This window comes from Nyctibius grandis, chromosome 4 (genome assembly GCF_013368605.1).
Source record: "Nyctibius grandis isolate bNycGra1 chromosome 4, bNycGra1.pri, whole genome shotgun sequence".
NCBI lineage: Eukaryota > Metazoa > Chordata > Aves > Nyctibiiformes > Nyctibiidae > Nyctibius > Nyctibius grandis.
This window is the reverse complement of record NC_090661.1, coordinates 21450379-21594557: the sequence shown is the minus strand read 5'-3', so window position 1 is coordinate 21594557 and position 144179 is coordinate 21450379. Positions and strand designations below refer to the sequence as shown.

At 40.4% G+C, this 144179-nt stretch overlaps 2 protein-coding genes across 5 annotated transcripts; one reads left to right on the top strand and one right to left on the bottom strand.

Annotated features, from left to right (window-relative positions):
• Window positions 1-45530: 45530 nt before the first annotated feature.
• PDHX (pyruvate dehydrogenase complex component X) lies at window positions 45531-118539 on the bottom strand. 3 transcript variants are annotated; one of them, XM_068400173.1, is made up of 12 exons: window positions 118454-118539; window positions 117824-118020; window positions 113097-113180; window positions 108283-108383; window positions 98443-98648; window positions 95540-95638; window positions 83002-83185; window positions 81269-81416; window positions 68686-68744; window positions 61269-61427; window positions 53031-53095; window positions 45531-47287 (listed from the first exon to the last, which is right to left on the bottom strand). In XM_068400173.1, the coding sequence occupies exons 2-12, from the start codon at window positions 117963-117965 to the stop codon at window positions 47023-47025; spliced, it is 1512 nt and encodes a 503-aa protein (XP_068256274.1). In that variant the 5' UTR covers window positions 117966-118020; window positions 118454-118539; the 3' UTR covers window positions 45531-47022. The 3 variants fall into 3 exon arrangements, with proteins under 3 accessions (XP_068256274.1, XP_068256272.1, XP_068256271.1); XM_068400171.1 differs by having other exon boundaries at window positions 118341-118472; XM_068400170.1 differs by having other exon boundaries at window positions 117824-118472.
• Window positions 118369-136221, top strand: APIP (APAF1 interacting protein). Of its 2 annotated transcripts, XM_068400175.1 has the most exons (8): window positions 118370-118573; window positions 124226-124326; window positions 127064-127112; window positions 128535-128652; window positions 129743-129878; window positions 132561-132728; window positions 133283-133405; window positions 135463-136221. In XM_068400175.1, the coding sequence occupies exons 1-7, from the start codon at window positions 118538-118540 to the stop codon at window positions 133380-133382; spliced, it is 708 nt and encodes a 235-aa protein (XP_068256276.1). In that variant the 5' UTR covers window positions 118370-118537; the 3' UTR covers window positions 133383-133405; window positions 135463-136221. The 2 variants fall into 2 exon arrangements, with proteins under 2 accessions (XP_068256275.1, XP_068256276.1); XM_068400174.1 differs by having other exon boundaries at window positions 118369-118573; window positions 133283-136221.
• Window positions 136222-144179: the final 7958 nt, after the last annotated feature.

Genomic DNA, 144179 nt, shown 5'->3' with positions numbered 1-144179 from the left:
ATCTGACCAGAATTCTGGGTCCTGTTCTCAAATGCAAAGGAACATTCATAGACATAGTTACAGTAAGGTAGTCATCAGCACTCTGTATGCAGTTGATTTAATCCTGACTAAAGCCAAATGCACAGCCAGATGGGCAAAAAAGACAGCGCTTCTCAGAGTCATGGGCAGAGAATGAAACTAGGTCCCCTGTTAGTCATCTGCACCCCAAAACTTTACTGCCCATTAGTCAACAGCTCCTTATTCATGGGTGGTGATTACTACATTTCCACGGTGTAAACCTCCTCCTCTCAGTCACACCCTGAGCTCTTTCTCTCACCCAGTAAATAAGCCACAAGCAAGTTGCTTTGCTGCTTTTCTGGTTCCAACAGTACCTTATTTTGTAATGCATTACTACAATTATTTCTTGTTTCTGTCTGTTCCCATAATAATTTTCCAGCTAAAAAAATTTTCCAAAACATGTTTATGATGCTTTGAGGAGAAAAAAAAGAGAAAGTATGTAAGAAACAAGTCATTATTTCCTCAAGTGCTAAAGATCTTAACTGGTCTTTTTGTGCTGCAGAATATTTTAAAATAAAATTTGATTTGCAGAAATACGAAACCAGCCCCCAGATACATGCATAGACATTTTGGTACCTGCAGTCCCTATGCTATTTTTTTTCCAGGCTGTTTCTGTGTCCTCTTGTAGGCTTGTACATAATTTTTTGGCTTGCATCATCAGGGTTAAAGCACGGGGTATCCTCCTTGGAACAAAACCCAGGGTGATGTAACTCTTGCTTTGCTCTTTCAATTGCTCTATGTCCAAACACCAGTCAAAAGTAATCAATCAGAGCCTAGAAAAATAGAATCTTAGATGATCATTTGCATGCAAACTTCTCTGGAGAGAATAGGCATAATACATGTTAAAACAAAGGGAATAAATGCAGAAAACAAATTGCAGATGTGTCTCTCATATACAGTTGGAGTACAGAGGAGACAAGATTTGAGAGAGACTGATCCAGTGAATTCATATTTCAAAAGCTGCCGGTTGCCAAAACAGCGTGCTTGTGTTAATTGGGACCTCTATGTTGGTATTTTACTCTTGGCATACTTGCAGTGTAATGCCAGGTATATAACTGTGTGCTGTTGTAATTTCTGTTCTAGTTTGCACAGGTGTTTTATTTGTCTGATTTTGCCTAAAAGCAAACAAAGAGAGAATGGTGTTAATAAAAATATGAAAGTGTCCTACAATAGAGTAAGAGCTTTAAAGGCTGAAAGTCTCCATGTCAATGTCTCCTGAATCACTTCCTTACAAAATCTGAGTACTTTATGATTAATCCAAAGCCCAGAATGCGCCCATTGGCTGCAGCAAGAGCCACCTTTGCAAGCAGGAAATTAAAACTAAAGGCAATCCAGCGAGCCGAGGCTTGTTATTTTTTACAAGTTGGTTATGGTGATCCTGCAAGAGTAGAATTAATAACCGAGAAGTTATTAATTCAGCTGCCTCTGCCTGCTGTGTCACTGAGCATACCTCCTACCTTGTAATTCTCCACTCATGTCACAGGAATGTTTACAGGACTGGCAGCAAAGCAGACTACACATAAAGACAGCAGTGGTCTGCTAGCCTTCAAGCTTGCATAACTCTGTTTTCCAGAGATGGGGGAGACATTTTTAAGCAATTTAAATAAAGGAATTCAGTGTTTCTAAGTTAACAAGCACCAAGCCTGGGAAATCCCTGCTGTTCAGTTTCCATCCAGTAACTCTCACTAGCTTCAAGACAGTCAAGAACCGTTTCACAAGTACTTAGGCTGAGATTTACCTGGAATTGAGAGGTAGAACAAGCACTCATGTATTCCTCTTGAGCACACTATGACTATAGCAAACAGACAGAGTTTTTGGGGAGGTTTTTCTTTTGGCAGAATAGTTATGTCAGTGAAACAAAAAAGCCACAACAGTATTTAAAAGCTAATACCTATGTTCTCCTTACAGCCCTTTCAAGAAAAGCTTTAATTTTTTACAAATCTAGCTCTGCCTTGCTGTAATTTTCATATTTTCAAGTGACAAGGGTATATCATTGTCCATTTACAGAGAAATCATATGGACAGTATGCAGGCAGGATTTTTTTCAACTTACCCAGCATTTTTTTCCCCCCATCTGGTTTATATCAAATTACTACTGCAGACTTAATGTTTCATAAACAAGAAATTCTATCTATCTCTTCTATTAAGTAGCACACACATCAATATGCTCTCTCACACAGACATACCTTTCTATTATAAACTTTTCAAATAAAATTAAACATAAATAGAAGGAGATATAATCTTGATTTCTTCTGATCAGTTCAGGTAAAAATCTCTAGTTGAGAAGTTTCCAGAAACTCAATGAAAATACCTTGGACCATGTAGTCTAAACAAAAATAATTTTGAAATAGACAACATGACAACAGACAACCTCATATTTTATTATATCAACATTTAAATTCCTCTAAAATCTTACTACTTATGATTTATTAATTGTGATGAAAGTTGCTTTTTCATAAAGTGTAGTTTGTATAACACAAAGAAGTATTTGGGCCTCGTTTATGGAGTTATTCTGTACCCATTTAAGAATTTTTTTTGCAAGCCCAAACAATCAGGAAAGTCCTCTGAGAAACAGGAGTTATCTCTTCCTTAATGTGCATTCTTCAATTTACTATCAGAAAAAATATTTACTAGTTTGCTAAATTGCTCTCTTTCTTAGATAGTATGTGTATGAATAATACTGGCATGACATAGAAGCCTTGTGTTCATTCAGGGTATTTTCTGCCAGTAGACAGACAGACCCCACCAACAGTCATTCAGCTTACTCAGAAGATAACCAGGCACATTTAGAAAAGACAAGACAGTTAACTGACTCTGTGAAAATTATCAGATTTCCAGAAATGATCCCTCTAATGTAATAGAAATGTCTTTAAAAGAACAAATGAGTCATGTTGCTATAGCAGGAAAACATTTGCATGCATTGTAGCTATGCAGTATAACCATGGAAAACTTTGTGACAAGGGGATAATCACGCTCGTGTAACTCATGCATACAGGCTTTGCTATTATCTCAGTTTAGCTCTACACAATTCAAGACTTCCCTTGGTTTCACTTGCTGTGAAGTATCACACACAGCATAAGACAAATTCCTTTACTGACACATATCGCATCTCTGGCCATGATTATTTCACCCAGAAAGTCAGATAGTGAAGCCACAGTGTAGTGCAATTCCTTTGGCACTTTCAAATGTTAACTTCTAGTGCTACACTTAAAAAGGGAACACTTGCAGAAAGTGACCTCAATCATTTAGAAGACAGCACACTTTGTCCTTCTCCCACCAAGTGTTATGCCTGAAAAGAAGAATAAAACATATTTACACCTTTCATTTGCAGGAGACATCACTTCCCTCTGCAAAACATGCCTCAGGCAGGAGGATTATGTCTACTTTCACTGATAAATGTTTGGCCCTTGCTTCCTCTGAGACTTGAAAAGGCAGAGCACTGATTCATTGTGAGACAGCAAAACCAAGAAATGCATGCCTACAACGAACTAGACCAAAACATAAACTCATCCATACCTCAAGGACAAACCAGGAAGGATTCAAGGGGTCTCAGCTTAAGGCTGTGATTGTCAACAATTTTATCTCAACATTTTGATTCCATGTAGACCTATGGTTTGTGTCAGCAAAAAATTTTGATTTCTGCTACTGAATGTACTGAGAAAGCCCAAATGCAAAATTCACCGAGATCACAAGAGCTAAAAATTGTGATCGAATTTCTTATCATTGATGGGAAATATTAATTACTGTTCACGTAACACTGAACAGCAAGATAATCTTTATTTATGGGAAGTAATAATTAATAAGGCATAGACTTACTTCTGAGAACCATGACTCCAGGACACCATTCCACATTAGGCTCTCTGTCTGACTGTCTCTGCTTTTGAATGTTGTTGTTTTGGCTACATAGCGGCTCGCTCTAGTGATATAGGTAAAGATAACCAGGTGTCAGTTTACCCTCTGGTCTATCTATGGCTTTTTTCCTGGAAGGGTGAACCGTTGTCAGAGGAAAGCACTGAACCAGGGTCTTCTACTTTCTAAGCAAGTCTAAGTGTCAGTCTTCCTTTCAGAAGAACACATGCTAAACCCCCCCCACCCCGCCCCCACCACTGAGCTAGCATCCTGACTGAAAGGACAATTGGCCTCTGAACTCTAGAAGGGGGTTTCTTACTGGGATTTTCAGGTTCTCATGTACCTCAAGTGACAACTAAAATAGAATACCTAGCCCAGGAAAAAGGCTAGATTTAAGAATTACTTCTCTATGGGCCTCTATCAGTCTGCTTTGAACAACCAGGCTGGATTCTAGCTCAGTTCTCCATGCATTGCAAGGTGTTAACATCCATTTGTTCCTTTTTCTTATCTGAGACTTCTGTCATCAGATTCCAAGCTTTTCAGTAATTTTGACAGCCTAAAAAGACTCAGAAAATCTGGGCCATAAATATAAATGCTTGTACTGGGACAGTTGTGTGCAAAAGATATGTGGGAAAATCTCTCATAAAAACATGCACCAAAGTCTAACAGTCTCTCTCTTCCTTCTGAAAGAAAAAATGAATCGGGTTGCCCTGTTTGGACTCACATATTGTCTCAAAATCTGTAAGGCAGAGTGTTGTGAGTAAAGAGATGCCTCATTTGGCTCTTCATAATGTTCAGATGCTGGCTGCCAAGAAAAAATTACTCTGAATTCAAAGTTCACTGAGCAAGACCATTACAGTCGTAATAAGAACCTGATGAAAACCTGTATTCTTCCATCATGTGTAGCTAACATTTACTCCACAAGATTACACTGGAATGAGAAACCTCCTTGCATGTACCTCGGATCACAGAGTCTGGGAAGCCTCACATCTTGTTCTCTTCATGAGAACTGGGTGCTTCCTCTTTATGTCTTTGAGAAGGAAAAAAAAAAACCAGTTTCTGAGCTTTGTCAGCTCCTATGTAACACTGTTTCCTTCTCGGGTTCATGTCCACATTTACAAGCAGCTTCAGCTGAGAAATCAGGTAACATCACTAGAGCATGATCTCCTGATTATGACCTGATAGATCTATTATGGCAGCAGAAAGCACAATGTACATGCAGATAGACATCAGCAAATGTTGCATTACAGTCCATGGCTAAATAGTAGGTGAACTGAGGCAGTATATCTCATCCTGGAAATGTAAGAGTTCTGTTTGTTTAAATGCAGCTAGTGCAGCACAACATTAAGCCAGTGGAAGTATTAACTCATCTCTATTTCTGTGCCTATGTTAATACTGAGCTGCGTCAGCATTTCAAGAAGCTACTTTCAAAGGAGACGTGACATGCATAAAGAGAAACTATTAATGTTCTACTTTCTTTGCTTACAGCAAAACTTATTGGTTTCACTCAGCTTCCCTTCCTACCTTTTATGCCATGCCAGTGTGAGACCTTTGCTTTTAAAAAAAAAAAAAACAAAACCTTTTCCATTAAGTCTTTAGAAATATGTCCCGATGATCAAAACAAAAAAAGAGATCTCACACTAACTAACCTGTAGAGTTCTGTGCTGTCAACTGATGACCTATTCTGTGTACAGTGCAACTTATAGGCTAGATCACCATGCATGAACACTACAATGTCCTGAACCTTTAAAAACCAAACCCAAATTTAGATGTCAATCCAAATAATTTCTGGACAAAAAAGGACACACCGATGTTCAAAATGGTTTTCACCTTTTAAAGCAGTGGTTGTGATAATTCTCTCTTTTCTTATACACTGCCAGAGATTTACATAGATAAATTATGGAATGAGGTATCACATTTGAATGGGTTTACTCTGAAAAAGGTGTACTTTAAAGATAGTGCGGCATAGGCTGAATTGTGAGCTAGCAACTTGTACAAGGAACGTATTGCAAAGGAGAAAGAAACTCCTGTAGCAGATGCAACCATCAAACCTTTTGAGATTGAAAATTCAGTTGCTGAACGCGGAGTCTGGTTCTCAGAGCCAGTTGCATTTAGGGAAATATGACATTATTCACCTTTGGTAGAAAATTATACGAGAAACTCCCTGAAGTGGAAAGAAAGCCACACACCTCTCCAGAACTAATCAGGGGAGTTAGCTATGCAAACAAATTTCATTAGTTATCAGACTGTTTTGATAGTTAAGTCTCATGGGCCAGGGTGTAATCACTGGAAAATTCCCCCCCCTCTCCTCACCTCTGTGTATAACTTTGAATAGATTCCTCATGTGTCTTATTCCTGGTTTACTTTAGCTCATCTATCATACAACACTACTGAAAACAGGATGCAGAGGTGAATTGTTATCTCCCAGGTTAAATTGTTAAACTGTAAAGAAGAGACTGGAGCTCCTGTCCCAGTGAACTTAAGCTCTCTGTGCCTGAATATTTTTGTACCCTGAAAATACTCTGCAAAGACAATTTAACTTTATGCTCAGAGGCTGGGTGCCACAGAAGAAACTAGACAGAATACCTGTCTAGTGTCATGTAGGTGAAGGTCATCCACAGTTTTTCATCAGTCTGCAGACCTGCCAGCAGACCAGCAGGCAGATCATCAGGCTTTTAACTGAGACCATGGGTGAGCTGCAACACAGTGGAAGGCTGCTAACCATTTCCTGTGGATCAGAATTAGGGAAACGGTGCTTTGAATGAGAACAGCTTTGTAGTTCTGGAAACAGACTCAGTTGTCAGGAACCAAAGACAGGTCTCAGAAAAGAAGGTAGCGAAGAGAGCATAAAACAATAACCACATACTTGCTTGATTGACTAGATAGGGAAACACCTGAAGATGCTGTAGGGTTACTGTGGCTAACTTCAAGGCAGCTGTATCCACAGCAAGCTGAAAAAACTTGTTCATCTTGCACCTGCTAATGGGTTCAAGCGAAAGAGAATGTAGGCTTGAACTTTGGGACTTTGCCATTATCATATTTATATTTGAAAATCCATAATTAAAAAGAAACTTTGAAACATTTGGCTTTATAAAAATATGCCTTAACAACAGCAAATCAATGAAGGAAAAGCCCTGCTCTGACTTGTAGTGTTGGATAATAATTCATTAAAAAAAAAAAAAGACATCCTACTCTAGATTAAATCCATCCTGACAAATAAATACGGCAAAAAAAATCAATAAGAACTGTAAAGTATATGCACTACTAGAAATATTTATCTGATTTGATTCCTAATTTAATTTACTTTCTAAGAAAACTTACATGGCAAAAGTAAGCATCCTTGACATGATGGCCTTGTTTCTATTATTTAAATCAATATCACACTAAATTTCTGGTAAATCATACAGCTATAACTGATTTATATTGCAATAAGCATGTTCCTTGTGCCTTTCTATACCAGCATCTATAGCACATCCCCAGGATGAACAGACTTTGCGAGTTGCAGGAAAGTCAATTTAGCCACTGAGGGTTCTTCATGGAACAGCTCAGACTTTCAAGCAATACAGAGCAGTCCAATAAAGGAACGTCCTGCCTGGGGAAACACAGTACTTTTTCTAATGGCAGCTGCCATTGAGTCATCAAGCAAAAGTGGTTAGGGAGAACCTCTTTCCCAATGCCTTGAACTTCAATGATTCAGAGACACCAAGGTTGATTCCTTTCAAAAATCAACCACAAAGCCCAAAGAATATTATGAAAAGAAATAATGTAGCTAGAAACTGTATCTAGGGGTGACAAACCAGACAGACGTGTCATGGACCAGCTGATGCATAAAAAATGCAAAATAGCTAAAAAAACTTCCCTCTTTATAATACTATTTTTGTACATCATAATGAGCTAAAGTCCTTTTTTACTTAGAGCATTCTAGAAAACATGGCTTAGGCAAATGCTTCATGAACCTGCTAGCTAATAAGAATGGTGATTAAATTGTTCAACAGAGTCTTTTTACTACATATCGCTGAATATGTAATTTGAACAAAAATTTATGCTGAAAGCTCCCAGATGAAGTCAATGGAGCTGCACAGGCTGAGACTAGTGGAGAACCAACGCTGTGTCAGACTGTAAAAAGGAAGTTATACACACCAGCTCAAGAAGTGCCTCTTAACTTAGTATAGACAAACTGTATTATTTACTTGAAGAAGTCTAAAAAACCCAAAAAAAATAATAATTGTTAAAAAGATGATAATATGCTTCCTATATAATGAGACCACAGCAGTGGCTGGATACTATTATCTGGTTGTTATAGTAATGGGTATTTTCAAAATGCAACAGTCTAGACTCACTGCTTTACCAAGAAATCTCCAAAACTGTATTTTCATGCTAATGAAGAGCATGCAAGCAAACATCTGTTTGGGGGAGAGGGGGGAGGGTTGATTTTGTTCAGTTTTTAAAGTGCAGCAACCTCCAAGATGGATCTAAGCAGCTGCTCAACAGCATGCAGTAACAAGGCACACTAAGTTTGAAACAATCCAAATTGAAGCTGTACAAGGAGCTTTCTAGGGAGGCTGGAGGCAATTAGTCAACCTGGAACATTTCCCACAGTGCAGTTTGCTATACAGCCCCTTCCCAGGCCTCTGCTTATTTCACTGTTCTGCTGTGACTATCTTTGCTAACTCTCCAGCACAGTCTTAAAAGCCAGTCACCGTAGTATATTATACAGGCTTGGAAACTATTCAGAGATACTATTTGCACTGTGCAGAGAGAAGGAACTTTGCCTCTCCTTTCAGATGGAGACAGCGTAGTTGTAATCGTGGTCAGATGTTCAACTTGGAAGAGATTTAAAATTAACATTCAAGTATGAAAGACCTAATAACCCATGGAAACAACTGGAGAAAAAAAATACCATCATTAAAATGGCAAAAGAGCCAAGGATAACTATACATATTGTTGACATGAGTGAAAGATCATTTGCTTCCATTCAAATCCTCTCATATTTCATACAAAATATAAATTTGAATAGGCAGCACTTGACTAATGGTAAAGCTGAGGCCTAAAATAAGAGTGGGAAAAGAGACTTAAAAAATGAAAACAGAAGAAAATGAGAATGGAAAACTGAGAGGCACACAAAACAGAATGATGGGAGAACCAGTGGAAGTGAGTGTGTTAGGAAAAAAAATTGTAGAATAGAGAAAGAAAAAAAGTTAAATGAGACACACTAAGGGGAAGAGTAAGAGGAAGAAAAAAAGAAGAAAAGAGATCAAGAGATGAAAGCAAGGCCATGGGGAAGGGAAAGCACAAGATAAGGCATTGTGATTGAATAAGACAAAGCAAACATCACCTGGAAGACCCTGGAATTCCTAATGGTCATCTGCAAGTTTTGTGAACATTAACAGCTTTACAAGTTCTGCTAAAAGTGCAAAAACTTCTACTAAATCTTCTACATTTTTTTCCCAGCTTAATTAGTTAGCTGGCTGACTACCAAGTGAATCTCCCATTGTAAAACTGCTGTCACCATAAAAACCATTAATTTCTACAACAGTGAAGCTGTGCAGTCTACCAACTAAATTACTGTAAATACTTTATATACTGTATATTGTTGACTGGTGAGTAAATACTGTATACAATGTATGAATATACATGGCTATATAGTGCATCCTCTCTCAAGGGTTACCCTCACTTTAGCACTGTCACTCTAAATCTGTGCCTATTTAGTGATGGCTTTGTAAAATAAAAAGCTTTTCAAAGTTAAATTTCCAGAGGCTGCCTTAATCATGTCAAAACATATAAACACAATGAAGATCCATAACATTTCATTTTGCTCCAAAGGTATTCTTTTGACTCAACCGATAAAGCTTTCCAGGATATCTCATCATCCACCAGCCTACTGAGAGTGACGGCTACAAATTTTTGAGACCACTCGTGTTCTAATTATGTAGCTTCTAAAATAGCTTACAATGGCAACATTAAAGACTGATAGTCGGCAGTTATGGATACAACTTGAGGAAAATCTTGTTGCATCATAACCCATCCCACATTTGTGTCCTTGTTCTTGAAGAAGTAATAGCTGTCCAAGAAAAGGATGAACTCCTACTATAACGCCCTAAAAATGAACTTGGATTTATTTTGCCTTTTTCCAGGCATAGTGCACTTGGCAACTCCGTGTATTTCTTCTTACTTAGGCCAGTTCTGTGTGGCCTAATATTTCTCAAACAAGCTTTTTGAATCTAAAACCTAGCAAGTAGAAAGCAAGAGCATCCTGAGTTGCTATACCCCTGGCTTTTAGAACAGAGGTCTAATGTTGGGATAAACTAAACTGGTTCTAGTACACTAAGTATACACAGGCAATTAGGGTAAAAATGAAAACTCATTTGTAAATGAAAAGATGGGTACATTATAAATGGATCTCTGAGGACTACACTTCCCCATCTATTAAAGCAGTGTGTAAGAAATGAATACAATAGTAATTTTGAAAGGAAAAAAATCTCTCTAGAAGATGAGCTGGAAGGCTGACATTCTGATAGGAAAATATATTTATGAAAATACAAATATTAATCTCAATAAAGTTAGGATAAACTTGAATAAACAAATAAAAACAGATTAAGAAAAGACTGTAACTAAAAGAGGCTGATCTGGAATTGAGAACAAATATTCACTTTGGCAAAGCTGCAGCAAGGGAGGTTGCATGTGGAAGCCACAGTGCATTGAGGTCTTCAAAAGCTGCACCAAAAAGTAACTTGGGAGCAGCAAGGGCCAGAGCAGTCCCACAGGGACTGAAAACAGTGGGCAGAACCAGATGCTGCTAATAAGGGTTTATTGACACTCCCAGGCAAGGCAAGTGATGAACCAGGTAAAGAGTCCATCCAAGCAGTTCAGTCAGGAGCAGAAGACAGGGCCAGAAACAAGGGTATAAAGTACATCCAAAGGGTCTCTTCCAGGACAAAAGGTGCCTACAGCCAAGGTCTGATATCTGTAGCTCACTTTTCTTAACAAAATGCTTTCTGCAGTCTGAGAAGCTTCATGAGGAATACATTATGTAATACGCATAATTCTGGAGCTATTTCTCCCGGTAAGGACTTTGCTCCAAGTAACGTGCCCAACAGGATTATTTTCTGCATCTTCTCTCTATACTGACTTCTTGGTCAACCTGAGGCTGTTCCAAGGAAGTGTACACTCTTAGAAATCTCATTTAAGCACTCTGAAAAGGGTGGCTTTCCTTAAGAGTTTTTTTCTGGACAGATTTATAAGGATAATGTCTTCTGACAGTGTCCACTAAAGTCTTCAGCAATATTGCATTTATGATTTACCATGGCTCCTTTGGAGGTACTCTGTCATCACATAAGCATAAGATCCAGCCAGCAAAATGCTTACAGATATCAGAACAGAGGAAAAGAAGAAAATTACCTCAAGGGAACAGGGTAAGTGAAAATTAAACTACTGCAGTAGCAAGAAAGAGATATAAGAAAAGAAGACCAGGCAGTCTGGAAAATAAAAATAAAACACTGGGTACACAAGGCTTGCTGGAACTGGAAAGGCCAGATTCTGCAAAGCAACCTGCAAACAGAGGCCTTATGGCTAGTTCCATACAAATAAAAAATGAACCACCAAAGAATCATTCTCTAGTTGCTTTCAGCAGAAATGTGGCCCTTGTTCTGGCTTTCTACCCTAAACTCAATGGCCCCTAATAGAAGACTGAGTTGATAGCTCTTGCCTTGTTTTAGTTGTAGTCAACAGTCGCAAAGCTGTGGTTGATCACCATATGTTTACCTGGCAGGCTCTGCAAAGCAAGCTCCTGTTCTTTCTGGAGTCTATGAAAACTATAGAGAAGAGTCTGGTGTTTGTAGGTCATAGCACATTTGTGTTCTTAGAAATCGGAAATTGCTAGCATGCCGCCAAACACATTGGCATATTGTAATAATTCTGCTCCTGAGACAAGAGCAATGACAGCACTTTCTTAAAAACAGACTGTAATTAACGATTCAGCAAGATGCAGTAACGCTGTAGTAAACAGCAGAGATGAGGCCTATTAGTTATTAAGCACAATGGAACTTTTCTCAAGAAGAAATCACAGTGTTTACCCTCTCTCTAATACACTGCTATTTTTTCTTTAGCTTATTCACTGCCATAGAAATGAATGTGCTGCTTTAAAGATAACAGTTACTTTTGTGATTTGGCAGTGGTTCTAAATGTCAAGGATGGAAATCCTGACTTTCTTAAAGTTTAAGGATAGTAAATGTTTTATTCTATCATGTGCTGGTGGTAAAAAAAGGCCTGTGGAAAATTCAGGTCACAATAAGAAGCAAGTTTCTTCCAAATCTGGGGGACAGCTGTATTATGGCTTTGATTCCTGTTTCTTTCTCCCCATACTGGAACACGAAAACTTACGAGTGATGTGTCTAATACCTATGCCCATACTTAGTTGCAAATGGCTCTCATTTTTCCAACTATCCTTTTCTGCATCACTCGAGCTGTTATAAGGTAACACAGTAAGTTAATATGTGGATTCTTTTAATCACACTTTGGTATCAGCAATTCTCTTCCTCCTACGTCATTCTGCCTTCTGTCCCTAGAGCAGGCAAATTTAGACAGTTTTCCACACCCTTTGATGCATTCTAGAAAATAGAGATTACAGTAAGTTGAACTAAACTTGCTTGGTGAATTAGGTGCTATAGAATATTTTAACATCAGAATGCGAGGGTACGCCTGCTTAAAATTCTGGCAGATTCATAATAAACAATACACCATGGAAATGCAGCCTGGAAAGTTACAACTGTTTCCAAGGAACCAAAAAGAATGACTGATACCTCACTGGAGTTTAATCATGCTACCTCAGGGATGACGTAAAATAACATGTATTTAGTTATTATAGAGAAACCCTTTCCTTCTCAAGTACCCACCCTGCTGCTAATAATCCTGAAAAGATTGTCTTCTGTGTAAAATCCAGATTTTTTTTTTCATCCAGCTAAAGAGCAATAGCAATTTTATAAAAGAATCTGCCATACAGGGGATTGATGTCTGGATAACAGATTTGACTCTCTTGAAAAGTCAGAATTGAATAAAATCACCAGAGAGTGTAAAGGCAGAGAATCATTGAAGTACAGTGTTCTCATGGTGAATACACAAGTGCATGGCAAACTACTCTACAGCAAACAACTTTTGATCAAAACCACTGGAGCAGATATATTTTCTGTTAAAGGAAAGTCAGGTTAGATGGGTTGCTAGCATTTAGCATTGGGATCAACATGTGATACTGTGAACAGAAACTCATTTAGGTTCAGTAGCTGTTAAAAATGGAAAGCGAACAGTGGAAATAAACCATAGTTTTGTTGTCTATAACTTGTTAAAAATGACAGCAAGAGATGCTCACTTGGGAGAATCTTTGCTTCTTAAACCATGCACATGTGTATCAGAGAAAGCAGTATATCTGCCTTTGCAAGTGTGTCCTCCACATGTTGTGGGGTGATGTCCCATACTGCAGACATTCAGAGTGGTGTGGAAGACAAAAACCATACTCCTTTAGACTGAGAGAAACTGAAGAAGCTTCTTGTATCCTTGCTCACCACATCACACATGTACAAAGGCTTTATAGACCCTTATTGCTCATAGCTTTCTAAAACATTTCATCCAAATGATACAGGCAAAGAAAAGTGCTTGTATCTCTCGAATATGTCTGAGGCATAAAGATGTGGCCTGATTCTTCTGGGATTTTAATTAAAATGCTTTGGAAATATTTTCCTGTTCATTCCCCCTCAGAAACACGCCCATAACATCTGGAATGAATACCATATGTTCATGGCACTGTTCAGAGGACAAGGCATCTCAGGAAGTTCTCCACTGATTCCTGGAGGGAGTTACCTTTTACCCAATACAATACTTATGCCTAATGCATTACACACAAGGCACCAAAAGAGCTGAAGAATATCAGCAGCCAAAAAAGAAAAACTTCAAAATAACAAATCATTCAGTTTAGACTGGGTATCTGCACTTAATAACTTGCCATTTTCCTCTGAGACATATAAAAGTAACCTCTCATAATTCTCTACAATGTGACAACAGAGAGTGACAACACTCACAGCGACACCACTTTATGGAGCAGAAAAGAGGTGCAGAATCAGAGCTATTTTCTTTGGAACTGAAATGGCTTTATTTTCATTAAGTACATTGTTGTCAAGGAGGCATTGTTTTCCAACAACATGAATGGAAAAAGTGCCTGGCTGGCATCCCAGGCACAAATTGTCCTCGCTGGATACTTGAACTAGGCCAGACAAGCCACTGAATAACTCTATCCTGCTGATCACATATGCACTCAATAGAGTCCACATAAAACATCTCAAAGACTTGTTGCATTATATACTCACAATGGCTGGAGAGAAGGAAGCTGTACAAATGTTAATATTTACTGTGGATTAAAAACCCATGATGCAGAAGAGGCATGGAAGATAAGTGCTCTGTTCTGGAGCTCACTGAACAGTTCCTGAAACAGAGAGACAAGGCTGGCTGTGAGTCACTGGACAACTCACTTCTTCGTCCATTCACCAGGTTTACTCTGGTTCCTACAGTGCCAGACAGTTCACCTGCACCTCCATTTTTGACACCCATCTCTAGTCTGGCATACATTTCTCTTCTTGGAAACTCCATAACCCTCTTCAGCATGGTCTCCTTCTGTAACCTTCTGTCTCACCTGCTAGCAAGTACTCCCCCTCCAGACAATTTCTCTTCCTTGGAATATAATAGGAATTGCATGTTCATCTGTTCTAAAAATCAGGCCTAATTACAGAATTAATTACATGACTGTTTGTATGAATTACAATCATGTTAATTAATTGTTAATTGTTATTTGAAATAATCAGCTGGAACAGTACTGGGAAAAAAAACAGTGTATGGCCTTTTATAGCAATTCATTTGCCTTGGTGTTTGAGATCAAATGCATTGGTTTGATGATGTCATGCTCTTGGTTTAAGTCAACAAACTTTGTGTTGTAATCAGCATCGACACGTACCGACATGTCTTGCTTTTTTCCCTACTGTTTTTCTGCTGTAGTGTCAGCCTACTATACGCTAAAGAAATGTTTTATTGTGTATGTGCAAAGTATTTAGAAGATGCCTACCTAATCATTCTTAGGTTTTGGAAAGTCATGTATGCTGGGAAAAGTCCATATCCATATAGCAGGACTTTCTTCTTTATTTATGTCTAGGTTGAGAGATTTTTCTTTTAAAAAAATAAAAAATGCATACAGAGGAAGTAACTATATTTCATATTAATCTACTATGTAATGCAGTTATCCTGAGGAGCACTATTTAATTTTTATTTCCACTCTATATACTCAATAAAGGAGTCCACTTGGCTGGATGTGTTCGATACAAAATAACAGCATACTTCTAATTTATTGTTTGCACACATCTTACCCAGTTTTAGTAGCAGTTACATGTTTTTCAGTTCCCGATTTTAAAAAGTTTCTGTATCTTCTTTCATATGCCTCAGAAAATCACTTGGTAAGCACCTGGTAAGCAGGCAGTCCTTGGAAATCTGAGGTGAGACTGTGTTTGCAGTTTGGAGTTGCCTGGGCACCTGCACTTAAAACTCAAGAGTCATCTGTAAACATTTAGTTTTGTGCCAGGACTTACTAGTCAGAATTTTCCTCCTCTTTGATTCATGATCCAAATCTCCAAATTATAGATAACAGTAGTTGATGCTGAAGATTGGATCAGATTTAATCAAAAGTGAAGATTAAAGTGTCTCTTTTCTGCTGTTTCTATTTCATTGAACTTCAGTTCACTGCTATAAATGACCTGAAATCTATCAGAAAGATAATCAAATGAAGCTATTCTGCAGCAAGTCTTTTGTTTCTAATTTTGAGAGTAGCTTACAAGCTTATTTCTTACCTGTGTATGAGGCAGATCTCTGTCAGGAATGCACAAGTTGTATGTATGTAGCATGTGTATCTTTATCTTCAGGACATGCACAGCTACTGATGTTAGAAACATGTCTCCAAGTCTAAGGAAAAATTGATTCTTTTTATATCATACATTGCAGTGAAAGTACAAAAGGTCCTGTCAAAAAACAAACATTCAATTTATAAAAAATCATTCAAGTTCATTCTCTAGGGAAACAAGAAACAGCCAGTCAAAACCTAACAGTGATTTCTCTCCATGCTTATTCAGTGATGTAACTCAGTGATGAGAGTTCGTTGTTTACACGCAAGCCTCAGTGTTATTTTAGACACCTTTGGATATCCCACCTGGTCTCTAGCTGCCACTCCTGAAGAGCAGCTATTGTCCCCTATTGTTTTTGCTTTTTCTTTTACTGTTTTTTTTTTTTTTTTTAAAAAAAACAGGTGTAAAGGGCCACTACAATCCCAATATGCAACTTCAGGAGTAAAAAAAATTAAAACAGTAAAAGCAAATTATAAACCATGCTAGCTTCAACAATGGTGTATTTTACATACCTCTCAGTAAACAGCCTCGAACAAAGCGATTTGGCAACAGTTACAGATACCCTGCTCTAAACTGTAAAACACAGTATGTGCTATACATTAATGAGTTCTGCTTTAGTGAATCTTGAAAAATTAAAACAGTTTACAGATGGACAGAGGAATTCTGTCACACCCTTTTGAAGGGGTGACAAATCCTGATGGATTACAGTGGGTAGTGAACAGTTTACACAGGAGGAAGTAAAGTAATCTTAATTAAATACTTCCTCTTGCTTCACAGGCTTTCAGTAGTTAGCTCAAAAGAAATGATTCAAAGAGTTTTCTGGATAGGCAAATGAACATAACATTCACAAATACATAAATATATAATAGTCACAAATTTTTACTTAAAGCTTCTGCTTTTCTCCTTTTGCAGAGTCTGTGAAGATAAATACCACCCAGTTCATAACAAGGGGCTGGTAAGCATAGAAGACAGCTTCAAGGAGAAGCAGCACTAGCAGGAATTATTCAAAGCCAGTGGGAAGATGAGCTAACGACTGAGAAAGGATGGCAACCCAAGCTTACAGAAAAGGAGGCAGCAGGGCTGTGGGTTTTTTGCCTTAAGCATATGAATCACAAACTGGCTGAGATTTCGAGACTTACTTCTAACAAACAAGAACAAAGTGACTCTAGAACATCTCTACCACAGTCAGAATTAAGCTCCACACCAGGAATACCCAGCCTTCACATTTATGGTGGTGGTGAACCTGTTAATCTTAAATGTACAGGGACACTGTTGAAATCATCACAAGGAAAACGTAAGTCTAATTCTCTGGTAAAATTTCTCTCACCTTTAATCTCTGGAATCTTTATAATGGCCCCAAGCAGCTAAACTAGATCATAGAATCACAGAACCATAGAATCATTTAGGTTGGAAAAGACCCTTAAGATCATCAAGTCCAACCGTAAACCTGACACTGCCAAGTCCACCACTAAACCATGTCCCTAAGTGCCACATTTGCACATCTTTTAAATACCTCCAGGGATGGTGACTCAACCACTTCCCTAGGCAGCCTGTTTCACTGCTTGACAACCCTTTCTGTGAAGAAATTTTTCCTAGTATCCAGTCTAAACCTCCCCTGGCACAAGTTGAGGTCTTTTCCTGTCATCCTATCACTTGTTACTTGGGAGAAGAGGCCAACCCCGACCCAGCTACAACCTCCTTTCAGGTAGTTATAGAGAGCAATAAGGTCTCCCCTCATCCTCCTTCCTCCAGAATAAACAACCCCAGTTCCCTCAGCCGCTCCTCATAAGACTTGTTCTCCAGACCCTTCACCAGCTTCATTGCCCTTCTTCGGACACCCTCCAGCACCTCAAAGACTTTCTTGTAGTGAGGGGCCCAAAACTGAACACAGTATTCAAGGTGCAGCCTCACCAGTGCCAAGTACAGGGGGGACGATCACTACCCTAGTCCTGCTGGCCACACTATTTCTGATACAGCCAGGATGCTGTTGGCTGCCTTGGCCACCTGGGCACACTGCTGCCTCATATTCAGCCGGCTGTTGAACAACACCCCCAGGTCCTTTTCCACCAGGCAGCTTTCCAGCCACTCTTCCCCAAGCCTGTAGCAGCGCATGGGGTTGTTGTACCCCAAGTGCAGGACCCAACACTCAGCCTTGTTGAACCTCATACAGTTGGCCTCAGCCCATCGATCCAGCCTGTCGAGATCCCTCTGCAAAGCCTTCCTACCCTCAACAAGATCAACAGTCCTGCCCAACTTGGTGTCGTCTGCGAACGCGAACTTACTGAGGGTGCACTGGATCCCCTCATCCAGATCATTGATAAAGATATTGAACGGAACTGTCCCCAATACTGAGCCCTGGGGAACACCACTTGTGACTTGCTGCCAACTGGATTTAACTCCATTCACCACAACTCTTTGGGCCCAGCCATCCAGACAGATTTTTACCCAGTGAAGAGTACGCCCATCCAAGCCATGAGCGTCAGTTTCTCCAGGAGAATGCCGTGGGAAACAGCGTGAAAGGCTTTACTAAAGTATAAGTAGACAACATCCACAGCCTTTCCCTCATCCAGTAAGTGGGTTACCTTGTCATAGAAGGAGACCAGGTTAGTCAAGCAGGACCTCCCTTTCATAAACCCATGCTGACTGGGCCTGATCACTTGGTTGTCCTGTACATACCACATGATGGCGCTCAAGATGATCTGCTCCATAATCTTCCCTGGCACTGAGGTCAGGCTGACAGGCCTGTATTTCCCCAGATTCTGCTTCCCACCCTTCTTGTAGACGGGCATCACAGTTGCTAACCTCCAGTAAAGTGGGACCTCCCCGGTTAGCCAGGACTGCTGATAAATGATTGAAAGATACTTCAGCTTTCTGCTATATGATAAGTTGTTTTCTTTGTCTTCTCACAATTTGATTGCGTGAAAGACATGAAATTGAGTGCCAGGAGACCTGAGACATGTGAACACAAAGGGTCATATGCTTCCTCACTGATATTTTACAGTATCACTGGAAGCTGAAGGCAGCTTTTTAAGATGTAATTGGAGCTGCTATCCTAATCTTTTCAGTCTCTCAGCACCTCTGTGGACAGTCCTAGTAGTATTTCCATTTCACAGCTCTGGATTCTGTTTACATATAAGCAAGAAAACAGTTACTAAGGAAAGGATAGTCAGAAATTCTTAAAAATTTTAACTCTTTCTAATAAAGTTTAGTCCTCACAGACTTCAAAAAAGCTCAAGTTTCCTTTCAAGTCCAAATATGCTTTCATTGTAATCAAAAACATTTTAAAAGTTATTCTATTAAAACTTACAGGATCCTTAAAGAGGTCTTTTTGTGTAAGGATTTCAGAGATAACATAAGTTCTTAGCAATTCATGGTAAGATGAGCAAAGGCTTTCTAGGTGTCTTTGTTTAACCCGCACCCAGGGCTAAACAACAAGCAGTTGTTCTATCACCCAGTGTCCCTTCCCTGACCTAGAAAGGGAATTGGGAAAAGGAGGGAGACTCGTGGGTTAAAATTTAAACAGATTTAATAAAATAGGGAAACACATATCAATGCTAATACAAACCACACAAAATTATACTTAGCCCACAGAGTGGTGGCAAGTCACTCCAGGGATAGCAATCGTTAAGAAGAAGGAAAAAGGGGAAGATGAGAGCAGAGCAAAAAGACCTCTCTCCAGCAAGCCCTCCCTTTTATAGTGAACCTGATGTTAATGATATAGAATACACCTGCAGGCCAGCCTGGGTCAGCTGCTCTGGATTTAACTGCTAATGGCCTTGATCACCATGGCTGGCCACAGACTGAAACAAAATGTAACAGAAAATTGATTCTATAAATTTTATCCCCACGAAACCAGGACACTGGGATTGCTGGGAAAACTGATTAAGCATTACCAGGTACAAAAATTCTTCAAATGATTTAAACAACTGACACATAAATGACCTCTTATTTTAAAAAGTGGTGGTCAGTACTAAAATAATCTTTATGCATACATTCTATTATTTATACAAATCTACATCTAAATCAAAACTTCTGAAATGAACATCTTTGAAATGTTCATAGCAATTCTAATAAAAAACATTTTTAACTATAGATATACATCCACAATTTTGTGAAAACATCAGTGTATTTATAAATGTTTTTGGTAAACTAGGCCACTAATTCTTTCAGTACACTGAAACTAATTTTAAATGAAAAAAAAGATTTAATAAAAGAAAATTAGATGTTTTTCTCACCTGCTTGAGAGCCTAGAAAAAGGCCATCTCTACATTTCTTACCATCAGTGACATGGGGATCTACTCCAGAAAACTTATCCAGCAGTTGCATACCTTAAGCAAAAAAAATTGCAATCTATAATTGTTTAATCTGCTGTTCACATATGAAACTTCAGCCAAGCATTCTATATAACCACAAGAATAATAGCAAACCACATAAAAACATTTATTTTTAATATCACAAAACTTCAGAAGAAACCCCCTAAAACTTCCAGAGTCAGAAAAACATATTCTAGAGTTTGTAATTAGAACTTACGGTTGGTATGGCAAAGAACTGTCACTTAACAAGACAAAGCTAAAATTTTCTATGTTTAATTAATCAGAAAACTGAAAAAAACAAAACAAACACCCCCCCCAAGTCTTTGGGTATGCAAGAATCCAGAGTTCTTTTGCCACTGAGTTCTCTACAGAGTTACTGTTTTCCTGTCCTAATCTCTCTTGCTTTCTGTCACTAGTTACGTAAACTGTTATCTCAGTGGAGCAAGCACTACCCACTAATATGGCTATTCAGTAGTTGGTTGTTTTTTTTAAAAAACATGGCATTTCCTGTGGCATTGATGCCTGTGTAGTCAATTCTAAAATTAAAAGTAAATTGGTAAATAGCATCCAAGACTAGTTACTTTGATATACATGGTATACACATACACTACTGAGTCAGATATAGTGCACTTCCACAAGCAGACAATCATTGCATTAAACAGTATAAAAATTAAATAGGACTCAGTTTTAGAAAAGTGCAGAGAAAATAATGGCTTAGCCTATGCCTAAATCAGTTCTAATACCATGTGATTTCTAGAATATCCCTTTCTGGATTCATAGATTTATCAACAAACTTAATAAAGTACTCCGCAACAGTTGCAGGTTTTGCTTGGTTAGTTGATTGTCTTTTTATTTCTTAACAAAAATAAATGTTTAAAACCTCTCCAAGAGCACTAGACACATTATTCTCACACAAGACAATTCTTTCCACCACCACATTCCCCCAAAATACTGTGATGAGGTACGTGTAAGGGAAAGTTGCCTTCTCACACAAAGATTGCTTCATATATTCTTCAGCGTCTCTCTTAGCCAAGAGTATTTGCTGCTAGCTATCATTTCAACTGTCTCATCACTTGTGTTTGAGCAACAGATGCAATGTTGCAATTACTTTCTTCAAATGTAATCAGGACAGGTTTCTCTTAGGCCTCCCCCAATGTTATACCTATACACACATACATTGACACACATACGTTAAAGTAGAAATGTTGAAGTCTCAGCAGGGGAATTCAGAAGCCTGTCTCTGTGTTCATCCTGTAGCCCAAACCTGAAAGACTTTAACAAATGTGGTTGAAATAGCAGCTGGCCATCTTTACCAGTCCATCTCAGCACATACAGAGATATATACGTGCACAGGCACACACGCAAAGTATGCACACATGCTTTAAAAGGAGGTTCAAGAAATAAAATTCCCTGTCTTAAATGTGTTATGGAATATTAAAGTTTTGAAGTATGTGTTATGGAATATTAAGGTTTTGAAGTATTACTTCCTTCAGAGTTTGTTTAAGACAAATACATGGACAGAGATGATCTGCTTATACTTTATATGCTTAAAAAAAATCCAGGCATTCCCTGATAATCAATAAAATAGATGTAATGCTAAACAAAGAAAGATGTTGAAGTACAGGTGAAAGGACTACTTTCTTTTGACTTTCTTTCATCTTTTCTACCCTGCACAATAGGGATTGTCTTCCAAAATAAAGATGTCTTCCTGCAATTGCCAAAATTTAGTCTTTGGCCAAAGCACCTCTCTCTCTTGGCTCAGATCTCACTTAATATTTAAGCCATGTGAATAATATTTAAGACACTCCTGATAGCTCAATTTAGTTTCGTAAGTTTGTAGCGACATTGGTGCTACTGGTTAAAAATGTAATTGCTAATCTCCAGGTAAACAGTGACTATTGACCTCCATAAGCAACATTTTTCCCTCCTAATACAGCTAAGGGTTCACAGAGTAATAATTATCACAGTCAACACACAGTGGGGAAAAGCTGTCTTGTTTGAAAACAAAAGTATTAACACAGCAGTTTTGTTGTGGTAAAACTGGAACCCTTTCCTTCGACTTACAGTTAATGAAACTAGCTGCATTGTGGCTTAAAGGCACTGGAATGGAGCTATTAACAAAAATCTTGTGAAAAGGAACTAATAATCACATTTCTTCCCCTTTATTAGTATTATCCATTTCAATAAGAGGGTCTAGACCCTCTGTTTGTGTCCTTCCTCTGCAGCTGTCAGAGTGGTTGAAGCCTGTCAGCATACAAATATACAGGAAAAACAGCCAAGGAGGTGCCTCAGAGCATTGTTTAGGATAATTTAGCACATCCCAAAATGTCTCTTCTGCTCCAGGCTGGGAGTCACTCTGAATCATTAGCTCTTGTTACGAGCTTGAGTAAGACATCACCTGCTTTGAAGACTATGATAGCTAGATTAGGTGCAAAATAGGAATGGACAGAGGAAGGACTCCTATCTGCCTGAAAAAGCTGTAACTCTTCTATACTTGTCAACAGGAAAATGCAAGACATTATAACACCCGATAAATTTCTGTAGGCACAATCAATTCATTTGTGAATTGACTCAAAAATAATTCTGTACATAACTTGACTCTTGGGGGGAAAAAAGGTGTGAAAGTTACTTTCATTTGAATCCGTGTATTGCTTGTGCTATAAAGTGAATAGTAAAGGTGCTCTAGAATCCTTGCCAAAATGAGCAAGTGAGTAAGCAATGTATTGCACTCAGAATATTTGGTTGAAATTTACACTATAAGCCAGAAGTCTCACGCTTCAGAAAAGTGTAAGAAGAGTTTCTTTCTTGATAACCAAGACATCAGTTACAGTTCCTATTTTCCATGCAGGGAAGAGGAAACAGTGTGATGCTGTCTCCTGAAACTCAGAGAAACTCAGTGCATGCTGCTAATGGAGACTGGAACGTGACACAAGTATAAGCATGTGCACAGGAAAACAGCATCCATGGATATTTAAGCTTATAATTTATTTGGCAGAGAAGAAATTAAAAGTACACTGAAGTTGCAAAATGAAACATAACTACATATATTTTCTTAAGATAGGCAGATAAAACAGGAATTGGTTTATGACTGCATCAACAGAGAGTATCCTGTGAGGTTCAATTGCTTGGATCCCTCCAAAGTGAAGCAAACAACATGCTGTAATAAATGTTACATAGGCAGTGCAAAAATCGTGAAACTGTAGGAGACAAAAGATCTGCTTCACTAACAATTCAGTATATTCTTCATATAACAGTGAGCAGAAATAAAAATGTTCACAGCTGCCCTTTCTTCCTATATAGGTCTAGGCCACATGAGAGGAACTTTCAAGGTATAAAAGAGAATATTCTCTTGATCTCTAATCTTTGAGGAGATAAATAGCAGTATTCCTTGACATAGCATGAATCATTTTCCTTAGTACAGGTAATGAACAAACAGAAAAGTCTGTCATTTTCCAGCTTGTTATTTCTCATAATGATACAAATGTTTAACTTTCCAGGTAGGACAATTATTGTGGAGAGAGGGAAGAACAATACGGTTATTGTATCTGAGTAATCATCCACTGTGATACCTACAAGACACAGCAAAACTGACGTCAAAGGGAAGGAGTGCAAACTGAATTTAAGCAAAGTGATGGCTTTTCACTGATACAGGTTAGGCACATTTTGTAAAGTAACCATGCAAAGTAGCCAGTCAAGCTTCCAGTAAATTATTTGCGCCCCAGTGTAATCAACACATGGGTCTTCACCCAAATCCTAAGTTTCTGTATTTCTTGGAACATTTACTGGTTAGCATGTTTCAACAAATCTCCGGCAGGCTACAATGAACATCCTCCCGCTTCAGTCAAGCATGATTACAAAGAAAGAAATCACAACAGGTAGTAAGTTTAAAACTTATGCTTAACTAAGAACATATTGAAAGGTCTTTCAACTGATCGTTTTTTTCTCTATTATACATGTAATTGCCATACTGACTTAGAGGAATCCGCTCTCTATGTCTTCAGCGCTTTAGGGACAAATGGAATAAAACATGATTGAATATGAATCAGCAGTGTGCCCTGGCAGCCAAAAGCACCAGCCATGTCCTGGAGTGCATCAAGCACAGCATAGCTAGCCGGTCAAGGGAGCTGATTGTCCCACTCTACACCGCACTGATGCGGGCCCCACCTCGAGTATTGTATGCAGTTTTGGGGGCCTCAATGTAAGAAGGACATCAAACTATTAGAGTGTGTCCAGAGGAGGGTGGCCAAGATGGTAAAAGGTCTTGAGGGCAAGACTTAGGAGGAGCAGCTGAGGTCACTTGGTTAGTTCAGCTTAGAGAAGAGAATGCTGGGGCTCGGCCTCATTTCAGTCTATAACTTCCTCAAGGAGGGCAGCAGAGGGGGAGTTGCTGATCTCCTCTCTCTGGGGACCAGCAACAGGACACAAGGAAATGGAATGAAGCTGCATCAGAGAAGGTTCAGATTGGACATTAGGAAGAGATTCTTCACTGAGAGGGTGGTCAGACACTGGAACAGGCTCCCCAGGGAAGCACTAAGCCTGTCAAGAGTTCAAGGAGCATCTGGACAAAGCTCTTAGTCATACGGTTTAGTTTTAGGTAGTCCTGTGAGAAGCAGAGAGTTGGACTTGATGATCCTTATGAGTTCCTCCCAATTTGAGGTATTGCATGATTCTATGATCCAGTTCTGCAGGAAGTGCCATACAATGACCAAGGTTTCCGTCTGTTCCTAATTCCAACAGATCAAGGCAAGTTAGTGTTTACTATTCCTTCTTTATTCATGTCAGGTGCTCTCTAAAACACTTCAAAACCACACACCACACCATCAAGCTATAATTTAAATTCAAGAATTTCTACATACTAAAATAGTTCGGTGACTATATTTACCAGTAAAGAGATCCAGAAAGTCAGAAAACCAGGCTGCTCAGTCTGCCCTCTGCTGGCCTTTCTGTATTTCAGTTTTCCCTTTAAAAGAAGTCTCTCATTGACTGAAATGACTGAAAGCAGTGGCACCATCAAGGCTTATACCAAGCAAATCCATCAGTGAGGAGTACATCAGTACCTTGATTCTCGTTTCTGAAGAATGACTCAGTGAACAGCTCTATGTGCAGATAGTAACAGGCTCATTAATACACTTTCTTGGAAACAGATTTTGGACAAATATGAATATATTTCTGGTAATTTACAAAACATAGCAAAAGAAAAAAGCACACCATACACTTTCCTGTAGAAAAACGTTTCATTTTTCATGCTACATTATTACTATAGTCAGAGAGGAAACTGATAGGAGACACACTGAAGATACTTCTCTATTGTGCTAATCCTTTAAAGCTACTGCAGCAATGCTCATCTTCCTTGCATCTTGAGATCAATGTTATGCTCAGATACACTCCTCCTTCTGCAAGAACAATATCTAGCTGGCATATTTTTTAAATGATTGCTAGGACGTTAATTTAAATGACACATTCTCAAAGGGTTTGGCCTTGTCTCTTAAAACCAACAGAGAAATCTCTACTCAACTTTGTTTTGGCTGAATTAAAAAAAGGAAGCATTCATAAATCAGAAGTTTCTAAGACTTAATGTAGTACACAAAGACTAAGAGGGAAGGATCAGAACATTTAAATTACTTAGGAAGGATTATCAAAACATCATTCTCATTTTATTGGACTATCATTTAGCTAATACTTGGAAACTTTAAGGAAAATGAAGAACCATCATCATCATAAGCATACAAACAAGAACATACACTGAACAACCACATTTTTCCATCTTTCTTACTTACAAAGCACTATGTGACTATTCACATGTAATTCAATACCCCTTTAAACAAAAAAAAAGGAAATGCAAACAGCAGTCTACAAACAGGTATTGGGGAACAGAAAATTGTATGTGCTAGGACACTTCTTAAATGATAATGCTTGATTGCTTATTAGCAACCTTCAGGGTAAAGAAAGTAATAGCTATTTATTTCTGATCCATGATACACTATATACTAGATGAGAATCTCTCCTGATCTGGAAAAACTCAGAAAAATCTTAAGAGCGGGTAGATGGCTAGTTAAATTTCAGTAGTTCTGCTGCACTACTTCATAAGAAGTGAATGAACATTTTGTTTCAAACCCTTGAAAAAAAAAATCATTCTCTAATTTCAAGAACAAAATAGCATGAATCGGAGCAGTTACAGCAAATCAGCCATGATCAAGAGGCTGAAAAATAGCCCTTCTACAACATGAAAATGATATAGAACATAAGTTGAAATATTACCTACATGAAAGGTGGCAGAAGTTACTCTCATCACTAGAATAACTGGTGCAATGATCTAGTGAATGATTTACTAACCTTGCAGCAGTACAAACAATAATCAGCATAAGCTCAAATTGAAAAAATAGCTCAAGAGTAGTAGTTTTCATAGAATCATAGACTGGTTTGGGTTGGAAGGGACCTTTAAAGGTCATTGTCCTGGTTTCGTTGGGATAAAATTATAGAACCCATTTTCTGTTACATTTTGGTTTAGTTTGTGGCCAGTCATGGTATGGTAATCAAGGCCATTAGCAGTGAAAGCCAGGGCAGCTGACCCAGGCTGGCCCACAGGTGTATTCTATAATGTAAATGTCACATTCACTATGAATTTGAAAGCTTGCTGGGGTCCTCCCTTCCCCTTAGTTGCTATCCTTAGAGGCACTTGCCACCACTTTATGGACTAAGTAAAACTTTGCCTTTTTTTGTATTAGTATTGATAATGGTTTTCTTATTTTATTAAATCTGTTTAAATTTCAACCCATGAGTCTCCCTTCTTTTCCCAGTTCTCTTTCTCAGTTGGGGAGGGGACATTGGGTGATAGAACAACTGGTTATTGTTTAGCTCTGGGTGTGGGCTAAATGGATACAGTCAGCTAGTCCAACCCCCCTGCAGTGAGCAGGGACATCTTCAACTAGATCAGGTTGCTCAGAGTCCCATCCAACCTGACCTTGAATGCTTCCAGGGATGGGGCATCTACCACCTCTCTGGGCAACCTGTTCCAGTGTTTCACCACCCTCATCGTAAAAAAATTTCTTCCTTATATCTAGTCTGAATCTACCCTCTTTTAGTTTAAAACCATTAACCCTTGTCCTATTGCAACAGGCCCTACTAAAAAGCCTGTCCCCATCTTTCTTATAGGCCCCCTTAAGCACTGAAAGACCACAAGAAGGTGTCCCCAGAGCCTTCTCTTCTTCAGGCTAAACAACCCCAGCTCTCTCAGCCTTTCTTCATAGGAGAGGTGTTCCAGCCCTCTGATCATTTTTGTGGCCCTCCTCTGGACCTGCTCCAACAGATCCATGTGTTTCATGAACCCCTGAGGGACACCACTCATCACTGATCTCCATCTGGACATTGAGCCATTGACCACTACTCTCTGGATGTGACCATCCAGCCAATTCCTCATCCACTGAATAGTCTATCCATCAAACCCATATCTCTCCAATTTAGAGAGAAGGATGTTGTGGGGGACCACGTCAAAGGTCTTACAGAAGTCCAGATAGATGACAACAGGTGTCCTAATCCTATGAAGGACGGTCTCCTGCTATGCTATGCTCTTGGAAATCACTCTTGTAGTCACAGCAGTTCCATGCAAATTCCCCCCGTGGTCTTAGTCCTAATAGTTTTCTTCTAAAAAAGAGCAGTTAACTTGCAGTAATATTCAATGTCAATTTACAGTCCTGCATTGAAGTTATATAGGCTCATCCAACTGTGTGAGACAGAGGGCCATTGCATGGATTAGTCTGCAAATGACACCACCAACACTACTACATGTTTCAAAGAATGCTTGCTCTTGATCTAGCACTACCACAACAGACAGTTTTGTGGGTTACAGAAAGGGGCAGCTTGACTGAATACCAGAAGAGAGCCTGTCTCTCACGACAATCCATCTCTGTCTCCTGCATTCTTTCCTAGCTTCCGCAGCTGTATGGATTGCATGGGGACTGGAACAGATCAAAGAGGATTTTGAACACATAGACATTACATTCCTTGATAAACAAGTGAATGACATGCATTCTTATGAATTCTTAAGACAATTACTTTTACATTTTAGGAAAGGGAGGAAGAAAAAAAAATCATCACCAACAACAGAGACCAAAGAGACCTAGTTAAAAACAAAGATAAAACCAGTTGAATTACAAAACAAATCATAGTATGAGCTACCAGTTCAGTAACCTATACATCTTTTAATGTCAGGTAACCTGCTTGCTTATGGAAAACTGTCTGCTTGGCAAGAGGACTTCTTATAACATGGCTTCCTTCTGCCAAAAGACTACACTGGGATACTTTTCAGCTCTTCAGTCATCAAAGCTTTTAAATGTGTATGCTGTCACGTTTGTCATGTCTCAGCTGTGCCTCTTCCTATGCAAAGTTTTTAATACTATGCTACAGTTTTTCAGATCCTTGAAGCAGAGTAATCGTGAGATACTGGATTGTCCACCTGTGAGAGAAAAATTCTTCATAAAAGTCTACAGCACAAATTATAGAAATTAAGCTTCCCAGTGGCTGCTCCTGGTCTTGCGCATTTTTGGTTAACGTACAAGTAGATTAACCTCAGTCCATTTAACCTGTATCTGAAATTGCCAGGATAAACTGAGTGGTACTGAAAGGGGCTTGCAAACAGACCAACCCATCTCACCAGCTTGCACTGGTCATTGTGCAACCATTATTTACTATGTACTTTATTTCCACTGCTTTCAAAGAAATTACAATAATGCATGACATTTTCAGTGGATTTTAGGGAAGAAAATGTATTTGATATGATCTGATGTAATCCAGGAGAAAAACTCAGCGGAAAATTGAGAAGTCGTACAAGAAAAGTCAAGAAAGTAAAAAATAATAATAAAAAAAATCAGTTTCAAACTTACAGGTCACCACTACAAGACTATTACATGATCAATCTTAATGGCACCTTTTTCTTTATTTTCCATCACCTTATGGCACAAATTACTGCATATGAAAACCACATAAAGCATGACACTTAGTTCCAACAGTTCTGAATTAGTTTCCCCCTAATTCACTCCGCAATTGCATATACTTTAATGTGATCAATATGCAACTTTCTATACAACATAGCACATAAAAGCACATCTTCAGACTTTGTTTCTTGGATTATTTGTCATATTTACGGCTTCCTACTCAACTTTAAAACTGTACTGTATCAAATGGGACTAATAATTAGTTGAAATAGGAGTGTCTACTGTATTTTGTATGGATGGAGATGAGCATGTGGACAAAAGGATTAGGTGACAATAGCACTAAGCATTCACTTTGCAAGAGTGAGGTTCTTTCAGGGATTACATGTATGAAGATTAATTACAGAAATTTTATTTCATAAGGAATACATTGCAGGAAAAAAAGATCCAAAAAAGTCAAATATTCTGACAGCGTAATTAGGGATTAAAGTGTGACACACAGTTCAAAACTTGCCAACAATCACAAAGTCCAAAATAGCTACCCTTTATTTTTTTCTAACTATGCCTCTTGCAAAGGAAAATGATACGAAGAAAGTAGTTTTCCCCAAGCATATCCTACAGGCAGACATTTGCATCAGATGTTAGCATACTCCTTAAATTTTTATTTTTGTTTTTTTAATTCTTCAAGAAAGTAGATGTCTTCATGGTATTTCTTGCTTAGGTATGTAAAAAAGATGTTAACAGAAGACATTTGAAAGAAAAAAACATGAAAAGTTATACTTTTCATCTGTGAAAATTTTACTTCCAAGGCAAATTTGCTTCAAATGTAAGCATAACCATTTGATATAGTTCACCTTCTGGGCCATTTTATCCATTGCTCCCATCCCTAAATTCTTCAGGAAGATACTCAATGTTTTGTTTTAATCTGTATGGGCAACTATTTGTTGTCTCACTTCTGCTAAAGTGGTAGATGTTGCCAAATGGTATGATTACTCTGAATTAAGGAGACCTGACTGCTATCACATGTCTGAATTCCAGAGATTTCCTTCACAGACTGATGACTGACAAATCACATACATTCATCTTTATGTCAAATGTTGGCAAGCAGGCATGTGTAAAGAAATTAGAATTAAAGCTTGTATTAGCAATACTGAGATTTGCATAGTTCAAAAGTTGTAAAGGCTTATTTAACCTGGAGAAAAAGTTGCATTGTCTTCACTAGTTTGTATTGAACAGGAAAAGTATAATGGATGTATTGGTACCCACAAGAATGAGACATGATAAACATTCTATACTTACATACAATAGTGCCTTCCAGCAGCTTCAAAAGCAAACGTAAAAACATACTGACTCACACTACATGAACACACACACACGCAAAACTATAGTTGTACACATCACTCATGCAGCCCTTAACTGTGGCCAGCTAAAGACTAGAATATACAAAAGCTGGGGAGCGTACAACACCACTAGAGCACCAAGTACAGAAATGAACAGCATATCAGAGTTTAAATTAGTCTGCAAATTCTCTTGGGCAGAGCAGACTTAGCTATGCAATGAGAACTTCTTGTACATTATTAAGGACAATATATAAATCCGTGTTTTTTTTCCCTTCGAAGTAACATGGGATTGACAACTTTGGAAAATTCCCTGGTTAACCATTTAAAATTGCAAATTAATCTTCAGCACCCAATCTTCAATATAATTTGTCAGTGAGAAACTCCTGGAAATACAGAATGGATATGTCCATTATTGCACAGTAAACTAGATCTGGTAATCAAAATCTCTCCCTACTGTTAGATTAATCGTTTATGAAATTTATGATATCAGAAAAAGCCAAAGAAGCAAACTCATTTAGCAAAAACTCTCATCTCAGTATAAAGGTTTGTCTTGCAATTATCTTTTTAATTATGGCAACAGTTCAACAAACAAGTCCTCCAAATCTTTAAAAAAAGTATTTGCACAAACCAGAGTAAGACAAACTCCCAGAATTCTACTGACAATTTGTATTCTGACCAGGTCCTGTAAATGCAGTTATTTCATTACAAACACAGGCAATACATGGTTCCATGTTTATATAAAAGAAAAAAAAAATTTACTTCTGTTCAATTAAACTTCAGGCCACTGTACTTAAGCCTCCAAGTTACAATTCAATATACACTGATCATGAAACAGTTTCTACTTACATCTTTATTCTATCCATGCAAAGAACAGCATTAATCAGCAAAAATTCAGTGTGCAAATTTTGACCTTTCATATGGGAACCTCTAAGAGATTAAGAGATTGAAATGGTTGGGGGCCCCAAGAACAAGGAGGATGTTGTAAATACCTTAGACATTCGACTAACCTAGTTATATAAATAAAGAAAGGGGAGCCTTTTTTTAATTTAGATGGGTATATCTCACTTCAGACAACTGGGCCTTGAAAAGATAGTTTCTAATTAGGATGGCTGTATTTCACTTCAGACAACTTGGCCTTGGGAAAACAGAGGCACAGAAACCTAAAGATAAGGGAGTTGCAACAGCTGCCTTGAAGGACACAGCCTACGTGATCTACGTGATCCCTGGACTGAATTTGCGCAGAAGCAGGGGTCAGTCAGCGAACACAGTAAGGAAGACTACAAGCCTTCATCTGAAGACCCCTGACGACCACCAGAGAAAACGACTGCGCATGCGGAATGGACATTTACATATATTAATGAGTTCTGGGAAATCTTATGAATATGCAAATGAGTTATTGGGAATCTCATGACTATGTATAACTTTATGGTATATAATCTCTGAAAATTTGCAAAATCGGTGGAGCACTCATGGTGGACAATCCCCAGTGCTGCCCAGCGCTGCAATAAAGAATGCCTGCTTAATAACACACTCTGGTGTTACTGAGTTTTCTTTCGGACTCCTTACCCAGCCGCACCTAGCTTCCCACTTCGGTGAGGAAAGTTAGAAAGCAAGGGGGTCTGGAGATCTCCGATTTTTGTATCAGTTTTGGCGAGCCAGGCAGGAGACTCTCTGTCCGGCTGAAGGACCCCTGGGTCGGAGACTCCCTTGGCCGGCTCCAGAGACTTCTCTGGAGGGACTCTCCGATTCAGCCGATCCGTGCGGGGACAGACAAGGACCACTGGTAAGAAAAGGCATTCTTTCTGTGTTTGTTTTGTTTTTGTTTCTGTTTTTGGGACCAGTCATTTGGAGCTACTCATAAGTCGCGGTTCGTGAGAACCCCGCCGGGTGGCATTTGGTTTACATATGCGTAGTAATACGTATATGTTTGGTATACGCGTATTTGAACATCTTTGAATAACCTGTGTCGACATTTGTCATCTGGGGAGTAGCAGCTGCTGTTGTTAACTTTGTGATCTCTGTACCTTTGTTGGTCTCCCCGAGGTTTTGGCGGGGGGGCGAGTGAATGTTCAGAGGAAAAATTTGTTTATTGTAACTTGACTTTGTATCTGAACTTGTATGATTGTGTGAGTGAGACGTACAAATACGTATGAAGCGAGTGTGGAGTCTGGATCCGCGGTTCTGTTATCCTGCGAGGGAAACAGCCGGAGAAGGACAAAGTGATTGATAAATGTGGGAACCTGAAATACTGTGTCTATAGTAATTGTTAATTGTTGTCTGTGTGTGTGTGTTCGGGCCCCGGTCCCTGTCTTTGTGTTTTATAAATTTTAAATGGGAAACAAACAGGGTGGAGTTTTGAAAAGGAGCCCTTTGGGCTGCGTTTTGGCTTGCTGGAAAGATATTGGGGGACCACCTCGAGGAAGTGCGAGTCGTAAGACTCTGATAAAATATTGCAATCAGTGGTGGCCTTTACACAAGTTATATGACGGAGAAAAATGGCCTGTTAACGGAACTTTAGATTACAATGCTTTGTTACAACTTCTGTTATTTTTAAGAAGGGAAAGAAAATGGGATGAAGTGGGTTATGCAGATATGTTCTTTACTCTGTGGAATCATCCAGAGTGACAAAAGGAATGTGGAATTAATTTAGCACCCCAGGACCCTATGGTCCTGGTGATAGGAAAAAAAAAAAGAGGAAGAAAAAAAAAAGGGAAAAAAAAGGGAAAAAAAAAAAAAGAAAAATGGGAGGTTAAAAGGATGTTGCTTGGCTTGTAGCATTGTACAAAAGTGTTTAAAGGTTGGTGCACAGAATGAAAGATTAGAGGAGGGGATAGAGAAGGAGATGCTGTGGGGAATTATAGGGATGATCCTGAAAAGGTTGCTAAAGGATTTAACTAATTGTGAAAACCCAGGATCCTGACTGGGAGGATGTGGATGCAATGTTGGATGTGGTGTTTGTGAAAGCGGTCAGAACCCAGGTGCAGGTTCTGATTCTGGCTGGAATTCTGCTGGGAACAGTGGATCTCTGTTTTTTGGGACAATCGGCAGATGATATTAGGAGAAAGCTGCAGAAAGCTGCAGAAAGTGCAAGGAATAGCTGCGAGAGATTTAGAGAGGTTGCTGGAGACTGCATGGCAGGCGTATTGGAATGGCGAGACTCGGGGGGGAGAGTGAGGGCGGAGCGGCTGCCGGTGCTGCAGCGGCTGCTCTGCGCACCGCAGGGGGCCAGAGACCCTCTCGGAACTTAACGGGAAATAACACTAACGCTGTGAGACAAGTGCAAGTACCCCACCGAGGGGAAATACACCCCTCCCGAAAAGATCAGTGTGTGTATTGTAAGCAGATGGGGCATTGGAAAAAGGATTGTCTCAAACTGAAATTGGTAATGGTTACTGACACAGGAGCTGACTGACTGGAACGAGGGGAATCTTCCCTAGCAGAACCCTTGGTAAAAATGCAGCTAGGAAAAGGAGAGAAAAACTGTAGAATTTCTAGTAGATACAGGTGCCACATTTTCAGTATTGAATCAGACCTTATTGTCAACAAGCAAACAAAATGTTCACATTGTGGAAGCAGCTGGGCAGGTTGAGAAAGCTTTCTTTTGAAACCATTAGAATTCAAAATTGGGTAAATTATAGTAATTCATAAATTTCTCTACCTGCCTGATGCTCGCAGACCACTTTTGGGAAGAGATTTATTAGAACAATTGAATGCTGAGATAAAATTTAAAAATGGAGAAATTGAGTTAAAATCCCAGAAAAGAATCACATTGAAATTTTAAGTTTGTCTCTCACTGAACCCCAAATTAGGGAAGAAGAAATTATACATGAAATAAAGGACCAGGTATATCCAGGAGTGTGGGCCTCAGGAATGCCTGGAAAAGCTAAAAATGCAGAATGGTTTGCTGTTAAACTTAAAAGAGAGAACACGGCCTGTTAGGATAAAACAATATCCCCTGAAACTGGAAGATAGGCAAGGAGTGAAAAGTGTTATAGAGGACTTGCATACTCAGCAGGATCCCTTAAAGCGACAGTGTCACCCTCCAGCCCACTTTAAACTTCAGCTTGCGCCCTTCGCCTGCTTTAACTTTGGCTTGTGCTTCTAATCTGCTTTAACTTTGCCTTGTTTCTCCTGTGTACCCCAGATCAGTCTGATCTGTATCATGTGTCTGTATTATGTGTTCACCTCTCAGGGACGTAAGGGATGGGAGTTCTTGTGTGTGGAGTTCGGTTTTCTGTGTGTGCCTCTCAGGGACGATTGGGGTGGGGGTTGTGTGACGAAAATCCCTGTTTAACCAGAGCCTTGTGAAGATTTACGTGCCACCTCCCTGAGACGATTACCCCCCCCTACTTGTTGTGTTTGTAGACCAGAACTTCATCAGAACTTTGTGGCTTGTGCGCCTGGATTGTCTAACTTGTGCATCCGAATTCTGTGTCGAAACTTGCTTGATAACTAGGATCTTGTGTGAAACCTGTTTGTGCATTAGGATTTCGGTGGAAGCTTGCTTATGGACTGGGGTTTTGTAGTGAAACCGTTTGTGTATTGGAAAACCTATTGCCGATTTTTTTTTTCTTTCTTCAGAGTGCACGGGTGACAGCTGCTTTAACCGGAGCTGTAACCCCGGATCGCCATACCCAGGGAAAAAGGTGGGGATGCGGGGGAAGTAGTTCAGGAATTGATTAACTGTGGGCAAAAATATGGCCCAGTTAATACCTCGTCGGTGAGATCGGAATCAAAGGGCTTGTGGCATACTGAGATAAAATCCCCCGACAGCTGCACAGGGTTCCCTCCCCCTAGATCTCCTGGTGGGAGAAACATACCAAATAGGCAAAACACCTTATGGTCTCTGGGGCGTCATAAAGGTGTCCCTAGGGACCTCATGGACGGGTTACCCACAGACAGGCTAGAGAAATTGGTCTCGGGGTGGCCCAAAAAGCAGACAACCAAAGCAGGCTATAACTGCATCTTACGTAAACAGCTATTTGAAAGAAAAGAGGACCTTTGTAACCATTGGCAGAATCATCATAGTGAAGACCCTTCTGCTTTATGGACAATTTTTAGTTTGTCACCAACACAAGGAATTATTGAACTTTCTAGTAATGGTGAATATTGAAGCTTAAGTCTCCAATACTATGAAAAACATCAACTACCTTACCAAACTGGGTTTTTTTGTTTTGTCTGTTGTGTTGCTAAACCAACCAAGAAATGCACTACAAGTTGATAGCTTTGAGTGAAAAGAATACATAAGCTGAAAGAAATCAGAATGTGTGAAAGTGAATAAATGATGTGGATCTATTGGTAAAAGTTCAGCAGAGTATTGCATTAGTAAAATACAGATCCTCCTGATTGTCAGGGTCCTATACTTACTTGCAAGTATCCTTGGTGATCAAAGTAACATTGCTAGACATAAAAGACATATCTGAAGAATATATCTGTTAGATCTCGTACACAGATTTTTCCCCCAAACCACACATGCGCCTTCCAGCCCTTCCGGGAGAAGGTGCTGGAACATTCCTTATTGGGTTGGGGGTGTGGAAATCCATTTTCCTACTGCGTATGCAGACCCCAACTCCAGCAGACCAGGGCAGCATGACCACCAGTCTCCCGATCGCGACGCAGGCAGCAAACTCATCTGTGAATAGCCAAACGAATCGTAAGAATTAAAAAAGGACAGAATGTGGCTGGCACCAGGAGCTGCAATTATGATTCTGGTCGCACTCTTCCTTTTAATTATTACTTTAATCATTATTGGAATACTTAATCTTCTGGCTTTTTATGATTATGATTTATCCTGTAATTGTCATTGGCCTTGTGTTTGCAATTGTGGACAATCACCTCCTTCTTCTGATCCCCCAGAGCCATAAACCTCCAACACGGCCTGAGATACGTTTCTAGTGTCTTTCAATTGTTGAGATATTGTTAAGTTTCTGTTCTCTTTAAATTGTTGCTCTTTAGATTATTATGATATTGTTAGGATAATTACTATGTACATATCAAGATGGTGGACGAAGCTGTCCGCCCGCTATGTAAGCCTGCCTTGTTTTATTTGTTGGGTGGAACAATATTTTTAAGTTTTCTTTATTGTTAAAATACAAATTTCCTAGGAGGGCTGCCACATTATTCAACACTAACTTTCATAAGAGAGATCTGTTTGAAAAAGCAATACCTACCACATTACCGGGTGGCATTGAATACACCAACTGAATCCATCGTTGTACAAATTGTTTGAATTTGTTGATTGTTTACATTTTAGGAAGTTCAAATGCTCTTTTCCTACTTTACTATCCTTTCCTTCTCCCACCACCACGGGATCCCGAAGACAGCGATCTGAGACAACATAACAAACTTTGAGCCACGGGGTGGTGTGGAGGACCATAAAATGGACTCTTTGGGGCAGACAGGAAGTGCATTTAGTTATTTTGGGATAAGTGCGCATGTTCTATCTGCCAGCGACAAGCTCTGTTACCGAGGCCTGTGGACGCGCATCCATTGGAGGACACCTACATGGAGACACATGCCCGTTGCATGACACGACTCCATGGACCAGCCGCAGGATCCTTACAGCCTCCCTGCTTCCCCCTGCTGCTGCTGCTGCCCCCTGCCGCCGCCTCCCTCCTCCTCCGGGCAGCGCCTACTTCTGTACACCCCCCGCACCGAGGAACGAGGACCAACAGCATACCGCTGGATCCATGGTGGTGACTAACCCTGCTGCTCTCTCCGCTCTCCTGCTTAGTTTTCTCCTCTCACTTCCTACCTTTCCTATCGCTTCGTTTTCTCTCTGCCCTCTCGTTCAACAAACTGGTCTGAGTGGCAGCATCCGACCTTATTTATGCCTTAATGTCGCTCTCTGGGATCGCAAAGAACCTTCTCAGAGCCCAGAATCTGACTCGAACCCTGACAAGGATGCCATGAGATTTGGATTATTGATTGAATGCTCTTTAGAGTATAACACACACCTATTTTACCTGTTAAAAAACCTGCTGGCAAAACTTATTGATGGGTGCAGGATTTGTGAACAATAAATCAGATAGTTAAAGGTTTGTTTCCAGTAGTGGAAAACCCATATACTTTGCTAACCAGTTTAAAGGAAACCTATGTATGGTTTATAGCCACCAGTGCGTTTGTTTAAACCTGGGAATTGGGTTTATGTTAAAAATATTTCAGGTAACCCTCTCGAATAGAAATGGAGCAACCCTTTTCAAGTTTTGCTCACAACCTACACAGCAGTCAGGCTTGAGAAACACACTGCCTGGATCCGCTACTTGAGAATCAAGAAGGCACCCAAAGGACCATGGAAATCCCAGCTCACAGAACCCACATCCGTAAAGTTAACTCGAGACTGTTAATGATTATATTGTGTTTTTGTTTTTGACACCACCTCTGATATTGTTAGTGTTTGTCATTATAATAACAGCTTTAAATTGCCTTTTATGGTATAAGTTGAAGAAATTAGCTATGAAAATTTGGATCCTACCTAAGGTAATGAAATATGAAAACTTGGAACCTTTGTAAAAGAATTTACAAGTAACAAGTAAAGGGGGGAATGAAACGGTTGGGGGCCCCAAGAACAAGGAGGATGTTGTAAATACCTTAGACATTCGACTAACCTAGTTATATAAATAAAGAAAGGGGAGCCTTTTTTTAATTTAGATGGGTATATCTCACTTCAAACAACAGGGCCTTGAAAAGATAGTTTCTAATTAGGATGGCTGTATTTCACTTCAGACAACTTGGCCTTGGGAAAACAGAGGCACAGAAACCTAAAGATAAGGGAGTTGCAACAGCTGCCTTGAAGGACACAGCCTACGCGATCTACATGATCCCTGGACTGAGTTTGCGCAGAAGCAGGGGTCAGTCAGCGAACACAGTAAGGAAGACTACAAGCCTTCATCTGAAGACCCCTGACGACCACCAGAGAAAACGACTGCGCATGCGGAATGGACATTTACATATATTAATGAGTTCTGGGAAATCTTATGAATATGCAAATGAGTTATTGGGAATCTCATGACTATGTATAACTTTATGGTATATAATCTCTGAAAATTTGCAAAATCGGTGGAGCACTCATGGTGGACAATCCCCAGTGCTGCCCAGCGCTGCAATAAAGAATGCCTGCTTAATAACACACTCTGGTGTTACTGAGTTTTCTTTCGGACTCCTTACCCAGCCGCACCTAGCTTCCCACTTCGGTGAGGAAAGTTAGAAAGCAAGGGGGTCTGGAGATCTCCGATTTTTGTATCAGTTTTGGCGAGCCAGGCAGGAGACTCTCTGTCCGGCTGAAGGACCCCTGGGTCGGAGACTCCCTTGGCCGGCTCCAGAGACTTCTCTGGAGGGACTCTCCGATTCAGCCGATCCGTGCGGGGACAGACAAGGACCACTGGTAAGAAAAGGCATTCTTTCTGTGTTTGTTTTGTTTTTGTTTCTGTTTTTGGGACCAGTCATTTGGAGCTACTCATAAGTCGCGGTTCGTGAGAACCCCGCCGGGTGGCATTTGGTTTACATATGCGTAGTAATACGTATATGTTTGGTATACGCGTATTTGAACATCTTTGAATAACCTGTGTCGACATTTGTCATCTGGGGAGTAGCAGCTGCTGTTGTTAACTTTGTGATCTCTGTACCTTTGTTGGTCTCCCCGAGGTTTTGGCGGGGGGGCGAGTGAATGTTCAGAGGAAAAATTTGTTTATTGTAACTTGACTTTGTATCTGAACTTGTATGATTGTGTGAGTGAGACGTACAAATACGTATGAAGCGAGTGTGGAGTCTGGATCCGCGGTTCTGTTATCCTGCGAGGGAAACAGCCGGAGAAGGACAAAGTGATTGATAAATGTGGGAACCTGAAATACTGTGTCTATAGTAATTGTTAATTGTTGTCTGTGTGTGTGTGTTCGGGCCCCGGTCCCTGTCTTTGTGTTTTATAAATTTTAAATGGGAAACAAACAGGGTGGAGTTTTGAAAAGGAGCCCTTTGGGCTGCGTTTTGGCTTGCTGGAAAGATATTGGGGGACCACCTCGAGGAAGTGCGAGTCGTAAGACTCTGATAAAATATTGCAATCAGTGGTGGCCTTTACACAAGTTATATGACGGAGAAAAATGGCCTGTTAACGGAACTTTAGATTACAATGCTTTGTTACAACTTCTGTTATTTTTAAGAAGGGAAAGAAAATGGGATGAAGTGGGTTATGCAGATATGTTCTTTACTCTGTGGAATCATCCAGAGTGACAAAAGGAATGTGGAATTAATTTAGCACCCCAGGACCCTATGGTCCTGGTGATAGGAAAAAAAAAAAGAGGAAGAAAAAAAAAAGGGAAAAAAAAGGGAAAAAAAAAAAAAGAAAAATGGGAGGTTAAAAGGATGTTGCTTGGCTTGTAGCATTGTACAAAAGTGTTTAAAGGTTGGTGCACAGAATGAAAGATTAGAGGAGGGGATAGAGAAGGAGATGCTGTGGGGAATTATAGGGATGATCCTGAAAAGGTTGCTAAAGGATTTAACTAATTGTGAAAACCCAGGATCCTGACTGGGAGGATGTGGATGCAATGTTGGATGTGGTGTTTGTGAAAGCGGTCAGAACCCAGGTGCAGGTTCTGATTCTGGCTGGAATTCTGCTGGGAACAGTGGATCTCTGTTTTTTGGGACAATCGGCAGATGATATTAGGAGAAAGCTGCAGAAAGCTGCAGAAAGTGCAAGGAATAGCTGCGAGAGATTTAGAGAGGTTGCTGGAGACTGCATGGCAGGCGTATTGGAATGGCGAGACTCGGGGGGGAGAGTGAGGGCGGAGCGGCTGCCGGTGCTGCAGCGGCTGCTCTGCGCACCGCAGGGGGCCAGAGACCCTCTCGGAACTTAACGGGAAATAACACTAACGCTGTGAGACAAGTGCAAGTACCCCACCGAGGGGAAATACACCCCTCCCGAAAAGATCAGTGTGTGTATTGTAAGCAGATGGGGCATTGGAAAAAGGATTGTCTCAAACTGAAATTGGTAATGGTTACTGACACAGGAGCTGACTGACTGGAACGAGGGGAATCTTCCCTAGCAGAACCCTTGGTAAAAATGCAGCTAGGAAAAGGAGAGAAAAACTGTAGAATTTCTAGTAGATACAGGTGCCACATTTTCAGTATTGAATCAGACCTTATTGTCAACAAGCAAACAAAATGTTCACATTGTGGAAGCAGCTGGGCAGGTTGAGAAAGCTTTCTTTTGAAACCATTAGAATTCAAAATTGGGTAAATTATAGTAATTCATAAATTTCTCTACCTGCCTGATGCTCGCAGACCACTTTTGGGAAGAGATTTATTAGAACAATTGAATGCTGAGATAAAATTTAAAAATGGAGAAATTGAGTTAAAATCCCAGAAAAGAATCACATTGAAATTTTAAGTTTGTCTCTCACTGAACCCCAAATTAGGGAAGAAGAAATTATACATGAAATAAAGGACCAGGTATATCCAGGAGTGTGGGCCTCAGGAATGCCTGGAAAAGCTAAAAATGCAGAATGGTTTGCTGTTAAACTTAAAAGAGAGAACACGGCCTGTTAGGATAAAACAATATCCCCTGAAACTGGAAGATAGGCAAGGAGTGAAAAGTGTTATAGAGGACTTGCATACTCAGCAGGATCCCTTAAAGCGACAGTGTCACCCTCCAGCCCACTTTAAACTTCAGCTTGCGCCCTTCGCCTGCTTTAACTTTGGCTTGTGCTTCTAATCTGCTTTAACTTTGCCTTGTTTCTCCTGTGTACCCCAGATCAGTCTGATCTGTATCATGTGTCTGTATTATGTGTTCACCTCTCAGGGACGTAAGGGATGGGAGTTCTTGTGTGTGGAGTTCGGTTTTCTGTGTGTGCCTCTCAGGGACGATTGGGGTGGGGGTTGTGTGACGAAAATCCCTGTTTAACCAGAGCCTTGTGAAGATTTACGTGCCACCTCCCTGAGACGATTACCCCCCCCTACTTGTTGTGTTTGTAGACCAGAACTTCATCAGAACTTTGTGGCTTGTGCGCCTGGATTGTCTAACTTGTGCATCCGAATTCTGTGTCGAAACTTGCTTGATAACTAGGATCTTGTGTGAAACCTGTTTGTGCATTAGGATTTCGGTGGAAGCTTGCTTATGGACTGGGGTTTTGTAGTGAAACCGTTTGTGTATTGGAAAACCTATTGCCGATTTTTTTTTTCTTTCTTCAGAGTGCACGGGTGACAGCTGCTTTAACCGGAGCTGTAACCCCGGATCGCCATACCCAGGGAAAAAGGTGGGGATGCGGGGGAAGTAGTTCAGGAATTGATTAACTGTGGGCAAAAATATGGCCCAGTTAATACCTCGTCGGTGAGATCGGAATCAAAGGGCTTGTGGCATACTGAGATAAAATCCCCCGACAGCTGCACAGGGTTCCCTCCCCCTAGATCTCCTGGTGGGAGAAACATACCAAATAGGCAAAACACCTTATGGTCTCTGGGGCGTCATAAAGGTGTCCCTAGGGACCTCATGGACGGGTTACCCACAGACAGGCTAGAGAAATTGGTCTCGGGGTGGCCCAAAAAGCAGACAACCAAAGCAGGCTATAACTGCATCTTACGTAAACAGCTATTTGAAAGAAAAGAGGACCTTTGTAACCATTGGCAGAATCATCATAGTGAAGACCCTTCTGCTTTATGGACAATTTTTAGTTTGTCACCAACACAAGGAATTATTGAACTTTCTAGTAATGGTGAATATTGAAGCTTAAGTCTCCAATACTATGAAAAACATCAACTACCTTACCAAACTGGGTTTTTTTGTTTTGTCTGTTGTGTTGCTAAACCAACCAAGAAATGCACTACAAGTTGATAGCTTTGAGTGAAAAGAATACATAAGCTGAAAGAAATCAGAATGTGTGAAAGTGAATAAATGATGTGGATCTATTGGTAAAAGTTCAGCAGAGTATTGCATTAGTAAAATACAGATCCTCCTGATTGTCAGGGTCCTATACTTACTTGCAAGTATCCTTGGTGATCAAAGTAACATTGCTAGACATAAAAGACATATCTGAAGAATATATCTGTTAGATCTCGTACACAGATTTTTCCCCCAAACCACACATGCGCCTTCCAGCCCTTCCGGGAGAAGGTGCTGGAACATTCCTTATTGGGTTGGGGGTGTGGAAATCCATTTTCCTACTGCGTATGCAGACCCCAACTCCAGCAGACCAGGGCAGCATGACCACCAGTCTCCCGATCGCGACGCAGGCAGCAAACTCATCTGTGAATAGCCAAACGAATCGTAAGAATTAAAAAAGGACAGAATGTGGCTGGCACCAGGAGCTGCAATTATGATTCTGGTCGCACTCTTCCTTTTAATTATTACTTTAATCATTATTGGAATACTTAATCTTCTGGCTTTTTATGATTATGATTTATCCTGTAATTGTCATTGGCCTTGTGTTTGCAATTGTGGACAATCACCTCCTTCTTCTGATCCCCCAGAGCCATAAACCTCCAACACGGCCTGAGATACGTTTCTAGTGTCTTTCAATTGTTGAGATATTGTTAAGTTTCTGTTCTCTTTAAATTGTTGCTCTTTAGATTATTATGATATTGTTAGGATAATTACTATGTACATATCAAGATGGTGGACGAAGCTGTCCGCCCGCTATGTAAGCCTGCCTTGTTTTATTTGTTGGGTGGAACAATATTTTTAAGTTTTCTTTATTGTTAAAATACAAATTTCCTAGGAGGGCTGCCACATTATTCAACACTAACTTTCATAAGAGAGATCTGTTTGAAAAAGCAATACCTACCACATTACCGGGTGGCATTGAATACACCAACTGAATCCATCGTTGTACAAATTGTTTGAATTTGTTGATTGTTTACATTTTAGGAAGTTCAAATGCTCTTTTCCTACTTTACTATCCTTTCCTTCTCCCACCACCACGGGATCCCGAAGACAGCGATCTGAGACAACATAACAAACTTTGAGCCACGGGGTGGTGTGGAGGACCATAAAATGGACTCTTTGGGGCAGACAGGAAGTGCATTTAGTTATTTTGGGATAAGTGCGCATGTTCTATCTGCCAGCGACAAGCTCTGTTACCGAGGCCTGTGGACGCGCATCCATTGGAGGACACCTACATGGAGACACATGCCCGTTGCATGACACGACTCCATGGACCAGCCGCAGGATCCTTACAGCCTCCCTGCTTCCCCCTGCTGCTGCTGCTGCCCCCTGCCGCCGCCTCCCTCCTCCTCCGGGCAGCGCCTACTTCTGTACACCCCCCCCACCGAGGAACGAGGACCAACAGCATACCGCTGGATCCATGGTGGTGACTAACCCTGCTGCTCTCTCCGCTCTCCTGCTTAGTTTTCTCCTCTCACTTCCTACCTTTCCTATCGCTTCGTTTTCTCTCTGCCCTCTCGTTCAACAAACTGGTCTGAGTGGCAGCATCCGACCTTATTTATGCCTTAATGTCGCTCTCTGGGATCGCAAAGAACCTTCTCAGAGCCCAGAATCTGACTCGAACCCTGACAAGGATGCCATGAGATTTGGATTATTGATTGAATGCTCTTTAGAGTATAACACACACCTATTTTACCTGTTAAAAAACCTGCTGGCAAAACTTATTGATGGGTGCAGGATTTGTGAACAATAAATCAGATAGTTAAAGGTTTGTTTCCAGTAGTGGAAAACCCATATACTTTGCTAACCAGTTTAAAGGAAACCTATGTATGGTTTATAGCCACCAGTGCGTTTGTTTAAACCTGGGAATTGGGTTTATGTTAAAAATATTTCAGGTAACCCTCTCGAATAGAAATGGAGCAACCCTTTTCAAGTTTTGCTCACAACCTACACAGCAGTCAGGCTTGAGAAACACACTGCCTGGATCCGCTACTTGAGAATCAAGAAGGCACCCAAAGGACCATGGAAATCCCAGCTCACAGAACCCACATCCGTAAAGTTAACTCGAGACTGTTAATGATTATATTGTGTTTTTGTTTTTGACACCACCTCTGATATTGTTAGTGTTTGTCATTATAATAACAGCTTTAAATTGCCTTTTATGGTATAAATTGAAGAAATTAGCTATGAAAATTTGGATCCTACCTAAGGTAATGAAATATGAAAACTTGGAACCTTTGTAAAAGAATTTACAAGTAACAAGTAAAGGGGGGAACGAAACGGTTGGGGGCCCCAAGAACAAGGAGGATGTTGTAAATACCTTAGACATTCGACTAACCTAGTTATATAAATAAAGAAAGGGGAGCCTTTTTTTAATTTAGATGGGTATATCTCACTTCAAACAACAGGGCCTTGAAAAGATAGTTTCTAATTAGGATGGCTGTATTTCACTTCAGACAACTTGGCCTTGGGAAAACAGAGGCACAGAAACCTAAAGATAAGGGAGTTGCAACAGCTGCCTTGAAGGACACAGCCTACGCGATCTACATGATCCCTGGACTGAGTTTGCGCAGAAGCAGGGGTCAGTCAGCGAACACAGTAAGGAAGACTACAAGCCTTCATCTGAAGACCCCTGACGACCACCAGAGAAAACGACTGCGCATGCGGAATGGACATTTACATATATTAATGAGTTCTGGGAAATCTTATGAATATGCAAATGAGTTATTGGGAATCTCATGACTATGTATAACTTTATGGTATATAATCTCTGAAAATTTGCAAAATCGGTGGAGCACTCATGGTGGACAATCCCCAGTGCTGCCCAGCGCTGCAATAAAGAATGCCTGCTTAATAACACACTCTGGTGTTACTGAGTTTTCTTTCGGACTCCTTACCCAGCCGCACCTAGCTTCCCACTTCGGTGAGGAAAGTTAGAAAGCAAGGGGGTCTGGAGATCTCCGATTTTTGTATCAAGATCAAAGCTAGTTTTTCACACTACACTGCTGGCACATTAACTTGGGTTTTAAGTTAACCACTATATATCACAGAGCACCTGAAAAATATATTTTTTTATATTTTGTGGTACTTAAGAAGATATTTGAGTTGGGGCAACTTTTAAATTTAAAAAATTTAATTGTCTCCAAATTAAGTAAAAGAAAATCTATTATTAATTAATTTTTCTTACATAAAATGTTGTTTTCACTAGATGTTGGTTCCATCAAAAATTAAAAATCAACGATGCTGGGATGCCATCCTTTACAGAGAAAGCATTTATTCAGACAAGTTTATTCTCCTCTGAATCCCTCTGCAAGGCATTAGATTACACAGTTATCTTAAAATACTGGAAAAAATAGATGAACCTACAGTTTAAATGTGTTTTAATGAGATCTAATTATACAAATGAAGCTGTGAATTTCACCAGATCATTTAATATTTTGATAAATTACATTTTTAGCTATGATCTAATTTAGTCTTTCTCAGAATTTCCTGTCATTTCTTTTTCCCATTCATCTCCACAGTCATCTTGTTTTCTTCAATGTAGCTTATAGTAAAGGAGAAGATAAAGAACAGTTAAATCTGTGATGTAAATGAAATTAAACCAAAATGTTTTGGGTTTGTAATGTCTTTGCTTTTATGTAGGAAGCCATTGAAATATCTGTAAAAATCTTAAAAACATTATTTCAATCTAATTTGGATGGCACAATATGCCAGAAAGTCTTTTGAAAACTGAAAAACTTTCTACTGCAGCAGCATAATTTAGCTACCCAGTTATCTCAGTATTGACCAGGACTCATAGCAGCACTTTGCTCAATTATGATTCTAGCTTTCCTCACTCTAAAAGCTAAACATTTAGCCCTTAAATAAAGCATCCCATCTCAGCACAGGAAAGAGCCCACCTAGAGTACTGCATCTAGCACTGAAGTCCGCAGTACAAGACATGGATTTGTTGGAGCAGGTCCAGAGGAGGGCCATGAAGATGATCAGAGGGCTGGAACACTTCTCCTATGAAGACAGGCTGAGAGAGCTGGGGCTGTTTAGCCTGGAGAAGAGAAGGCTCCAGGGAGACCTTATTGCAGCCTTTCAGTACTTAAAGGGGGCCTATAGGAAAGACGGGGACAGACTTTTTAGTAGGGCCTATTGTGATAGGACAAGGGTTAATGGTTTAAGCTGAAAGAGGGTAGATTTAGACTAGATATAAGGAAGAAATTTTTTTACAATGAGGGTGGTGAAACACTGGAACAGGTTGCCCAGAGAGGTGGTAGATGCCCCATCCCTGGAAACATTCAAGGTCAGGTTGGATGGGGCTCTGAGCAACGTGATGTAGTTGAAGATGTCCCTGCTCACTGCAGGGGGGTTGGACTAGATGACCTTTAAAGGTCCCTTCCAACCCAAACTATTCTACGATTCTATGATTCCCTTTTAAATTTCATAAAGTTTTCTTGAATTTTCCTTTACAGAGGAGATTGACTTTTCTACGCAAACATTATGTGCCAGTAGTAGTAAGTGTTTAAAGAAATGTAGTAGGTTAACTTTAAAGTCTTTTAGCTTTACAGTATAAAACCTGGTCATTGCAAAAGACTAAAAGCATGAAAATTAATAGTTTTGCACATCAATTCAATAAATTAAATATTTTAACTGTCCGTCTCACAGTAAATATTTACTCCTGTATGCAGAAAACCAACCCCAAGTACATAAGAGTTATCTATGTTGCCAAAACAAGAAGCAATCTTTACTGAGTTTAACACAAGGCAAGTCGCATTGGATTCTCTATGTTGGCTTTCAAGGTCTCCAGAAACTTTGAAGCCAGTTCATCATCTACCACTCGACCATCACTTGAAAGAGTCACCGTCATGAGTTGATGCTGCTCAAGTTTCTCATTCCCTTCTTCATCTTTCACAATCTTGAGCTCTGGTCTTGCTCGGCCCACAGCTAGGATGCAGGCCTGCGGAGGGTTTATGACTGCAGTGAAATCATTGATGCCAAACATGCCCAGATTGGAGATACTAAATGAAAGAGAAAAGAGTTACCAGTAATGTCAGAAATTATATATCCCCTAGAAGAAATAATCTACATTCAATGACTACAATGACCTAATTCTCTCCCAAGGCCAAACCCATTAACTTTAAAATAGATCTGAACTGAATTTCAGTTGAGCACATTCAGACTCTCAAGGGTTTGGGATTTTTGCAATTACAACTAATGCACCTTTCTAAAAGTCACATTTCTTTACAGTAGTATATCTTTACATTGCACGCACTAAAGGAAGAAAGTAGGACAGGAAAGTGATGTCTTCAAACAAACTTTGCCTGTGCCTGTTCCAAGCCAAATGTCTTTTAGGTTGAACCCCTTACAATGGCTGCTGACAACTAAGGGATACAATTTGGGCATCTAGATATCACTCAGGCACAGGAAAGCCTCATCATGCCTTTCTCCCTTGAACATTTTTGTCTGTGTCACTAACTGGGAAGTGGTATATTAGGAAAGGCTTGCACTATTTTGTGACAGATTGTCTATAGAAAAAGCTGGCCCACCATCTCCTCCTTTTTCTTATAGTTACTGCAAAGAGTGGAAAAAAGATTAATCTGTATAGAATCATAGAATAGTTTGGGTTGGAAGAGACCTTTAAAGGTAATCTAGTCCAACCCCGCTGTAATGAGCAGGGACACCTTCAACTAGATCACATTGCTCGGAGCCCCATCCAACCTGACCTTGAATGTTTCCAGGGATGGGGCATCTACCACCTCTCTGGGCAACCTGTTCCAGTGTTTCACCACCCTCATTGTAAAAAAATTTCTTCCTTATATCTAGTCTAAATCTACCCTCTTTCAGTTTAAAACCATTAACCCTTGTCCTATCACAATAGGCCCTACTAAAATGTCTGTCCCCATCTTTCCTATAGGCCCCCTTTAAGTACTGAAAGGCTGCAATAAGGTCTCCCTGGAGCCTTCTCTTCTCCAGGCTAAACAGCCCCAACTCGCTCAGCCTGTCTTCATAGGAAAGGTGTTCCAGCCCTCTCATCATCTTCGTGGCCCCCCTCTGGACAGGTCCATGTGTTTCCTGTGCTGAGGGCTCCAGAGCTGGATGCAGTACTCCAGGTGGGAGTCTCACTAGAGCAGAGTAGAGAGCAGAATTACTGCCCTCAACCTGCTGGCCATGCTTCTTTTGATGTAGCCCAGGATACGGTTGGCCTTCTGGGCTGTGGGTGCACATTGCTGGCTCCTGTCCAGTTTTCATCCATCAGTACCCCCAAGTCCTTCTCAGCAGGGCTGCTCTCAATCCCTTCATTCCTCAGCCTGTACTGATACCAGAGGTTGCCCTGATCCAGGTGCAGGACCTTGCACTTGGCCTTGTTGAGGCTCATGAGGTTCACATTGGCCCGCTTCTCAAGGTTGTCCAGGTCCCTCTGGATAGCATCCCATCCCTCAGGCATGTCCACTGCACCACTCAGCTTGGTGTCATCTGCACATTTGCTGAGGGTGCACTCGATCCCACTATGTCACTGATGAAGATATTAAACAGTACTGGTCCCAATATGAACCCCTGAGGGACACCACTCATCACCGATCTCCATTCGGACATTGAGCCATTGACCACTACTCTCTGGATGCGACCATCCAGCCAATTCTTCATTCACTGAACAGTCCACCCATCAAACCCATATCTTTCCAATTTAGAGAGAAGGATGTTGTGGGGGACCGTGTCAAAGGCCTTACAGAAGTCCAGAGAGATGACATCAGTAGCTCTTCCCTTGTCCACTGATGTAGTCATGCCATCACAGAAGGCCACTAGGTTGCTCAGGCAGGACTTGCCCTTGGTGAAGCCATGCTGGCTGTCTCAAATCACCTCCTTGTCCTCTATGCTCCTTAGCATAGCTTCTACGAGGATCTATTCTGTGATCTTCCCAGGCACAGAGGTGAGGCTGACAGGTTGGTAGTTCCCAGGTCCTCCTTTCTACCCTTTTTAAAAATGGGTGCAACGTTTTCCTTTTTCCAGTCACCAGGGACTTCACCTGACTGCCATGACTTTTCAAGTATCATGGAGAGTGGCTTGGCAACTACACCAGCCAGTTCCCTCAGAACTCTGGGATGCATCTCATCAGGTCCCATAGACTTATGTATATTCAGGTTCCTCAGGTGGTCACAAACCTGATCTTCCCTTACAGAGGGAGGGACTTTGCTCCCCCAGTCCCCATCTTGCGGTCCATCCACTCAAAGAGGTGTAGGAAGAGAGGCTGCCATTGAAGACTGAGGCAAAAAAATTGTTGAGAACCTCAGCCTTCTCCTTGTCTGTTGTTACCAGCTTGCCAGTCTTGCTCGTCACTGGGGGTACGCTTTCTTTGACCTTCCTTTTCTGGCTGACATACCCGTAGAAGCCCTTTTTATTACTCTTTGCATCCTTTGCCAAGTTCAGCTCCAGCTGCACCTTGGCTTTCCTGACCCCATCCCTACACAACTGGGCAGTGTCTCTATACTCTTCCCAGGATACCTGTCCCTGATTCCACTGCTTGTGGATTACCTTCTTGCCTTTTAGTTCAGTCAGCAGGTCTTGCCTCATCCATGCCAGTCTCTTGCCTTCCTTTCTTGGTTTCTTACACCTGGGGATCAAGAGCTCTGGTGCTCTATGGAAAGCATTCTTAAAGATCTGACAGCTCTGTTCTGCTCCCTTGTCCCTGAGGGCAGTTTCCCAGGGGGTCCTACTGACTAATTCCTTGAACACCTGGAAGTTTGCTTTCCTAAAATTCAGGGTCCTAAATTTACTCTTTGCCTGAGACATATCCTTCAGGACTACAGACTCCACCAGTGTGTGATCACTGCAGCCCAGGCTGCCTCCAGTCTTGATGTCACCGATCAGCTCCCTTGCGTTGGTGACCAACAGGTGCAGTATTGCACCCCCTCTGCTAGGGCTGTCCATTACCTGGCTTAAGAAGTTATCCTCGATGCACTCCAGGAGTCTCCTGGATTCCCTACAGCTCACCGTGCTATTTTTCCAGCATATGTCAGGGTGGTTGAAGTCCTCCAGCAGGACAAGAGCCTGTGAGCGTGATGCCTCCTGTAGTTGGAGTAAGAAGGCTTCGTCAATAGGCTCCCCTTGATCGGGCAGCTGGCAGTAGACAGCAACCACAAAGTTCCCTTTGTTGCCTCAGTCTCTAATTCTTACCCATAAGCTTTCAACCTGTTCGTGGCTATTCTTCGGAGACAGCTCTTCAAAGTCTATCCATTTCTTGATGCAGAGGGCAGTCTCTCCGCCCCTCCTTCCTCACCTGTACCTTCTGAAGAGCCTGTAGCCATCGGCAGCTGCACTTCAGTCATGGGATTCGTCCCACCAAGTTTCAGTAATGGCAACTAGGTCGTAGCTTTCTAGCAGCACGGTGGCTTCCAGCTCCTCCAGTTTGTTGCCCATGCTGCGTGCATTGGTGTAGAGGCACTTTAGCCGTGCTGTCAGCCATGTCACCTTCTTGGAGGAACACTCCTTAATTCCTTTGAGGTATTTCCCTCGTGTTTCCCTGTTGGCTCCTATTACCTCAGGAGCCCCTGGCTTATCTCCGTAAGACTTCAAGTGTGCTCCAGTGTAGCCAGCATGTCTCAAAAAACAGGCTGAGGCCTCTCACTAGCACCTCTAACCTTGGTGTGTCATCCCACAGCTTGTCACAGGCAAGTCTGATATTATTCCCCTCCCCCTTCAAGTCTAGTTTAAAGCTCTGTCAATAAGTCCCACTAGCTCATAAGCAAAGACCCTCTTCCCTCTTTGAGAAAGGTGAATCCCATCTGACGCCAGCAGGCCTGGTGCCGTGTAGGCCATCCCATTAACGAAAAACCCAAAACTGTAGCGGTGACACCAGCCACAGAGCTGCGTATTAATAGACTGGGTGTGTCTGTTTCTTCCAATGTCGCTGCCCGCAACTGGAAGGAGAGAAGAAAAAATAACCTGTGCTCCAGTTTCCCTTACCAGCTGTCTCAAGGCCCTGAAGCCTCTTTTGATCACCCTTGGACTATGTGTTGAGGCTTCATCGCCCCCCCACATGGAAGAGCAATAATGGGTAATAGTCTGAGGGTGATGCCAAGCAAGGAAGTTTCCTAGGGATGTCCTTAACCCAGGCCCCAGGGAAGCAGCAGGCTTCTCTAAGAGGAGGGTCTGTCCAGGATATTGGACCCTCTGTTCCCCTCAGAAGGGAGTCGCCTACAACTATAGGTGACTTGTGCAGGTGGTTGTGATACTGGGGGGTAGGCCTTTCTGACCTTGGCAACACCTCTGGTGTAGACAGACCGTCAACCACATCATCCATTGACAGGCATTCCACATCCAGAGCCTCATACTTGTTGTACAGAGGCACCCGGGAAGGCGAGGTGGGCAAGGAGAGCGTTTGCCTGCTGCCTGAGCGTGGACTTGCCTCCATTCACTCCCTTCCTTTAAGCTACTGCCTTCGGCCTGGTGGGGGGATGATACAGGATCCCCTTGTTTTTTTTTCTGGTGGCTTTTCCCGTTTCTGTCTTAGAGAGGGCAGAGCATTGTTCCATCAGTCTATCTCTTTCTCAGACTCCCTGATGTTCCTTAACCTTTCTGCTTCCTCTCATAGCTCTGACACCAGGCTGAGCAGATCATCCACCTGGTCACACCTCACACAGTTGTTCTCACTAGTGCCATTTGTTACCAGTGAAACGCCCAGAGTTATTCACACTCAGGGGCCATTTGTGTTGATGAAGACATCCAAGCCTCCACTCCTGCATTTCCATATGTTTTTTCTGCTGAAAAGCTTAGAGATTTTCTTGACCACCCCTCCAGCATGAGAGCCACATACTCCAGACAGTTGCAAGCCAGGCACATTAATATACATTACACCAATGTTTCTGCAGAAGTCTGTAGTATTACTCTCATCACAAATTACCTATTCTAGAAGATATGATTAACATAAGCATTCAGAATGAGCTTTTAAAAAATTGACAAAAAATGAGCTAAGATAAAGTTTATATAACAAAACATTCTGCTTGATGATACTGTGTCATAAAATACAGTACATTAGAAGTTTTAGAAACTTGGGAAGAGTAAAATGTCAGCTGAGAAATTAATTGTGCGACTGTATCACTACATTTATGCTAGTGTTTTACACATGCCATTTATTTCTCATCACTGAGTTCACTAGCTCTTTTTGCAGAGTACATTTTATAGAAAAAAATATTTACTAAGTATATTCTACTATTTAAAATTGATCTACTCAGTTTTTAATGTTTCAGTTAAAAGTAAACTATAAGAGTTAACGCCACAACTTTGCTGTAACTTTTTTTGCCCCTCCAGAGACATTCCTCTGATGAGTGAACTGAAGACAAACTGGACATCACTGTCTGCTGCGATACCTCTTCCAAACAACTCCTTTTAAAATATTTCTTTTAAAACTATTATCAATGGGTTTTCCTAACTACACTATGCAATTTAAAAAAAAAAAAAAAATTACAAAAAGCCAACATTCTTCTGCGATTGGGAAAAATTAGGTGCAAAAAGTCAGATCAGTCTCGGTATAAAAACCATAAATTTCTCATCAGGCTCAGATGAAATAAACCTGTACCAAGATAATTGTCTCCCCCTGACACAGTATGCTTGGCCTAGGTTTGGCCCTCAGAATCATCATATGGAGTTTCATCCTAAATGGAGTAAGATTTTAAAAGGCAATGCACTAACACACAGTGGAATAGCTGAGGATAAAACAGTTCTGAACCCACACGGCATGTATTAAATGCTGCTAGAGAGTTTTACCTAAAAGATCCTCCCTGGTACTCTTCTGGTAACAGTTTTCCATCTCTTGCTTTCTTTGCCAGAGCCTAAGGAAAATGAAAGAAGAAAAAGAAGAGGAGAGAGGAGAGAAATCAAAGTGTTGTAATAAACTAATTCTTTTTACTTCAGTAAGACATTATAATTACCACATAGCCATTAAAAAGCTATCAGCATTTGGATTTAGGGAAGCACCTCAGCAACATTGTTGTTGTAGCTGCAATGATTTGGCAAAGAGACTACAACACAAAACTTCCCAATGATATTGGCTGTTCAATAAAAGCTGTTCGCTCACCTTACAAACCTTGCTCCAGTTTTCACAATGGAACAGCATTCTCCCTGGTGTTTTTAGATCATAAAAATATCTAGCAAAATACTGATGAGACAAATTTACAGTATTCTTCTTAACATATTTGTTTAAAGAAACTGCCATGTACCACTTCAGAACTTTCTAGCAGATTTAGAGAATGTATTTCTTCCAGCTAAGCATTCAACTACCTTAAAGACCACCCTTACTGTAACCTCCATTTCATTTGTGAGACTTCTAAACACAACAGAAGAAACTGTCCACAAACGTTTTGTTCAAAATACAGCACAAGAAGTTCATACTATGTTCTAAGATAAGATCACAGAGAAAAAGAACCTTATCCCCACTTAGGATGTTTCTAGCTCAGACGTCTCATTAGATGGAAGCAGTGGGAATCAGGATGAATAAATTCTTGCAGTAGTTGTCACATAAGGAAGAAAGGACTGTGTGGACCTCAAGAGAAATGGCACTCATTGGTGGGTCAAGAGCCAGTTATTCAGCTGCCAACCTGTTCCTAGCACCCTGTGAGTACCCAACTGAAAAGGTGGTGACCGGAAATGTGTAGGATGACTTCTCCATTACTAACAACCTTTTCAAATTAAGGAGCTCTTCAACTGACAGCAGACTGAAGGGGGAATATATGCAGATGACCTATCCTATTCATACAGAATACATTTAGTGTCTCTGGCTTGTATCATATTTATTCCACAGGTGGAAAAGCACATGGAAAATGTCACGTTGTGACAATTGCAGCATTATGACATTTTAAGACAAAAATAACTGTTTCCAAAAGCACACTCAGGGAAATAGACTCAGATCTGCTTCTGGCAAGACTGATAAAAGCAATACAGTCTCTTTATATTTTCCTTCTTCTGGTAAAAATAATAAAACTAATGATAGCTTCCAATCATTTAATTATGTTAGGGAAATTTCAGTGGAAGTGAATAAAAAGCAAAAAAATCTACTTTATCACAACACGAAAAAAGTGATTTAGCACATTTGTAGAGAAATTTCGGCGGAAGTGAATAAAAACCTAAAAAGTCTGCTTTATCACAACATGAAAAAAGTGATATATCACATTTGTGAAACTTTCTTGGAGAAGATTGTTCCGTGAATCCCCTCTGTTTTCTTGGAATTTTCACTCCCTTTTTAGGAATTGTACCACTGTTTTCTAGGATTTTTTCCATGTTCTTTCTAGGAATTGATCTTTTTTTTTTTTTTTTTTTTTTTTTTAATTTCTAGATTGCTTTCCAGGAATTGCCCGTTCTGCTTTCCAGGGATTTTCCACATGCATTCTATGATTATCATGTCAAGCACTCAATTCAATCTATCAAAAGGTAATTTCTATGAAACCTCACCCCTGCCTTTAAGGACCAGAGTCAGTAAGTGGAAACTATGATTGAATTGACTTTTTTTTGTTTGCATATGGGTGGAGGTAGAGTCATTACAAGATAGACTTCCGCATAGATAATGTGTTGGTTAGTAGTTAGAGCTGTGACATGGATTAATCCCTTGTCATGTTGTAATGTAACTCTGTTGGTCATGGTAGACAACTGTCTTCCCTGTATACATTTCTAAATATCCTTCAAGCAAGGGTTCTGAAAGGCCATCATAGTTTAACGACTGAAATGACTTCAGCTTAGAAATAAACACCAAGAAGTTTAAGAGAATCTCATTCTAATGAATTGCCCACTAAATAATTCAAGCTTATGCCAAGTTTTACAAAATTTTGACACCCTTATTATGCATTTAAAAGTTAAAAGAACACACTGAATTTTATTTTAGGTTTTTATTAATCTCTGAATAATTAGTGAACCAGAAGACAATAGCCATGGGAACAGCACTCACACAACAGGGTCAAAATAAGCGTAATGCACATGTGCAATTGCATTATTTGAAAACTGAAAATATGGTGCTAGGATGCATGTGACCTGGAAAGAAGTTAAAATTAACATGCAGCAGAAGGGGACAGCGGCGGCAGCAGCGACAGCAGCGGCACCGACTTGAGGTTAGTGCGGGGGCGAGGGCGACATCGGGCTTAACCAGGTGGATTTCATACTCTGGGCCCCCCCGAGCCCCCCCCCCGAACATCAGCCCCGAGCTGCTTCCCCCCCCCACCCCAGACCCGGAGGTTCCCGGCAACGAATCAGGAGAGGAGGGGGCGTAGCCGGAGGCACCCCGGGCGATTTAAACGCACCACCCTCTGTGATCGGGTGATAAAGAGCCTGCTGGAAGACAGGGACTAGTCCCTGCCCAGAGGGGAGAGGAAGACTCAGCAGTGACTGGGTGTGTCCCAGGGCAGGAGAGGCTGCAGTCGTTTGCAGCTCGTTGGGGAGGGCGCTGACTCCCTCCCAGTGCACAAGGCGAGGAAGGTGCCAAGGAGCTGTGAACCAGGGGTGGCACCAACAGGTATTTCCCAGCTCAGTGAAAGAACAATGGTATCTACCCGGCGGAAGAAGACCAAAATGGATGTGGGAACCCAGACAGAGCTCCCACGGAAGGAGGCGATGGTGCAGGTCGCAGGCTGCAGGGAATGCTACAGTGTCTCTGTGGTGTCAGGGGGCTGTGTGCGCTGTGAGCAGGTAGATGATCTGCTCGGCCGAGCGGCACAGCTGCAAAGCCAGGCTGAAAGGCTTCAAGACGAAGTAGAAAGGCTTAGGAGCATTGGGGAGGCTGAAATGGAGATAGACTGGTGGAGCCAGGCTCTGCCTTCCCTGCAACAAAAATGGGAGCACCTGCCGGAGAGCTCCCAGGATCGAGGGGCCCCTGTACTCTGCCCCTCTCAGGTGGAAAACAATAACCTAGAGGAAAGGAGTGAGTGGAGGCAAGTCTATGGCCGTGGCAAAAGGCGAGTGCCCTCCTTGCCTACTTTGCCTCCACAGGTGCCTCTGAGCAATAGATATGAAGCCCTAGTGGAATACAGCCGGTCCAATGGGGATGTGGTGGAGAGGCAACCTATATCAGAGGTCCCACCACAGTCAGAAAAACCTGACAGGCGTATAGCTACCTCCTCCACAAGGAAGAAGAGAAGAGTTTTAGTGGTTGGAGACTCCTTCCTAAAGGGATCTGAGGGCCCAATATGCAGAGCTGACCCCCATCACAGGGAGGTCTGCAGCCTGCCTGGAGCCCGAATCAGGGATATCACCAGGAAACTCCCCAACCTGGTGAAGGCCACAGACTACTACCCCCTGCTGATCTTCCACACAGGTGGGGAAGAAGCTGCATCCCGTAGTCTGAGGGGGATGAAGACAGACTACAAGGCCCTAGGACGGTTGGTGAAAGAGTCTGGGGCACAAGTTGTTTTCTCCTCCCTCCTTCCATTTTCAGGTGATGACGTGGGATGGAATAGTAGGATTCTCTCTATTAATGCCTGGCTACGAGACTGGTGCTACAGGCAGGGCTTTGGGTTCTTTGATAATGGCTGGTTTTATAAGACACCAGGCGTGACGGTAATACATGGGAAAGGTTTATGTCGTAGGGGCAAAAGGGTTCTGGGACAGGAATTAGCAGGGCTCATTCGGAGAGCTTTAAACTAGATTCGAAGGGGGATGGGGTAGTAGCTGGGCTTGCACCACTGGGGCAACGCTCTAGTGTTGAGGTAGACCAGGAGGCCTCCCATCCCCCTGGGGTGAAATCGGTATGCTCAGCTCGCTCCCTGAAATGCCTGTACACCAATGCACGCAGCATGGGGAATAAACAGGAGGAGTTAGAAATCTGTGTTCGGTCAGGGGGCTATGATCTAGTGGCAATTACAGAGACTTGGTGGGACACCTCGCATGACTGGAATGTGGTCATCGATGGCTATGTCTTGTTCAGGAAAGACAGGCCACTAAGGAGAGGTGGTGGAGTTGCTCTTTATGTGAGTGAGCAGCTAGAATGTATTGAGTTCTGTCCAGGGGCGGATCAGGAGCGAGTTGAGAGTTTGTGGGTGCGAATTAAGGGGCAGGCTGGCAGGGGTGATACTGTTCTGGGTGTCTATTACAGGCCACCTGATCAGGATGAGGAGGGTGATGAGGCCTTCTACAGGCAGCTGAGAGCAGTCTCTCAATTACAGGGCCTGGTTGTCATGGGGGATTTCAACTACCCTGATATTTGCTGGGAGGCCTACTCAGCCAGCCATCCTCAGTCCAGGAGGTTCCTCCAGTGCATCGATGATAATTTTCTGATGCAAATGGTGGATGAGCCAACTAGGAGAGGAGCGCTGCTGGATCTTATCCTCACTAACAAGGAGGGTCTGGTTGAAGAGGTGAAGGTTGAGGGCAGCCTTGGTTGTAGTGACCATGAGATGGTAGAGTTCAGGATCTCAACAGAATAGCTAGCAGAATCACAACCCTGAACTTCAGGAGGGCCAACTTTGGCCTTTTCAAGCAATTGCTAGGGGAAATCCCATGGGACAGGGTACTAGAAGGTAAGGGGGCCCAAGATAGTTGGTTAGCATTCAAGGACTGCTTCTTCCGAGCTCAAGATCAGAGCATCCCAGCAGGTAGGAAGTCAAGGAAGGGTACCAGGAGACCTGCATGGTTAAACAGGGAACTGCTGGGCAAACTCAAGTGGAAGAAGAGGGTGTACAGATCATGGAAGGAGGGGCTGACCACTTGGGAGGAATATAAGTCTGTTGTCAGAGGATGTCGGGAGGCAACTAGGAAAGCTAAGGCCTCCTTGGAATTAAACCTTTCAAGAGAGGTCAAGGAGAACAGAAAGGGCTTCTTCAAATACATTGCAGGTAAAACCAACACTAGAGGCAATGTAGGCCCACTGATGAATGAGGTGGGGGCCCTGGAGACAGAGGATAAAAAGAAGGCAGAGTTACTGAATGCCTTCTTTGCCTCTGTCTATACTGCTGGAGGCTGTCCTGAGGAGCCCCGGACCCCTGAGGCCCCAGAAGAAGTCAGGATAGAGGAGGAATCTGTCTTGGTAGATGAGGGCTGGGTCAGGGACCAATTAAACAACCTGGACATCCATAAATCCATGGGCCCTGATGGGATGCACCTGCGGGTGCTGAGGGAGCTGGCGGAAGTCATTGCTAGGCCACTCTCCATCATCTTTGCTAAGTCGTGGGCAACGGGAGAGGTGCCTGAGGACTGGAGGAAAGCGAATGTCACTCCAGTCTTCAAAAAGGGCAAGAAGGAGGACCCGGGGAACTATAGACCGGTCAGCCTCACCTCCATCCCCGGAAAGGTGATGGAACAACTTGTCCTTGGTGCTGTCTCTAGGCACATCAAGGACAGGGGGATCATTAGGGGCACTCAGCATGGCTTCACCAAGGGGAAGTCATGCTTAACCAACTTGATAGCCTTTTATGAGGATGTTACCCGGTGGATAGATGATGGTAAAGCTGTGGATGTGGTCTATCTCGATTTCAGTAAAGCGTTTGACACGGTCTCCCACAGCATCCTCGCAGCTAAACTGAGGAAGTGTGGTCTGGATGATCGGGTAGTGAGGTGGATTGTGAACTGGCTGAAGGAAAGAAGCCAGAGAGTGGTGGTCAATGGGACAGAGTCCAGTTGGAGGCCTGTGTCTAGCGGAGTCCCTCAAGGGTCGGTACTGGGACCAGTACTATTCAATATATTCATTAATGACTTGGAAGAGGGATTAGAGTGCACTGTCAGCAAGTTCGCTGATGACACAAAACTGGGAGGAGTGGCTGATGTGCCAGAAGGCTGCACAGCCATTCAGAGGGACCTAGACAGGCTGGAGAGTTGGGCGGGGAGAAACTTAATGAAATATAACAAGGGCAAGTGTAGAGTCCTGCATCTGGGCAAGAACAACCCCATGTACCAGTACAAGTTGGGGACAGACCTGTTGCAGAGCAGTGTAGGGGAAAGGGACCTGGGGCTCCTAGTGGACAACAGGATGACCATGAGCCAGCAGTGTGCCCTTGTGGCCAAGAAGGCCAATGGCATCCTGGGGTGTATTAGAAGGGGTGTGGTTAGCAGGTCGAGAGAGGTTCTCCTCCCCCTCTACTCTGCCCTGGTGAGGACGCATCTGGAATATTGTGTCCAGTTCTGGGCCCCTCAGTTCAAGAAGGACAGGGAACTGCTAGAGAGAGTCCAGCGCAGAGCCACGAAGATGATTAAGGGAGTGGAACATTCCCTTATGAGGAGAGGCTGAGGGAGCTGGGTCTCTTTAGCTTAGAGAAGAGGAGACTGAGGGGTGACCTCATTAATGTTTATAAATATGTAAAGGGCAAGTGTCATGAGGATGGAGCCAGGCTCTTCTCAGTGACATCCATTGACAGGACAAGGGGCAATGGGTGCAAGCTGGAACACAGGAGGTTCCACTTAAATATGAGGAAAAACTTCTTTATGGTGAGGGTGACCGAACACTGGAACAGAGTGCCCAGAGAGGTTGTGGAGTCTCCTTTTCTGGAGACATTCAAAACCCGCCTGGACGCGTTCCTGTGTGATATGGTCTAGGCAATCCTGCTCCGGCAGGGGGATTGGACTAGATGATCTTTCGAGGTCCCTTCCAATCCCTAACATTCTGTGATTCTGTGACTCTGTGATTCTGTGACATATAAGCAATCTACACAAAGAAAGCACCTGCCAAACTACAGGGAGACTGGTAGAGAAGTAGCTGCAGTTTCAGTTTGTGCCTCCCACATGTGCATGTCAGGTATGTATTTATTTCAGTAATTCAGTGAAGAAGTTGAAAAGCAAAACTACGTCGGTGTGGACACCTGCAATCTATGTGACCCAATGACTTTCATACTGACTAGTGTAACCTATGTTATACGCATTCCATGCTTACTTCATCATGGCTCTATTAAACATAATGCAAGCGTACATTTCCATCATGGGAACTGCAGGACACTGTAATTTATGGTAAGAGAGGTTTGTAATATGGTATCACAGTATCACAGGTATTGGGGATGATAATGAAAGCACGACCTATACTTCACTTCTCATAATGCTTTTCTTCTTGTCATTCTATCACTCACTACAGATTAATGTAACAATCTCGGCTGACCTTCCTCCTTGGCTGGCTATTATATTAGTGAAAGGATTTGCTTTCACAACACATTCAACATGAAGTAAGCAATACTGACAGCAAAAATCTTAAAAACATTCAATTGTGAATGTTTTGTGGCCTGAAACTTACGCCTTCTTCTGCTACAACTTTGTTGGTTATTCCCCTCTGCCAACACAGACTATTATGATTTCTGTAGTTTTCGGTAAAAGAGAAAAATTTACAAAGCGCAGCTTGTGTCTAGTTTTGGGACAGTTTTATGCCCTAGCAGCTACTTCCATCGCATTCCTCAAAAAAAGGCTTGTGTTGGGGCATTTAATCATTCATTGTATTTTTGCCTCCCACAAAATACTTCTTCTGTGTCTCACAACAACTGCCACAGATTGAAGTCACTGTAACTGGCACTTTGTCTATGCAAAATACTGCTCATTAGTCTGAGGAGTTGAATATTACCTTCCGGGTGACACTCTCAACTGAACTGCATATTGAAAAAACACAGACAGAAATAAGTGCTGTAATGTAACTGCACAGAGAGTAACACAGGCAGCTACAAGCAAATTTCTGGGAAAGGGGGGGAAAAAAACCTCCCAAACAAACAAAATCTCAAACCCAAAGACTGGAAATACTAAAGAAGTTAACATTATCTAGCTTTCTGCTGAGGATTAAAGAAATACAACTATATTAAATTGTAGAAGTCTGTACAGGTTTATTTTTCAAACAGTCTAGCCAGCATTTAACTAAATAACATGAGTTATTGTTAACTAAAAATGAACAGAGTTGCAAAATTAATAACAATTTTGAAGTCTAAGGAATGCTGAAACTGCTTTAGATTCATTTTGAAACTTCCTTTGTTATTACTGATGTGTATCTGGGTCATGCTACATTTTCTGCTGCAAAAAACTATATAGCTACTATATTCCTCCGCCTAGTGTACATTTAAGACCTACCTTTGCAGAGGCAGCAATTTCCTTTATTCCCTTGGCAGCAACATCTTTTATGATTGGTGTAATGAGACCTCGGTCTGTTGCCACTGCAATAGAAATGTCAATGCACTGCAGCTGCCTGCAGACTTCTCCATCCCAGGTTACGTTCACATCTGGCATTTGCTAGAAGAGAGAGAGGAAAAAAGACAGCTGTTAAAAGAACAATGGTGCAATCAATTATCAAGAAAAAGGAAAATCCTTTAAGACACATAACTAAATACAGGCATTCACCAAATTAATTAGTGCATCACAGACTGCTGCCTGTAAATGAAGTCAAAAGAACAGCTCACATCTGTCATCAGGACTGCCACGAGCAAGACAAAAAAAAAAATCACTGTGAGAATCTCAGAACAGATGTACATGATTAGCTTGCATTTATTTTATTTTATTTAAACTTACTTTGTCAAAAAGCATGAATGTATGCTCCAGGAACTGAAAATGGCAGGGCTGCCAGGTTTTTTGGTGCTGCTGGGAAAAAATTAACAAAAGCCTACAAATTCCTTCAGGAGTCACTGATAGCACCTTACAGATGCCTAGCATGCAAAGTTACAAAGCAGTGTCATTTCTCCCTCAAAATAAATCACAAGATATTTACTTAAAAAGCATGGAAACGGACATCCTACTATACCTATGTGGTGTTTTCCATTCGTGTCTCTAGCATGACTCTCAACAAAGGAAGCTACAAATAGAATATGCTGCAGGTACACTCACTGTTATTCAAATGAGGTTCCCCTAAAATGCATCAGATTTTTGTGTGTGCGTGTGGACTCAATTAAAATTGAGATAATGTTTACTTATAAATTCAATGAGGTTTTTGAATTTACTATATAAAGCTGAAACAGCTCAGGGGAAAAAAATAACCCAACATATACGGGAAGTCTCAGGTAACTGGTCATAGATACTGTGAAGGTACTATTTCAAATAAATCCAAGATTAGTATTAAGTGACCTTAATGAAATTAGGAATTAGGAAGTTGACTTCATAGTCAAGACGGTATTCCAGAGAAAAGTATGGGAGGGACACATTATGTGTATCTAAACTACTTCCACTACTTATCTCTATCTAAACTAACTCTACTCCTAGAAGTAGTGTAACAGTACTCTCAGCTCCTATTCTTCAACACCAGAATGTATATTTTAAAAAAAAAAAAAAAAGGAAAGCAGTACTCCTCTTTGCAAGTTAAATAAACTTCAGGAAATTTCCACAGTATACACAGTTGTAAGATGCCTTCCAGTGGATGTTGTGCAAGTATGGCTCTCTATATAAGGTATCCAAAAGAGAGAGCACAGACAAGGAGTCTCTCCTATCAACTTCAATATGATTAGAACAGTCTTAATTTTGATGTAGACCAGACAGTATTACTTCTCCCTTCACTTCAGCAATGAAAGACTGTTTATTTTTAAAGGACACCTGCTATAGCGGCTGTTACTTAAGCCCAACCACTTGTGGATATAAGCCTGGAAGCTTTCATTCTTTCCTCCAGCCTTACTCCTCCCTCCTTGTTCCAGACAGCCAGAATTGTTCTAACGGGCTATTATCTGGTGGCATGTTCACAAACCTCTGGCTGTCAAATGGTGAGACCAAGCCGAAAATTAGAAATCATAATTGGACTTGTGAACCTAAGAACTGTGAAGGAGAAACTTAGCATGTTAAAGAATTCATAGAAGCAGTATGTTGAGGTGTTTGCCAACCAATCACAAAATCTCACACCAGTTGCTATCAGTTCATTCAAGCCAGAAGAGCATTTGTCTTGCATTGTTCAGAAAGAAAATATTAACAAAATATGAACAGTGCCCAGAAAAGAGTCAATAATACTGCCTTGAATTTAAACATGCAAATGTATTCACACCACTGAATTTCAGGGTGGGGAGGAGTAGGTAGAGGTGGGTTTTCTTATTAAAACTAGTAGTCCACATATTTTCCTGAAACACTGACAGAAAGTAGTTGAGACATGAGCTTCATCATGAACTTATTTCCTGGTATACTGAGTTAAATCTGTTTAATTTATTATTTTAATAGTAAACAAATGCTAGCATAGATTTGTAACAAAGCAATAGGATAAGACAGAATAGTTTAATGATTACTTCCAAATAAACAATATTAATGTCTCATAAAAAACAACCAAACAAAAAACCCAGAAAACAAAACATCTCGATTTCTTCTAACCCAATGCATAAGAACTTCAGCTTCTCAGAATCAGACCTGGAACACTGACTCATTTATAACCAAAGACACACTGATTTTACAAAACTGTATGCATTATCATTTACTAGGTTTGTCTATTGAATTTCCTTTAAGAAAGTTAAAAATCACATGCTACAGATGACTTTCTCATGTTCACAGCATAGAACTATCTAATCCTTAAGTTCAAGATTCAAATTCTGTATCATAAGTGTCAGCAGAAAATAGTACAAAAGAGAATACAAATCTAATCACAGACTAAATATTTTTGTTTATCAAAATATTCGTATTTACGGAATTCATTGGTGTCACCATTTAAGGCTGGGCACGCGGTTAAACAGACGGCAGATGCTCTCTGTTAACCTTCTCCTTCCCCAGAGGGGAAAGGAAAAGAGAAAAGGGAGAGAGACTTACGGGGTGGAAAGTTAGAACAGTTTTAATAAAAAATAACAAGGAAAAGAAAGAGTATAATGAATGATGAACTACACACGAAACCGCTACTGAGCTCCCCCCCGCTGACGACCACGTCCCCGCTGACGCTGCAGGGCCAGCGCGGGGCAGTCCCGGAGCACACGCGGCAGCAGGGAACCGAGTTCAGGAGTGGCGGCAGGAGCGCGGGCAGGGTCCTCCCGGGATGTCGGCCATAGGGGAAGAGAGCACGACCCTCGTGGTCCCTCAGCTTTAAACTGAGTATCACATGGGTGGGATGGAATAGCCCGTTGGTCAGGTTAGGGTCACCTGTCCTGTCCACCCCTCCCCACAGGTGCGGCACTCTACAGCCCCTTCCTCTGTGGGACAAAGACACCCAACAGGGATCCTAGTTCCTGCAGCAACAAGTGTGTGTGGTCAACTTCAGGAAGTCAAGACACTTAAAGGAAACTTAACTGAAAAGTCCATCCTAGTCCAAACCAGGACAGTCTGCTGAAGTTCCCACTGACTGGAAAAGGGGAAACATAACCCTGATCTTCAAGAAGGGGAAAAAGGAAGACCCGGGGAACTACAGGCCAGTCATTCTCACCTCTGTGCCTGGCAAGATCATGGAGCACATTCTCTTGGAAGCTATACTGAGGCACACGGAAATCAAGAAGGTGATTGGTGACAGCCAACATGGCTTCACCAAGGGCAAATCATGTCTGACAAATTTGGTGGCCTTCTACGACGGGGTTACAGCACTGGTGGATAAGGGAAGAGCAACTGATGTAATCTACCTGGACTTGTGCAAAGCATTTGACACTGTCCCGCACGACATCCTTGTCTCTAAATTGGAGAGACATGGACTTGACGGATGGACCACTCGGTGGATAAAGAATTGGCTGGATGGTCGCACTCAAAGAGTTACGGTCAACGGCTCAATGTCCAAGTGGACACCAATGACTAGTGGCGTTCCTCAGGGGTCGGTATTGGGACCGGTCCCGTTTAACATCTTTGTTGGCGACATGGACAGTGGGATCGAGTGAACCCTCAGCAAGTTTGCCGATGACACCAAGCTGTGTGGTGTGGTCAACACACTGGAGGGAAGGGATGCCATCCAGAGGGACCTTGACAGGCTTAAGAGCTGGGCCTGTGCAAACCACATGAAGTTCAACAAGGCCAAGTGTGCAAGGTCCTGCATGTGGGTCGGGGCAATCCCAAGCACAAATACAGGCTGGGTAGAGAATGGATTGAGAGCAGCCCTGAGGAGAAGGACTTGGGGGTGATGGTTGACAAGAAGCTCAACATGAGCTGGCAGTGCGTGCTTGCAGTCCAGAAGGCCAACCATATCCTGGGCTGCATCAAAAGAAGCGTGGCCAGCAGGTCAAGAGAGGTGATTCTGCCCCTTTACTCTGCTCTTGTGAGACCCCACATGGAGTACAGCTTTCAGCTCTGGGGCCCCCAACATAAGAAAGACATGGATTTGTTGGAGCAGGTCAGAGGAGGGTCACGAAGATGATCAGAGGGCTGGAGCACCTCTCCTATGAAGACAGGCTGACAGAGTTGGGGCTCTTCAGCCTGGAGAAGAGCATGCTCCAGGGAGACCTCATAGCAGCCTTCCAGTATCTGAAGGGGGCCTACAGGAAAGTGGGAGAGGGGCTTTTTACAACGGCAAGTAGTGACAGGACGAGGGGGAATGGTTTAAAACTGAAAGAGGGTAGATTTAGATTAGATCTTAGGAAGAAATTCTTTACTGTGAGGGTGGTGAGACACTGGAACAGGTTGCCCAGAGAAGTTGTGGCTGCCCCCTCCCTGGCCGTGTTTAAGGCCAGGATGGATGAGGCTTTGAGCAACCTGGTCTGGAGGAGAGGTGTCCCTGCCTGTGGCTAGGGATCTTTGAGGTCCCTTCCAACCCAAACCATTCCATGATTCTATGAATTTAAGTCATTTTGTGATGGCAGATAAGGAAATCTTGTTTTAAATAATGGCAAAGAAAATCTTGGTTTGAATCACAGAATCATAGAATGTCCTGAGTTGGAAGGGACCCACAAGGATCATCAAGTCCAACTTCTGTCCCAGCATAGGACAACCCCAGAATTCACACAATGTGTCTGAGGGCATTGTCCCAATGCTTCTTGAATGCGGTCAGGCTTGGTGCCATGACTGCTTCCCTGGGGAGCCGTTTCCAGTGCTCCACCACCCTCTGGGTGAAGAACCTTTTCCTAATATCCAACCTAAATCTCCTTTGGCATATCTTCCTGCCATTCCCTTGAGTTCTGTCACTGGTCGCCAGGGTGAAGAAGTCAACGCCTACTCCTCCACTTCCCCTTGTGAGGAAGTTGCAGATCGCAATGAGGTCTCCCCTCAGCCTTCTCTTCTCCAGGCTGTACAGACCTAGTGACTTCAGCCGCTCCTCGTACGGCTTCCCCTCTAAACCCTTCACCATCTTTGTGGCTCTCCTCTGGACACTCTCTAGTATCTTCATATCCTTTTTATACTGTGGTACCCGAAACTGCACACAGTACTCAAGGTGAGGCCGCACCAGTGCAGAGCAGAGCGAGACAATCGCCTCCCTCGACAGCTAGCAATACTATGCTTGATGCACCCCAGGACACGGTCATGGCAAAGAACAACATGCATAATCCACATGTATGCTCCTTCAAAGTACAGTAAATCAGCCTAACAGTTAAATGGACAGGAAGCTACTCACCTTTTAAGTTTTAGGCAGCAATTTAAAAAACCCACAAATAACAAAAAACTTGTTATATAAGCAGAAGTAATAAAAAGTACATTGAATGCTTGTATTCAGGTCATTCTTTCACATATAGACTAACTGTAAACTAGGATTACATCCCATTATCTTTCTTGATAGACCAGAAAAGATGGGTCATTTTTTGTGCAGAAGAAAAAACAACAAAACTTAATCTTTCATTCCTCTCTCTCTCTGTCTCCTTTTCCTTTCACTTGTTCTCTGGTGCAGAGATTTGTTATCCCACGCTTGCAGCTAGCAGTTCACAGTAATTTTTGGATTTCACCATTTCCTCACATAGGGTCTCATTAGGCCACAAAAAGAAGCTTCTTGCTACATTCACATCTAACAAATGCATAGCAAGCATATTTACCTCTTCCTTCTGTTTCAGGTCTAGAATAACTTGGGAAGTTTTTTCCAGTCTATCCAATGCCCAGAATTTCTCTCAGGCACTTGCTTATGAAACTGCCTAGAATCCTGTCTATTTTCTGTCAAGACCTATAGCTCTTGCAGTTATGCATAATTCTATAGCTTTTGTAATTATACATTAATATTTACATCATGTTGAGCTAGAAATTTCCCAAGTCCATTCCAGTGCTGTGTTATCTCTTAATTCCATACATCCATGGGAACAGTTCCCCAACTTAAATGTAACTTCCTCCTCCAGCTTTTGAATAGTTAAAATAATCCTGGCAAATGAGAAAAATGGCTCTCACTCCCTTTCTGATGTTTTTATATTGTTGTGAGCTAAGTCTGAATCCTTGTTCTGCTTGATCTTGTCTGTCTGTAGCTTTTAGAACCCGCTGCTCAAATGATGCGATGATACCAGAAAAGTTTAGCTTTTCTAGGCATTTACCATATAGCTAGAAGGTGTGATCACTGTGCAATCAAGAACGTACAGGTAACAAATCCATGACAATACCAAACTGCTTCAAAATCTGCATTCATTCACTGCCACACATAACTACATTGCCTTGATGATGAGGACAAACTCCATAGGATAGTTTGAGGATCAAGCGTGTGTCCCCCTTAATTATCATTCTGCATGACAGAGATCTTTTCCAGCTGTTAGTGATCACTAAAAGACAGTATTTCCTCCTGAACCTTAAAAATACTGGCCTTCAAGCTGGTCTGAGCTCCCACCTATGACTTATTCTAAAATTAAGTGAAAACTGAATTTAAACCAAAAACATTCCACATCACAGTTCTTTCTTTTCACAAGTTTGGAAATAAGATTAACTCAACTCCACATTATGTTTTCCAAGTGATTATATTTGAGACACTCTGGACTAAGAGGCGAGATATCCAAAGCGTGGGCGTTCTCCTAAAGAAGGATGTCTGAAACCTTCCAGTTTCAAAAAATTAAGTGGCACTGGGAGTGTTTTGCAAGCAGAGCAACCAACACAAATTGGAAGGTAATGTACGCAGTTCTAACCAGAGAACACACAAATAGCTTACAGAGACTGTGAAGCCTCTGTGGTTTGGCATAGAATTAGACCCTAATGAAATTTAAGATCTTAACTTCAAGATGCATTGCAATTGTTTAACTTTTACATTGACAAAGGCAACAATGACAGTTCTTAGCAATGAGCAAAGATTGGTTGCCTGAAGAATTTTTAATTCAAAGCAGAGGCCACTGAATATGCCATCAGAATACATCTGAGGTAATACACATGATTGGTATAAGACTTGGATAAATATTTGTTTATAACTGTAAGAGAAAATAAGATGCAACAGCAAAGAATAGAAGACATCTTGTCAATTGCTTTAGTCTGCTGACAAAGCATCTACTATTACTTGCAGATGATAACTGTAATAAGTGGATCTTTATTAAGAAGTTCTCATTTTTACAGTCCACAGCATAGACAGTGCAGACAATTTTACCTGGAGAGCTTAAAAAAACCCTGACAATAAATGATAAAGAATTATAAGCTTTGCTATGATCACATTCATATCTCCATATAGGCTCACAAAATACTTCTCGTCTCCTTGGCAGTTTACCATAAAATACATTTTTTTTAAAGTCAATTATTCACTTACCTTCAGAGTGACTGCAGTTGCTTTGATAATAAAATCATTTACAGATACTTTAATGTCATCTGCAAAAAGACAGAAAAAAAGACAACAATCATTGCTCATAAGAGTTCTTTATCAGCATTTGTGCAATGACAAGATTCCAGTGATTCAACAGATTTGCTTCTTTGAAACATTGCCAGAAAGTAATTCATCTTCAAACTACAATCATAAAAGCAAGAAAACTTTTCTCCCCCTTGGAACAAAAGGTGTATCATCAAGGAAAAGTCTCCTGAGCAGAGACCTTCTTGCTAGCTAAAAGATAAAAAAAGCTGCAAACTTGAGTATTACTCCTTATTCTTACAAGTAGCAGCCCATATGTGTTTTATGCTTTACATATTTGCTGTCTATGCAGAAATCTATTGGAAGCTCTAAATATATAGAGACAATAGTGGACGCTACTATTCTTTATGTAGTGTGATGCATTAACAGGAATAATTGCAGAGATCAGCTTTTATTCAGCTATAAATCAGAAGTATGTTATTCCCCATTGACCTTTGGGGCCTTATAATGTAAGATTAGCATGGCGAAGACATCTGTCAATCCTTAAAATGGGTTAACAATAAATTCTAAAGCAGGCTGCAAAATAATATGATGACAATGCTGTTAAATTAAAAGCAAAGCTACACACAAAGGCAGTATTAGCAACAAATAGATAAAATAACCTCGAGAGGACTGGATTTTTTTGATGTGAGCCTAAGAAATACTGCATAACACTTAGTACATTTGCTTCCTTTCCCCAAAAGCTTGGGAGAAAGGATGGATGGAAACAATTACTATATTTGCTCTGTATTATTTTTTTCCAAGTTTTAGACCAAAAGTACTAACTAAGATCAGGACTGGCAGCAGAAGTAAAGACTATAGATACAATGCAGAATATGCCACAGTTGCTACAAGATTATCCTGAAGGTGCATGATATTTACACAATATTAAATGCATCATTCTCACAATAAAAAAAGCTACATTACTCTGCTACCATCATCACTGTTGTCAGCTGAACAGATCAAGAAGCAAAACTACTTCATTTTCGAGTCTGGTTTACAGCTTGTAATACACATACCATTAGAAATGCTTCTGTAAAGGGAAAATTACTTATAGATAATTATGTTAAGTGAAATCTTCTTAAGTGATCATAAATTTGGAGGAATGAACCAAGTATCCACTTACCACATTACTGACCTGCAACATTTGCCATGATTAGAAATCTATGTATAAGAAGAGAGCCAGAATTCTCAAGTAACACAATGGAATTTGCAAGTACTGTGTTGCATTGACAGAATTTCACATCAGACAAACCTGTATCTTAACCATCAAATATATTTTGGTATTTTATATTTTGATTTATGTATTGCATTCCTAACCCTTGGCAAAAATATCACTGTCCACTAGGGGGGCAGGAATACAGTGAAAATATAGAAGTACAGTTAAATGAAGTATGTCTGATAATATTTTACTCTCAATCATTGAAGTTTACAGTAGGGATAATTGCTATATCTTACCCCCAAAACAAAGAAGCTTACAGTAGGGAATGCTGCATTAAACTTCCATATTACTTCTCATCACGTAGTAGAAGCCACCATAATTTCCATCAGAAAAAAATCTACCAGGCCCATCTCTAGAATTCAATTTTATGCAAAGACACATGGCTTTTTCCTATCCCTACTTTTTAAAAAAGTATTAAGAACACCCATCAGCAAGAGAGATGTGAGAAATTTTAAGTAAGCATTTCTAAGACAATTTTTTACTTCATTTCTCAAGACCTGCTGCTGTTTAAAGAAAATATCAACATCATAGATTGTCTTTGACATTAACTTGTGAATGAGATACCATTAAAAAAACAAATCAGGTAGAAAAATGATCTGGGAACTCTTGCATTAAAAAGTAGTCATTCAAGACTCCACTGAAAGGAGAAGCAGCTCCTCTATCATCATGTAGAAAATCTGAATATACCAGTCTAATTTAATTCAGGACCTCACAAATGGATAAACAAGCGTGGGCTAGTCACCCGTACACAACAGTAGCCCTCCAATGTCAGCATTCTAGTTCCTAAATGTACAGTCCATGACACTAAGCTGAGAGAAAATTCACTCACAGGGTAAAGCTTCAGGAACAGCAAATGATTATTAAGTACCCTAATACTCCTGGAGGGCTTATGTCCTGTGCTATAATGCCACATCAAAAGATGTCTATACTGGGGTACCCCCAGGAAAAACAAAACAGCCTAAATTGCTAGAAATACCTGGTTGCAAGCAGATCTTTTGTTATGGCAACAAAAACATGGGTCAAGGAAAGAGAGAAGAGTATCAACTTCTTCGTCAGACAGGCATATCACCATATGAACACAGATGTGTCTAAAACCTAGCTGGTGCCTCTGTATACAGAACGTTTCAAGGCTAACTTCATTAGGTTAACCTTGAAAACCCTTTTCTGCACATCCACAAGATAACCCATTCATGTAAAGAAATTTAACTTGGACCTTGAAGATACTTTTTGATGTTGCACTGTGATAATAATAAAGCTGTGTCACGGTTTAAAGCTGGGCCAGTTATTAAACCTGTGGCAGATGCCCTCTGTTATCCCCCCCCCTCCCCCCAAAGGGAAAGGGAAAGGGAAAAGGGAGAGAGACTTCCGGGTTGGAAAGTTAAAACAGTTTTAATAAACTATAATAATGAAAAAGAGTATAATAATAATAATAGAAATAATCAAATATATACAAATATATATACAAAACCAAGATTGAGCTCCCCTGAAGTCAGCCACGTCACCACCGGCACTGCAGGGCAGGCTCCGGGAAGGCCCAGGCTGGGCCTAGCAACGGTCGAGAGCTGTATTCAGGGATGCACGGATCGGGATCGGGGGCAGCAGGAAAACAGACGGAGTCCTCCCTGGACACCGGCCATAGCAGAAAGAGCGCGAGACCCTCGTGATCCCCCCCCTTTATACCGAGAATGACGTGTATGGGATGGAATACCCTCATTGGTCAATTTTGGGTCACCTGCCCTGTCTGCTCCCCACTGCAGCTGCAACCCCCCTTCGGCTCTTCACTTGTAAGCAGTGAGGAATTCAGCAGTGACCTTGGTTTCTCTAAGAATAAGTACAGCAAGAGCCTTACTGCACAACATCCCTACCGGTGCCTCAGCGATAACTACAAACTTCGAGCGTTATCAGTCCTGGAAGCAGACACTGTCTGCAAACATGCAGTTAGTTTCAGAAAGTGCAGTTACTTAGAGGAGACTTAGCTGAAAGCAAAAATCACTGAAAGGAAAATCGGCCTGGTTTAGGCCAAACCAGGACAAGCTGTTTTTTAACCTTGCCCCAGAGGCAAAAGCTTTCAGTAAATCAAAAATCCTCTGCTGTTGAGCACCAGCATCTAGATGACCCAAGCAGGGGAACCCTATTAAAGATTTAAGCTGGAAGAGATGCCACATATAAAAGCTATACTATCATTACGGGGTGGAGGGGGTGTGGGGCAACAACAAAAAAAACCCCACCTACCTAAAGCTATTTCTGGAATAATATGCAGTGAATATTGGATTGATAACGTGCCTGCCTTTCCCTGAAGACAAGAAAATTACTCATTTGAGTTATGTCATTCTTGTCATACAAAACATTCACAGATGGGACCAAGAAAGCTTCTGAAGACCCAGGCACTCTATCTAGGGCAATTACAATACCATTTTTTTCAGAAAACAAACAACCAACAAACAACTCCCCACAAAAACCAAAAAGGCTAAAGATATCTTTCAACTCTTGTTCTACTGCTATTCTCCTTCATCATGCTAAAAAAAACCCAACAAACAAACAAACAAAAAATCGTAAGAAGAAATAAAGACAGGTAAACAGCACCAAGAACATTTTGGTCAAATCACTGAAAGATTCCATCATAATTTGCTTAAAGAACAACTAATTGTGGATCATCACCCAAAGCTACAGTAATAAAAATATGACTTTGAGATTACTAATTCACAAAGTGTCACTGGTCAGAAGTATTTATGTGAGTTTGGAGTCTATATTTCATTGACTTGAAACTGACAGTTGTCTCCTAAGTGACAGAAAACAACGTTTTGCTCTCTACCAGATTATTTATTACAGATAAGTTATTTAATGCACATTGTGCAATGAATACTTTGCACCTAAGAATAAAGAGGCAAACTAAAGTGTATATCTCCCTGGGATACTGTCGTGGAGGCACCCACAAAGTAGACAGGGCAGGCACTTAAAATGAGATTTATTCTAACCAAAATTACTTAGCACTCTGACGAACAATAGTAAACCACAAGTCTGGAAGTCAGGCAGGAATAATACTACACAGCCACCTTAAGAATTCCTAAGTTTTGGAACTTCTACCCCAGACATACAATGGGTGAAGCAGAAGTGGTCTGACCCGGAGGCAGTCGCAGAAAGGCTGGAACAAAGCTGCGAATTTTTTGGGATGGCAGCGGTAAAGGAACAATGTGTGCCATCCTAGGTGCCTGTTTAATTCAGGCGCAGGGCTGTTCCAGAATGTTAGAATTAGAAATAGATTGTTTGAAGAGAGAACTGAAAAAAGAAAGCAAGCATGTGCCTCTGCTGGAACAAAAAATTCAGATCATGCTAGCACAAGCGAAAAAGCCCCCCAGCATTGTCCAAATCCAAAAGTTAATCACGGGCACAGACTCTGAGGATTGGGATGGGGACATCTGGGGAGATCATGATAAAATAGTTCTGAGGAAAGGCAGGAACTGGAGGGAAAAGAAGTGTGACCCCTTATTAAAACAGAGAGGCAAATGGGTCCACAAGGTGGGAACTCCCGAACCACCGTCCATATCACCCCCTGGTTGGGACCCGAGCTCAGTGAACTCAAAGCCAGGTTCTTGCACAAGCCGGGTGAAACCGAAACTGAGTATTTGTGGAGAGTCTCTCTAATGCGGGGATGATCGGATACTGATAAGTGATGACGAGGCAGGAGGGTTTTGGGGCCCTGGAGTGTTTCTGAGTGATGGGCTGGCAGGCAACCTGTTGATCATGTCCCAAGTGGCTTATTGGGCTGGGTGTGTGGACCCCGAAGAGCGAGGGGAGCCTGTTACTATACAGGTAAAATGACTGTTGGAGTTAGCAGAAGGAGTACAAAAGGCTGTGCGCATCCAATCAATGTATGAGAGGGGGTGGTACGGGGTACCAATTGCCGCGCCAGTAGACCCCAGACACCTTAGACCACTCATTAGAGGGCTACAGGGCACTTCAAAAATACATGCGCAGTCTCTCAGAGAAAGGATTCAGAGGGCCATAGAACGCAATCAGCAAAACCCCCAGGGTACGCCCGCGCACGTGCTGACTTGGGCAGAGACATTACACAATCTAGTCACTCACGGGTGTGAGATGGGATGGGCTGATCCTGGCAGTGGCATAGATGGGAACAGGAGGGTATGACAAGCCAGTCGTAAACCTCACCCCGACTGCCCGCCCCTGTGAGTCTGAACCCTCCTGAGGTAAACCAGACTGAACCTATGATCCAGGAAGGAATGACCTTTGGTGAAAGGCGTTAGCGTTAGGGGTACCCCAGGCAGTGCTGCATGGGCTACCCACCGAACATATCCGGAAACTGTTGGAATTACTAGAGAGGAAAACTAGGGGCCACAAACACGGGCGTAGCACAGTTAACTCTTTCACGCACCTGCAAGAGGAACCAACAGGTTTAAAAAACTGTAAGTTACGGTTTGGGGTTCAGACTGCCCACTCTGCATGGTGAATTCTTGCCAGTGGTCTGCTGACAAGGAACCTTACAAACATATTCCTGTATATCCAGAGCGAGTAAGTTTTGAGTTCTTAACTGACACAGGAACCCAAATCTTTACCAATGATATGGATGAGGGGATCGAGTGCACCCTCAGTAAGTTCACAGACAACACCAAGTTGGGCAGGACTGTTGATCTCCTTGAGGGTAGGACGACTCTGCAGAGGGACCTCGACAGGCTGGATCGATGGGCTGAGGCCAACTGTATGAGGTTCAACAAGGCTAAGTGCCAGGTCCTGCACTTGGGCGACAACAACCCCATACACTGCTACAGGCTTGGGGAAGAGTGGCTGGAAAGCTGCCTGGCGGAAAAGGACCTGGGGGTGTGGATCGATGGCCAGATGAATATGAGCCATCAGTGTGCCCAGGTGGCCAAGGCAGCCAACAGCATCCCGGCTTGTATCAGAAATAGCGTGGCCAGCAGGACTAGGGAAGCGATCGTCCCTCTGTACTCGGCACTGGTGAGTCTGCACCTCGAATACTGTGTTCAGTTTTGGGCCCCTCACTACAAGAAAGACATTGAGGTGCTGCAGCAAGTCCAAAGAAGGGCAACGAAGCTGGTGAAGGGTCTGGAGCACAAGTCTAGCGAGGAGCAGCTAAGGCAATTGGGGTTGTTTAGCCTCGAGAAAAAGAAGCTCAGGGGAGACCTTATTGCTGTCTACAACTACCTGAAAGGGGGGTTGTAGAGAGGTGGGTGTTGGTCTCTTCTCCCAGGTAACAAGTGATAGGATGAGAGGAAACGGACTCAAGTTGTGCCAGGGGAGGCTTAGACTGGATATTAGGAAAAATTTCTTCACTGAAAGGATTGTCAGATATTGGAACAGGCTGCCAAGGGAAGTGGTAGAGTCACCATCCCTGGAGGTATTTAAAAGACATATAGATCTGGTGGTTAGGGACATGGTTTAGTGGTGGACTTGGCAGTGCTAGGTTAACGGCTGGACTTGATGATCTTAAAGGTTTTTTCCAACCAAAACAATTCTATGATTCTATGCTTCTAAATCAGTGTTTTAAACAAGCAGTAGGCAGATGAGCTCAGAATCAAACCAATGAGAAAAGCCATCAATGTAATAGGGATAACAGGTGCAGCAGAGATGTTTCCGTTAGGCCAAACACAGTTTTGGCTGCCTGGGGAAAAGCGGATGACGGCAGTGGAAGTTGCCCTGAGCTCTTATAAGGGGAACATACTTGGGTTCAATATTTTAGCGGGTAAACGGTGGCACCTGTCCAATGGCCGTGTGTGGAGTTTCGAAAGCTGCGGGGTGGAAGTCACTCACATCAGAACCTTGCAGCTCATTCCCACACTGCCACCATCCAGCGTAACCTGTGTTTCCCAATAACCCTTGCCAAGCGCAGCATAACGGGGCGTTATGGAAGTCATTAATGACTTGAAAAAAGACAGACAATAAGCCACACCCATTCTCCCTATAATTCCCCAGTTTGGCTGGTTCACGATGGTGACTAACTATTATCAAAAACTGAATAGTAAAATTCCACCCTTACCTGCCGCTGTCCCGAGCATAACGTCAGTGATGATGGCAATGGAGCCAGCCACCCAGCCATGGATGGTCACTTTAGATGTTAAGGACGTATTTTTTACGATTCCCCTAAAAGAAGAGGATAATCTCATTTGCCTTCACTTGGGAAGGAGCACAATACACCCTTAACAGACTACCTCAGGGATACAAACACTCCTCTACCATTGTCCACAATGCCTTAGCTAAACTTCTTGATACCACAGAAGTGCCATCAGGCGTCCACATATATCAACACATAGATGATATTCTAGTTGGCGGAGAAAACAAAGAACAGGTAGGGCAAGTGGCTGAGGCCATCTGGAATCTGCTAACTAAGAACGGGTTAGACATGCTGCTTTCCAAATGTCAAGGTCCTGGACAAGAGATTAAATTCCTAGGAGCTTGGTGGATAGCTGGTGCAGTTGTGGTACCTGATGATACACTGTCAGCTATACAGAAGGGGCAAACTCCAGACAATAAGACAGAATTACAGCAGCTGTTAGGTACATTGGGCTATTGGAGGAAGCATATACCTGGGTTCTCAGTGATTGCCTGCCCTTTGTATGCCCTGCTGTGGAAAAACAGGGCATGGATTGGACTCTACAACATACAGAGGCCCTTAATGTCCTAAAGGATGAACTTAAGACTTATCAGAGGCTGGGTCCACTACACTCACAAGACCCGTTGAGGGTAGAATGGGGGTTTGCAGAACATGCCTCCTATCGCGGTGTATTCCAAAAGGAACAGAGTGGGCTGGGTAGACCTTTATTATTCTCATGTACCTCCTTTAAGGAAACTGAACAACTGACTCCTCTCACTTATCATGGCAGTCAAGGAAGCAGAGAAGTTACATATTTCGCAAGATATTATAGTGCAAGGCCCTTTCCCTCTGCTGAATTGAATCCTCAAGGGATCACCCCCTCCCAAGCGGGTAGGCCAAAAGGCCACAGTATGGAAGTGGTATGCCTACCTAGGAGGAGTTAGTCAGTTACTGCAACTGAAAGAGGGCCCAGTTAGGGTCTCTAAGTTCCAACAACCTGTGAATCCAGATCGGTTTTGTTAGGCCAACCCTATAGACCTTCCCCGATCAAAGAGGTGCCTGAACTGACCGCAGGCTCAGATACACAAGGAGTGTGGTTCACAGATGCATCTGCCCATCGAGTGGGATCCAGGTGGCAATATAAAGTGGCAACACTGGAAATTGGTACTGGGAAAATGATTACGGAGGAGGTAGCGCACAGGTGAAGAATTGCGTGCCCTCCTGCTGGCAGCAGAGAATGGTGCCACCATAATTTACTGATTCCTATGCAACCTATAAGGATGCCACTGAATGGATATGTCAATGGAAATCCAATCAATGGGAAATAGGCCGTACAAAAGTCTGGAGAGCCATAGACTGGCAGCTATTGTTAGAAATAGGCAGATCATGACCTCTAAAGGTGGGGTGGGTAAAAGGACATGCAAGAAATGGAACCCCCGATGTAAAATGGAATCAACAGGTGGATCATCTAGCCCAAATTAAGGTAGTTGATAGTGACAAGGAAGATTGGAGTTGTTTGGCTGAATGGTTGCATATGAAGCGAGGTCACCCAGGGAGAACTGACCAACGAGTGTTGGTCTCGGGGATGGCCAGTGTCTACGAAAAGATGTGAAACAGTTCTTACAGCTTGTCTACAATGTCGGATAAGGCTTAAGGACAACCACCCAAATCAAGCCCCAGCCCAGCATATCAAACAAGACAAGGCTCTTTGGAGCACCTGGCAAACTGATTATATTGGTCCTTTAAAGCTATCCCATGGAAAGAGATATATTTTGGTAGGGGTAGAGGTGGTGTCAGGACTGGCTACAGCTACAGCTGTTAGTACCACTACCAGATATCAGACAGTTCAAGCACTGAGAAAGTGGTTTAGTATTTTACCCACTCCCGAGTGCATTCAAAGTGATAATGGGTCACATTTTACAGCCACAGTGGTGCAAGACTGGGCTCGAGAGGAAGGCACCAAATGGGTGTTCCATATACCATATTATCCTCAAGCTAATGGCATAGTCGAATGAATCAATGGTCTGATTAAAAGACATGCTGACATCTCACACCACAACTGGGACATACGGTTGCCACAGGTGGTCTTTATCGTTAACAACTGCTGGGGAAGTTATGGAAATCCCAAAATTTGAGTGTTTTGTCCTATGAGACCATTAGCGGGCGTCAACCCTATACCAGATGATAAAAGGGACCATTTCTCGCTACTATGGAGGCCGACCTGTAATGGTGAAGCTAACCTCCATTGGCATTATACCCATGACCCTGGCAAAACCCAGAGGCTTATATGCCTGAGAAGACCTGGATGGGAGCAGAAAACCCCACTGTATTAGTGCTCAGTGGATAATCCCTGACGTCTAACCCTGAAGCCTGGTTTCAAAGCCAAGCCGAGCTCTTTGTTTTCTTACAGGACAATGGAAAAACAGACCACCTTGGTGCTCCTACTGGCAATGGTGACAACCAGGACCTGGATGACAGGGTGGTGGCAACAGTGATAGCAGGATTCACCCTAATATTGAACTTGTATTTTTCCTACCCACTGATGACATCACAGGGTGGGGACTGGAATGGCACTATACTATGCTCTAACATTTCATGAGGAACTGCCAAATATGGTGCTCAGTGGACACTGATGCTGTATTAGATTTGATGTTACTAAAGGAGAAAGGTGTATGGGGAGTCTTAAACCTGTCAACAGACAAGTGCTGCATCCACATCCCAAACGTGTCAATGCTACCTCAGGATCAGATCAACAAAATGAAGAAAGTGGCAAAAGACTCAGAGGCAATTGTTGCTGTACTGGGGACTAACTGGTTGGGGAAAGTTTTGATTTTCCTTGTCAGGATGGCTGACCAGCTGTCTTTGTTTAGCCTGCACCCGGAGCTAAATAACAGTTTTTCTCTCACCCAATATCCCTTCCCCAACCAAGGAAGGAAACTGGGAAAAACAATTCTCTCTCTGATCTTATTTCATTACAGTCCTTTAAATTTTTGTTCAAGATGTGTATTTAATGGAAAATAGCCTTATAAGTGTGATGGAAAAAAAGAAACATTACATTACAAAATAATTTTTTCCTCAGGCTTAAATATCTGAGTCAAAAGATACAATTTTCAGAAAATCCTCTAACTTAAGTTGAGTTACTGAAGAGCAAGATGCCCTAGATTAACAGAAGTCTAACTTACTCAGTTGTAAATCTGGCTTGATCAAATTAACTTGCAGATATCAAAGCTTTATGAAAACATTGTGTCCATATTTCTGACACTGGTATTTATAAATAGGTTGCACTGTGTTGGTATCCTCTTCACAGAATATTAAACCACCTACCAAGTTAAAAAAAAAAAAAAAAAAAAAAAAAGAAGGAAAAACGATAGTAACTGCAGGCAATTGCAAGAACTGACCCAATATAAAACAATGCTTTCCTACAGAGTTTCCACAGGTTTTGGTTTAATACCTTCAGGAACTATGAAACTGGAGCCACTTCCTGTAGACAACATTAAAATCAGTATATTGAATATTTCTAAATATAATAAAATTTATTTAAATTAGGAAGATTATGATGTTAAAGTAATAAAAATTTTCATTCAGGTTTTTTACCCAACTAAGTAGAAGTCCTTAAACAAAAAGACACTAAACAAACAACACTTTTGTGGTATTTTGCGTGAAAATGAAGTAACTGCTTGAAGAGTGTTCTATTGAAAAATCCTCTTGTTTTTTTAAATGTATGCTCTACATAGTTAATTTTGAAACTATTAAAACATCCTACTGCACAGTACACTCAGCTGATTTTAGCAAGAATAAAACCAGTTTTAGCAAAAACAAAACAATCTTTGATTATGACCTTAAACTTCGTGAACTTTTTCTAAATAAGTCACTTCAGTGAATACAAGTTGAGACAAAAGGAAAAATTACACAAACATTTCTGTCTAAATAAGACACAGTGGATACATTATGAAAATTGGGATTTACACATATATATATTGGGATTTATAGCTTTTAATACAATTCTTATTCACAGAATCACACAGAATCACAGAATGTTAGGGATTGGAAGGGACCTCGAAAGATCATCTAGTCCAATCCCCCTGCCGCAGCAGGATTGCCTAGACCATATCACACAGGAACGCGTCCAGGCGGGTTTTGAATGTCTCCAGAGAAGGAGACTCCACAACCTCTCTGGGCAGCCTGTTCCAGTGTTCGGTCACCCTCACCGTAAAGAAGTTTTTCCTCAAATTTAAGTGGAACCTCCTGTGCTCCAGCTTGCACCCATTGCCCCTTGTCCTGTCAAGGGATGCCACTGAGAAGAGCCTGGCTCCATCCTCATGACACTTGCCCTTTACATATTTATAAACATTAATGAGGTCACCCCTCAGTCTCCTCTTCTCCAAGCTAAAGAGACCCAGCTCCCTCAGCCTCTCCTCATAAGGGAGATGTTCCACTCCCTTAATCATCTTCGTGGCTCTGCGCTGGACTCTCTCTAGCAGTTCCCTGTCCTTCTTGAACTGAAATAATTATTGTATATTTTAAAATTACGCAGTTTTCTGTGGGACATATTTCTATTCCAACAGCTTAACATAGCTTTAAGCATATACATAAATTTCAGTAAAAGACATACCCCTGCCTCCTTCACATTAATACCATTACTTTGCTTTCAGGAGGAATCTACCATGCATTGGCTGACATGTGCCAAAAATTTGCTTCCTTTCCTCACCACGGATAAAGCCATTCTCACCCAGAATTTGAGAGACTGCTTTAGCTTTCCTTTTCCAGTACACTCAACAAAGAGGCCAGCAAAACTAAATTTTAAGATTGTACCTAGAAGGACAGAGCATGAGTGTACTTAAATTTGAAGCTTCCCCTACTATCTTTCACATGAATAATTTGAGATTTTAACCATCAGGAAGCTAAATATAGCTGCATCTGGATGGAAGGAAACAAAAACCTACTGGACAATGCGCAGTCCTGTGTTAAACTGCAGTTGTCTACAGCGTCTTGTGTTAGTTGGCAAAGTAACACCTCTGTCTTCCTGTATCTTGATAAGTTGTCCAATTCAACAATCACAGGGAACTACAGCTTGAGTACAACATACAGAATACCGAAAAAGATTATTTGAATGCATAGTGTTCTGCCTATACAAAAATCTACATCTCCTGGGCAAGATTATGTAAACAAGACAAACTATGCATTAGTACCACATGCTATATTAAATCAGTTTAATCACTAACCTTTGGCTAAATTGTTTCTTAATTTCAAAATAGCATCAATGTCACAGTCAGCAGCAGCATATGCATGAGGTATAGTAGTTTTAGACTCTGTTAATCTCTTAGCAATAACTCTTCGGATGTTGCTAGCTGGGATTTCTGTGAATGTGCCCTGAAAGAAAACATATGCAGCATATTAAATATCAAGAGAGCAAACATACTTCCCCTTTGCTGAAATAGGACTCCAGCATTGATGGTGACTCTTGCTCACTTCAAACATCCCCTAGATATCAAAAAGCGATACATTCCAACTACTGAAATTAATATGATTAAGACCGTTGAGTATTCTAGTCTATTCCACTTAACTGTGATCATTACAGGAGGTTTTATAGAATAAAGACAGATTCATTTTACAGTATAGAATTAATCCTACTATTCTAGCAGGCTGCTTAAAAAAAAAAATTCCAAATATTCAGGTATTAATTCTCAGCCAGAGTATATTAGCACTATTCCATCTGCCAGACCTGGCATATTTAGCATATGCTTTGTTCCGTCTAAATTATAATACAATATTCCCTCAGTAAGCTACTGCTTTTTCAGTTCCCTGAGTGGTCCCTTAACACAGGCTTTACTGCATATCTTTTTTGCTATTCTTCTCTCTCATTCCAGATATATTCAGTAATGCTTCAACGCAGAAGTTTTCCCAACCTCTTCATAGAAGCAAGCCAGCTTTCAAGGTATCTCTTGAAATATCAGTGAAATATCACAGAAAGCAAGAAAAGAAGTGATTCAGTAAAACATTATTTTGTATACCTAATCTACAGCACATATACTACATACTGAGTAGTACTCAACACACAACAAATTGCAATATGTACATTCTGGTACAATCATAGAAACATTTTTTTTCTGTAAAGGAAAAATATCTAAGTTTGAGATTTCTGTGCTTTGGCTCTTTGTACAGTATAAAAAAAAAAGCAGCATTTTCTGAATATTATGAATTGCAACTACATGATAAGCTTCAGCCTGTAAAGATACTTCAAATTTAGTTCTAGAGCCAGAAAGGTTTTCCCCCCCATTTTTCACAAAAGCTTTTCAATTTCTACTAACGTGCATGCATTTCAGCATGGGCATTTATTCTTTAAAAACTAATTTCTAGTATTTCTAACATTTCAAATTAACACAGAAACTGTATTTAGGTGCTACCATTTGCAAAATTACTCTTCAAAGCAAGTACTAAGCCCTTCCCTTCCTCACTTCTTGATAACTCATCAATGGACGTTTACATAGACTTATATTGCAGGAAAGCAAACAAATGAAGTAGAGTAAAAAAAAATCAGGATTCAAATTTCTCTGAGATTGGAAATACACACTGACATACTGATCCTGCAGGGACTGAGGGAAAGGATGTGTTGTTGATTTCCAAACTAGTGGCATCTTCTTGTTTGGGGACTGAAATAAAACTGCCGCCTCTCTGACTTTTCCTCCTTCTAAGGCCTGCAATGTAAATTTTTTCATGGCTTCAATTTGCAAGTTACACAAAGTAGTGTGCAGACCATAGTTTCAAGCGTTCTGCATTTTAAACTACACTGCTTTAGAATCACTCAAACATACTAAAAACTGCCCATGACTGGGCTTGGCATCTGGGTGGCCTTAGCTTCCTTTGCCCCTCCAGTTCTGGAAATCTCATATGGCTACTTAAGCAGGCATAGCAATATTTAGCTGTAGCAATGTTGAGGACTTAACAGACACGTTACCACTGCAGCAGGTTGTCCTGGTGTGGAAATTGGTGGAACTGCTGGCCTTGGATAAGCAGAAGTCACAGCTGTTACTTGAGAAGCAGAAGGCACTGCAGTAGGCTGGGGAGGAGCTGGAGAAACCACAGGTTTCAATTCACTGGGTTTGCCCTTCCGCTTCTGTTGCAGAAGTTTGAGAGCATCCCTGGCAATTAAACACAGTGAAACACTGACAACAAAGAAACTATTTCAAAAATTCCCCAAAGTAGTACTATTCCATCACTTATTTTAATTAATTAGCCACTTGTGTGCATTTAAATTTCTGTTGTTAAACTAAACATTAAGAAGGTGATTATTATTAACTGATATGAACTTTGTGTCTCTTTTGTGATATCTTTTTAGTAAATTCTCATTAACTTCTGTGAATAAAAGCACTTGAATATGCAGTAACAGAAAACTTTTGTTAGAGAAGCATAACATTCATCATCCCTAACTGTGAATGTACAAGGTAATTTGTGAATTGCACTAGCAATTCTAAATAAGACATCAGAGTACACTTACGCAGACTATAAAGTCTCAAATAAAAGCTATTTCATCCATTATATTTGTAATCATTTAAATTTAACGTAAGTAATCAGTGGTCACAGAAAATTGAGTAGTACATTTATCATTCATTTCTCTATACCTTTCTGACATAAATATGCACGAACAGGTGTAGATAGTATACAAGTCTATACTTCATAAGCAATTTGAAAGACAGCACCACACTAAAGAACAAAAACCAAAAACTGAGTAACATCTAACAGTCCCAGGTGTGGCTGAACCTCATCTACTCTATAAGCCTTCTCCCAGGGTCTTTATACCGATACACCTAAAAGCATAAAACTTCCCTCTTCTGGGCACGGTATGACAGACATAAGTAAATGCCCATCTTTAAGCTATAATACTACATCCACCCTAGGTGCACTGTATTTATAAAGCAACATGCTAAACATTAGCATCTACGAGGCCAAACAGAAAAGACTGCATTTACACCACCGCTTCCAATTGCAAGGGAAATAAGCTATAGTAAAATTTCTGTTTTGCAATTGTAACTGCACGTATACTAGCAACTTGTAAGAAGAGCTGTAGAGTCATAGACCTCCTCTCTTTATGCTCCAGATCTGATAACAAAAGTCTGTATCACATACCCTAGATAAATCTCTATCACTTCATGAAGACATCACCACAGCATGTACACAAAGGTTTATGTACAGTTTTATTACATAAACTGGCAGAGGAAATTAAAAATAAATGTAAAAATCAGACTACTTACAACCATACCATGGCCTCAAAACATAAGCCATAAATACTAAACAACAAAGCTATCTAATTTCATTAGATTACTGCTTGAGTGAGAGTCTATTCTTGAGTGAGAGTCAATAGTTTATGTGTTATTAATTTTTTGTAGAAAGGACAAAATCTCAGAACAACATTATGCATTCTTATTCTTCCTTACAAAGTAGCACTCCAGAAGCAAGAACTGAAAGCTCAGAAGCTCTGTATGTTCCATATAATGCTTTTACTGATAACTGACTTGCTTCAACTTATTTTTAGCTTCAATACATACTTCAGCAAATGATTTAAAAAATAAAATTACTGAGCTCAAGATATAAATTTCTCATTATTAAAGTTGTTACTTGTTTTCCCAAATTAACATGTTAGCCAAAATTTGTTTTAAAAATAAGTGTTTAGAATTTAATGTAACTACTATATTGGGGAAAAAAATTGAACTTCCTTGCATGAAAATCATCCCCTAGCATTACAATTTGAGACAATGTCCTGGTTTCACTGGGATAAAATCATAGAATCAATTTTCTGTTACACTTTGGTTTAGTTCGTGGCCAGCCATGGTATGCAGGTTTCCATGGTGATCAAGGCCGTTAGCAGTTTTGAGTTAGCCAAGTGCTAAAGCTATGAGGAGCGAAAGCCAGGGCAGCTGACCCAGGCTGGCCCATAGGTGTATTCTACACCATAAACGTCCACCTTCATTATAAATTGGAAAGTTTGCTATGGATGGCCCTGGCTCTTTGCTCTCTTCTCTCTCTCTTCTCATTGGTTGCTAGGCCTGGAGGGTCTCACCACCACTATATGGGCGAAGCAGAACTTTGTGTATTTTGTGTTAGCATTAGCATTGATATTGGTTTTCTTATTTTATTACATCTGTTTCCATTTCATCCCACAAGTCTCCCTCCTTTGCCCGCTTCTCCTTCGGGGCTGAGGAAGGGACATTGGATGATAGAACAGCTGGCTATTGTTTAGCCCTGAGTATGGGCTAAACGGAGACAGACAAAAAAGTAACTGCATCACATAATGCAACTTTCCTAGTTAACATATTAGAAGGTACCAAAAATTACTCATGGGTTTTAACTTGGCAGTCATACGACAGACCATCTGCTCATTATATTCCATAATACAGAAAATAAAGCTTTTATAGCTTCTTATACATTTTAAAGCTAAGGAAATGCTTTAAAATTACTTCCATATAGTATACAAATAAAAAAACCCAGATAGCCCCACCTTTCATAGCCAAGTCAAAATGCTTTAATAATTTTTGTGGCTTTTAGTGTATTAATGGAAAAAATGTGTTGCCAAAATTGACCTTATTTTTAGATTAGAAGATTCACTCAGGAGTTTTTGAAACTCATGTTTAAGTATGAGACATAAATATATATAAAATATACATATATAAAAATTTTATTTAATATATATTTTTATTTTTATATATTATATAAATATCTATTATATACACATATAAAAATATTTCCCCCACCACCAATTCCATATGATTTAACTGATCAAGAAAAATAGGTACAGCAATGTTATGACTGTCATGAGTGCAAGGTTGGGAGCCTGCATATAAGTAGAGTTGGAGGAGGCACCAAAGCAAATCAAATTAAACAGACTTCAGTACAAGTCAGGCAAATAGATATTTTATTAGAACTGAAAAAGGAAGGGTTGGACACATCTTTCCAACCACTCTGTTACCTCTATCAACACAGGAGAGTAATGAAGAAAGAAAAGAGAGGTAACAAACACAAGAGAGCAGTCTGCTCCCCAGAAAACATACCAGAGCTTGGTAGACATTTATTAAACACAAAATATGCCTTATGAAACTCTTATTATTCGAAGTATGCAGATCCTGCCAACTCTGTAACACTTCAGTTTACCACTACTACAGAAGTGTGTAGTCTTTCCACTTCATGTTAGCCTGTCTCAAAGAGGGAAAAGGATCTTTACAGAGGAGTTAGCAGGGCTCATTGAAAGAGATTTAAACTAGTATTGAAGGGGGAAGGGATTAAAACCAGGCTCACTAGAGACAAGCCTGGGGGCAGCACGCCAGTGTTTGAGGGATGGTGTGCTAGCAAGGTCCTTCGGTCTGCCGTCTCAGTGGAGGCAGGGGATGGAGATCTGTGCAGCAACAGGGACGCAAGGGTTAGTGACGGTTTAGAAACCATGGAAGTGCCTAAGAATGGTCATGCAGGAATTAGGGCTTCTCCCCCTGCAAAGGTGGTGGGATGAACAGCCCAGCTGAAGTGCATCTACACCAATAAGCGCAGCATGGGCAACAAACAGGAGGAGCTGGAAGCCCTTGTGCAGCAGAAAAACTATGGCATAGTTGCCGTCATGGAAACATGGTAGGATGATTCACGCAACTGGAGTGCTGCGATGGATGGTTATAAACTCTTCAGGAGGGATAGACAAGGTAAGAGAGGCAGTGGGGGGGCCCTGTATGTTATGAAATGTTTTGACTGTCTAGAGATTGAGGATGGTGATAACAGGGTTGAGTGTTTATGGCCAAGGATCAGGGGGAAGGCCAACAAGGCAGATACCATGGTGGGAGTCTGCTATAGACCACCCAAGCAGGATGAAGAGGTAGATGAAATATTCTATAAGCAGCTGGGAGAAGTCTCATGATCAGTAGCCCTTGTTCTCATGGGAGACTTCAACTTACCAGATGGCTGCTAGAAATACAATAAAGCAGAGAGGAAACAGTGTATGAGGTTCCTGGAGTGTATGGAAGATAACTTCCTAACACAGCTGGTGAGTGAACCAACTAGGGAAGGTGCCCCACTGGACCTCTTGTTTGCAAACAGGGAAGGTGCTTGTGGGTGATGTGATGGTTGGAAGCTGTCTTGGGCATAGCAATGATGAAATGGTAGAGTTTTCCATTCTTGGAGAAGTAAGGAAGGGGGTCGGCAGAACTGCTACCTTGGACTTCCAGAAGGCAGACCTTGGCCTGTTTAGGAGCCTGGTTGACAGAGTCCCTCGGGAGGCAGTCCTGAAGGGCAAAGGGGTCCACGAAGGCTGGACACTCTTCAAGAAGGAAATCTTAAAGGCAGAGGAGCAGGCTGTCCCCATGTGCTGAAAGATGAGCTGGTGGGGAAGACGACCAGCCTGGCTGAACAGAGAGCTTTGGCTGGAACTCAGGAAAAAAAGGAGAGTTTATGACCTTTGGAAGAAGGGGTAGGCCACTCAGGACTACAAGGACGTCGTGAGGCTATGCCAGAAAAAAATCAGAAGGGCCAAAGCCCAGGTAGAGCTTAATCTGGCTACTGCCGCAAAAGGCAATAAAAAATGTTTCTATAAATATATTAGCAACAAGAGGAGGGCCAAGGAGAATCTCCATCCTTTACTGGATGCGGGAGGAAATATAGCAACAAAGGATGAGGAAAAGGCTGAGATGCTTAATGCCTTCTTTGCCTCAGTCTTTAGTAGTAAGACGAATTGTTCTCTGGGTACCCAGCCCCGTGAGCTGGAGGACAGGGATGGGGAGCAGAATGAAGCCCCCATAATCCAAGGGGAAATGGTTAGTGACCTGCTATGCCACTTAGACACACAGAAGTCTATGGGGCCAGATGGGATCCACCCAAGGGTACTGAGAGAGCTGGCAGAAGTGCTCACCAAGCCCCTTTCCATCATTTATCAGCAGTCCTGGCTAACCAGGGAGGTCCCAGGTGACTGGAAATTAGCAAATGTGACATCCATCTATAAGAAGGGCCGGAAGGAGGATCCAGGGAACTACAGGCCTGTAAGCCTGACCTCGGTGCCAGGGAAGATTATGGAGCAGATCATCTTGAGTACCATCACGTGGTATGTACAGGACAACCACATGATGAGGCCCAGTCAGCAGGGGTTTATAAAAAGCAGGTCCTGCTTGACTAACCTGGTCTCCTTCTATGACAAGATGACCTGCTTACTGGACGAAGGAAAGGCTGTGGATGTTGTCTACCCAGACTTTAGTAAAGCCTTTGACACAGTCTCCCACAGCATTCTCCTGGAGAAACTGACTGCTCATGGCTTGGATGGGCATACACTTCGCTGGGTAAAAATCTGTCTGGATGACCGGGCCCAAACAGTTGTGGTGAATGGAGTTAAATTCAGTTGGCTGCCGGTCACAAGTGGTGTTCCCCAGGGCTCAGTATTGGGGCCAGTTCTGTTCAATATCTTTATCAATGATCTAGATGAGGGGATTGAGTGCACCCTCAGTAAGTTCACAGACAACACCAAGTTGGGCAGGACTGTTGATCTGCTTGAGGGTAGGAAGACTCTGCAGAGGGATCTTGACAGGCTGGATTGATGGGCCAAGGCCAGCTGTATGATTTTCAACAAAGCTAAGTGTCAGGTCCTGCACTTGGGGCACAACAACCCCATGCACTGCTACAGGCTTGGGGAAGAGTGGCTGGAAAGCTGCCTGGTGGAAAAGGACCTGGGGGTGTTGATCGATGGCCAGATGAATATGAGGCAGCAGTGTGCCCAGGTAGCCAAGGCGGCCAACAGCATTCTGGCTTGCATCCAGAAGTAGTGTGGCCAGCAGGACTAAGGAAGTGATCATTGCTCTGTACTTGGCACTGATGAGGCTGCACCTTGAATCCTGCTTTCAGTTTTGGGCCCCTCACTACAAGAAAGGCATTGAGGTGCTGGAGCAAGTCCAAAGAAGGGCAAGGAAGCTGGTGAAGGGTCTGGAGAACAAGTCTTATGAGGAGCGGCTGAGGGAATTGGGGTTGTTTATTCTGGAGAAAAGGAGGCTCAAGGGAGACCTTATTGCTGTCTACAACTACCTGAAAAGGGGTTGTAGCAAGGTGGGTGTTAGTTTCTTCTCCCAGATAACAAGTGATAGGACGAGAGGAAACGGCCTCAAGTTGCGCCAGGGGAGGTTTAGATTGGATATCAGGAAAAATTTCTTCACTGAAAGAGTTATCAAGCAGTGGAACAGGCTTCCCAGAGAAGTGGTGGAGTCACCATCCCTGGAGGTATTTAAAAGACAAGTTTAGGGATATGGTTGAGTGGTGGACTTGATAGTGTTAGGTTAACGGTTGGACTTGATGATCTTAAAGGTCCCTTGCAAACAAAACCATTCTATGATTTTATGAAAAATCCAAAGAATGGCAAAAGTAAACTGAGTATTTTGTGCTCAAAATATACTTTGTCTGAAACAGACAAGTTAGAGGTTATACACACACCTAAAAATCACTGAGGATCCAATGGTGTAACAGGAGATGCACAGATTGACACTAGCTTCCTCTGGTGGCATTCATTGTTACTAAATTGTCCCAATCCCCTTTCATCTGAACATCCAATTACTCAATTCATAGAAGATTTCCTGGAAGAGGGGAAAAAGGTGAGCAGAGAATGTTACATATCAGAAACTTGTAGGTATCAGACACCATCAACGTTATAGAAGGAACTCATTCCTCCATAATGGCAGCTGACAAATTGCACACAGCATAGATCCCACTGTAAGTCTGCACTCAATATATACACATGAAATGACTCTCTGGAAAACCAGCACTACATGTGTGTGCTGTGTAAGCTGAAAATGCAAATGCCTGAGCAGCTCTGAGATCCCAAATCACACTAGCTTAGTGACAGCTGGTAGGAAGGTACAGATGGGAAGAATACGGCCTCACAAAAACACAGTTATTATTGGGTACCTAGCCCCCCCATCTTTTTATGGTTGCATTTATAAATCTCTAGATCACTAATAAATAGGATGAGAAAGGGCAGAAGTAGTCTGAAACAATCAAGAATTTTAACATAGCTCTCCCAAACACAGTGTCTAGGAACATGATGCAATCTTTGATGGAAGTTGTGGGTTACTTTGTGCCGACACATCAATTTTCTAGTATATTTCTGAAGAAAGCAGAAGATAGTGCTTAAAAATAAATAAAAAAAAAAAAGGTGCCACTCCATAAAACAAAAACAAGCAGGAAAAAAATGACAGTAATTCAGCCTTGCACAGATAAGAAGTAAGGAAGGGGGAAATGAAGTATCAGCCTACTAAGGGAGTAGGTTATGACAGAGAAAGCTATTAAGTGAAAGCTCCTATTGCTGTTAAAAGTTTTACAGTTAATTGAATTTAAAGATAGAAAGTTGGGGGCATAACTCACTATCTTTCTTTGTTTCTTGTAATCTGGTGAGTGTAACTCCTGTTTAATAAGGAAACTCAGAGTTCAAAAGTCAAAAGTGAACTTGCAACACTCCCTCAAAGAATCAATTGCTAGTCTACTTGGAAAAGAGACTATGAGTCACTCAGCTATAAATGATGGCACGTATTTTAACAGTAATCTCAAATTAGCAAAAGAAATATTTCCCTGAACATGTGTAGCAGGTCTCTACAAAAATCTGCAAACATTTAATTTCAAACTCAACATAACAGCAAACCCGTAGGCATCTGAAAGATTAACACCATTTCAAAAGAATGGTTAAAAAAACCCCAGACAGTCTGTATCTTAAAATGACATTTCAAAGTCGAATCTTTTGTATGGAAGAAAGCAGTTTTGAAAAAAGAAGATTTTGTTAGATAATTCTCATAGCTACAGAAAAATCTTTGCCACATCTCCATGACAACTAGGGAATGTTAATTAGGTAGTCCTAGAGGGTCTCCATCTGCCATAGTTTAGTAACACACCATAAATTACCATTACATTTAGATAATTAGAAAAAACTCTCTCTGATAATTTGCTGTTACGTAGGATATTATATCTATTCAACTCCTTATTTTATCTCAACTCAGCCAAAGACCATAGGAAAAAGAGTTTTGAAAAAACAGCAGACTTCCACTTTCTGCTTCTCTGGGTTCAATTCCAAGTTACACTGACCTGGCTGTCTTTGAATGGAACTAACATTACAGCAGCTAACAAGGTCTGTGTAGGTGAATGATGGCATTTGTCAAAAGGAATAATTCTACTGAGAATAAAAATAAGTATTCCTGCCAAAATCCTCATCTCCAATAACATAGATGCTCACGTGAAGACGATGCACCATTTCAAGGCTAAGGGTTCTGGATCTACCACAACACATTTTTATACACAGGTTCCTCACTCCAAGGCTTGAGTGCCAACCATTACATCAGAATACTCAAAAAGTATAGTAAACTACGAGAAGCCTGATCATAATTGATGAGAGAAGTCCTAGGGCAATCAAAAAGGATTTCAAAGCACTGGGGCAACCGGTTGAAGGGACAGGAGCACAGTTGGTGTTTTCCTCGATTCCTCTCATAGCAGGCAAGAACACTGAAAGCAGGAGAACCCACCTGAACAACACATGGATTAAAGACTGGTACCATTGGTGGAATTTTGTATTTTTCGAACATGGGGCTGTTTACATAGCACCAGGCCAGCTTGAGACAGATGGGGTTCACCTGTCTAATAAGGGCAAAAGGATTCTAGCCTGTAAGTTGGCAGGGCTGATTGAGAGGGCTTTAAACTAGGCTTGAAGGGAGAGAGGGATAAGACCTGGCTTGCTGGAAATGAGCCTAGGGGTGGAATGCCAGAGTTGGGGGAGAAACCAATAACCCAGCTGAAGTGCATCTACACCAATGCACACAGCATGGGTAAGAAACAGGACGAGCTGTAGGTCATTGTGCAGCAGGAAAGATATGACATAGTCGCCATCACGGAAACGTGGTGGGATGACTCGTATGACTGGAGTGCTGTGATGGATGGCTACAAGCTTTTCAGAAGGGACAGGAGAGGAAAGAGGTGGTGGGGTGACTCTATACATTAGGGAAAGTTTTGACTGTATAGAGCTTAAGGATAGTGATGATAAGGTTGAGTGCCTATGGGTAAATATCACGGGGAAGGCCAGCAAGGCTGATATCCTGGTGGAAGTCTGTTATAGACTACCCAATCAGGATGAAGAGGCAGATGAACTATTCTACAAGCAGCTGGCTGATGTTTCATGATTGCTATCCCTTGTTCTAGTAGGAGACTTTAATTTGCTGGATGTCTGCTGGAAACCCAACTCAGCGGAAAGGAGGCAGTCTAAGAGGTTCCTGGAGTCTGTGGAAGATAACTTCCTAACACAACTGGTTAGTGAGCCCACCAGGGGAGGTGCCCCGCTAGATCTGCTGTTTACAAACAGAGAAGGTCTGGTGGGAGATGTGGTGGTTGGAGGCCGTCTTGAGCACAGCGACCATGAAATGATAGTTTTCTTCCGGAGGGCAGACTTTGGCCTATTTAGGACACTGGTTTAGAGAGTCCCATGGGAAATAGTTCTTCATAACAAAGGGGTCCAGGAAAGCTGGACATATTTTAAGAAAGAAATCTTAAAGGCGCAGGAGCATACCATCCCCATGAGCCAAGAGATGAGCCGTGGGGGAAGAAGTCTGGCCTGGCTGAACAGGGAGCTTTCGCAGGAACTTAGGAAAAAAAAAAGGTTTATGATCTTCGGAAAAAGGGGCAGGCAACTCAGGAAGAGTAGAAGGATGTTGTTAGGTCATGTAGAAAGAAAATTAGAAAGGCGAAAGCTTAACTAGAACTCAAGCTGGCCACTGCAGTAAAAGATAATAAAAAGTTTTTTTATAAATACATAAACAACAAAAGGAGATCAAGGGAATACCTCCATTCTTTTTTGGATGCAGAGGGGAACATTGTGACCAGGGATGAGGAAAAGGCTGAGATGCTTAATACCTTTTTTGCCTCACTTTTTCACAGTAATTCAGGAGGAAGTAGTTAGTGAACTGCTGTGCCACTTAGACGCTCACAAGTCTATGGGACCGGACGGTATCCATCCAAGAGTACTGAGGGAGCTGGCCTAAGAGCTTGCTAAGCCGCTCTCTGTTATTTATTATCAGTCCTGGCTAACTGGGGAGGTCCCAGATGACAGGAGGCTGGCCAATGTGACACCCATCCACAAGAAGGGTCGGAAGGAGGATCCCAGGAACTACAGGCCTTGTCAGCCTGACCTCGGTACCTGGCAAGGTCACGAAACAGATCATCTTGAGTGCGATTACACAGCACATAGAGGACAACCAAGGGATCAGGCCTAGTCAGCATGCGTTTGGGAAAGGCAGGTCCTGCCTGACCAACCTGATCTCTTTTTATGACCAGGTGACCCGTCTGGTGGATGAGGGAAAGGCTGTGGATGTAGTATACTTGGACTTCAGCAAAGCCTTTGATACTGTCTCCCACAGCATTCCCCTGGATAATCTGGCAGCCCACGGCTTGGACAGGTGCACTCTTCGCTGGGTTAAAAACTGGCGGACAACCAGGCCCAGAGAGTGCTGGTGAACCGTATCGCATCCAGTTGGCATCCGGTCGCTAGTGGTGTCCCCCAGGGCTCAGTACTGGGGCCAGTTCTCTTTAATATCTTTATCAATGATCTGGACGAGTGAATCGAGTGCACCCTCAGTAAGTTCGCGGATGACACCAAGTTCGGCGGGAGTGTTGATCTGCTTGACGGTAGGAAGGCTCTGGAGAGGGATCCGGACAGGTTAGATAGATGGGCCGAGACCAAAGTTCAACAAGGCCAAGTGCCGCGTCCTACACTTTGGCCACAACAACCCCATACAGCGCTACAGGCTGGGGGAAGAGTGGTTGGAAAGCGGCCCAGTGGAAAAGGACCTGGGGGTATTGGTGGACAGCCGGCTGAATATGAGCCAGCAGTGCGCCCAGGTGGCCAAGAAGGCCAACAGCATCCTGGCTTGTGTCAGGAATAGTGTGGCCAGCAGGACTAGGGAAGTACCTGTCCCCCTGTACTCAGCACTGGTGAGGCCACATCTCAAGTACAGTGTCCAGTTCTGGGCCCCTCACTTCAAGAAAGATGTTGAGGTGCTGGAGTGAGTCCAGAGAGGAGCAACAAAGCTGGTGAAGGGTCTAGAGTGTATGTCCTATGAGGAACAGCTGAGGAAACTGGGATTGTTTAGCCTGGTGAAAAGAAGGCTCAGGAGAGACCTTATTGCTCTCTACAACTACCTGAAAGGAGGTTGTAGTGGGGTGGGGGTCGGCCTCTTCTCCAAGGCAACTAGTGACAGGACTAGAGGACCTAGCCTAAAGCTTCGCCAGGGGGAGGTTCAGGTTAGACACCAGGAAAAACTTCTTCACAGAAAGGGTTATTAGGCATTGGAATGGGCTAGACAGGGAGGTGGTGGAGTCACCACCGCTGGAGGTGTTTAAGAAAAGACTAGATGTGGCACTTAGTGCCATGGTCTAGCTGACACAGTGGTGTTAGGTCAAAGGTTGGACTCGATGATCCCAGAGGTCTCTTCCAACCTAGTCAATTTTGTGATAACTCACAGGTTTGTAAACAAACATTCTTTAAATGAAAGATGGGGAAAAAAACAAAGATGGCAGAAAAACAGAACTCTGCATTTCTTACCATTAATAAAAAAGGGAACAAATTAAACCCTGATAGACTTCATAACCAAACTTCAGTGAAAGAAGCAAAAGATCTGAACTCCCCAAAGAAAGAAGCTGAACAAAATAGGCCACTGGTATTTTATTTTGGCTCTGAATACATCTCTGAGTAGCAAAAAATCTTGAGATCCACAATAGTAGCTAACAGTGGTACCTAGGAATTGACAGTCACCATTAGGCTGAGCTGCAGAAAATGCAACAGCAGTACCATACAGCTCAGATGGGATATAAAAACAAAAATATTTTTTTTAATTAAAAGCTTCTTACAATATTTCCTAACCTATTCTCCATATCTTCTCAACAGGTTTTTCAAATTTAACTAAGCCATTCCCCCATAGAAAAAACTGTAACAAAAAGCTGGCTCATGTTTATGGAGATTGCTCTAGGTTCAAAGGAAGAAATAAGGGAATATGAGGTTGTAGCTTTATTGAAATATCTTGTCCTGGTTTCAGTGGGATTTGGTTTCAGTTTGTGGCCAGCCATGGTGATCAAGGCCCTCAGCAGTTAAATCCAGGGCAGCTGACCCTGGCTGGCCCACAGGTGTATTCTATATCATTGACATCAAGCTCACTATAAGAGAGGGTTTGCTGGGAAGAGGTGGGGCTCTTTCTGCTCTCCTTGTCTCTCCTCCCTTCTCCCTCTTCCTCATTGTGGCTCCTAGAGCAACTTGCCAGTGATCTGTGGATAAGTATACTTGTGTCTGTTTTGTGTTATCATTTATATTGATTTCTTCATTTCATTAAATCTGGTTAACTTCATCCTACAAGTCTCCCTCTCTTTTTCCCAATTCCCTTCCTCATTTGGGAAAGGGACATTGGGTGAGAGAAAAACTGCTATTGTTTAGCCCCGGGTGCAGACTAAACGAAGACATATCTACGTACTCTTTAGTGAAGATTCCTCGAGGCCCAGAAGGTGTAATATTGCTTGGATCTAGTCCATGTGTTTCCAGAATGTTGCGAGCTGCAGGACTTAAGCGAACCCTAAAGAAATACGGGGAAAAATAAACTATTTAAACAATAAGATTAACTTGTTTCATTTAATATATATCAAGAGAAACTACACAATACATGCTCTATTTCAGAAGCAACAGCCGAGGAAAAGAGAGTTCTGTACAAAGGCTGTGATCCTAACACTGAAGTCAGACCATGCCCTTTCACCAAGTTTTAATGCAAGGTTGAATTTAAAAACACAATAATGACCTCAAAGAGATCAAAGTAAGAGTGGAAAACTAATCCCCAAACTTGTGGATTCTTCTGGAAAAGGGCCATCAGTAAAGATCCAAATAAATTTTTTAAGACCAGTTTGTTACAGTAACATTAAAAAACTAGTTTTAGGAGCTCAGACAAGAGAGTTGCTCATCTCTTATTTGTTTGCCTAGCTGTAATTGCATCATTAATGCAGCTTAATTCTAATTATAACATTACCTTTGCCCGAGCTTCAATTTTATTTTATAGGATTGATTTAATGAAATGGCTACTTTTTCAGAAAGCAAAAGCCATACAGATGTAGCCACATAATTCAGTATCTGCTTTAGAAGACTAAATATTAAGCCCTTCAACACTCAAACATTTTAGTCAGCATATACCTAAGACATACTAGTAAACCTGTACCTTCCATCTTGACCTAGATAGGTTATGCTCAATAGCAACATTTCTGCCTGGGAACAGAAACAGTGATCAACTACAAAACATAGCACCTAGCTACAGAGCATCCAGTGAACCTTAGCATGATTTGCTTTCTGAAATGAGGAAAACCACCAATATGTAGGGAAGAGATTTCAGAATTCTTAGATATAAAAGCAGCAACATTTTCATAAAAGAATAAACACTTGGTTTGAAGTCTTTCCACAAAATCTCCAATTCATTATTTGCTAAAGGAGACAATATTTACATCAGGTTGAGTTTTAAAAACTGTCCATAAGCCTTTGCCAAAAAAAACAGGTCATAAATGTTCACTTGATTCCAAAGATGCTGATAAATCTCTAATTAAGAGTTGCAGTGAAACAGATGCACTTATGATGTTCTTTGGTTCTAAAATGCAAGACGTAATGCTTTCAAGAAGCCTTTTCTTGGATCATCCTCCTACTACAGGTAACGTTTGGTCAATAACCTCAATTAGTTGTCTTCCACTTGCATGAGAAGAGCCTAAATGCTGACAGCAAACCGGATAGAAAAGGTAACAAGGTTTAAAAAAAAAAAAAAACAAACCACAGAAAACCAAAAAAAAACCCAAACAACCAAAACCAAACAGTTTGCATAACACGTGCTACCAAAAATAGTTTCCTATTCTTTTCTTTAATAGGCTGTAATTTTACAGCTTTTGTGTTATCACAATTCACTCCAAATAAGGAGTGATACCTCCAAATACGGTACATCCTGCGACACAAACCAGTGATTTATAGATTACGGTTGCCTGACTAACAGTTTGGGGTTAATTTACTCCCCCTCTAAGATGTTTGCAATGCTGTCCTGGTTTGGCCTAAAACAGACCAATTTTCCTTTCAGTGATTTTTCCTTTCAGCTGGGCTTCTTCTAAGTAACTGCACTTTCGGAAATTAACTGCATGTTTTGCAGACAGTGTCTGCTTCCACGACTGATAACGCTCAAAGTTTATAGTTAACACTGAGGCACCTGTAGGGATGTTATGCAGAAAGGCTCTTGCTGTACTTATTCCTAGAGAAACCATGGTCACTGCTAAATTCCTCACTGATTACAAGTAAAGAGCCACAGAAGGGTGGCACCTCCAGGGAGGAGCAGACAGAACAGGTGACCCAAAATTGACCAACGAAGGTATTCCATCCCATACACGTCATTCTCAGTTTAAAGCAGGGGGATCATGAGGGTGTCGCCCCTTTGGCTATGGCCAGTGTCTGAAGAGGACTCTGTCCATTTTCCTCCTGCCCCCGATCCCGATCCGTGCATCCCTGAATCCAGTTCCCGTCTGTCACTGGGTCCAGCCTGGGCCTTCCCGGAGCCTGCCCTGCAGTGCCAGTGGTGACATGACTGACATCGGGGGAGCTCGATCTTGGTTTTGTATATATTTGTATATATGTAATTATTTCTATTATTATTATACTCTTTTTCATTATTATAGCTTATTAAAACTGTTTTAATTTTCCAACTCGTAAGTCTCTCTCCCTTTTCCCTTTCCCTTCCCCTTCTGGAGTAGGGAGGAGGGTTAATAGAGAGCATCTGCCACTGGTTTAATAGCCGGCCCAGCCTTAAACCGTGACAAATGCTTAGAGTACCCTAACAGATCAAAATAAAACAAAACTAACAAAGAGCACAAAACCCCACAGTTTCAAGTTTTTCGCATGACATGTTATGAAAATAAGAATAATTTTTTTCTAATATCAAAAGTGCAAGAGCTTGGAACGGTTTTGGTGTGTGCCATTTGTTTGTTTATTTTTTCTCCTAAAAAAGAAATAGAAAACAAGTTATAGGTAAACTGAGCATCTGATGCATAAGCCTTAGTGTCCATCGTATATAAACACAACTTCTTCCTAAACTAAGCTTAGAGTCCTTCATAAAGCAATTGTATGTCAGAATAAAACACATCCATAGAAAACATTCTAATAAAACTATGTTGTTTGAATTGACTTAATTGGGCTTACAAGCAAAGAAATACTCTGGGCAGGCAAGCTTTACTACCTCACACATACGAAAACACTGTCTTAAACTAACAGCTTAATACTAGGTAAAAAGGAATGAAAGATTCTTCTTGGTTCAGCTCTATTGATCTAACTAAATAAGAGTTTCATTTCATAACAAACATAGAAACTCACTGCAATGTTCCAGGTTGATGTTCCAGTTTAGAAGGGGCTGAAACTGAAGGACCTGGAGGAGTTGAGGTAAGTGCAGGTGCTGGTGGAGCCAGAGAAGATGGATCACTACCATCAGCTGGTATTTCAACTTGCTTCCAGTCCTGTCCTTCCTCTACCAGCAGACCAATTAGTGAGCCCAAGCGTACATTTTTGCTTCCTGCTTCCACCTAAATTTAAGGCAATGAGAACATTAAGCTACATATTGTGCTGTCTAGACTAATACGACTAAAAATGGTAGATGTGAAAATTTCAGGCATATTAATGACACTTCATCAAGAACATATATCCCATTTCATTCCTACTGTTAGTAAAATGACTCATGACTGAAATTAATTATAGTTGTTATTACAAGGTGAGGAATATTAATTTATACCCCAAAATCCCATACCTCTAAAGTTAGCATTAAGAAATCAAAGTAAGCAAGGTACAGACTACTGAGTACCTCCAAGAATAAAGTCACACTAGCTACTGAAAACAAATGTGGATGCCTAATCTTTGTGAACAGAGCCTGAAAATTTTGCTGGACACATTGAGCAGATATACTTTGAGGTATCTACCCTGTATCTAGCAGTGTTACTTTTTAAAACACAAGCTTGTAAATTCAGAAGCTAAGGGAACAAAAAAGACCAAAATCCCCCACAACAACAACAGTGCCCCATTACTTCTTTTTGAAAAAGATAACATTCGCTTTCCAATAACATTCGCTTTCCACTAACTTCCACCTCTAAGTTTGTCTGTTTTAACATAACTGGTGCCAAATAACAAGTCTGTCCACCAAGAAAGTGATAGCACTTATGTGGTATGTAAATCACGGTTTCAAAGAACATCTGAACAGAAATCTTACAGAAAGTTAAATATAATCTAATGTAATATAAATATAATCAGTTTGGAATCAGTCATGGGTGCAAGCTGGAGCACAGGAGGTTCCACTTAAATTTGAGGAAAAACTTCTTTACTGTAAGGGTGACTGAACACTGGAACAGGCTGCCCAGAGAGGTTGTGGAGTCTCCTTCTCTGGAGACATTCAAAACCCGCCTGGACGCGTTCCTGTGTGATATGGTCTAGGCAATCCTGCCCCGGCAGGGGGATTAGACTAGATGATCTTTCGAGGTCCCTTCCAATCCCTAACATTCTGTGATTCTGTGGATAAGGCCAATCTATTCTAGATATACCTTTTAAAACAAAAGGATATCTGTATCACAGTCAAAATATCTCTTTGATGCTTTGGCAGATAAAGGCATGGCAGTTATGTTAACTTAATCTAATGAAGGGCTCCTCCTGCAGTCTCTGAAATGGTTGCAGAAGTACAACTCTTCAGGTTCTCAAAAGCAATAACATTTCCAGGGCATCAGGCCAAATGTAAAGATAGCCCTTTAGGACCACAGGTAGACAAATACAATTTAGACTACCAGCCCAAATAGAGTTGATTTCCTAAAAAAAAGAAATGGACATTATATTTCTACCATAAAGCCATATTGCACATACATTTGCCTCAAATGGAGTTGGTATATATCTGCAATGATGACATTTTACCCATGCAAATGGTAAATGCAAATCACTATCATTTGAAAAGCCCAAAGACAGACACACAAAATAAAAATATACACAGTATCAGGTATCACACTGTTCTTACTACCTTAATAGGGTTTTCTAGGCACTTAAACACTAATAAAGAAAACAGAATGCTGTAAAGACTGTACTATGCAGATGCAAATACCAGAACACTATTACTCAGATAAGACTGTTGTCTGCACACTGTTAACTCCACTGACAGAATGTATCAGATTTCCCAGGATAACCCAGCTTGCTTGTTAGAAGGACCAACACTAGACCCAAGAACGAACAGCAAAGGCAATTTGTTCTCAGTATGTTCTGATAAAACATCTCACATTTACAGTTTTGTCAGTTCACCTCTTTTCCCTCCTGAACACTAGGTAAATTCTAGTGTAATACTTATTCTTTAAGAGTATTTATTACATGAAAAAATTATGTAAGACTTAGTTCTATTTCTTGTTCTGATCTCTTGATGCATTCTTCTCCATTAATACTCTGAAAAGCTTCATTTGAGAGAAGAAAGTCTGAAGAGTCCCTCAAGACTTGATCATATTTTATTTTTATTGAGATGGCTTTAAAGTACTTAGGGATGACCGGATGCCAACCAGAAGTCCTGAACTGATTTGTCTAAGGCTGAAAGATCCTATCACAGAAAGGCCCATTGATAAACAGATTTGTAAAACTATGTATAACTGCAATGTTACTACCACTCATAATCAAATAAAACAGCAGCTTGAAGCTGGTACAAACACAACCTAACCCAGTCACTGAAACACAAAAACTGGAAAAAACAAAGAAAACAAAGCTATAAACACATAAAATACCGAGGTTATTCACTCCAATAACTTTACAGCATTATCATACTTAGCACTGAACAAGGTATTTAGAAAAACTGTTTATCAGCATAATACTCAGATGTTTGATCCACACCAATGACAATGCAAACCAGATATGCCTCCCAAGTTCAAAATACTCCCCATAACATATTAATATGCAGCAGTTAAAGTTTTTTTTCCAAAATAAGAATAAACCAAAGTTTTTTGCATGTCTTGGCTTTCCTTTACAAAGGCTTGCACATATAACAGAGAACATTTTTATTTTTATAAGCAGTCTACATATTGTAACTGAATAGACCGAGAAGCACTGCGACATGCTTGTGGTGTCAAATCCCTACTGCAATTTTGGTGTCAAGGGTGCTTTAATGGTGCTATGATAACACATGCAGAAATCCAATGGGGATGGCTGAGCCTTCAGAAACAGAACACAACACTTAATACTAGTCAGGCTTTGTCTATAACCCAGCATTATAAGAGCATTCAAAGCCATCAGTGCTGTCAACTCTCACTCTTCAGAGCAAGCCAACTGGGTTTTCTTCTCATTTCACCACTCCAAGACTTTTATGTAAAAACTCCAGCATTCCTTATTTTCCAATACAAGTTTCCAGCCCAGATGATTGCAGAATTTATACTTTTAAAAAGTGTACATATGTATTTTTTTAAAAATATGTTTTTAAACACACAGCCTTTGCAGCTCAGAACTAGAATAGACAAAGAAAAATTGTTATTATTTTGCTTAACTTTTCATCTCCCGGATTTTTAAGTCATGTCTACATTTTCATAATTCACAATACCAGAAAATCTCTCCACATAAATCTCAGTGGACCCCACAATCTCAGATATAGAATGAGCTGAAATAAGTAGCCTCACAATACTTCTATTACTGTGCGTACGCATAGACAAGAAGGGTCAAAAAGATCTTAACTTTGCTCACAAACTAACAAAGCAACAAACCAACATGAGCCATGACAGGACGAAAAAATTGGAAGAGATTAAAAGAGAATTTTGAAACCAATACTTTTGGAGGTTGAAGAACTCAAGCTTTTTCGAACTTTCAAAAGAGAATACCTCGGAGAGATATGTTAAGAGTCTTCCAGTACTTAAATTATTGTGATAACTTGAATAGTTATCATCTGCAATTTCTGGCCACTACATCAAGAGAATAAGAAAGACAGTTTACTTTTGTACAATGATTTACTTTTGATGATTGAAAAAATATTTTTTCTAAATGCAAATACAGAATGGTGTCATAGCACATAAAGAGCCTCTGTCAGCAAATGGTCCAGGTAAATTTGAGCTGCTCTCAGTACAGGAAGAGGCAGTAATCAATGACTTGTCCTTTTCTAACCTACTTATCTATACCTCCTTTACTCTACACCTTACAATGCCAAATTTCACCCCTTTTTATCCATTCTGATCACACTCTGATCTTCTGTATTCTCTTCAGGGTTTTTGCAGTTAACTAATTAAGTCAATATCCACCCTTTTGAGAACTACAAACATAGCTAAGTGCTAAGACCAAAACCTGCAACATCTTCTGGGGAAATTTTACTGGAAACACTTGTGGTCACAACAAAATTTAATAACTACAACCTTCAAAAACAGCGTATGATCTCTGTGGAAAGCCAGCCCTCCCCAATTTTTAATTCTTCTTCCCACTTTCTACATAAACTTAAAATCTGACTGTCAAATGTTTGTATTAAACCCAGTGAAACAATGGAACATAGCAAACATTAAGGAACAAAGCAAACATCGAGGAAACAGACATTTAAATTTCATGCCTATTTTATTTTTCAGACTATAGTATCTCTTAATAAATCCTTTTCAATTTTGACTGAAAGCCATTAAACTTTAAATAGTCTCATTACTAACAAGTGCATATATATAAAGCAAGATTTGCATGGCAGTACCTGTGTGGCAGGAGCACACACACACTCTCCCCCCAATAAAGACCAAGGTTTTTAACATGGCAGCTGCTGGCTTTTCTTCGTGCCCTTATTTTCACATCTCTGGCATCACACCATGGCCACTGCCAGGTGCGCACTCTGGTGGGGCACCAACCAGCACATACTCCTCCTGGTGGCAGGAATAAGAAAGGTGGGACCCCTCAGTCAACAGGTAGGGTCCCCAACCAACGGGGTGCCTTGGCCCAGAGGAGCTTCTGGACCATGACCAATAAATGATCACAGTTCTGATCCAACCAGGCTATAAAATGGGGTGCCCGCTGGAGACCCTCTTTGAGCGGTTCTCCTCAGAGCTGCAGGTCTGTGATCGGAAACCCTCCCCTTGGGCTTGGGACACCACCCAAGGAAACTTCCTGGGATTGAGTGCCCTCACCTTCCTTTCAGTGAGCGATTATTTCTTCTGGATATATCCTTGAGTAAGTCCTCACCCCTTCAGGTGAGTGATTCTATCTTCTGGGTGTCCTTGAGTTAGAGGTTTCCCTTCTGTGAGTGAGTGTACACTTTGGATCATCATTTTTGTCTGTTGTTATGTAGTAATAACATCCTCAACCGGTATACCAGACTTATAATTTGTTAAATGTTCTCAGAATGTTGTTTTGGTTACCCCCATTGACTCTTTGGTTTCAGCTGTTTCGTTTCAGTCATGAATTAAAGTTATTTATCTGCATGGAGTTGTTTTGGTGTACCTCCATGACAACCTGATATACTTTGTTCACTGTGGAACTACAAAAACAGTCACATCTTTTAGATCAAGTCCAACAGCTCCATGGAGTTGTTAAAATAAGCATTCATGCTCTGAAGCGTGACTGAAATAGCGGATATCATCTCCACAAAGGGATTTAGAGTACCAAGTAGAGTTAGAAAAGTTTCAGATTTCTTATAGTTATTTATTGATCAAAAGATATGATCACTTGGAGCTAAAATGTAAAGAGAACAATCTTTTTTCCAGAAGAGGTATAGATTAGTTCAAATCTTAATTTAAGCTTCAAGAAATCATTCCTTTGTGCTTACACAACTTTGCATACTAAAACTAGAAATACTTTTAACTTCAATTGTGGAGTGGCTGGAAAGCTGCCTGGCAGAAAAGGACGTGAGGGTGTTGTTCAAGAGCCGGCTGAGTAGGAGCTGGCAGTGTGCCCACCAGGTGGCCAACAGCATCCTGGCTTGTATCAGAAATAGTGTGGCGAGCAGGACAAGGGAAGCGATCATCCCTCTGTACTCAGCCCTGGTCATGCCGCACCTCGAATAATGCTTTCGGTTTTGGGCCCCTCACTACAAGACATTGAGGTGCTGGAGTGTGTCCAAAAAAGGGCAATGAAGCTCGTGAAGGGTCTGGAGAACAAGTCTTATGAGGAGCGGCTGAGGGAATTGGGGTTGTTTAGTCTGGAGAAAAGGAGGCTGAGGGGAGACCTTATTGCTGTCTACAACTACCTGAAAAGGGGTTGTAGCAAGGTGGGTGTTAGTCTCTTCTCCCAGGTAACAAGTGATAGGACAAGAGGAAACGGCCTCAAGTTGTGCCAGGGGAGGTTTAGATTGGATGTCAGGAAAAATTTCTTAACTGAAATGGTTATCAAATATTGGAACAGGCTGCCCAGGCAAGTGGCTGAGTCACCATCCCTGGAGGTATTTAAAAGAGAAGTAGGTATGGTGCTTAGGGACATGGTTTAGTGGCGGACTAGGTAGTGTTAGGTTAACGGTTGGACTTGATGATCTTAAAGGTCCTTTCCAACCAAAATGATTCTATGATTCTATGATTTCACCCTAAACACAGTGGAATTCTTATTATTTCTTCCTGCATTTCAGACATATTGCAGTTTACAAAATACTTCTAATCTGGTATTTGACACCTACATGTTAGGAAGGGGTAAGATTCTACGGCTTAAAAGGAATCTCACATTTAATTTTGAAATCATATTTTCCAATTATCAATAACAACTGTTTTAAGAAAACACTAACAAAATTGGTATGCAGATTATGAGCTAATAACCCTTTAAACAGATCATGCAAAACAAAAATAACCATTTTAAGGGTATTATCCTTCATATTACCAGTTTAAAATGGTAAAAATATTTCTAACAGAGCATAAAGAATCTCAGTGAAGAGAACTCAACGGAGTGTCTCCCTAGTTCATTCAGTTAATGAAAACCTATATGGTAAATTCACTTTTATTTATAGCTCCATAAAAATTACTTTTGTCAATTAAAGTTTCTAATTAAAGGCTGGATCTCTCAGTTGGGTCTTACTGTTGATGCCAGAGGGATTTCTTTTTTTGTTGTTTTGGGGTCCTTTTTGGTGGTGTACTTTTTTTTTCTGCCCTTCCTCCTATCACAAGAAGGATTTTGTTCAATGCAGCTTTTCACTGGGGTCTTGGATCTGTTCTCCTAGCGGAGAATTCTGTAACTGCAGTATCTTCACTCTAAATTTTCCCCTTCAAGTTTATTCCACTCATCTTGTTACATTTTACTTCTCAATCTCTACCTTTTTTCCACTCCCTTCTCTCCCAACACACAAATTTGAACTAAACATTTTGATAAAGGGTTTCATAATCTATTACACATATGGCAAAAACAACTTCTCCTAAGTTTTTATTTATTTTATTCAAAGTTGTTCCAGTTCTCTCTATTGTTTAATTATTGTAGAGGGAGGGAAGAAACAGCTGCAGCACTCCACCAAATGAGACTGTTCTGAAAATTTCAAAAAGTGAGAAATTTGGAAGAGAAAAGCATAAGAAATGAAGAATCAAAATTTTAGTCCTCCAAAGCACACCACAAGATGGAGTCTTGTGAGGGTAAAGAACACAGACTATAATTTACATGCATTCTTTTCTTTCAAATGAGGCATAGACTATCCTATAAGCACCATGAAAATTTGGAAAATAGGGTTTGCAACGAAAAGTATATTACAGCTGATTTCCACAAACAGGAACAGCAACAGACCATTATTGTATTGCTGGAAAGTCAAACATTCAATCAGAACAATTTCTGTATATGTATCATTTAGTCTTTAATAACACTCACTTGTATGTCTTCCATTTTCTATGAAGCCATATCAAGATTGTACAAAAAGATGGAATTTCGTCTCTAGGACATTCCTGCTTCATCATTTTTTGTAGCCTCTCATTTATGGTTGGATTTTCTAAATCATATAAAAGATATATAAGGAATGAGGCAAAGAACTGAAAGGGAAATAACGAAGACAACTGAATCTTGTCCTGGAGAACTGACATTTAGTCCTTTCTGTTACTGAGCTCCCACACAGTACAGGGGCAAGTCATTTAAAACCAGAGTTTTCATATGAACATTAATGGCACATTCTTTGTATCTTGAATGCAGGAGATGAAACTCTGATGTACAAGCTGAAGCAGGAAAACTTGCACTTGAAGCTACAACAGTATTTAAATACAAAGCCCAACTAAGACAAAAGCCCTCTACGTTCACTATAAGAGTATGGTGGTAAAAGAGTGGCACCATGTAGCTGCATAGTCATGCATTCCCTCTGCACCAAATCATGCTGGGCCACATCTAAGTACAGGCAAATACCCATGCCTGCTCCATGGTGTTCATTTCACACCAGGTTCAACAGCACTTAGTAGACGCAATTGTTGGCCAAGCAACTGAGTGGTATGCAAGCATAAGGAGCCAGAGAAAGGCACACACTACAATGCTGGAAACCTGAGTTATTAAGCAATGCTTCAAGACACAAAGGATTCTTTGACAGAAAGAATACAAGCTAAATTAATAGTCCTGGAACAACCAAACCTGACATACTGTGTTCCAAGACAGCCAAAGTGTCTGTCAAACGCTCTTGGAGTTAAGACAAATAACAGTACTAATATTCATTTTAACATGTCTACCACCAAAAAAGCTAAGAAGCTGCACGGTGATTCAAGTAGATTTCTTCAGTATCCTATGGTTTGAACATTACAAAGTGCTTCATAACTTTTCTTGGAGACACTAGCTTATAGGTAGGATGTTTAAGTGTGGTAAGAAGCTCTTGATATATCAGTATATGCATTAAACTTGAAAAACATTATGCTGCAGAACCTTGCTTCCCCATTTAGCTACCTATTTGACTGCCCAACTAGATTTTCTACAATTGTAATTTAGCAGGTTGTTTTAACTTAACCAAACTGCAAATTCGTTGCAAAATCATATTTAAGATTATCCATGTTTATCTATCCAATTTCTAAAAGGGAAAAAGAAAAGGTATCAGTGTTCTTGTTGGAAGTGCTAGAGGCTAGCTGACAGTTTAAGCCTTCACAGCACAAATAAGAGAACTCCACAGATTTTTATATTGTTTGGGGAAAAATTTAGAAAAAGTGGTAAGTATTGAAAGGGAGGGAAAATCCTTTCCCCGTCTTTATACACAATGAATAACAACTTTCATCCCCCTCCCTAAAGATAAGAAACTCTAAAATACATTTCCCATTATACATCTTCAATGGACAAGAAATATATAGCCTCCCTTAATTTTTAAGCATCAAACATGAGCTTTCAGAAAATGTAGTATTTACTGTTACACAGAAGCAGCAACAGAATGCCTCAAGAATTACAGCCTCACCCTTATAAATTCTGATTAGAATTAATGTCAGGTCATTTTGAAGTAAACATTTTTCAAAAATGTTAGAAAAGAGGAGGATAAGAAAGGAAAAGATACAGAATTTGACTTGTCTTTTTAGAACATAGTATGTAAAGAATAGCACAGGACTTGCAAGCAGACCTTAAGCAATGCAGGGTTAGAGCTAAGTCCTTCATCCTGATCTCTCTAGTCTAGTTGTTACTGCTTCCATCTTGGTACAAAACAGGACTTAAAGACAAACATAAACAAGGAATCCAAACAAACTGAGCATTATCTCTGTTATATATGCACATACACACAAATACTCCAAAATATGTTCAGAGAACTTCACATTTATCCCAGTTCTCATTCTTTATATTAAGCCTAATCAATCTAATTTTAAGATTACAGGAAACTAATAATTCTAAGAACTGTCCACTGGATCAATCCATCTTGTATACTGTTCCATCTTCAAGGGCCAGCACAAGATAATCTAGCATGGAGATCATACATCCTGGGTAAAGTACCATCCAAAATTCTGTATTCCAACTAACTGATTGTAACTTGTTTTTGTGCAACTCAGAATAAGAGATGTCATAAACTGCAGTATTTCATGGACATCATTCATAAGGTGCAAAACATACAAAACAATTAAATCAGGTTAACTGAAAATCCATTAAACATACATAGAACCATATACCATGTACCAGTAGTCTGGTACATGTAGGAAATAAACACAGCAATTACTTCTCACTAGGAATGCAAGTAAGTGCATTATTCTGAAAGCTGAGCAGAAGGAAGTTTGGCTATTTAAACTAGTTTTTGAGGCAATATGCTAAATGACAGTCTAAAGACAAGTTATATCCTACTCAGAAAGGCAGAATTCCTACCAGTATTTTAGCCAATATGCCATCATCACTTGATTCCATGGTAACCACTGCTTTGTCTGTTTCAATTTCACACAACGCATCTCCAGCATTCACTGTTTCACCTGCAAAATATAACAGAACTTAAGAATACTTAGCCTCGACGTCCTTTCAGATCTATTTAACCATGGAAGATATTTATCCATATAATACAGCCATTTTACATTCTTTAATATATTCTATAGCTAGCTGATCCCCCATCATTATTTATCATATTGTATCTTCCATTTCCAAATAAAAACACTAAGATTCACAGCCACAAACTGCTGAAGCAGAACATTAACATATTTCAAATACTGATGTTTACAGTAGGCTTTCCAATAGGAAGTACACACAAAATGACATTTTTTTCCACAACACCATCACTCAGAAACACTGCCATGAATAAAATCCTGAGCATTCCAGATTCACTGCTAGCCATAAGTCAAAGCAAGCTATTTAAAACTTATTTTTTAAGACAATGGTCACAGGCAACCACATCTTTAGTATCACAATTTTCTAGTTTGTATCTACACTATTAAAGATACTCAAATGAAAACCTTAGGAACTTTAATCTCTTTGGAAAGCATGTCTGCCAGCTTGTTTCCTCAATCTCCTGTATAGTTAAAAAAGGTCTTTTAGAAACACACTTACTTTGTGAAATAAAAATATGCACAAGTGTTAGAAATTGCTTTTGCTACATTACACAAATCTATGATTAATTTTGAAGTATACTCTTGCTCTGCTTTTGAAGAATATCTATATCTGCTAGCACATGATAAAGATATTATGAGTCTGGATTCTTTCAACCGATCAATACTGACTAGGTGGCCAGCATTAAAATTGAAATTCCACTGAAAAACTTTGAATGTTTTGGCCTCCAAGAAAATATAATAACCTTTGCCTTAGAGAACACTAAAAATAGGGACAATACATACAAGCCTAACACATGATTACAATTTTTTTTATGAAGTAAAATTTTAATATTTCCCCAGTACTGGAAGTACTGCAAGTATTATCTAAGCATTTAATTCCTGATCTCATCCTCTGTTGTACTTAAGCATCAGAATAAACCCAATGCAGGTTACCACCTATATTTATGTAAGAGAGAAACACTTCCTTTTTTAAAATAATTATTTCCTGTTTCCGGACTACCTGAATTAGAAGGAGGAAATGAAGTGTTGTATGATCCTTGTGATCTCTGCAGTAGTAAGCAATGGAAACATTCAAAGCTCAGTCACTTACATAGTTTTGTAAGTCATAAATGTTCCTATTACAGAACTCGGCAGGGGAGTACACAAAGTAGCACCTAATCTTTTTAATTTAATAATCTAATTGCCATGCTGCACTTCACAATAACTAGAGCATAAACAGTTTATAACAGCAAGTCAAAATTCCAAGCTCTACACCAGTGTTTTAATTCCACTGGATCATTAATTCAAATAGCCCATATATCAGATCATTACATAAGTACTTCACAGATGTTAAGAAACCAAATTGTTGGGCAAATTCATTAGCCTACAGAGCTAAGATAGACAAGCAGAAAGTAGCTTAACTCCGTATCTTAATTATTCTCTTCTCCCAACCTGCAGACTTTTAAGTGTTATGCACCACTAAAAAGGAAACTCAGTGCTAAGCAACCTGCAGCAGTAACTCCAACAGTGCAAGCTAGTCAAAGCAGATACATTCATCTGTGTGTTTGTCACACATGACATCTTTTAAGTTGGGTACATGAGGCTGTTCACAGAAAGCTAAGGATTCCCTTGCACAGGGAAGGCAAGCATAAAAGTCTTCAGAGAACTGGTCAAACCACTTTTCCACTACTTTTTCTGTCTTCTTTTGACCACTGCAGCCAAAATGTGGTCATAAGTTTTGAAGGCAACTGATTAAATGCAATTTTAGGAAGAATATTTTATAGCAGCATTCAAAAATCTCACGTGTGTTTCAGTACCCAAGTGCAATAGAAAGGATCATAGTTATTTTCATTAGAGATTGCAAAATTTGTGATAGCTCCTAATCAATGCCCACTTTGATGTCAATTACAAATCAGCTTTCCCAATAGACAGGATTGGAAAGAACACTTTTGCAGAGCATATCTTTGCTCTTATGCTTTCTCATGACAGAGCAGGATTTGCAACAGAAGTTGCCTGAATGGCAGCTCTGAGATTATATATAATGCCGTTGAAAAATCTTGGGTGGGGTTTGTTTGGGTTTTGTTTTGTTTTTTTTTTTTTTTTAAATGATAAGTTCTTATAGCTAGGCTGAAGCATTAGGAAATCTTCTGAAGCCAAGTTTCCCTCTAGGAGATCACATCCAATTGACATTCAACTGCCTACAGGCTGTGCTCAATTACCAATAGACAAGTATCCAAATCACAAGATACAAACTACATTCCTTGATGTACTCTATGCAAATCAAATCAAAGCTGACTGAGCATAGAGACTGAAGTCCCTGGAGGTGATGTCTCAGAAGGCAGCAGAGTTACACTGCATGAGGAAACTGCTGTCACTGTTGCCTATTCTGTTTCCTGCCCACAAGAGGATTTCTGTCTCCTGGGCTGTCAATCTATCATCCTTCATCAACTTTAAATTCATACATAATAAATACAGGTTTTTAGAAACACAGTTTTATTTTTATGAGAATGACTTTATTACCAACAGGAATCAATATGAAATTGTATTAACAATGAGAAGGAAATAGTAAGGCTGTCAATTAAATTCAGCATTTTTCCTTCTGCAGTACTGAAATAATCTGTCCAACCTGTGAAACTGTAAAAGCAAACAATTGATATTTACACAAAGAGCAGAAAAATTATCAAAATAGTATTCTACTGACCCCTGCTGGTTATACAGTGGGGAAAACATTTCACATGCAGTCATCAGCTTTCTTCTGTCAATTGCTTTAAAATATTTATTTTCTTGGATATGAGATTATCAAACATTTATATTCAATAATGCGACTACATTTAGATGGCCATCTCACTGGGGGATTATGTAGTTATGAGCATCCCTTGCAGACAGGAGTATAAGCATTAAATCACTTTGCTTTTTTCTTCAAAATTTATCTTCACTTTTTTAATGCTGTCATTATGTTTATTTTCCAGACTGTCAGAGGGAAAAAAATCCATAGGAACTAATTATAGTCACAGATGTGCCAAATAAGACAATATACTACATTCAGTTTTGGTCTTGTTTCTAAATAGAAAGCAACAATAACAATCCTAAGACAGTTCTCTCTCAAAGTCCAACCATCAACTAAGATTTGATTTTAATTTAATTAAAATAGGTGTGGAGCTTTTTTTTCCTTTTGTGTTGGGGTGGAAGTGTAATGGAAAGTCTGAGAAAAATCGTTGTATACCTGTTGTGTCCTAAGACATTTTTATGAAGAAAACTCATTTGTGTTACGAAGCAAACTGGAATCTACTTCAACTCCTACCGTGCTCTCTGCTTTCTCTTGCAATTTTGAATGCTGTATTTATTGTAAAACAGACTACTGTTGATTTTTAATGTCTTACAGTTATTGACAACTAATGAATAGAAAACGGACTTTAGATTGTTCCTTTTTCTCTGCATACTCTTGGACTTGATACTTGACTAACTGAAGATTCAAGTTTCAAGAACATTGGTGCAATTACTTTTTACAGACATAGACAGCCATATTGTTCCTAGTAAACTGCAAAATTTCTTACTAGAAGTTTTACAAGCAAAAGGTCATGTCCACTACTGGAGCAACAAGTTGCCTTCCAGCCACCTCAAAATGTATTCAAAACATGTAAAAGCAAGTCAAAGGAAATAGCTTATCTAGGCAGAATAGTCAAAACACACATTTAGCTCATCAAATTGTGTCTGTCAAAGATAGTATGCTTTAAGAGATCTTCTTTTCTCCAAATGTGTTAATCTCTTTAGCAAATCTAAAAATGTCTGAGAACAAGATATATTCCTACAGTCATCTAAAACTCTGCAATGCATCCTATACCAACGGACAACTGCTACCTGGAATCCAAAGCTACAATCAAAATCCAGTTTTAATATTAAATTGGAGAGGGGACGGGGTAGGAGGAGAAGTGAGAAAGGTCTCCTGACAGAACACAGACTGCCGATTCTTCTGCAGATCATTTTTCATTTACATACAACCTCTGTGAAGACAAAACATACACTCAGACTATTTAGCTGCTCCAACATATTTTAACAGAAGTACATTATTTTTCAGTTGTCAGAGCTCAGAGAACCTAAGATAACCAAGGCTGTTAGGACTTTTTTTAGAGGAGTAGTTTGGTTTTTGTTTTCGGGTTTTTTTTTTTTGGAAAGAGATTTCCCCATTTAAAATTTGGGTTATGAAGTAATTTAAATTTTTCTATCAGCTTTAATTGTAGACTATAATTTAGATATTAAAAAAGTAAGCCCTGAATAGCAAAATATCATATATTTCATGTTATTTTGTAATTCAGTGGACTAATGAAAGAGAGACCCTCCCCAAAGTCAAAGGCTCTCAAAATTCCAAAGTTACTGACAGCATGACGTTGGGAATTAAAAACAACACACACTCACACCCTGGAACAGCCTAATGGAAATTTTTCAAAAATATGATCAAAGAAACCTTTGGGAAGACAACTAAAGGAAAAATGTTCCAAGAACCAACAATTTCAAAGCAGGTATTGTTCAAGAAGACAGTATCCACATACCAAACATTTAGCTTCAAAATACTAAGGTACCACCAGAAAGAATGACCATCTTCTTACAGAATAGATTTATGTAGCTGAAGAATTACAACAAATGTGGCCACAGAAAATGCTATCTTACCTTCCTTTTTTAACCATTTCACAATGTTTCCTTCTTCCATTGTAGGAGAAAGTGCTGGCATGAGAACTTTAATACCAGGCGTACCTGTAAAACAAGCATATGATTATCTAGACTAAATGCTTTTTCAGTATAATTATTTTCTCAGTTAACTGCTTAACACAAATGAAACTAAAAGTGCATGAATCTGAAAGACAGTTGAACAACAGATGCGCTATGATGCTCTTTTTTTAAGCTTACATACAAGCATGCACTCTTAAGAGCACCAAGGAAAACAAGGCACTAAGTATAGAACCTGTATGTTACACACAGAACATGGGCCAACTCAAGCATGAAGTCATAAATAATAAGTATTAAGCAAATTAAACTCTGTCTTAAGTAAATATATGATATAGAAACTTTGGATCTGATGAAGACAACTTTAGATACTCATGCTGCTTCAGCTTTGATTCAATTAATTTTTAATGGAAACTTTCTCCACAACCAAGTCTTAGTGCATTATTAAAAATATACAAACTAGTATTTCAAGTACCCCTCAGTTCAGCCTGACCTACTGAACAATTCTACGGTGGATGCAAGTGAAGTAGGGTTACATAACTTTTGTCCAACAGAAATGTAAACAGAAAAAATCTACAACTTGCTTAGAGCTCCAACTACACACAAGCCATCACGTATAGAATGAAAAAGCAGCTATAAAATAAATATACATCAGGAAAAAATCAGCAGCTAGCATGAAGCTGTATTTTTTTTTATTTCCCCCCCCCCCTCCCCAAATGCCATAAATTTCAAAGCTGAGCCAGCTAATACCCCCTGCCTCTTGTGTATCAGGGACATATGTACTAACCCAAACCACATTTTCATTTTTGGGGGCTTTCCACACATGGCCCTGCATATGCTTAGTTCTGCCCCTGCCAGGGTCTCTGAGCAAAACCTTGGTTAAAATGCTTTGCCACAGCCTCTCATTTATTCCAGGACACAACTGAATGAGACAAGTCTCAGAGACTCATCCTCTCATTTCCTGCTTGCTTGGCAGGAAAGGAAGGCTGAACATAAGACTTGTTCAGATATAAACAAGCCCAGAGGAGAGAACACACACACAGACACATGCATGCACACATATCTCAGTACTCAAGAGGCCAAAACTGCTGCCATCATGAGAAATTGGGTAAGAGGTATTGATATGTTCCCTGCTGATGAACTATGATGTGCTACAGAGGACAGTATAACTCCACCCACAAATTCCTCAGTGGTATTTACCATAGTTTTTCTTCCTAGTTATGCAGTATGTCAGCAGTATGATTATGAACGAATTACCAGAGTACCAGCCAGGCAGACCTCTTCTGTCTCAGAGCACTTATCCATCCTCAGGCTTCTAGTCACGGGCATGCAAGTGTGAAGACAGAGTGGGGTGTAAATGTGCAGAGCAGATTTAGCCGATTGTTAGAATCCTTTCTGACTCTTAACCAAAGGCTAGATACTTATATCTTGATTATGACCTGTCTTAATGCTGAACTGTCATATCAAGAGCACATCAAGACAAAGCGTGTAATCCCATTCCCCCAAAGTTCAAACACCAAAAAAAGAAAAGGGAATGCAGAGTCCTGAATTCCTAGACCAGAAGTTTCACTGGTCTTATCAATATCAACCACAAACACTATATCCTCCTTTCTCCTCTCCTCCCCCTCTTTGCCACAGGCTGTGGAACTTTTTCCAGATGACAGATTAAGGCATATCTTTTAAATTAATAAATCCCCTCAGATCCTAATACTCCAGACACTGACGATCCACCACTTTCACTGACAAACTTTTCCAATGTTTATTTATCCTTTCTGCTAGGAAACTATATCACTTTGCAGACTGAAATTGCCTAATTTCAGGTTTCAGTGATTGGATCTTATGTCTGTTAAAAAGCTTGAAAGATTTCTCATTACAGAGATCCTTCTCATATGTAAGTGTCTATATATAGAGACCAGGTAAATTCTTAGCCTTTTCTTTCCTTTGGCAAGCCAGATAAAAAGTTCTGAAAAGTCCAATGTATTTAAGCAACACACCACCACAACCTCGCTGGCCCTGCAACACCACCTACTGGACACAGCTAGCTAGCAGATCACTTCAGTCTGCCCATTGAGTGAAACTGCTTAGTAAACCCATACACAGAGAGAAGTGGCACTGCACAGCATCAAGCTGCGTGCCATCTGAGATTCTTCTGAGGACAGGGCTCATGATACAGCACATTCCTTGGCTTCGTAGCACACTACATCTCTTGTCATTTGATCCAGTATACCAAAGTAGTATTCTGACATACAGCTTGTAATACTATACAAGTATTATTATATTATATAGTATATTATTATTATATGGTATATATACAAGCTTGTAATACAGCTTCTCCTATGAAGTCAGGCTGAGAGAGTTGGGGCTCTTCAGCCCGGAGAAGAGAAGGCTCCAGGGAGACCTTATAACAGCCTTCCAGTACCTGAAGGGGGCCTACAGGAAAGTGGGAGAGGGGCTTTTTACAAGGGCATGTAGTGATAGGACGAGGGGGAATGGTTTTAAACTGAAAGAGGGTAGATTTAGATTAGATATTAGGAAGAGATTCTTTACCGTGAGGGTGGTGAGACACTGGAACAGGTTGCCCAGAGAAGTTGTGGATGCCCCCTCCCTGGCAGTGTTCAAGGCCAGGATGGATGAAGCTTTACGCCACCTGATCTAGTGGAAAGGTGTCCCTGCCCATGGCAGGAGGGTTGGAACTAGATGATCTTTAAGGTCCCTTCCAACCAAAACCATTCTATGATTCTATGACCTGCACCTGGGTCAATGATTATTCAGATTAGATATAAGGATGACATTTTTTTTCTATGATGAGGGTGGTGAAACACTGAAACACTGGGTTGCCCAGAGAGGTGGTAGATGCCCCTTCCCTGGAAACATTCAGGGTCAGGTTGGACTGGGCTCTGAGCAACCTGATCTAGTTGAAGATGTCCCTGCTTATTGCAGGGGGGTTGGACTAGATGACCTTTAAAGGTCGCTTCCAACCCAAACCATTCTATGATTTTAAGAAAAATGGTGTCACTAAGATATGCACCACCTTGAAAAGCAGTAACAAATACTAAGAGGGTTCAAAGAAACAAGTCAGTGAGGAAAGCCTGAGAAGTTAGAAGGTGCAATATATCCACCTTAATACCTAAAAGCTTACTGTAAGGAAGAAGAAAAATTTCACTCATTTCCATATCCAAAATTAATAATTTAACTCCAGCTATATATTAAATAAGCCTTTCTCACCATAAAGATATAAAGTACTACAACAGATTGCCTGGGAGGACTGTAGACGAGGTCTTTAAGGAGTTAGATAATAAGACTAATGTAGAGGTAGCTAATCCTGCATTAGACAAAAAGACAAACATTATTTTATGAAGGAAGCAAATTTTTTCTAATAAAATTTGAAAATAAATAACATTTGTTTAATGAACAGGCATATCCTTCCCTATATCATACACAGTAGATTTTGCAAAGGAAAAGATTTTCATACTGTAAAGCAGCAAAGACAACCAGTGCTGAGATGTAAAACACAATGATTAACAAGCCTCTAAACTACTACTGAGTTTTATTGTAAAATGCACATATTTATTACACAAGGTTAGCAAGAGCTCACTTCTTTATAAGTGCACTAAAAAAACAGACAGTTCAGGTATTTTATGCTCAGTATCACACCACTACCTAATAACAATGCACCTGATTACTGTTTAAATGTTTTACAAATTGTAACTAACAGATCAAGTATGGAAAGAAAAGATTACATTTCATTTGGGCATCCAAAACTTTTCCCACATCTTTTAGACACAGAGGAAAATATGGACAGTAAGTAGATCTGCCTGGTAATTCTGTAACAAACTCCTGAGAAAAGAAAAAGTATCTTGAAAGGCTGTTGCCGTAATCTCATAGGTTGGCTTCTACATAGCAATGTATGCTAGACATGCAATTAATAAATTCAAACTCCAGTTCTACATTTAAAAAAAAAAAGAATATCGTAAAATACAGCTTTCATGCCCTTCTCCAGCTATTTGAAACATTACTTGTAGAATAAAAAGATGAAAGAACAGTAGTGGAATCTCTGAACACTAGGAAAAAAACAAAACCAAAAACTTTCTCTTTCAGCACTTAACTATACTTACACCCAGAAAACACTCAACTATTTTCAATTGCAAGCACTTTTTTTTCCTTATCCACAACATAATATTTACATATTTGAAGGCCTAATCTCTATCAATCTGTTTTCCTCTCTAGACACCAATTCCTTCAGTTTTTTTTTCCTCAGTGATCACATTTTCTAGACCTTTAATAATTCTCACTTCTCTCTTCAAATTCCCTCCCATCAGTCCATACCTTTCCTGATGTACTTCCACTACATCCAGAGACCAAACCAAAGGGCAGCCTGGCAAACTAAGTCACCTGCACAGCCTCTCACCCCTTTCCCAATCGGTCATTGCTATTTGGTCTCTCCTGCTCAGCACACCAACGGCCCTACTCGGCCTTGCCACCCTGCACACCTACCTGGTAACACCAGGCACTCACACCTCCCCACCACCTTGCACAGCTTTTATTTCTCCCTCAGCACCACCCACCCTCATCCCTTACTTAACGTCGCAGCTCCTCCACACACAGCTGCAGCAGGCCAACAGCACAGGCACCCGACTAACAACGAAGGGTGCAGGATCCAGCCCATCACTCACCCAGTAGCTCTCGGGTTCCGTGTAGACACCTCCAGCCTCCTCGAGCTGCGAAAGATACGCCAGCGCCCGGAGCTGGCCGCCCCGCCAGCAGCAGCCTCACCAGCCCCTTGGCGCCGCAGCTCAGCCACAAGGAAGCTGCCATCTTGCTTCTCCTCGCTCCCCTGCCCTCCCCAGCGCCGGGCTGTCTCTCTCACTGCCTGAGCAGAAAAAGCGGCACGCCCCCCGACCCCGCGGCCAAGCCGCCTCAGCACGAAGGAGCGGCTTCACCAGCTCCCTCTGCCTTACCGCTGGTCACCTGCCTGCACCTGGCACAGCGGCAAGCCCTCCCGCAGTACCAGCCGTGGGCGCTCAGCCACTCGCCTGCTCGGGCCTCACTACCTCTGTCGCCCCAGGTACGAGCAAATGCCTACCATAGACGCACCCGCACCCCTCTCAGCCTTGCCTGCCTGTCCACCCCCGGGGTGCGCCCACATCTCTCTAGCTACCCCCACTACTGGCCCTTTCCTGCCTTTCTGACCTGAGGGGGCGAGGAGGAGGGCTGGTCTCTCCGTCCCACCCCGGCCAGTCCACCTCCGCCCCGGGGCAGGGCCCGCGCCGCCTATCAGGGTACCCCTCGGGTCAGGGCCTCACCGGCAAGGGTAGGCAGGCACTGGCGCCACCCCTGAAAGAAGCCCCCGAGAAAGGACCTCCTGTGCTCCCCGTCCGACCGGCGCCATGGCGACCGGCGCCAACGAGCGCGACGCTGCGCAGGTAACAAGAGGTGGCGCGCAGACCCCGCACACGGCGCCTGGCCCTGAGGCCACCTGGGCTTTAAAGGGGCCCAGGGCTTGGCAGCGTCCCAGCGTCCCCTTTAAGCAGCCCGGCGGCGCGCGGTGTGGGGTTGGCCGCCCCCTGCCTACAGGCGGGGCCAGGCGGCCCAGCGTCCCCCCTCCGGCTGGGAGGGCCTCCTGAGGCGGGAGAGCGAACCGGCTACGGCCCTGCTGGCGTGCCCGGGCCCTGCCGAGGCCACCTGTGCCACTCCTGGCGGCCCCGCGATCTGCCCGCTGCCTGGCTACGGGCGCTTTGCGTCCGCGGGTGCTCCAGGATAGCAGTTCGTAGTTGCGGTTGTTGAGACTATTTTTGTAACCTTAGTAATTAACTAGTAACCTTTGTAGTTACTAATTAGCAGAGAGTATAGAGATGTGACGAAATTTACTGTGCTTCCCAAAATAGTGCCAGCTGACAGTCTGGCTGCAGTTAAAGGACTTTAAGCCCTTTTTATTTTTTTATTTATGGTAACTCTGGGGATTTTTAGGTTTGTTTTGGTTTGGTTTTTTTTTCCTGTGTGTGGTTGTTTGGGGTTTTTTGTAGTTTGGTAACTGTTCATTACTATAAGTCATCACAATCTGAACATCAGTTGACAGTGCTGCATTTCATCAAATGAAGCATACATCATGCTAGTGCGTATTGGGAACATCACCTGGACAAGGCTTGAAATACCTGTCCTGTTTGTATGTGGAACTGGTCAAGAGACCAGCCCAAGCATCAAGAACAGTGTGGACCAACAACAGGGAGATGAGAATCATCAGCAGACTAGATAATGTGGCCTGTCAGGAAAGAGGGGAAGAATCTGCTTAGTCAAAAAAAAAAAGAAAAAACAAAATGAGGAGCAAATTAAGTTGTTTTATTAATATGTAAAATGTTGTCACAGAGATGGAAGAATGTCTTCTTTATGTCTGTAACTGTTTGGTAAGAGATAACAAGCTTAAGCTTCAGCAAGGAAGGTTTAGGTTAGGTATTAGGAAAATATTTCTAACCTGGGGCAGTTAAAACAGATTGCCTAAGGAGTTTGTGACTCACTGTCATTGGAGGTTTTAAAGATGAGATTGAAGTAGAAGCTTTCAAACTTGCCCCAGGCAGTGGTCTCCATCACTTCACCTTCCCTGTCTCCTGCCTCAGAACCACTGTCTTGCACCGGTGCCCGTTTCTCCCGTGCTGCCGCCACTGCCTCCCCATACCTGGATCTGCAAGTCCAACACAGTGGGAAGCATTTTCCTGTGGCGTGCAGCCCTCTGTAGCAACTACAACAACATGCAAGTGGTCTGTCTATTCAGAGGGGCTGCATTAAACAAAGCGTCTGCTTGCTGTGATTGTAAGGGCCAGGAGACAATCTTGAGGGGCTCATAAAATCCCAGTTCCCCTTTGCTTAAGTCATACGATCTTACTTCAGACTATCAAGGATCACTCAGTCTTCAACTTCGGAGTCGCTGTGGTATCGGAGTGAGGGGAGAGAACAGTGGCAACAGCACTTTTTTCTTAAGGTTTCAGCAAAGGTATTGGTACTGAGTAACTACCTGCCTATCATTTTTGGTATGTGCTACTTATTTTTACTTCTGTTCTTTGTTCTGTGGATATTAACAGAACACCCCCCCCTAATGTGGGTCCTGCTGCTAAATAAACATTTCTCTTGGAAATGTCCTTTCATGGGCATAAATGACTAAGCTGAGCAGTAGAGCAGATAATTACTTGTCATTTTTAAAAAACTATTAAATCTTCTAATGGCTACAGTAAAAAAATTCAAAACATAAAAAAAGGCACACCATAAATGATAATTTCAGTTGGAGGTCTGTACTTGCTATAAAAGTTGACAGTCTGAGGGTTTTAAGCAGAGTAGAAATCCTCACCACATTGCTTTCCTATCTCTTCCTTACAATTATTTATTTTTCTCACCTTAAAGAACTCCCTTTTGCGTTACAGAATCCTTGTATGGTGCTGAAGGTGTTGTAGAAAATAGATCTTTTTAAAGGATCATGACATTGGTTTTGCTGCTTTGGTTTATTTGATCCATTTCTATGCTAAGGAGAGATTTTAAACATCAATCTACCAGCTTATTAACAGTACTTTCCTCACTTCATGTATACAGTGTAGCACAAATTTGTTTTACCACATCAAACTTATCATTATGCGGCTGTTCAAAGAAACCTCATCATGATTTACTACTTGTCAGTATGAAATATCAACAGCATGATTTCATCTATGCAGTCTGTGCTTATTTCTGAGGAGAATATATGATTTCTAAGCAATTTATGAAAGGGAGATACATATTTCAGGCACTGTTTATTTACTATAATATCTTAAAATATCCACATTGCAGTTCAGTTTTACACCTTCTGAAAATTATCCCCAAAACCTTTACAAATGTGTTTGTTCCACAAGTAGCCTGGGTCCACCTTGATTTCCATTGTATTAGATCCACATTGTTTTCTGGGTTTTTGGGTTGAGAGGGTGGGTTTGTTTTGTTTTGTTTTGTTTTTTTTAAATCATATTAGGTATAGTAATTTGAATGAAATAGGAAAAAGCTAATTTTCCTTGAGCAACCACAGTCTTGCAGAATACAATAATAATTTTTGAAAAGATTTGACTGCTGGAAATATTCTAAAATTTTCAGTGGATACTTTCAGTCAGTTTCTGTTTAGAAATTTACCAGAAAATTTGTTTGCAAAATGGATTGAAAAATTCGTCACTTTTTTTAGTTCATGGGAATTTGTGGAGTTTTCCTTCATACCTAAAAGCATGTAGAAGCTTAGGCTAAGATGGTAACAGCATAGCAGCAAAGAAGCTAAATTGTTCATGTTAGCTATATCGGAAAACTAGTGGGCCGGATCCTGAGTTGGAGATATGAAGGAAGAGATAACGATGGCATCTGTACTTACAGCTTAAAAATCAAATTTAAAAGTACTGCTAACTGGGATTTGACAAGGAGTGATCCTGTTGAATTGCCTATTGCTTTCACGCGTGTTTACTCCCAGGCTTATTACAACAAGTACCCTTCTTTAGTTATGGAAATAACTGTCATTTTTATTATCAGTAATTTTAAACATGAAATACAGTAATATTTTTGTTTAGGTAGTTTATGGTTATAATCAGTATCCACTGATCCTGGAAAAATACTGCTAAACTCTGAGGATTGATTTATAATCCTGAAATTCTTCAGAAAAATAGTCAAAATTCCTTGCTTATATTTATTTTCATGTGTTCTTGATAAAAGTAGCTTCTGAATCTAAACTTTAAAAAATTCTTTTTAATGATTTAAGTGGTGAAAAGCACTCATGTTCTCCAGTGAATATGAATTTTGCAGTAATGTCTAGATTCGTCAAACAGGGAAAATACGAAACAACTGTAGGAGTTTTATAATCTAGGGGTTTTTTATGACTGTGTACATTCAATAAATAATAGCAACATAAGCCTGTTTAGTATAAACTTATTCCATCAAAAATAGAAGAAACATACATTTTCTTTGAAATTAAAAATACCAATGTAGTACATAGGTTAGAAATAGACAGTGATGACATTTTGAATGAGTCAAAACAAGATACTGTGGGTCTCAGTTTCGTGACAGGTGAATAGATAAAAATTATGTATAGCCATTAATTCTTATAAATAAATTAGAATAACAAAACAAGGACCCATAATTTACACATACTGCACTCTTGTTTTATACTTATAAACATATGACACATGCATTAATATTTTCAGATTCACAGTACATTTCAGAGTCATTAGTATTTAAGGAACATTTAGTTAGAGTATACTTCATGTATATTACTATTTTCAGTGGCGAAGAGCTGGAAAGAAGTGCTTTCATTTTCAGCTGTGTGAACGGGAAAGTTTTCAGATTTTTTCCACTGTAAATGTAGGAGTTTGCTTATTTGGCCGTCATGTACTCTTGTATATTCAGGTAATGGGAACTGATGAAGGTTCATGGTGCTTTAAAAATCTTGACTTCTTACATAAGTTTCTAGGAGTGCTGGTTAGAGTATTGCTTCTATCACTTGAATAAACAGATGATTTTTTTAATATATTAAAAGAGGCTGTAAATAACAGAAACAAAATTAGAGCAGGCAGGAATAGCATCTGGACTGAATCCCGGTTCTTTAAAGATAATCCCTTCAGAAACAAGCGCCATTGAAGAATATGGTGCTACACTATTAAGTTAAAGTTTGAAGTACTGATCAGGCTTAATGCATATATAGAAAGAATTGTGTGAGAGTTGGGTGCAGTAGCAGGGGACTGTATTGGATGACCTAAGGGTTTAGCCTTCCTAAAACTAATCAATTTTTCTGTTGAAAACAATGCAAGGAGCACATCTGTTGTGCTTAATTACTGATTTCTGTTACACACCCGTGTAAGAAACAAAACCAGCTGTATTACCATGGTAGTGTAGGTGAAAATCTTATCCCATCCCAGGGAGATAAATTGATATAAATAAAATTACTGCTCTGTTTCTCTACTGTTTACTTGATGGGTTCAGTTGTATCAGGATCTTTGTGAAAGCACATACAATTTTTATATTTTTACACTGGTAAATGGGGAAGACTTTGGCTTTTTATTCTCTCAGATAAACTAAAAGAAATACTCAAGACAACATGCAAATGCATAAATTCAAGCACACAGCATGAATTAAAGTAGCATCTCACACTTTTCTTTGTGTATATTGGTTATATTTCTCATGTAAATGATTTACACATTCAAAATTTTTTGTTTTCCAAAGTAGTACTCACTTACCAAGACTGCTACCTGTTAGGTACAGCTTTCTTAGTTTTGTATGTTCAGTGCAGAGTAATGTTTAGCATTTCAAATAAATAGTTATGGCTTGTACTGTAAAGCCATCCTGGTTTAGATTAACTATGAATGAATCTCTGACACTACAGATACCTTTGGTTAATAGACACATATAGATATATTTATTGATGTAATAAACAATGGAATATGGAAAAATTTAAGAACTTTTTTTCCTTCTGAAAGAAATATTAAAATAATGCAATTCGCCTTCTGGCTATACTGCCTGTGAGGTAACCTCACATTGTAAAAATGTAGGAATGTGAAGTTCATCAAATAATTTCGCTATGTTTTCTATGGTATTTTTGACTGCTATGTAAAAATATGTAACAGAACTAATGAAGTCTATTCTACTGAAATTTGTAAATGAAGCAAAATAGACCAAAAGAAAACTGATTTAATGGGAAAGGTTATTAGTTGAGCTTTTCAAAATGGATAATGTTAGATGCATTTATTTTTCTTTTTTTATGGCAATAGTCTATGACTTAATCTCGCTGGTCTAATACATGTGGGCCACTGCACTCGAATAAATTTGAGATGAGACCTTTCCTGTGAAGGATAATCAGACATGCATTTTATTCGGGCATTTTGTTTGTTCATTTCAAGAGGTGAATGGCCCCTACAAAGTGTAAAGGGCATTGTGCAAACACGCAGTGATGTTATAACTGAAGTTCATAAGCATAAATTAGACTGTCATACTGCAGTATGAAAGTACTACCCTGTTAAACTAAATTTCAGAACTGAAATTCTTAGGTTTGTGATGTTTCTGATGGTTTTTAATTTATGTCTTTGATTTATTTTTAGGAGAAGTTACATCCAAGAAATCTTATCCCAGAGCTTTGTAGACTGTTTTATGGTTTAGGCTGGGTAACAGGAACTGGTGGAGGAATCAGCTTGAAACATGGGTAAGTAACGATGGAAGAGAAAGAATGTGATGGTTGGAGAGATGGTGGCTGTGTTTAGTACTTGGTGAGGACATTTCAGTTCCATGAAAAATGTTTGAAAGTCAAGAGTGAGCAAGAAGGTAGAAGGGGAAATGAACAGTATGCCAAATTTAATCATATAGAAGGGAGGTGGCTAGTCTGAATTAATCATTGCAGTCCCTTCAATGGAGAGAGTCAACTTTAGAGAGTCACTTTTTTCTGTCCTTTTCGTATCTGTTTAATGTAGATGAATTGTCTTTAAGGAACAATGCGTTACCCCTTTTTCATTTCATTGACTATGGAATTTAGAGTGGGTTACACCAGGCACACGGCTTTCAAGTGCCTATGGTTAGATGAGATGAATCCCACCCTAGACATTTTGCAGGCAAGACCTTTCCATTAAGAAGGAAATTATTGTTCTAGTGAGGTAATTTCTAAGGAGATACTCTTAAAGTATAATTAAAGCAGGACAGGTAACGGCAAAACGATTTTTGGTGTGTATCCACTACTAAGGAGCACCACTTTGCTTTTTAATTTGCTTGTGTCCCCTCATTCATACTTGCCAAGCTTTTAATGGAGACAGAGCTCCTCTCAGTGGCCACTGAAAAAAGAGAAGCCCTTGCTCTGCAAAACACTTTGCACAGTGCCTGCAATTCCGTCCCCAGTCACAGGGTGTTGTGACACTCTAACTTGGAAGTGTCTGACCTCTCATTTTTCTGACATACACTTGCATGCAGACACAAGCAGCCATTGCTATTGAAATATATGAGATATATCTCTGAAGTAAAGGCCCTAATTGCTAATATTTGTGCTGTTCTAATGGCTTTGTGCAGGTCATTTCACTTCCCTCCTTGATTTTTCAAGCAAAGCAACAGCAATACTAATAGTGAGAGGAATGATCAAAGGGTTAGTTCTTCTACTCGTCTTTTAAATACCTCCAGGGATGATGACTCAACCATTTCCCTGGGCAGCCTGTTCCAATGCTTGATGATAACCTTTTCAGTGAAGAAATTTTTCTTAATGTCAAATCTAAACCTCTCCTGATGCAACCTGAAGCCATTTCCTCTTGTCTTAACACTTGCTACTTCTAAGAAGAGACCTGTGCTGGTTTTGGCTGGAGTAGAGTTAATTTTCTTCCCATAGTAGCTAGTATGGGAATATGTTTTGGATTTGTGCTGGAAACAGTGTTGAAATTCAGGGATATTTTATTTATTGCTGAACGGTGCTTACACAGAGTCTAGGCCTTTTCTGCTCCTCATACCGCCCTGCCAGCGAGTAGGCTGGGGGCGCACAAGAATTTGGGAGGAGACACAGCCAGGAAAGCTGACCCCAGCTGACCAAAGGGATATTCCATACCATATGATGTCATGCTCAGCGTTAATCTAGGGGGAAGGTTGGCCGGGGCTGCTCCTTGGGGACTGGCTGGGCATCATTTGGTTGGTAGTGAGCAGTTGTTTTCATTTCCATCACTTGTTTGTCTTGGATTTTATTTCTCTTTGGTTTTTTCCTTTTCATTACAAATTATTATTATTGTTGTTGATGTTATTATTATTATTATTTTATTGCAATTATTAAAGTGTTCTTATCTCAGCCCATGAGTTTTCTCACTTTTACCCTTCCAGTTCTCTTCCTCTCATCCTGTTGGTGGGGGGAGTGAACGAGCAGCTGTGTGGTGCTTAGTTACCAGCTGGGGTTAAACCACAGCAAGACCAACGCCCACTTCACTACATTCTCCTTTCAGGTAGTTGTAGAGAGCGGTAGGGTCTCCCCTCAGCCTCCTTTCTCCAGACTAAATAAACTCAGTTCCCTCAGTCCTTTCTCATAAGACTTATTCTCTAGATCCTTCACCAGCTTCATTGCTCTTCTAAGTGCTCCTGTCCAGAAATATAAACATCTCGTCGTCCTTAGGAAATGTATCTGTAACTTGACTAATTAGTCACTAGATGTCTCTGTGCTCCTGAATTTAGTATGTTACTGTTGAAACCGAACAGCAATTACAATTGAGAGAAATAATATGATTTTTTCTTTGCTATTATTGAAAATATTTCAGATACCATCTTAAAATCATTTTAATTTAAATAAATTTTTTATAATTTTTGTTCATGTAAATCTTGCAAGAAGTGATGCACTTCTACTTGAATTTCAGGCATTTAATTGCATTGAATTAATGTTATATTTTATCAATACAAATAAATATGTAAATGCATTAAAAACCTAAACTACACAGTTATAACAAAAAGCAAAATATTTACATTGTAGAATACTACAGATAATGAATATTGTTTATCGATAGTCTGTGGATTTTTAAGTGATAGTTTTGTCACCTGTTTTGTCATAGATCTGTATCTGCTTGCAATTTCTCTTGTTCCATTTTTATTCTGAATTCTGAGGATTTGAGTTTGGAATTATTGCAGGGTGAGGCTGTGTGTTTTTCTTTGTCGGAAAAATAAGGCTACACTTCCTATGTGTGTTTCAGATCTCTTGTCAAGTTGAAAGCATGGCTTTCTATCCCTGCAAGTTAGTGATTTCATGTGCCCTTATATGATTCGGTTCTATTTTGAAAACCATCTACATGTCAATCTATGGAAGGAGCAAGAAAGTTATTAAATTATGAGGAGCTAGATTTGCTATTTCCTTTTCAGTGCATTGAGAGCTCTAATGCCTGTGCAGTTGAACAACCCTGTGTTTGTCGATTTTCCCTGTCTGTAACTTTTCTTAGGAATGAAATCTACATTGCTCCTTCAGGAGTCCAGAAGGAAAGAATACAGGTACGTTGAACTGTATTTTTACCTCAGAGCTCATCCTGAGAAGGATGAAAGTACCTTTGTTTAGAGTTTCATTTTTCCTTATGTAAAGTTAGAAACTTGTTATACTGTTGACTGCCCTATTGAAACAACTGAGGATTTTGCCCAGTACTCCACTGTCATAGCAAGCTAACATGTGTTTCAGTGGCCAGTGTAGATTAGCATTGGTGATCTCTTTGCTTTAGATTAACACAGAAGACTGCGAGATTTGAACATTACTCAAGTCCAGCTTTATTCCTGGGCAACCTTGAATGACTTTATAGCTGTCTGGCTACAGTTTCAAGTTACTGTGGCACATACATAATTAAGCATTAACACCTCATGTCTATTTACTTTAATTTGAGTGATTACAAATCTTTGTCTTGATATCCTCAGTAAATAGATGGGCTCTCCCCATGAAAAGGTGACCTTGTCTGTCTGTCTCCTTTCCAAAAAAACCCCAAAATATAAGTGGAGGGGAGAATGGTAAATCGTAAGTATTTTATGACAGCAGGAACTCCCCCAGAATAGAATAATACGTGGAAAGGATTTGTTGTTTTATAGATCTGCGGGTAAATACAACGAGAAGTGAAAGGAGTCTCCTCACTGATAGAAACTTGGGGTTGCGCAGCAGTGCTTGCTAGGGATGTTAGCAAGTAAGGCAGGCAAAGTCATAATAACATGGCAGGACCATGATGGTCTGTTCTTTGCTAGCAGTAGCAGTGGATTGAGCTCAGTGAGAAAGGAAATCTCTTAGAACTGTATTGCCTGCTGATTTTTAAAATAATAACATTAAAGAAGAAAGTTTTATTGCTGCCCTGAACAATTCTTTTGTACTATTATGAGTAGCTGATTGATGCAGAGGTAACATTCATGTAAAGCTACTAAAAGCAAGGTTTACAAAAATAGTTCTACAAGTTAAATATATTATATGTAGGTTTAATTCATGTCCTTTACTGGTTCTTTAAGGGAGGGATGGAAAAGTACATCTATATTTCTTTTTGAATCCGTTACTACTTTTCCTTTTGATCTATTGTCTGTTATTCAGATACAGGCTGTCTCCTTTCTGAGAAAATTTTAGTTTTACTGTTAAAGAAATTTCTTTTCCCTAGGTTTCCCACAGCAGAGTCTTAGATGACAATTACCAGGAAAATAAATAATTTAATTGAGTAATGCAGAAATATCTGCTTGGCAGCAGTCTGAATAAAAAGAGTACCTAATATTAATTCATATTACACAATGTCAGTAAATAGTATTGGAGTCTAGAATAAATGGAGTGTGTTACAGCATTTTTACAGTTAAAATCACATTCTATATTAAATGTATGGTGTTTATATTTGTCTCCATAGAAGGAAAATAAAACTATTCAAGTCCTCACAGGTCAAAATAATTTCTTCTTTCTTATAGCCAGAAGATATGTTCGTTTGTGACATGAACGAACAGGACATCAGTGGTCCTCCACCACACAAGAAACTAAAGAAAAGCCAGTGCACACCTCTTTTTATGAATGCCTACACTATGAGAGGTACGTAGCAAATGTTTTTAGTTCAGCAATGACTGCAACACTGTATATACACATCCACAAATTGAAATTCAATACCATATTCTTTATACATGGAAGTTACAGTGAAATAAACATGAATATAAATATAAATTGATTTGCAAAGGAATATGTACAATGGAAGGTAATCTGTGGTAACGTCCTGTGAGTGTCATTTACATTCTCATGTTAGCTATACCTGTGATCATCTTTTCTGCACTAATTTTTAGTGCAGTATATTAGTAGGTTGCTGGAGGAGCTGGGAGATTTACGGCAGTTGTATACCAGTAGTTTTGCCTATTCAGCAACTATGTTTTAGATCCTTTTACAACCATTGTCTGTGATCAAAGGTTCTAAATTACGGATTGGTGAAAAAAGTATGAAACTTTTCTTTTGCAGGTGGACAGTAATAATAGAGAGCTTTTGCTGTTGTCTAAGATTTACATCTGTTATTTTAGAAAGGATTTAGGGAGCCTTTTCTGATCTTCCTGCATAAGGAGCTTACATGTGTATCCAAGGAAAACTCGTATTTTTGGCAACATTGCAACTTTATAAGCAAATTATAATTATTGTATACCTATCTTTCCATCATGACCCAATGAGATAACAATAAATATTTTTTTCAGAGAATCAGTTGGTAATAGAAGAAGAGTACTAGCATAAAAAGAAAGTAAAAGTCTTTAAACTTTCATCTCTCTAATAAGTTTGGGAATTCTTTAGAGTCTCAGAACTCTGATAAAATTAATAGAGTGTTCCAGTCATTGCAGTATATAAAGGAATGTACAACTAGTGTTTCTCCTTGAATTTGTGCAACTAGTTTCTCTCCTGGAATTTGTCACTAACTAAAAGTTAACACCAGTGCCCTAAGGCAATCCATAATTATCCTTTATAGATGAGTAATAATCTCATACCTTTATTTAGGTTGCTGTATATTTTTTCCTCTAATACAGTAGATCACCATTTGCTAAGACGCCTAGCCAAAGGAAATGAATCGAATATGTGAATAAAATTTTCTTAAAAGACGTATTTTAAAATTAATTCTAAAAATATATTTTTTTCTTCTTTTTGGTCTTAGGGGCAGGCGCAGTGATCCATACTCATTCTAAGGCTGCTGTTATGGCTACCCTTCTTTACCCAGGGAGTGAGTTCAGTATTACCCATCAGGAGATGATAAAAGGAATCCAGAAGTGTACTTCAGGAGGCTATTACCGGTACTTCTCTATATTTAAGAAAAGAGGCATGCTATTTGATCATTTGTTTTCAGCAATATAAATAGATGACAAGTCATTTGAGTTATGTCCCTTAAAGTGTGTAATGTAAAGTATTAGGAATAAGAAGTAACAAGACTCTGGAATAAATCAGTCATTGGCTTTCCCTAAGAAGGTCTCAAGCCTATGGAAGAGAACTGAGATAAAATCTTGTAATGTCAAGGCTACTGTGGTCTGTTGAGCTACAGAAACAAACCAAAAGAAGATCTATGTCCTGACAGATATCTCAAGAACAGAGATGTTAACACATCTATACAACGTTAAACTGAAATTGGAGCCAACCAACATTAGGTTGGATTGATAACGTACAAACTACATTTGGGTGGACTTCACATATCACTGCCTGTACTAGTTTAGGGCATGTTGAGAGAGTACAGGATTTCAGATTTTGCTTGACAGACTTTGAAAGAAAATTCAGAGTAAACACCTCATTAAAGATAACATTATTACTTTTCAAAGATGAGCTCTGAGGTAAGTGCTGAGTTATTCCAAATTATGTGTGATGGCTTGTTTTGAGGACTCCACCCACAGAGTGTTGAATTGGGATCCGCAAACAATATTTATATAATATTTGACAATTAGATTAAAAATTGAAATGCTAAATTCTTTCCACTTTTTGATGTTAATTTTTGTAACTATCGCCCTTTGGCAAGGGAGAAAGCCATGTGTCTGGCATGTGATTTTACGCCTGGGCATATTTTATTCAGTTTTGGTTGACTTGCCAGCTTTACCTTCTTGTCAGCATTAGCATTTGTATTTTTAATGTGGCAAAAGACACCTCATATTAAATTGTCTAACAACACTGGTTTTAAAAAAATCGACAACAGTTTTCTTTTTTGGATATGCATTTTGAATTCTGAAACATTCCTAAATGTTAGTCAGGAGACATTGTATTTATTTGGTTCCATATCTCCAAGTTGTCCTGTGTCATCCGGTTAATCTACCAGAAAAACTAAAGAAATCAGAGCTCCAGATTACATGGTTCCTAAGTACATATTCGTCCATACTAGGCTGTCTTGCCTCACACAAAGCTCCCCATTGAGTTCACAAGAAATTCGATAGTACAGAATGGGGTCTTTCAAAACAGGGGTTGACAATATATTGTTTCTAATTACATAAACCTTTTCTGGAAGTTATCCAGAAAATGCTACAGATGGGATAAGCAGAAGTATTTGTTGGCCTAAATACAATCCCAGTGGTGCCAGAATAGTTTTACCTTTGACTTCAGTAGAAGGAGAACTAGAATCTGTAGTAAACAGCTTTGAAAGTCTCAGACTGTCCCAAGATATTTTATATGAAGGTTTGGCTAAATGTAGGCTGCTTATATTTCAATAAAACTGAAGAGATACCAAGTGTTTAACTCATTCAGAGCCTTCTTGGGATTTTATAGTTATTAGTCTTGATAAAAAGCTTATGGTTATGATTAGGAATCAGTTATGGTATTTATACCTGCTTCCAAACTCATGTCCAAGTAGAAAGCAGAGCCTAGGAAACCAATCCCTTAGCTCATTTGGCTTCACTAGTAGTAGAATCATAGCATTGTTGAAGATTGGAAAAGACCTAAAAGATCATCAAGTCCAACCATCGACCCAATGCCACCATGCCTGCTAAGTAAACACTCCAAATCTAATTTTAATGATCAGAATATGTAAAAGTCAAAGTAAACCTACAAAAACCACTTAATTTTCTTCATTGACTGTTTTTATAGACTTCTTTGGGAAAGCATCAGCGTTGAAAACTGTAAGGGATGAGACTTTTTCATTTTCTGAATAGCTGATTTGAAGTACAAGCTGTATTATTTTTACTATTGCTTTCTCTCTGTGTTTTATAAAAGTAAGTACTACTAGCATCCACTCATGAAATATCTGCGTGATCTCAATGATAAATCTGAACCTGAATGGGGGACTTATTAAAACTATTTAAACAAGTTTCTGCCAGTGTTAATTAGGGTTCAAACAATGCCAAATATCCCAGTCCTCCTTCAGAAGAAATTCTTAGGCAAGTTCCACTGAATAACATGCATCATCTTGTCTTTCAAAACGGGGTTCTCAGGCTCTCTTAAGATCACATATAGCCCACCAATGACTCCATCACAGAGAATTTATTTTTCATGTGTTGACTCTACTTTCTATTTATATGCCTTAGCAGGACAATCTTATTTCCAGGGGCTTTTTGGACTACCTAAATTAATTTTTTTCTGCTCTCCAGCAAACAGCTTCATTTCCTTCTTCATGATGTGATTCTTTTAAATAATTTAATCTGAGATAAAGCTTGTAGTTGATGCCAGTAGAGGATGAAGAGAGTCTGAAAAAGTTGTAAAGGGACCCAACTACAAAGTGATAATGTGAACAAACAGCTACACCTAATACTTTAAAGTGTTATTTTATTTTTGTGCCTCAAGTGTAGTTCAGATATTGCCAGCATAGCATACTTTTGGGAGTGAGAGATGTTCCTGAGAGTTCTTATGTTACAGCGTGACTCACAAGAGAAGAGAGTAAAATCACTAGTATTGAGAATTTGTTAACATCTTTACACAGTCAAAGGAGAATCTCTTAGTGAAAAGAAAGTTTCATACATCCAAACACAGCGTTTTTTAAAATACATGAACATTCATTTTTCTTTTAGATATGATGATGCACTGGTGGTTCCCATTATTGAGAATACACCAGAAGAGAAGGATCTCAAGGAAAGAATGGCACATGCAATGGAAAAATACCCGGACTCTTGTGCTGTATTGGTCAGACGTCATGGCGTTTACGTATGGGGAGAAACATGGGAAAAAGCCAAAACTATGTAAGTACAATTTAGGAATATGGTATCTTTTGCCATTATACGTCAAAATCTTAATGAACTTAATGTCATGTGTATTTCCAACCCGTGGGCAATGATTCAGAACGTTAAGTTCTGGCCTCACTGAATGTATACAGAGCTTTTGGGAATGGTTCATCCATGATTCCACTGCTTCATTTTCCTTTCATATCAATGCTAGCTGATAGGGTTCCCAAAATTTTCCTTCATATAGACAAGTCCCTCCTCATATGAAACCTGCAGGCAATCTCTGGTTTTATATGACACCTGCCAATACTGTTGATGTAGTCTTCCCTAGTCCCATTTTTGAATTTACTTTTTCATTTGCTGATGGAAATGCAATAAATCAGAATCATATAGCAAAAATGCTGGGCACTTTCCATACTACAGTAATGGAAATAAATGGTAATAGAGCTGTCCAGTCAGACCATAGCATTGGTGATGTACAACTCAAGGAAGAAAACTATTCATTTTCATAAAACATGGTAAGACTTGAGCCTTACTTTACATGTCACTTTTTTTTTCCCTTTTAATTTTAGGTGTGAATGTTATGATTACTTGTTTGATATCGCAGTGCAGATGAAGCAGCATGGGCTAGATCCTTCAAAACATCCAGCAGGAGAAAACGGGATCTTGTAAATGACAGCAACATTTATATTCAGGTGTGAATTTGTCTGTAGAGATGATCTGTTTGGAGGAAGAGACTACAGATAACGCCATCACTTCAGTCTGCTTTCCCACTCAGGAAACTTCAGTATTGCACATCTCCCCCACTCCGCTCCATTACTACTGCAATTGTATCTATGCCTGAAATAATGCTCCTTTACCACACAGTGCAACAAAAAGATATGTATAATAGTTAAGCACGTTCTGTGCATATTTTAGCACCTATGTACAGCATGGAGTGCAATTGCTTTTTAAAACTAAATTGTGGCAAGCATTACCAGAAAAAGCCAATGGAGAAAAAAGACCCCAGCCTAGTAAGCTAATCTATACATATGCCACTTTCGTTCTTCAGCTTGCAGAATCGGGTTTGATTTCTGTCTCTCTCAGTGGTATTACTTATATGGTGGTAGGGTGTTTTTTTTTCCTTCAGCAGAAATGGCAGGTTGCAATTTGATTAAGTTGCATTGATCAGTGTCACCTGTTTACCTCATACAGCAAATTACCATGACTTTCTGTTTTCTGATGTATCAATGATCAATGTTTTGAAAGTTTTCATAACAAATATTTAGAAGTAAAAGCACATAGATAATACGATCAGGCAGTAGTTTTACATGAAGGGTCCCAGAAACAATTCTCATGTAAGCAATATACAGCTCGGTGTCACGATTCAAGGCTGGGCCGGCTATTAAACCAGTGGCAGACGCTCTCTATTAACACTCCTCCCTACCCCAGAAGGGGAAGGAAAAGAGAAAAGGAAGAGAGACTTCTGGGTTGGAAAGTTAAAACAGTTTTAATGAACTGTAACATCATTATAAATGATGTATAATTTATACATCATTTATAATGGTAAGAGTATATATAGTTCTTACAATGAATATAATAGTAATAATGGAAATAATTAAATATATACAAATATATACAAAACCAAGATCGAGCTGCCCCGATGTTGGTCACGTCACCACCAGCACTGCAGGGCAGGCTCCAGGAAGGCCCAGGCTGGGCCCAGCGACAGACAGGAACTGGATTCAGGAACTCACGGATTGGGATTGAGAGCAGGAGAAAAACGGAGAGAGTCCTCTTTGGACGCCAGCCATAGAGGAAGAGGGGCGAGACCCTCGTGATCCCCCAACTTTATACTGAGAGTGACGTGTATGGGATGGAATGCCTTCGTTGGTCAATTTTGGGTCACCTGCCCTGTCCGCTCCTCCCTGCAGGTGCGACCCCCCTTCGGCTCTTCACTCGTAAGCAGTGAGGAATTTAGCAGTGACCTTGGTTTCTCTAAGAATAAGTACAGCAAGAGCCTTTCTGCATAACGTCCCTACCGGTGTCTCAGTGATAACTACAAACTTTGAGCGTTATCAGTCGTGGAAGCAGAAACTGTCTGCAAAACATGCAGTTAGTTTCCGAAAGTGCAGTTACTTAGAAGAAGCCCAGCTGAAAGGAAAAATCACTGAAAGGAAAATTGGTTCTGTTTTAGGCCAAACCAGACACTCAGTATGGCAAAACACAGTGGTAGTGTAATGTTTCAGAGTCTGGGGCACTTCTTTCTGAAAATCTAAGCAAGTTTAAAGATGCCACTACTGAGATTATGAAGGAGTTGCTAGGCCAAAATGGTGGTCTCATTAAACAGGGTAGGCTAACTTCTTGCATGGAGTTGGCCCATCAGGTAATCCTCTCCACCCACCACGTTTGCATCAGAAGAGATGACAAATGGCTGTTCAGGCAGCATGAGCCTGGAACAGACAGATACTCGGGTCTTCGTGCCCACTCTAGAGGAGGAAGTAGTGGGACAGGAGGCTTGCTGTCAAGTGAGTCTCTGCGTGAACAGGTATTTGGAGTGCTGCCACCGCATACAGTGATGAAGACACACTGGCTACCACACCTGCACAGAGCTACCTCATGGCCTGTGAGAACCATACTAAAATTGCTACTCAGCCCCTGCAACTGAATAGGTCAGGCTAACGTAATGGCATTAATATTCCTTTGCCTATTTCTTATGACTAAATACCTAGTTTTAGAGTATTTTCACTTTCATCTTGTTTCTCCTATAGAGGTTTCTTACATGAGGATAGGAGTTCCAGATTCCACCTTAACGCTGTTAAAACCAGAAGGGGGTGCTGTTATACCTGGCTGATTGACAGATGTTAGCAGTCAGTTTTGGCTGTTAATCACATCCAAGAAGAAAAGGAGAGTTAAACCAAAAAAAAAAAATGCTGAACAATCATTGCTATTTATGAATCCTGTCAAACGCTACAGTAGGAGGAATGAAAATTCAAAAGCAAAAAAAGATTTTGAAAAAAGCTATGGAGAACTAATGTGACATTTTGTTTGCGTGCTTTAAAAATTCATATTTCAACAACCTGCATTTGTTGATCCTGCTCTACTGCTACATCATTTAACTTGTTCTAGGTCTCCATTTCTGAAAGTTATAGTAGCCTTTATTCTTGGGAAAAAAAGTGAGGGTGACCCCTTAATTAGAAGTTAGGTATAAAGTTTAAAGCATTGTTGTAACAGTTGATTCATTCATGCTGTGTTAATAGTTGTTTTTTTTTTTAATTAAGCCTGTAACATATGTATTTTTAAATTCTCCTAATTGTCATTATGATGAGTAGGAAACATAGTTTTATAGCATGCATTTGGAAGTTGTTACTGAGAGACTGCTCTGGGTCTTGTCTGTTTTTTACTTCTTTAAATTCATTCACTTTCAGTAAGATTTTGTTTATTGCAACTTTAAAACAGCCTTTTGTAACCTATGATTAGCCAGTCAAAGGTAGATTTAATCAAACTGCTCATTAAAATATAGTCTCACGTATTCATGTATGTTAGTCTGTTCTTTCAAATTCTGGAATGGTCCCCCAGTGGCATGAGTCTAAGCCTTGACTGACCAACTTTCTGATTGAGTATTGAGACTCTAGTCCCAAGGGTGAACTGAAGCAGGGTAGACACCAATTGACCTTGTTTTCTGCTAGGGGCCATGCATTCCTACCACTTCCCCTTACATCATCTGTCACTTTTTTGAGCTTCCATGAGGTGAATTAACTCTTCAACCTAAGAAAACTACTGCGGGAGTGGGGTGAAGAAAATTATTACCTTGTTGCCTAGTTAGCCACTGGTAAAACATTGAATCAACTCAGAGGTGGGTCCAAAGAGAACCAGAGCTGGGGCAAAAGAGGAGATGGCTGAAGCCAGAGATGGCAGATGATGCTTGCCTGTTTCATGGGGATGACTAATAAGACTTATTCAGCTACTTGTGGACAGGCATTCACTGTGGATGTTCTGAAGAGTTCAGAAAGAACTGAAATTGTGGAAAGTATTCTGCTAAACCAAGAAGTCAGGAAGAAACTTCTTATATTTTTCACCCATTAATGAGCATTGACTTTAGTTGTGTGTGTCAGACTACTGATTCTAGCACAATGTGTGCTGTTGGTCTCTCTAGTTACTGGTAATTGCGTTGTGCTGAACTTGCACAAATCCCATCCTGCTTTGGCTTAGTGGGTGTTCGTGTCCTCATGTAACAGTCTGTCACTGGGTGCCGACAAAACTCACTTGCAGTAAGGCAGTGTGGTATAAGCCAAGCACCTGCTGACCTGATCCAGCCTGCTGGGTACCAGCTGCTTCTAAGCGGTAAGATGTGGTCACCTGTGCCATGACAGCCTGGTGTAGCCACCAGAGTTGTTGCTACTATGCTGCCAGTTTTTCAGCAACCAGATCCCTCTTTATCTCCACATCCTCATAACAGCTACAGCCTGTCTTTCTGTGCTGCACAAGGAAGCATGTTCAGCATCTGCTGCTACCAGACCAACAGCAGCTTTCAAAAATGACATCAAGACCTCAACTGATGAAGTTACCACTCCACAGGAATGTTTCATTATAGAACGATCTGCCATCAGAAACTTGCTGAGTACTCATCTACCAAGATAACATGTCCTCACCTTTCTGGGATGCTTCAGATTTTCTTAACAGAAAATACCTAAGCTTTGCTCTTGAATTTTCCTATCCCTGTCAGTCAGATATCTGTAACAATGTTTTGCCATTTTACAGTAGATGGCAAATTGGCAAAAAAAAACCCTCAAGCACTTTAGATAGTTTACTTCTGTATCAAGGAATAGAAAAAAATACATAGTTTGATATTAATGCTTTTTAATTTCAAAATTGTTAAAAAACCTCTGACCTGATATAAGTTAAGGTATCCCTGCTGAAGGGAGTCATCAGTCATATACTTTACAGATTAATAAGCAATAAAGAAATTAGGAGCGTGCTTCGTTTTTGAAGCTGCTTTGGATTTGTAGGATTTGTAGTTTCCTTTTGTTATAAGGTGAGGTGAACCCTTACAAGCTACGTTTTTGTTTCCTTTCCTTACTTGTAAGTTAAAATATAAGTTGTGCCTTACAGACCCAGGTTATGTCCAAGGACAGCCCTCTGAGCTGAGGTAGACTTTTGTTACAGAGACTATACAGGTGCCTGTGACTGCACTTTGCTACCAGCTAATAAAAGCTTTTATAGAAGTCAGTGAATCTGTATGGTTTCATTTTAAGTCAGCTTAATGTTGAAAGCTTAATGTTACTTCAGAAGAGTGCTACCTGACACGATTTTTAAAAGAGCAAATTCTAAGTCCCTGAGTCTGAAAAAGTGCTCTCAGGCATTCATCCTGGTATTACCCAAGGGTTCACTGCATAAATCAGATGGTAAATAAAATCTCACTGTTTTTTGGTTGACATCATTAGCACAGGGACCTGTTTCTGGTAAATTTGAATGCTAAGAGGTTCAGCATACTGAGTGCACCATTGCAAAATTATTTTGGAGGTGAAACCTCTAGTGGAACCACAACAGTTGGCTATTTCTTAGGATTTTAATCTATTGAAAACAAAATCAATTCCAAATAGTAATTTTTCTTACTGTATCTCTTCAGACTTAATCAAGCATCTGCTAGATTTTGCTTGAGCAGACAGAAAAAAAACTAGTGACTGACTAGTGCTCAATACCAAAAATGGACTGAGCGTGTTTGACTAGATAGGATTTAATAGGGAATCATGGAAATTCATTTTGCCTGAATAGCATTTGCAAACACCCACTCTCTCTGTACTTATGTATGTGTGTTGTGTTTTTTAACTCTAAGATACTGTGCTATTGTACTAGCAAGTTTCTCCCATTTGTGACAGATAAAATTACGGAGTTTAATCTCCAGAAACCAGACCAACAAGTATTTATTTAAATAGTTAAGCATAAATTCTTGCTCCTTAATGAGCCTCAGATTATCTCCCATTTCTCTAATGGTAATTTCCAGTAATTACAAAGAGAATACACTGGATATAGAAGAAAGACTAGGTCTTCCATTTAAACAGGGAGCTGGAAGTCTAGATTTTGTGGCTGATTCAAGTGTTACCTTAAGGTCATGCCTTGAACCGTGCACTTTGATGGGAGTTTCAAAAGAGCTTGAATGAATCAGATACTACCCTAAATCCCATTGGAAAGTTCGGTGCTTAATTTCATTAGGCTCCCCTGTAACTCCAAGGATTTAGCTGTCTGTGTTTCAACCAAAGTGGGGGAAGGGGCACCTTTTCTGGAAAAAAGAAAAGGGGGGTGGGGGGCACCTCTAGTACTAGCTGCCAACTTATCACTAGTGTATCCCAGAATGAGATCAAATGCTTAACTGGTGTTTTTTTCCTAAAAGCAAAGATGACCTCTTATACTAGAAATGCTTAGTTTAAGAAAAAGGTTACCTAAGATAATTTCACCTAGCAGAGATTTACAAAAACAAGAAATCAAGAACTGAGCTTTCCTGCTTGCTCAGAAATGTACATTAATACTGCCACAAGTAGCACAACACAATTTTTGTGACTTCAATTCTGCCCCTCCCAAAGGATACCACCATCTGTCTGTCTTTCCAGATGAAACATCTGATTCCCATTCTTAAGTTCCTGTTCTCCAGACAAAGCAGGTTGCCCTCATAGTCCCCATTTTGGTGTAGTTCCTAAAAACAACATCACTGCAATAAATTTAACTACATCTATATGTGTGAATGATGATGGCAGACTACCTGGGCTCAGCAGGTTGCTGTGTATTTAACACTAATGATTACATTTCTTTTGTCTTTATGCTTTGTCTCATTTCCACCTTTTATTCAGTTTTAATCCTGCTTTTCTGTAAAATTTTTCTCCCTCCCCTGTTGTCCTTACTATCTTCGAAACCAAATGTAAATTTAATACCATTTGCATTCTGGTTGAACTTTCAAACCCAGGAATATCTTTGTGTTAGGAAACATATCTCTTTCCTGATTCATCTGCTACATCCCTGACATATCCGAGCATGTCCTGTTATTTGCATGTTTGCAAAATTTTGGTACTTAAAGGGTTAATGTGCCTTTTGTACCTCAGACACACTAGGATTTTGCAAGCAAATGTCTGTTGGTTGGAAGAGCATATGAGCAAATATGAGACTAATTTCCTGTTAAGGAGTCGCTGCATTAAAACGGTATTTGCATAATCATAGACTAAGATAATATAGGGAAAACCCCAAAGATCATTCTGATGCCAGGATTAAGCCAAGCCCAACATATAGTTTATGTGAATGCATGAAAGCTGCTTCTTATCACTCACTTCTATCTCAAGTCCCCAGGCACTTTGGTTGGCAGCAGCAGGCTCTAACTCCTCCTGGCTAATTCATTATCCTCAACAACTTTTAAAAGGGTTATTTTAAGTTTAACTTAACAGTCCCTGCAACTTAATTCATACAATAAAAAAAAATATTCCTTTTATGACTTGTGTCACATGTTCAAAATCAAGCTACCGCATCTTCTTGGGTCATTATTTTATTTAATGCCTTCACCTTCAGGTCATGATAACTTCTGAAATACCGCATGCACCACACAAAAAAAGGGTTCAGGACTACACCTACGAAAAACATAGCCAAAACCAATGAGATTTCATGATGCAGGTAGTTTTTTCAACTTGTATATAAATAAAGGTGTGTCCACATAAGAGTTTAGCAGAAGGGCCTCAAGAGAAAGTACATTAGCAGTTAAAAATCAAGGCACTTTTAAAGTTTCTGAACAGATTAATACTTAATCAGGGCTGGAGGTCCCTGACTTCCATGATAAATCCAGTTGCATGCTTTAAATTTTCATATGGAGAATCCCATTGCCAAAGTAAAGAATTTGTCACACTTGTCACCTGATACTTCCTCCGTGTGAACAGGCTTAGAGGCTTATGGCTGGGGTGCTGTAGAGGTGTCTGAAAGGTTATTTATTTTTTACTCAACTTAGATGAGTAAGTTACTTGAACCTGAAAGTCCAGATGACAGGAAAAAAAACCAAAAAAACCAAAAAACCAAGGCTGCTGTCATGCTTGCTTGCCATGGCTAAAATAAATGGGGATACAAAGAGATGTATAGGAGTAGGAAGAGGGCAGGTGCTGTTTCTGAAAAACGATAGAGGGAGAAGAACCCGTTTAATAGCATTTCAGTGACAGCTCAGCCTATCAAACCTCAAGCCATAGCATAAGAGGGGAATAATGTTTTAGATGAGGGAAGGACAAACGTAATAACAAATCATTTAATTGTAGTAAAGGCAAGAAGAGAGAATATAATTAAGGTCTCAGACATCTAAATAAGAAAGCATTTAGTAGCAACAATAGCAACATTAGTAGATAAGCACAGTTAAATGAATAGGACGATGACCACTGTCTACTGCAATTGAAGCACTAGTAAAGCACTTTCACTGTACTAGAAAATAGTACCATGTTTTACTACACTTCAACTATGATTAAAACAGCACAATCGTAGTAGCCTGAATAGTTAGTCTGATATTACTGCTTAAAAAGTCATATACTAACCTACATCAAAATGTATTGTTCTGTTTGAAATTTCTAGTCTTCAATAAGGAGGACTGATATATTTGAAAGAGAAGGTCTAGACATTTGAAATAGTTAATACAACACAGATTCCTCCTAAATTTTGTAAATGTTAAAAACAAAACTATCACATACTGAAGATGAGGAACTAATTCTAATTAGACCAGAAGAGGACAATGGCTGATCAAGTAGAGAATACTTGATAACTTAGTGTAACCGAAACTCACATTGCACAAAATTAATTACCGAATAAAATGAAATGACAACACATTGCAACCTATTCCCACAGGGAGACAAAGGATGGGAGACAGTCATCCCAGCTATATTTAAGTTTAATGTCTCTCCATAATATGTAGTCTATGTTTAACTCTAACTTGATAAAGGTTCCCAGGTTGCAGCACTGAGTCCAAAGTTGTGGCATTATGCCATATAACAGCATTACACAAGTCGTGAGCTTTCTGTAATCGCGTTTCTGTGTGTGTGGAAATCTATGCAGAAATCTATATGAAGAAATTTATCGGAAGGTTTAACCTCTGCAAAAAAAAAAAATATTTCCTGAAACTACTTTGCTTACTTCCTTTATCATTAATAATAGGCCATTCATAGCTTCACTTCCAGAAATCCTCTAAAGCTCTGTAAATCGCTGCAGCATTCCTGGCTGCCTTACCTATCTTTAGAGGTCTCTGGTTTTTTTTCCCTATATTATATTCAAAACTGATCCTAACAACACAGGGGATAGTTTTACAAAGATTTCTCCATGGAAGAAGTGTCCACACGTGAGAACTTCTGCATGATGACAGAAGGAATACAGAATATTCATATGCAGTAAAAAGTTTGTGTCATGAGCACAAGGAACGAGCACAGGATTCCTGAACAGGGGAATACGGTGCAGATGAACAGGAAGGAGAAAGCTAAAAACCAGAAGGAATGGGTGTTAAAAGCCCAGAAATTCAAAGTAATACACCAGGAAATATAACATAAATACAATCTTGCATGTGAAAAAAAGAGAAAACACGTTACAGAAAAGCAGCTATGAAAAGCTCAGGAGAAGTGTCATGAAGTTGACAAAGTTAAATAGCTAAGTGGCCAGACTTAGCCTTGTGCTACAAATGTCAGCGAGGTCAAAAGAAATTTCCCATTACAGGATTAAGTTTATCACACAATAAGCTGTAAGACATAGATGTAAATTTAATGTACTTAGAAGCTAATAGAGAGATCAAGAACTTTATGGTCCATCCCACAAACATTAGCTTAGTTACACTTGTAACTATCCTTTCCTTTGAAAAAAGATACTAATAACTGATTCAGAATATTTTTATTTGCATATTTTGTTAAAATCCTTAAGTTGCTATTTTGAATTACAGTTGACTAGGATTCATTTTTATTTTTCTGTATTTTTTTTATTTTAGAGAACGTTTTCATCCTACTTCATCCTAAATTATCAGTTCAGTGGAAATGACAGAGCTCAAGTCCTGCAAATAAGAGAAGAAACTTGTTTTCAAAGAACTAAACAAAGGACAGACAGCTGAAGTACAGCAGGGATCACTGAAATGCTGTTAGCCAGGAAAGGTTAAAGTCAGGACAGTTTCATGAGTTGTATTTTCACACCTTGTCAGCTGTGCACTGAAATTGCACTTTTTAATATTACTTATGTCTGTAGAAGAAATTCTCACTGTCTTCTATGCTCTTTACATTGGGTAGAAAGACTAAAATGTCAAAAGGACTAAGATCAGGTCAGAGTTTATTTCACGAGGATGGAGAATAATGTAAGCAACTGAAGCCTTCCTTGCAGATCACTTGCAAGCTCTCCATTAGGGGCTGAGCCTAAGACAGTGATTTCAGGAGCAGAAAGTACAACACTTCCTCAGCATTTGTAGATGTCCTCGGGAATTAGCTTCTATAACCCAAACAGTCTCTTGGGACTATCTAAAATACCTCATTTGGCCATTTCAGCTTCAAGTGAGCAAAACAGCAGTATAAAATCACAACATCCTTCCCCAAACTATGACTTCCATGCTTGAGTTCTTTGAGGATAAAGATGGGATTTACCAGTTGGGTAAATCAGAAGAGATTTCTCAGACTGGGTCAGAGAAGTATTATCAGGTCTTTGACTCATCTATGATCCACCTAAGCTCTGTAAAGGTTTTGTACTTCCTTGTGCATCTTTCAAGCACTTACAGCTTGAAAGTGCTATCCAAAAAAAGGAGGTAGGTTTCTGATACTTGTAATGGACTTCCCTGTGAAAACTTTTGTATTCAAAGGTATAAGAAGATTTACATTTTTAAAATACGAGCTGTATGTGAAGTAGAATAAGCAACCAGTAGCAAACAGCATGAACAACAGTAGGTCTTTAATCTTAAACCATATCTGGGTGTTAGACTGAACACAGCAGAGAGGAGCCTCCTCCTATTTGAGAAATCTCAGCCTAGAATCCATTCCTAAAGATGGATACCTAAACACTGTCTTTGAAAAAAATGTAACCAGGGATTATTAATTTATTCCTGAGGAGAAGGAAGTACCAGCTCCTTCAAATTGTACCCAGGCAGTTTTTAATTTATAGATAGATACTTGAATCTGTGTCCCGCTTTGTTTAGCTTGAACTAGAGAAAGAGGAGTCAGCAGAAGGAAGTTAAAGTACTGTCACTCAGCAAAGCTTTTGTCATGGGAGATGCAGATATGAAGACCCTCCAGGAGAAGACGGAATTAAAGTGTATCGGAGATTTTTGAATGAGTGACATTTATATAACATGGGATGTAAAAAGCTACTTTTCTATGTCACTTAGTTCTGAGAAAGATTTTATACAAAGCATGATCCAGGTATGTTCGCACTCTCCAAAGATGTATCAAGACTCTGGTTCCTGAAAGGGCTTAGGTTTGATATAGGTGCTTGGTTGCTTGAGGCTTTTGGTGACTGTACACAATT

Bases quoted from the DNA above. Each gene is read 5' to 3' on its own strand.
- APIP (XM_068400174.1), top strand. From the start codon at position 118,538: ATGGCGACCGGCGCCAACGAGCGCGACGCTGCGCAG. The intron at 127,113-128,534 runs GTACGTTGAACT...TCTTTCTTATAG, and splicing joins TCCAGAAGGAAAGAATACAG to CCAGAAGATATGTTCGTTTG. The intron at 129,879-132,560 runs GTACTTCTCTAT...TTTTTCTTTTAG, and splicing joins ACTTCAGGAGGCTATTACCG to ATATGATGATGCACTGGTGG.
- PDHX (XM_068400173.1), bottom strand. From the start codon at position 117,965: ATGGCAGCTTCCTTGTGGCTGAGCTGCGGCGCCAAGGGGCTGGTGAGG. The intron at 98,649-108,282 runs GTAGGAATTCTG...CCTTAAATTTAG, and splicing joins GCATATTGGCTAAAATACTG to GTGGAAGCAGGAAGCAAAAA. The intron at 47,288-53,030 runs GTAAAACTCTCT...TCTTTCATTTAG, and splicing joins TACCAGGGAGGATCTTTTAG to TATCTCCAATCTGGGCATGT.